This window comes from Telmatherina bonti, assembly GCF_933228915.1.
Source record: "Telmatherina bonti genome assembly, chromosome: 12".
In the NCBI taxonomy this organism is placed as follows: Eukaryota; Metazoa; Chordata; class Actinopteri; order Atheriniformes; family Telmatherinidae; genus Telmatherina; species Telmatherina bonti.
In genome coordinates this window covers 25066600-25209131 of record NC_136610.1, presented here as the reverse complement: position 1 = coordinate 25209131, position 142532 = coordinate 25066600, and the positions used below count along the sequence as shown (strand labels likewise).

Below are 142532 nucleotides of genomic sequence, written 5' to 3'. Positions count from 1 at the left end.
GGGCAAATCCATGAGTTACACTTCAAAACAAAGTTGTTCTTCAGCTCTTAAACACGTGCCTCCACAAGTAAGCCTGAGGGATCACAAGAAAGTAAGCCTGAAGCCAAATAAACTCCCAGGGATGGGATTTCCCCACTGTATCATGAATGGTGTCTCCTCTGATGTGGACTCTGTCCTGCTGTGATGAATCCACTGTTAAATCCCTCGTAAAATCAATCATTCCTCTTTGATTACTTGCACCTGCCAGCAGTTTTTCTCCTTAGATATTGCGTGCGGGAAATAAATGTCATTGCTTCTATTTGAGCTTCAGAGACAGAGCGACAAGGAGGAACAGCGTGGGAGCCCTAAATAGATATGACACCCAACGACAGGACGCAGGGAAGGGGAGAGGATGGGGCACGGGGTGGGGTGTGTGCTGCTATGGGATCTCAGGTTTAAGGAGTCATCTGTTTGTACCAGCTGCATGAGTTACGAACATGAAACACACACAGTGACTAAGGCAGACATGGACACACTTGTGAGTCAGACATGTGCTTACAGCTCGATGACATTTATGTTTCTCAGTAGTAAATTACAATTCTGAGAATACAGCTGTAAGATTAACCATCTTACATAATCAATGTTTTCTACCTTATAAGATGTACTATGATGAGCTTACAGTTTAGATATTTTATGTTTTATTGTAACTCAGCTTCCCAATATTACAGAAAAATTCCACTAGACAAGAAGGGTGTCATGTTAGTCCAAATATTATCCCCCTAAGCAGCAGCTTTTGTGATTGACAATTGTTTTATGATCCCTCTGCAGCAACACAGCAAGGAAAAGAAATTAAATGATTTATATTCTTCCAAATTAAGTTATCTTAGGGTGAACAGTTGTGACAATGCGGGATTTATTCATTCTAAAATGATATAAATAGAAAGCACAGAGAAAACAGATAAATCCCATCATCTTCAGTTATAAGCTCCCACCGACTGTACATCCAGTTTTGGCTCTGCATCATATGTAATTAAACGGGTGGTTAATTTAGGCACACAGGCTGTCACGTAACAGATGCATTAGTTTGATTAATAAACATTCACACTCCGACGTGTTAGTAAAGCCCTTGTCCAGCAGCTGCTTCTTGGTCTGTTTGGGATGCATTTCAGATGTGCCGCATACTGGGAATGTCAAGCGCCTTTCTGTCCTCAACAAATCCTAGTGTTCCTGGGACTAACACCACTATTCCATATCAATTCACAGCTCAGAGTGTAATCAGAGACGACAGCAAAGCTGAGAGTGTCATCACTCATGTCTTCTGCAGCACTGTGATGAAAATGCTGTTTAAAAGACATGAACATGACTTAATGTGTCAAGTTGGGAAATGAAAGGGTTCGTATTGCATTTTTACAAAAGGTCCAGTGACAAATGATTTCCTTGACACAAGTGTTGATAATTAACACGTCCCAAAACCAAGCTCAATGGAGCTCGCAGATGTAAGAGAAAGATCAAAGTGTCAAGTTTAAGCATGTGCCAGGGGATGAAATTACACAGTCTGCCTCTCTTTAATTAGAAATGTTTAGCGACTGAAGTCCCTTCTCACATCACACACACAACCATATCACAGCTACAAAAGCTGCTCTAAAAAACATCTTTATTTATAAAAAAGAAAAAAAAAACAAAACAGTATAACCAGTTACATACTTCACTGAAAAGCGAGTTCTCAGAGCAAAGGCAGGTATGAATGGTACATCATTTTACATGGTTAGGCAACAGTACAAATATACTATGTGTGAAGAGTTTAGAAAACAAAAAATGATTGGTCTCTTCTGCATTTAAAAACTTAGCTGTAAAAGTTGGATTAAAAGTAGAACGGATTGCATAATTCTCTCACCCACATACGAATTCCCCAAAAAGAACAAACCAGACACAAAGGAAGGAGGTACAAGAAAAACAAGAGGTAAAAAAAAATTCAGTCATGCACCAAAGAGTGTCTTTGTGGCTCCCAAATTATAATCAACAAGCATCTCTCCCATTGTTTACTTTAATCAAGTCTCTGAGGAGAGAAGCCTCCCAAAATTGTATTTCTATGTTATTTGTCAGAACAGATGTAGATATGCAGGAACGGATGCCTTGAGAGCATTTTGCCCCCTCTGGAAGCAATTCAGACTGAATGAGATGATTATTTCCAATCATTTTGCTCTTTCTTTGAAAATAAACAGGACAAATAGGAAACATTTTACAGGAGAGTTTGGAATGGTTAATTTATAATGGTTGAACACAGTAGTGTCTGCTCATAGCTTCACAACTCAGTACCAGGTTTAACAGTGTACTGACCTGGTCAGCAAAAATCTTGAAAGTCAAAACAAAGAAACAGCTGATTTTTTCCCATTTGGAAAGTAAAACATACTTTAAATCAAAATACAAGAGGCAGCAGGAAGGTACAAATGGAGGGAAAAAAATCCCAGGAAGATGGAAACAATTAAAAACATGAGAAATGAAATAATATGCAACGTTTTCTGTGTCTGCGTACACAAAGACACGCTCGAAAAAAATAAGGAGATAAAGAGAAAAAAAAAGTCCATATTCATTTCCAACACACATTAAAACATACACAACCACAGGTTTAACATTTGACAAATATACACACACACCTGCCCTTTCAGGTCTTTGCTCAGCCCAAAAACAGAGAAAATAACTCTAGACAGAAAAATAACTCCTATATTAAACATTCTCCATCTACAGGGCGGCCTGTCGGTGCGTCCAAACTTCAAACATTCCCGAGTAAAAGGGACAATTTAAATAAAATGAGCCAAAACTAATGCAGTCATCCCGTTTTCTTTTTATATACATTATAAACCCTAAATAGTCTAAATACAAACTTGTTAGGATGCGGGTGTTGGCAGCGAAATATTGACCATAAGAACAGTTTACTTTTGACAGTAGCAAGATAAAAAAAAAAAAAAAAAAAAGCAAGCAGGGTGACAAAATCAGAATTAAATGATTGTCAACAAAGGTGATTGCCTTTACAAAAGAGAATTATAATTTATAAACTGAATATATTTTTGTTGCTACAATTGAATGAAATAAGTAGGGTACAAGTGTTTGTATGTGTGCTGCATGAAGCTTTTTGACTGCAACATAACCACTTTCTTTGGATCCAACCCTCATATTTTGATTCCATCCATGTGGAGATGGAGAGAAGGAAGTTAGAGATGCGAGGAGAATCTGTCCATGCGTGGGTCTTCACTCCTCAGTAGCAGTGGTAAGGAAGGGACGGCCCAGTCTGGGTGATGCACACTATCAGTTTTTCTGAATAAATAGAGAAAAGCATATTTGTTAGAAGAAATACAAAACCATTTGCAGAAATTTAAATGAACTGTAAAATTACGAACAAAACAACAAAAAGATGTTCAGGTGTGGCGTGTTGCATACTAGTGCAGTCACAGTTACCGTACATATAACATAGGAGCTGTAATAACGAGGAGACGAGAAAAAAGGCTGGTTTTATACATATTTCCTAGCTTATCCGCAGTGCGGAGGACACTGTAGGCTTGTTTTATTTGTGCTCATTTCCTCATGTTTTTATCCTTCAGCCTGTAAACTCCGACAAATATTTTAAAAATCTCAATTTCCAAACAGTCATATGATGAAGCTCATCTGGTTGTAAGAACTGCAGGTGAGAACGCGCCAGTGTATACGGTGGTGCTGAGAAAATTTTCACAATGTCTAAAAAGGAAAACATGTCACCCCTATATTGCAAGTGTAATCAACTCCCCGTGCTTTGTTAAAAGTTTAATTTTAGTCTTGACATTTTTTGTTGGATTTAAATGGGATTTAAAAAAAACACTAACTGGGATCACCTGGAATAATATGTTGGCAGGACGTTTGCCAATTTACCTGGAAAATTGAAACAAAAGTCTTGCAACTGATTCTTGTCCTAGATTTTAATATTGTATGACAAAGATTCATAAAAGTTCAGCGTTCTTACATAGTGGGTCTAACTTTGTTGCAGTTCCCCACAAAACCACAAGAGTGTACTCACACTGACATACCAACAGCAGACAAAAGGAAACTTATGGCTGTCCTCATTTTAAAAATGAGCATGTGTATGCTCCAGTTTGTTGTGATTAGATTGACATGACGCCAACATGGCTTAATTCATATCCCTTCAAAATAATAAATAAGAAAATAATTGTGTCAATGTTAATATGTTCCACTATGTAGATCTGCATCTTCACCTAAGATGTCCCTCTTTACGCCAGTATGTATATCTTGAACATTCATGTCATATTTCACTTCAGAATACATTCTGAATAACCATCTTGCAAAACACAGGTCCATGCTTCTGTCTTTAAGATGCCAAATATATCATTATATTTGACTCCTTTTTATCTTTATCAATGTTGGCATTAATAAAGTCAAAGTGTTGGTACTGTGACAACACTACTGCGCAAACAACACTTATTTACAAGATTTAAGTCTCTATCATTATATGGCTGAAATCTGAACAAACAGACTGCATGGACCACAAAGCAGCATACTGTACCAGCATGTACAGTACAGAACATCAGGGTATCACATAGTTACGTTACGCATCAACACAAAAAGACTTCTGTCCATGTTTCAGTACACCACTGAGGACACAGACCAGGTTTCATCGAGGGTCTAAAGTTATAGGAGGAGACACAAGGAACAGCTCAGAGTCCATGCAGGATTAGAGGTCAGTTAGACATACCATGCTGTTACATGCAGAGAAGGGGTAGAGGAGAGGGGGTAGGGCTAACCATCGTAGGAGTCCAACAGAGGCAGGGAGCCCTTTCTGCCCCCATACACCCCTCGCTGAGAGACAATGAGAGAAAGAGAGACAAAGAAGGAAGACAGGAAGTGAATGTGAAAAAGTGTCAGTAATTGAAAGGTTTAAAGGTTACAGTGAGGGAATATTAATTGTTATGCAGAAGGTTAAGGATTAGTATAATTAAATGAGCTGTTGAGTACATGTGAATGAAGTACCGGTAAAGTGTCTGTGGTCTCATCCAGAGTGTGTCTCCTCTCCTTCTGGTCCAGTGTAGAGTAGCCCTCTAAGAAAAGATGAAGAGGTTAAAAACAAAAAAAGTATATCATCAAAGTATATCAGCAGAAATGTCATTTTCAAATCCATGTTTTATTTACAGTTCTTTAACTGATTAAAAAACTAATGAACTTACCAGGGCCAAGGTCATTCATAGGAATCCTGTCCCTCTTCTCCCCTGACAAGAAAAAATAAACATAAGGCATGAAAAAAACACAACCAAGTAACAGTTTACAGAACACAAGAACAAACACTGAAATATGTTTTGAGGAATGAATACATGGTCTCACACTGACCTCTGTCAAGTAGCGGCGTGGTGCTTTCCTCATAGGTGCCGTTAGCTCGGGTACTGGGCCCGTTGGTGGTGGTGCTAGGGTAATGGTGAACCATGAAGTCAGTCTTCTTCCAGCCGTCTTTCTCAAGAGGCCGGCGTAGCTCCTTGTGAGCCCAGATGAGCTGCAGCACCTGTCCTGCTGCTCGGACTTCACGTTCGGACCGCTTACTGCAGGACAGCCACTCGTCATTACAGTCAAGTCAATTTTGCACCAATGTAAATTTCTTAAGCAAATGTATATGATCAAAAAGTACCTAATGGCTTGTCATGCACATTTCTAACATTTTAAGCCTTATATTTATTTAGCATTCTTTGCTTCTGTATCTCTAAAAGTAATCTAAGAAATCATCTAAATGAAACTATAAAAAGAAATAAAATACATTGAGGTTGTCTAATCATGGTTTATGCTTGTGAAAGCACCAAAGAAGCAGGAAACACAAAAAAACACTTACCCATCTTTATTGATGAGCACCAGCCTTTCAATGCCTTGTGATGCTCGCAGTGTCTTGGCTGCCTCCAGATTATTGCCTAGGACCTCAGCAAGCGTGCTCAGTACTGACACCACCGTTTCTTCTGTGCGACCTAACTGGTTCTGGCCTCCGGGCAGGTTGGCCACAAGGGGAGGCACAGCATGCAAACCTGCAGGAGGAACGCAGCGAGTCAACATGCGCTCATCTTCCGCAACAAACGAGGCATGCTTTTCAGTACAATCTAGAATTTTAAAATTTTACCTAGCAGTTCACGGTTACGGCTGTCAATAGCAAGGTTCCTCAAGGCTCCAGTCATTGCTCGAACCACACGGTCGCTACTATAAGCCAGCAGTTCTGCCATCATTGGGAGACCCTGTTCTAGACGCACAGTGGCCCTGATGTACCGACCGTACTGTACAGCAAGAACACAGGAGGTAGTAACAGACATTAGCACATTTACAGTAGTTTTGTGAAGAGAAAGACAACAAAATATAAATTTAAACTAAGAGCACGGGTAGATTCAAACTGACACAGCAGCAGAGTCTGTTGGTTAAAAAAAAAAAAAAAAAAGGTAGATAAACAAGTACTCACAGTCCAGCGGCCAGCACACAAGTTCTGGATGGCACCAGCTGCAGCCTCCAGTACAGATGGATTCTTGCTCTCTTTGAACAGTGACGTGTAAACACGAACCACCTCTGGCTGGAACAACAGCTCATACCCTGATGTCAGCAGAAAGACAAGAGCTTTAGTTTAAATTTACAAGTCTGATTGTTCGACATGGGTAAAAAAGGTTTATATACTCCCACAAATTGCATCAAGGCTTCCTAGCGAATGAATGGATCCCACAGATTCTTGCCTATGTATAACCATAACATTATATAATGCAATATGGAATCGATTTCTGATTAGATCTTAAAACTGCATCCAGAGAAATATTAGTTTGTTTGCAGAAACTATTATCTCAGACACAGAGAGGTTTAAAAATAATTGAAAAAAAAAAAAAAAAAAAAAAAAAAAGAAATATACCTTGGGCAGGTGTTGTCCTCTTTGGAATATTAATTTGATCTCGACTTCCATCATCCTCATCTTTCTTTCCTGCAATTAAATCATTAAAAAGAACTAAGAAGATAGAACAAAAAACGTGCTGCTTTGGATTAAATGAATGCTCAGATGTTATCAGTCTTGCAGTCTTATTTTGTGAATGTGCAACCAGTGAACAAGCATTGTCAGCATGCAGTGTCCTTTCAGTGACATCCAAACAACATGCAGATGTGCTCCTTGCGGCTTCAATAGTGGGCTCAGTTTCTCTTTCAGTTTTCTTTATGGCCTTAGTAAAGTAAGTAAAGTAAGCTTGAAATGATCATGAGAACACAAAAGGAAACATCTTACCTTTGGAAAACCACTCATCTAAACACAGCAGAGAAAAAGAAGATACAAAAGAGGGTGGAAAGGCAGAAGAAGGCAAGAGAAGAGGAAAAAAGGGAAAACAGTGGCAGAGCGTGAAAAACAGCGACAGGTGCCTCCACCACCAGCAAGCTCAAACAAACCAACTGGCTTTCTTTCATAAAGAAATCTCAGACACTGTGAAACTCTTGGCTTAAATATCTGCTAGAAACTGACCTTTGCCCTTTCGAGAACCAAAGCAACCTCCCTTGTTTGCTGGCGGTGGGCCCTGGTTGAGAGGGGCAGCCTCTATGTAGCGTTCACAACCAGGGACTTCACGGTGAACCTGATAGGACAAGTTCCTCAGGAGGCACACACAATTCTCCACCAACTATGGAAGAAGGGTTTAAAAACAATCAAACACATAGAAACACACTCAAAGACAAATATATCTAGTGTAAAACACAAACAAAACAAGGATTTTCAGTGAAAAATGACCTTATTATCAACATCTTTGCGGTTGATCTGCGATTGGACAATGTACATGAGTGAATCCACCAGTCCCGTGCATTCCCTCAGCTTTCGCCTGGCCTCACTGCGTTCTGAGCTCACATTCCTGTTGGAGATGCACAAAATTCAGCACATAATTGCATGTTTTCTATTCAAAATAAGCCTTGCTGCCCCCATTCTAAAATTCTCTCAGTTACCATCCACTAAACCACAGCATACCTAAGGCAGCCAGCAGTGTTGGTCAAGGCGGTCTCCCACTCCAGATGTCGTGGTTTGCAACTCTCTTCTCCCCCGTTGCTCCCTCTCTCCCAACCAGAGTGTGGAACGATCACTTCGTCAGCTAGGGCATGCAGTGCGTGGTCCACAATCTCCATCTTTACTGAATCATGGGAAGAGAGGTTCCACAAAGTGCCTGGAACAATAAAATAAAACACTGTTTCCATTACTGCAATATTTTTAAATTTAGTTTAAAATAGCCAACTTTTATGAGGGGCCTGCTTGGTGTTGTGGTGGTCAGAACCGTTGCCCAGCAGCAACAAGGTTCCTGGTTTGAAGCTCAGCTGGGGCCTTTCAATGCTGAGTTTGTATGTTTTCCCACAAGCAAAATGGATGGATGGAATTTCTATGGGGAAGTTCCCACAGTATACATCACCATGTTTCCAAACGGCGCTGGTAACACAACCTGATGCAAGTCAGATGATTTTTTTGCAAATCATCATTGACCATTATGACCTTAAAAATTAGCCTGCCGTATTCAGACTTGAGGTTTTATTTGAAAACTAATATTTGTGTGCCTTTTTTATGAATGAGCTCCAAAGTACAGACGACTGTTATTGCTTGTAAGTAGGTCCTATGAGCAGCAATACCTGTGATGGTGTCAGTGAGGTCCTGGTCGTGAGTTTTTCTCAGTGACCTGACCAGAGCAGGTATTCCATCGCAGTTTTTGATGGCAATCTTGTTGTCGGCATCTTTTCCATATGAAATGTTTTTCAGTGCTCCACAGGCTGAGTGATGGACGTCCTTGCTGGGGTGGTCCAGCAGAGACACCAAGGCTGGTATACCCTTCAAGCGACGCACTTCTGACTTTACCTGGAAACATGGTTAACACACTCAAATGAAAAGATTTGCATGATAATAGAATTCAAAATACGAATGGAAAATGTGAGTTTTGTGCATGTAACTGAGGATTGTCTCACCTTGTCATTTTTGAATGTGAGATGCTGAAGGAAGGCAGCAGCGTTGGTCTTGACAGGGTCCAAACGGTAGTTCAACATAGCAATCACCTCTGGTAATTCTGGCTGTCTCCATGAAGTGGGAGGGGGCTTTCTCAATGTGCTGTCCAAAGAAGCCACGCTACCTCTTTCCAATGTCATTTGAACACCCCATGCGTAAGGGTCAACTCCTCCCATGTCACTGTCTAAAGTGTCTTCACAGCTCCTGCAAGTTGGAATTGGAAATTAAGCAACACTTACTGGGAGAGTCTCAAATTTATTAAAAAAAAAAAAAAAAAAAAAAAAAAAAAAAAAAAAGAACATCATTCTGCATTAAGTGCAGAAGAGTGCAATTATGCTTCACCTGAGTCTGCGTCTGTCCATGCCCCCAGGCCCATGGCCCAGGCGTGGCATGGTACCATAGCCTCCAGGATGAATGGGTGGGGGTCCCATGCTGTAGTCATCATATCCAACACTCCGCTGATCATCCTCCAAACCGTAGTGGCCGTGGCCATACCTCATTTCCATTGCTGAGCCCATGTTTCTCATCCCCCGCCCCACCTGGGGCTGTGCAGCATATGGGTCAAGCTGCTGACGGCTTGGTGCTCTGTAGCCAGAATCCAGAGTTCTGTAACCGTCCATTGGCCTGGAGACAGGCAGGAGCGATGAAAGCGATATCAGTCAGTCAGGTACAACACTTTCCTTAGAATACGTTTCATTTCAGACTTTAAGTACTGCAGAATGTGAAACGTTAGCAGGCACTGACCAGCATCATTTGGTGTCACAATCTGACTTTTGACCCATGTAATTTTCTAGTTTTGTCAACAACAAACAGGAGATTAAACCATTCCAACTAAAACATCTGTTGAGTCATGTAAATATTTTAGCAACTACTTTTTAGGTCAGAGAGAAAAAAAAAAATTAAAAAATGATAATCCCAGCTCAGCTGCCCATTACTGGTGACTCCCAGGGATAAAAGGGACTTCTGGTTTATGCATGCATTCTTTCCAAACTTTGATTTTGTATTTTATGACCATAAAAATCTGACACAGTGGTAATAAATGACTAATGTTGCGGCAAAGATCAATTACATGAGGGCCGCTGTGGGCTAAACTTGGGGCTCTTTGTCCGACGCGCATTCCAATAAACTCCAAAATACTTCTGTATTAGCAGTGACACATTTTTTCTTTCCATCAAGTTCCAAGATTATATCCAACACATGAATAAACGGTACACTGACTAAACAGCCTCCTCCAGTATGTGTGATGCGATACGCAGTCAACAAAAATTGGACTATCTCCAAGCTCACCCCACTTCCTCATCCATTCATCTAAACACCAGTGAGTTGGTACCTTTCAAACTTTGTGACACACACACATACACACACACTCACTAACAAACCCACCGCACCAATGCTGATGCTGAGCGTCCTGTGCAACCTCATGAGTATCCACACATATTATGGCTCCTACAACTAAATTAAGTTGTTGTATAACTAAATAAATCAAACTTTTAGCTATCAAAATGAGAACTCCTATCATAACGATGAGGTGTTTGTACCGTACCTGTAGCGATCATCCATGTGAGCGCCTCTACTCAGACTAGTGTATGCTTCTGACGGTGGACCTCCTCGGTAGTCATCATAACCTCCTACTGGTCCATAGTGGTAATTTCTGGGTACTGTGGCTGTGGGGTAGTCTCCTACTCCAGCCTGCCTGTAAGGGCGATCCAGTGTGGCGCTGTACATCCCCATACCAGGCATCGGTAAGCCCCCGTCAATGGTTAATGATTCAGTGGGCAAAACTGTGCGGGAAATTGGTTTCTTCATCTGACAGACAGTAACATCAGAATAAATAAACACTTTTAATCACAATGTTAAAATTGAATTATCGGGTAGATATGTGAAAGTAAGAAATATGTCGCATGACCCTACCCCATTATCTGTCCGCCGTGTGGTTCCCTCTTCAGAAAAGACCGAGTGTGCTTCATGGGAGTCATCCTCTGGTGTATAGCTCTCATCTAGAGCACCGTGTGCAGGGTCCACCATCCTGTACTGTAACCAAGACATCATGTACGCAATCAATTTAAAATTAATTTTACAAAATACATTTTTTTTGATGAACGATATAAAGCTATTAACACCTGCTATATAAATAGATTAAACATACATGTGTGCCGTTTATGTACGAGTCAGTCAGTTTCAGACGTTCTATGTCTGCATCCCCTAAACGCCCGTTCTGTGGTAAAAAGAGAGAGACAATATTTTTAATCACAAAGTATTAAAATGCTCTATATCATTCAATTTTTTTCTAAAGCAGCACATATTACTAAGGCTGAAGGTATGTCTCCAAATAGCCAGGGCTATCTTCTTTCTCACAACCACCCAGATGACATTACTGCTGCTGAAGCACATTCAGCGATGGCCAAACAGTCTCAGTGTGTTTATGGTTTGTGAATCAATGCCAGACGGCAGCCTGTCATACAAAAAACACTGCTTCCTCCTGCATTAAACCCTTACGTAATCAGCGATTGTCACACCATTTAAAAAAAATAAAAATTAAAAAAAAAATCTACCCAACTGGAACCAATTTTGGATTCTATGAAGCCACCTAGTAGTCACATCATGCATTTCTGAGGCAACACTGGGCTGCTGTGGAAATCTTTTGCAACCATCACCCAACCTTTTACTATCACTTTCAGCATTAAATTGTGACTAAGAACGAATAGAATTTGAAGATAAAACATGAACTCCCATCTCAATTACAGTACATCACATGCTTAATCTTAATGCCCACTAAGATAAAGGACAGCTAGGAAAAAAAAAAAAAAGGTGACAGGAAATACAGACAGCGCTTTTATAACTGGAGGAACACTTCGTCTCATGAGATCCCTCCATTTAGAGCACCTCTGAACTGTATGTGGCACAAAGCAAGCAAAGAATATACTCTACATATCCACCACTGATGTTATTTCAGGTTACAAAACATCAACAAGGCCATAAAACTTTTTTTTTTTTTTTTCCACCATTAATCCCTCAAAAGGATCCAGAGGAGCCTAAACAAAATATCTCTGTGTCAGAAAGGTTGTTAAAAAAAAAAAATCCAAATAAAGATATTTAGATATTTTAAGCTCAAATACTCAACACCTAAATAAGTTTCATCTAACAGAAAAATATGTATTTACATGGTTTTACTGTTGTCCACGAACCAAAAAGTTTAAAATTTTTTTTTTTTTTTTTTTTAAACTAGAACAGGAACTAGAAACCCCTAATTGGAAAATAAAAATAAAGAGGGCAACAGCAGATCTTGTCTAACCAAATCATTTGCCAGTAAACAAAACAGTAGGAGTCCTCAAACTTGCCAACAGGCAAAGTCATATTTAACTATGGAAAAGAGATATACATGCACCTGAATAAGTAAACAAGTGGAAATCTACATTTTCAGGTCATAAAAGCTAAATTAAAAACATGTTAAAAACTATGAGCAAAATCTTAATAAGCTATCTAAATACTTTGTCACAGGTAGCATGAAATTATCATGCGGCCCTTTGAACTTTGTAGGAAATAATTAAAATCTCACACAAGGAAAATAATTTAGTCAAATTAAAGCAGTTTAACATACAAAACCCCTGACTGAAAAAAAAAATAGTGTACAGCTGGAACAGCAGATATAACAAAATGCCTGAAAAGGGATTCATTCAAAATGTTACAGACACTATTTAGAAAGGAAGCGTGTGTGACACATGCATGACAGATGACCCGTTTTATGAAGTGCCATGCAGGAGCAGAGCAGAAATAACTGAAATTCCAAAACCCGAGGCTACAAAAACATACACACACACACACACATTTGTAAGAGTATATCTGATGAATGACAGAGAAAGCATGCTCAAAGCGTGCAACCATCATCTCAGACAGTGTCGGAAGTAGAACCATGTGCAGGCATGCACTGACGTTTTTGCAGATATGAGTGGAACGAGAGATGGATTTAAGATACAGAACCACTGAACTACACTCGATGCAAACATACACTGACGCAAATTTGCCGAGCGCCGATGGAGCGGAGGTGGGACCAAATCGGGATGATGAATGTCAAAAAGGAAAAACAGATGCATGAATTGACTGGATGGGTTGGATGAGGGGAATGAGCATCCATCATGTACTCGATGTAAAGGTAGAAGATGCTTGGGAGGGACTTGCGGTGGGGATGTCCGGGTTCTTTGGGGCGTGTTACCTGCATGTGAGGAAATGGGTGACTCAGGGCTGTGGGGCTGGTGGCGGGGAGGCCCACCCTCCTCCTCTCCTCCTCCAGCGCCCGGGTCAGCTGTTCAAACTGCACCTCCTGCTCCCTTACAGACTCCAGCAGAGCCGCTGCGCTCTCACACTGCTCCATACACACTACACAGCCCCAAGGGGAGAGAGGGGCGTTACACACATCCATACAGATGCAAAGACACTACAGCACACAGAGTGTCTAAGAAAAACAGGCACTTCGACGCAATGCAGGATTGAGCTCATTAACATAAAAAAAGGAAAGAAAAAAAAAGGAATATCATGCCTAACCCATTTTATAATTAGAGATATAATTTGGGGACTGAGACCAAGATGCCATCCTGGATTTTTTTTAGAAGCTTGATTTCACAAGAGTTTATCTCACTTTTGCCTCACAAAAGCGAGCATGTCATTTAACACTGTCCACAGCTGAAATCCAGTCCAGAAAGTTTACTTATTACATTGCATTCTGTATAGCCTCAATCATTCGAAAAGCCAACCCCGCTTGACTCTCTTCAGGATTTTCCACTCACATGCAGCCTTCACAACTCCAGATGCAACAGTCAAATAATTAAAATCCAGAGTTTTGCCAGGTGAAAGGAATAATTTAGCACAGCAAAAAGGTAACACAGACAGCGCAATCAAACAGTAGACACAGCATGAGAAATTGCAAAAATAGGGCCAAACTTTTTTTACCCCCTAAAAACAACCTCACAAAACTGAAAACTAATATTACAGCCCAATAGTTAGTCAACATCACATTTTTTCTCTGAATAAAAACAAATTTAATAACCCATTCAAACAGGAAGGTTTCTGTCCTCAGAGCTTCTAACCAACACTACACAATACACTTTTTATACAAAACAGCCCAAATGATAACTGGCATTTGCCTCATAATCTTATTTAATGGATTTTAGATAGAACTATCAAATCGTCAAAATTTTACCCTTGACGGTGTCATCATGCCCTGCATTCATGTAGCAGTGTAATCTGTGCCGATAAGAAGCATACTTCATGCTTATATAGCAGAAAGCTGAACACAACATGCATATTTGATCCCGAGGAGAAGTGCACACTTCTCATTACAGTCTGAGTATAATATTTACGAGAAAAACCTCTCTCTCAAAGCCTAATTTAGAGAAATCCTAAATACACACCTTCACCCGTGGGCGTGGCTTGGCAGAAGAGGTGAGAGATCACACCAGTCAGAGATGGTGATCTAGTTGATCATGTGTAGAAGGTCACTGAACCACCAAGCCCAGAAACAGGGGGAGAAATGGACTGCAGAGGAAAACACAGGGGAGAGAACAATAATAAATAGTGAGGGAGACATGTTTCAATGAAGGCACCTCACTTAGGAAAAACAGCAACACAGTGAGAATACCGTACATGTGTGTCAACAGAACTGTGTTTGCACTGTGAGGAGAACAAGCACAGCCAGAGAGAGATATACAGGAGCCCTAGCCTTTAGACACACCCTGTATTTACTCAACATTTGGTCTGTGTACAGCTTCTAGCTATGGGAAGCTGACCAACCTGCAGCTCTTTCTGGGCCTCCGAACATTCACAGTCAGCATAAAGGAGAAGAAAATTAAAAAACAAAAAAAAAAAAAAAAAAACCCCGAAACGTACAGATAGTGACAACCTCCAAGAACAAAATGTTCTGTAAACTATTAGTTTTGTCTCCTTTTAAACCTCTTTGTTTTCCTCAACTTTTTCTCTCTAATCAGTCTTCTTCCACTCTGAAGCCAACTTTGTAAGGTTGCTGCTCTGTAAACACATCAGCCGTTTCCAACATACAGTTTTATCTTGGCTCAGACAAGGACATTTTATATCATGGCCCAACAAGTGGACCATGGAGACTCACATCCTCATAAGGCTTATCTGCTGATACATGCTCAACTGCAGCAAGCAGGCTTCTCATCAGCTCCGGCTTTAAAAGGTGCATAAACTCCGGCATTGCAACACGCATGAACCTGTATAACCGGTTAGACGGGGTAGGGGTGGCTTGATTTCAGGTTCTCAATGTCTCTAGGACAGTCTGGCTAACAAGCACAGACACGCTTCTGAGAGCTGGAGGGCTTTTGAGCAACAAACAGAGAGACATTTACACTTCAGGCAGCAGGTGTTTGTGTGACTGGCAGGTACAACATTAACAAGTGCAAATGGAGAGGCAAGTAAGGGCATAAAGAGTTCAGGTGATGACTGATTTCACAGACGTTTAGTTAAGAGGAAAAAGAACAGACATGATACCACAAGTACACGATGACAAAATACTGATAGTAATGATTAAAAGTTTCAGTCTCCATAGCAAACCTGTTTAAGGCTCTGTGTCTTCCGATATCTGAATGGCTTTCATCAGACCAACTTAAAACTCTTGAGGTGAGGCAAGTGTGGGAAAAGGGAGGAAAGTGGGATGGCTTAATGAGAAAACAAGGTGTGGCGACAAAAATTTCCCGAGAACGACTAATCAGCAGCATGAACCACAACCAAGATTTACATGTGGGATGAAGCTGACTGATGGTTTAAAAAAAAAAAAAAAAAAAAAAAAAAAAAATGATGTCACACATACTCACGCAGAGTCATAATAACCTCCTACCTGAACCAATAACAAAGTGCTGTCCTGCACTATCTATGTCTATATATGGTCACAGCCAGGAGAGGGGAGATATGGTCTGCTGCAGACAGAGTGTAAAAGCTACAGATATAACATAAACAGATGGGCACTGAAACAGAGACAATGTGAGAGTAAACATGAGGATAAGACATGGGGAGAGATAAAGTCAGGATTGCTTAATAAAAGATAAAAGCTAGTCTTGCATTCCTGGCATTGTCTTGGGGCCATTCAGCTTAGCAGCCCACCCACTCATCCACTGTAAAGGGATCTTAACAGGACACTGGCTAATCATCATTTAGATATCAATGTTTGCTTTTGTGGCATTTCAAGGCAACCGGGTCTTGTCACTATGACCTGTAAAATTAAATAAACTACATGTCTTCTCTTCTACTATCATCCCATTATTTACATGCCACAGTCAGCTAATTGGCCATTAATGTAATCTTATTTAGTTTATTAGGAGAACTGAATTTTCCACTAGATAAACTATAAACAATGATTGTTATTTTTTGGCAAGTGAAGCTGGGAGTACGACTGTGTGAGAGACTGGTTTAACCGCAGGCAGGAGGGAGGTTGCAGCTGTCAGTCTGGGAGGTTGGTGAAACAATGTGGAGTTTATCCAACTGAAAGAACAGACAAGTGTGAATAAGTATGATAGCTGAAGAGTGGGGAGAACATTATTGGACATGTGTGAGTGACCGTGTATGAATGAGTGAGGGGGTTCAAATAGGTTGCTTTTCACATAGTAACAAGTTCTGTCCTCCACTCACCTCCCCACCCCTCACAGCTGTTAGTTTTGGCCTTGAAAGTCAGCACTGAGTTTCGGTGAACAATGAAAACAATCAATGTCGTCCCACTACCACTCCCCTCCCCTTTCCCCTCTTCCCCACTTCCTGAGCAACAGGATGTTATGGATTGAACTTCAGAGATGAGTAAAAGGATTCAACAACTCCCTATAAAAGCAGTTTCCACAACAGTGCTGATTATAAACAAACAGTTCAAGTCTTTTGGTGGCACACTTTAATAAAGCTTTAAAAAATATCTGCATTCCCAACAGTGTGTCTGGAAGTGAACCCTGGACCCCCTCCCTACAGTCAATATGATGATCATACGACCACAAACTACTTCCCATTTTGATATGTTTGTTCTCCAGCTAACATTTTCTGTTCTGCCTTCGCGATCTTTGGACACACTATTAACTCGTTTTTACTTTTTTTATTAGCTTATTGTATTAGCATTAGACAAACTGAATTTTAATGGACAAGAATGAGGGCAGATTTTCATTTAAATGCAAATAAAAAAAAAGAGTTAAATTAATTTGAAGGTATCAAGTGGCGATCAAGTAGTATAGCAAAAGGCACAAATACAATGGATAAAAGTGGCATAAAACAAAACAATTTGTATAGAAATTAACAGCTAAAAACATATAAGTTAGGATTTGCTGTATTTTTAATGTGTTAAACAGGAGTACACAGAGGGTTAATGTTCTCTTGTTAAAAAAGGACAGGAACAAAAGTTCAAAATGACAAGCATCGTACCTTGAGGTCAACAACATCTGATTGCACTCTGACACAAAACAAGTCAGATATCCCCTCCTGATTCTGCAGCCGTCAGTCAGCATGACTCACTTAACTGTCAGGAGACATCTGCAAAAGCTTGCGCACATAAAAACAATGAACCTCTTGTTGACTTAATTAAACCCCAGTAGGAGCACTGAGAGCCTTCACCTGCAATCAGCAGCAGAAGCCGCAAATGAAAAAAGAAATTCATGTAAAAAAAAAAAAAAAATCACACATCTGTTAACACATTTCCCGCTAACTCACACTGCAACTTCACGTTAAGTCAGTGCGATACCAAAGCTGAACATGCCCTGTAATTGGATTGAAGCTTTTCCCCGCTAATCCACTTACCTCCTAACACATACACTTGTGATGTCAAGATGCTTGCGCACACATAGGCACATACATCAGTTTGGATTTTTATGGATTAACCTGCAGATCTTAAAAGAGCAGACACAACTGCAGTCTATGTTCAGGGCATGCGTCAACAATCAAAAACCGACCTGGAGATGACTCTTCAGGAAAGGCAACCATGTGGTGTTATTAGTGGTGGCACCTGCAGCACATCGAAACAGCTACAAACTTGAGCCAATTACAAGTATAGTTCAAAACACATATTGTATAAACATATACCAGGACAGACCTAAAGCCCAAAGGGAAGGCTCTGAGCCACAAAGCAATATTTGCCTGCATGAAACCAGTATTTACAATGGAAAAGCTGGTTTACTTGTTCACACCATGGCTGACAGTTATCCCCACCCAAGAAAGCCATTTTCCCAACAAGTTCACACATGACCCACCCAACAGGTTCACAGTGTGACAAATTTATAATCTCAGTGGCAGACCACCACCCTCAGTGGAATTACGTACACTAAAAGGTTTAACAAATATACATACCAACAATAACGATGTGGGTCAGACAAGTACATAGTAGTAGTAGTAGCTTTTGGTGCACTATGTCCCTTTGGAGTTTTTCTACAGATGAAAACCTGTTTATGTAGTCGGATAGATAACAGTCTGCTACCAACGGGGAAGACTAAATGAGCCATCACCAAAGGCGCTAACTAGGTCAAATCACAGTAAAGGTATATATAGTCATATAGACAGTGTACTTCAAACCTTGCAGTGAACTTTCTAGACAGTTAGCATTTCCCTGATCTATCGAAATCCCACATACTGTGGTGAATGATTATGAGACGAACACAGGTACGCGAAGATTGCAGGCAGCCAGACCATTCAGACATACGAAAGCACACGCGCACACAATAAAAACATCGATATGAACCGACTTCCATGAACAAAGAGCTACACGGAGTCGTTGGCATAAAGCCAGTGCTCAGCTACATGAGAAGAAATCAGTACATTCAGGTTGAATGCACGCTCAGCAGCGATATGACCTGGTTTGGCTGTCTCGCAACGTTAGCATCACAATAACCCACATAGCCGAGTGAGAACGCAGCCAGCAGCAGGGCTAGCGTTAACATAGCAAACAGATTAGCCATAACTACAAATGTCAGCTACGCGGCCGTTACTGCCAATGTGATGTGTGTTTTTTTTTTTTTTAAACAAATAGAACCTATTATATTAAAAAAGGGTTGTTTGGAGCTCGTTGTGCACGGTAGATAACCGAGGGGTGGTTTAACTTTTACGTTAGCATCTTTGGCTAACGTTAGCTGATATGTCGAATATATGACCACTCCTTGCCAACGCTGCAGTGTACCCACAATCTGGAGAAACGATGAACCCTTATAAACAATGTATCTAGTGACAATCACGATCTAACTCACCTGCTTAGGGAAAGCCTTCCCCGAACCTTTCAGATTGCTCCGTTTTTAGGGTTTTCTGCTCTCTTTCCCCTCCTTCCCTGTCTTCTGGGTCAGGCTTGTTAAAGACGAAGCGACATCACGGAGTTTTCTATCAAAGGGAGGGTGGGATCAACAAGCGGCTTTACGGTAAACGTGGCGCACCCAGAATTCCTCCTTTCATACAGGTGTTAGTTTGGCAGCTAAAAGCCACTCAGCAACCTGCAACCCGTCTCAGATATGGTGTTCATACCTGTATAAGATACGTACTGAATGATAGGAGTAACACTGTAATCACAAACATAAAATGAGGCATTAATCCCTCCTATCTCCTCCCTTTATTTCCGCCTGCTGCTGCTCCCTCGAACTCGCACAAACTCAAACTCACCCTGATGTCATTTCATTGATTGCCCAAGAACAATAGCCAGGGAGGAAGCGGCATTTCGTGGGGAAGTACAACAGCATTCCACACTAACACGACAACTATTTGCACATAAAACCCCTACCAGTAATCATAACATCCCCCGCATGTGCTTTATATACAGGCTGCTAGTAAAGTACAAACTGATTCATGACTAGACTAAAGCTATTTAGGAATCACAGCATGGCAACCCCCCAAATAACTTAAAAGCTACAATATTTTATTTCTATAAAATTGTACTCCAGTCTCTGAGGTGTCAGATGATTTACGCTAAAGATGTCTGGGTAAAATGAAAACCAAACTAGTTGAAACATGAAAAACACAACAGTGTGGTTTGAATGGAAAGAGGAACAATGCCAGAAATTTCCCAAGTTTCCTTGAGAGTCCCCCCTGCAGTGCTAGAGTATGAGAAAGATTTAGACATCGTTACAAAATAAAATTAAAAAAAAAATGCTGCTCTCTAGAGGCGAAAAATGAGACTTGACAAAAGAAAATCAGCTTTATTCATGACAGTGAATCCGTGCTACAAGTCAATCTATTGATCACTGCTAAGACTGCAACTGTGCAAGTACAAAAAAGTTAAAAAAAAGAGTTTGATAAGAACAGCCAAAAAAGTTAAATAGAGGTAGTTTGTTAAAAAAGAAAAAAAAAGTACCTGCATAAAGATGAAATTCACCTTGGTTTAGAAGTGGCTTTTTTATACTATGGATGGAAACAGAGCTGCTCATTTTAAAGTAGCCCATTTTGTTTTTTATTTATTCTTATTTCTTCCATGTAACTCCATTTACCTGTACAATTTAGGGATTTGCTTAAAAGAAGTCAATGTAAAAAAAAAAAAAAAAAAGGTAATTGGACTGTTAAAATCTTTTGAGTTCTGAATTGTAGAAGCTTTAACCTCATAATAATATGTTCTTTTGATATGTAAATTGTAAGAAAGAATTGTAAATATATAAAGTAAAATTTGAGGCAACAAACACACAGATGTTCTAGTTAAATTAGGTGGCAACACAGATAGAGAAACCAATAAAATACCTATTAAATAAAAATAATTCAGTGAAGAAATGTACCTAATTAGGTTAGACATTTTTCATTTTTATAGCCGTAATAAATAAAATGTTTCCAACAACATCATCCAGAAATACAAATCATCCTTCTTGACATATTTTCTAAATTTATTTTTTATCTACTCTGAGACTTTAGAGGGATCCAGATTAGTAAATATTTGATGCAGAATCTCTACATATGAGTAAAAATCTGAATGTGATTCACAAGGAAGGGAAACCTAGTGGAGATATTCATTTCTGAAAAGGAATCATTTTCCACTTTGGTTGACAGTTTGCTTTCTGTTAAATTTTCAGAAAGTGATCCTTACAACTAAAAAATTCAAATGATCCTTATAACCAAATTTATCTCAGTCCAGAGTTAACAGTAATGGGTGGGATTTAGAAAGCATAGCTAAAGTGATGAGATGATCAGAACGTATGATGAACTGAACCTTTCACATAGATTTCATTCAAGAACACCCAAGAGTCTCTAGGAGGCTTTTTAAGTACTGTGGGGGAAAAAAAACAAAAGTAGCCATGACAGGTGCTGACAATGAAATGCAGCAATACTAACATTTAATGGCATTTAATTAACTAGATTAAGGTTTTTCTTTTTTTTTAAAATAACTTTAGTAATGTAGTACTCAAAGAGTTTTTAGACATCATGAATCTCAAGTTATCACAGGAACGGACTGTATATGCAACAAAGTAAGATTGTATCCAAATTGCTCAGCCCTAACTTTGTAACATTTATTCAGCTATATTTAAAATTTATTCCTAATTTAACTGACCACATCAGGAGTACCAATAGCACACTGTAGTCCAGATGGGAAGGTCACACTTTGATCATGTACAGGTTGTCTTATTAACAACACTTGTGTGCTGCAATAAAGTTACATAATATGTTATATTAAAAGTACAAAGCGGTACTGTTTTGCAAAGTATGAAGCCATGCATAACAGAGAATGTTTAAAAGACAAATTATTGCTTTTTCATGAATGAGAAGGAATGCAGGTTTTATTATTGTATTTAACAGATATAATGCCTGTTTGTGCTCTTTTTTTAGTAAGATGGAAAAAAAAATATTTACTTACAAATGCAGGACAAATGTCATCAAAAGTAGCATGCTAAAAATGTATTAAGGTCAACCCATTAAGTGTGCAGTATGCATCAAAATTAAAAATCAGTGACATTAAAATGCAACATTATTGACAACAGTTTTTTTTTGTTTTTGTTTTTTTTTTAAATCAAGATCCCATCACTTTCCTAAAATAACTTTTTATTATCCTGGAATGACCATTTATATCTACTTCCCATGGGTCTGCAAACATGGCAGATGCATGTTTGTGTCACCATTTTTACTACATTGTTTCTGAATGAACAAACAAAATGTAAAGAGAGAAGCCTCTGAGCTTTAAAACTGAAGTACCAGCTTTGTTTGCAGTGTGCTAGAGCACCATTTGGAATAAATAATGTCTTAAAAGGCTTATGGAAGTAGTAGTTATCTGTCATCACTGCACCTGAAGCTACTCTATTGCCTTGCAGATGAAAACATGTTTATCTGGAAGAATTTTGACCAGTAATGGGCACTGTTCTTTCACAACTGTGCTCAACATTTGAAGTAATTCCCATACCCAGCTTTACCAGTAGATGTCGGTAATTCTCACACACTGTACCTTTAAATCTGCTAATTATTAACGTCAAAGAATCCTCTTATGTGTTGTGTGTGATCATGTGCCTCCGCAGGTTGCTGGGATTGTTGAAGCTGGCAGTACACTGATTGCAGGTGTATGGCTTTTCTCCAGAATGAGTCCTCAAGTGGATCTTCAGGCTGCCGTTCTGCGTGAAGCGTTTTCCACACTGTGCACAGGCGTACGGCTTCTCCCCAGTGTGAATGCGCATGTGAATGCTCAGAGTGGTCTTGTTGACAAATGACTTGCCGCAAAAGGAGCAAGTAACGGGCAACTCCCCGGTGTGATTTGCGCGGTGCACAATCAAGTCCTCGCGGCTGAGGAAGCGCTTGTTGCAGAAGCTGCAATCCAATGACTTATTGACGGAGTGAGGGAAGGTCTGCTGCTGATGGCTGACGTGACTGGGGTGTCCCACTTGACCATTAGCCCCCACAACAGGGGACTTTAATCCAGGATTCAGTGTTGTTGAAGCCATTTGAATGGACTGATTTCTTTCAAGCTGGCTGCTTCTCGCCACTTCAACACTATTATTTTGCATCACCACCATCGGTGCTCTGTCAGCAGCAGTGGTAAAATTCAGGAGATTGTCAGGGGCGGTGGTGTGGTCAGAGAGAGAGCTGAGGGCTTGAAGCTCAGAAGCAGAGAAAAGGATGTCACTGTCCTCTTGCAAAGGCCCTTCTACTCCACTGTGAACACTCACGATTCTCAGCTCATCCTTATTTTTCAAGCAGGACGATACAGCTGCGTCTATCTTCTGACTCCCTGTGGTAACAGGACCCTGGACAGCATCATCCCCAAAGTTAGCCTGAACTGAAAGGAGGAAAAAAACAACACAACATGTTTGGTAGTTTGGGTTGGGATTTTGCAAAAAACATAGAATGTATCTTGGTTACAAAAGTACACTGACATCTTATCAATGGTCATCAATAAAGATCCTCTTGTGTGCTATAGAGAAACAACTAATTTAATCCCCTGTTGCATTAATAACTCAGTAAGACTCATCTTCCCAGAAAAATACAACTTTTAGAAACTCTAATAATATAAGAAAAGCAAAATCAGTTAAACATTTCTTTAAAGAACTAAACTAACCCGACAGTATGTGATACTAGCATGCTTCTATTGTTTCCCTTTTTACCATCTTTTTTCAAAGATATGTGCCAGATTTTTATTCTCATATGTCATGAACAAGATTCTTCTAATTTAAATCATTATCAAAACATTTTCACTTACTTTGTTTGCAATTGCTGCCATCATAACTGACAATAATTACAGGATTTTGTTTTAATTTCACATTGTACCCCCACCCCCCCCCAAAAAATAGAAATATGATGACTGTGGTTGGACAAATGTTTGTCACATTTTCTCATACATCAGACAGTTGTTTAACACCTACTTTGAATATAAAAGTTCATTGGACTCTTATTTTGCTCCCCTTCTATGTTAACATTTGTTAAATTTACTAAGTAATGTCTCTTTCCGACTTAAAGAAAAACAGCAGAAAAGCTATCTCACCAAGAATTGGCCCACATCCTCCAATGTCATCTTCATCTTTGATCAGAATGACGTCCGGACTCTCCACATCTGCACACTAAAACCAACAGCCAATATACATTAGCGCAGAAACATTTCAATAAAAGTGAACAGGTAAGGTTGGAGCTACTATAGTTTTCTGCCACAATGGGGCGTATTCCAAGTAGAATCAATAATGGGAGAACAATTCTCTCTTTAAAAGGTCTCAACTGGTTACTTGACTACCAGCTGTAAATTATCTCATTCTTAAAAATTAATGATTATTAGCAACAACTTAACAATGCATGGCCACTCAATATATTTTCTAATAATGTCCCCGGACAAGCCTTTATTTACATGTCACCATTTGTTTCAGTTTGGGGTGCATTCACCTGTGCAGGAGTAGCAGAAGAGGAAGTTTGGTTGTCTGGTTGAAGAGTGATGGAGACAGCTTCCCCAACTGCTTTTTCAGGTGGTTTAATGAGAACTGAAAGATGAAAGGAAAAAATACTGTTTTATTAGTCACCCACATTGGTATAAATTAGGAAATAGATAAGCAGCAGTTGTGTACAGAATAAACAATAGGTAATGCTACTGTCATTGCACTGAGAACTGTAAAATACAGTAAATGTACCCCAATATCACCTGAAAAGAACTGGTTATCTTAAACAACACATTGGCACCAAGAAAATGTGACAGATATGTACATAGTAAAACTGTTGCTATTCCATAGCAGTGTGCATGCATTTATGCTGAATGATTGGAGCGTGCAGAGATGAAGATGTTGGAAATATTTGAAACCCAATTGCTGAAGCCTCAGGCGAAGTAGTTCCAAAACTGAATGGAGTTTAAACCTAAAAGTTAAATTTAAATAGGCTGAGATTGTTGAATGGTAAATAAATAATTGTAAAAGGCAAGAGAGACAGCTGAAACAGAGTTGAATTCAGTCCATCATCTGGCTGAATGGCACTGGAAGAAGAAAGTCAAAAGTCACCCAGCTGGAAGGGCATAACGTTGTCATGTCTCTCTCTGACAGACACACACGATAAACTTTAGGATGAAAGGTCAGCTGTATTAAACCTGGGGCGCAGGCCTTGTCTTTTTGAGTCAATGACAACAGATACGAGAACAGATATGAAAACAAATTTGGTACCACTAGAACCAGAACAGATGGGAAAAAATACACTGATGCATCTTTTATTAGTCTGAAAGATATTTAAATGGCAACTGCTTTAAAACCCTGGACAACCTTTGGAATGGAACTAAATAGGCTGAGATAAGTAAGGTGCTCCTGTTGCTTTGCAGCTTATATTCTGTGAGTTACAGCTCTTTGGGAGTCATGCTGGCTGACAGAATGGATTCTGACCAAAATGTTGACATATACTTTGTATCTGAAAGGTAAAAGGCGTGAGAGTGAAACTGATTGCAGCGTTTTATGTTGACTCGTATAAAATGGATCACTAGAATCCACTACCTGCTGAAATTTGCTTTGCTCATCCCCTGAACTCTAAGCTCCTGAAAGAAAACCATGAGACATCACATTTATTTTTGTACCGCAAGTGCCACGATGGTTGGCAGTATTTACTGATGTAATGTATTTTATTCTCATTTCAGCAAAACTTGAATGTGGGTGAGTTATTGAATCTGGTTCTAGGCATAGAATCCTGGGATTTTTTTAGTCAATGTGTGCAAGAGGAGACTTTCTGGGAGGCCTGTAGCACAAAATCAGTACGTGACAGCTGTTTGGTAGTGAGATGAGCTGAAAGCCAGGGAATTTTACTGTTTTGATGTGTAATATTTAGCTGGAAAACCAAAGCTGAAGGAGAACAGTTTGTTTGAAAACATTAGAAAGGCTGCAATGGGATTTCTGTAATTTATATATATATTACATGTGGATGCGTATATTTATATCTGGAAAGCAAAAATAAACTTTTTGCATGCTATTCCTCACCTAATCAAGGTCCTCATAGGTTAAAGTTCTGCAAGCGTTTCCCTGCTCCAACACACCTGACTCAAGTCAAACTGCTAATTAGCTGACTAGTGCAGAGTTTAATGTCAAGCTCTGCGCCAGTCTGCTAGTGTAATGTGTGTCAGGCATGTTGCAGCAGGGAAATTTTGAACACTATCAGCACTCCAGTCCTTGAGGACCGCAGTTGGCCACTCTAGTGGAAAGTGTGATGAAGTAGCTATGGCTAAAAGAAGTAAAAGTTTTTGTACAAGTTGAGACTTTCTTCATTAATTCTAATGGGACAAAAAAATAAATAAATTTTTTTAAATATTTAAATCATTAAAGATAAAACATTTAGTACCTATTCTGAATATTTTAAGTGCATAAAAGTCTACAGAAGAAGTCAGAAGAAATATAAATGTAACACATTCACACAATAATTCAAATACAGATGCCCTGATGCCCTTTGACATGGGTGTCCAAATTCAGTGGCTCCATGCTCCAACACACCTGACTTAAATTAAATGACCCCATCAGCCTATGAAGTTTAGAAAAAAAATAACTCAACTTCAGTCAACTGTGTTGAAACACAGAAAACCTGCAGGAATGTGGCCCTCAAGGACCGAAGCTGCAGACCTTTTAAACAACTTTCATATCCAAATGTTCATTTTAATTAAATGCTGCATAAAATCATTACAATCTGTAGCATGTAGGGACATACTGGTTCATAATATTACTTCACATTGATTTTCATGGGTTTAATTTAATTTGAAATAACCATTTAATTGCAACATCATCAGCCGTGATTACAACAAAACTATGCATGTGTGCTCCTGTTGTTATGTTTGGATTATATTGTTAAATATTATAGAAGTGATGTGTGTGTGGTTATTGTGGCTGTGGTGGAGCATTAGGCTGCTTATAATTTCAGTGGAAGTCTCTTTTTTTCTAAGTGAAAGTATCGTTACCATGTGGTTTAGAGCGTGGTTTGGGAAGGTGGCCTCTGAAAGAAGACAAGCGGCTTGCTGGTCGGTTCGTCCTGGTTTGAAGCCTGAGGGAGAAGAGCTCACTCCTCATCACCTTCACCCTCATTCTCAGTGTCTCATTTTCCTTCAGGCTCTGGGTTAAATGTAGCCGGATAGTCTCCGTGCTCTCCGAGAACAACTGAATGATTTCCGTCACCGCCGCCTTCACTAACACGTTCATCACGGACATAAGTTGTGACTCCATATTCAGGCTACCGACCGGCATGTCTGTGGACATGGTTCACTTTGATTTCGAAAAAAAAAAATCTTGGAAAGTAACGCGACACGGTCTGTGTTAGCTTCCAAAAAGACAACAGGACGGTAGCGTGACGCCGACTACCGTAAGTCTTAGAAAAGAGGCGCAGCAGCTTTGGCTCGCTGGGGTGATGGTTCATAGGTCATAGCCTGAGTTATCAGTGTCAGTAATAATTCAAACGCACACAGATCAGTTAGGTGTTTGTCTTTTTTTTTTTTTTTTTTTTTTTTTAAATACGGCCTTATAAGGTGGACGGTAGCGCTTCAGGTGTGGAGTAGAAAATGTCGTGGCAGTTCAAATCCCTCTGAGTCATCTCTCGGTGAGCAAGGCCCTTCCCCTCCTTGCACCCAGTGGCTCTACGTGTAGCTTATCATCACCAAGTATGAATGTGGAGTGGATAAATAATTAATCAAATGAAAGTACTTTTAGTGCTGTCTGCAATATGAATATATTCCATTATTATAAAGAAGATGTGGGCAACTCCAGTTTTCAAGAGAGCAGTCCTGCAAGTGTGAGGAGTTTCCCTGCTGCAACACAGCTGACTCAGATTCAGACTTAATTAGCAGACTTGTGCAGAGCTTGCCATTAACTGTCCAACTCTACTAATTATCCATTGATTTTAGTCAGCTGTGTTGCAGCAGAGAAATTCCTGACACTTGCAGGACTGCGGCCCTCAAGGTCTGGTGATGCCCACCCCTGTTATAAAGGAAAATGTGTTTTTGCTCTCTTTTAAATATGCTTCAGGATCAACAGAAGACTGTAAGAGAGAAACTCAATATTTTGTTGCAAGCAGGTTAGGTTCTGTGCTGAAACAAAACGTAGCCCTATGTATGTATGATATTTTTATTGCTTTATACTGTTTTAATAATATAGATCAATCTGATTCCCTCGTCACTAGTCATTTACTTGTCTGCATTTGAGAAAGAAACCCTAAAGTCTTTCATTTAAACGCTATAAGTTTAATTTACCTCAACAGTCATGTTTTGCAACCTTTTCACTGTGAATGATCCTGTATTGTATGTTTCTAACCCTGCTACACAATTATATCCCAATTTTTATTAAGTACAAATTTGCTTTCAAATCACAAGTTTAATCAGCTCCATCAGTGTCGTAATACAACACACAGAAGTACATTGCAACTTATAACAGCAGTTTAGTGACAGGCAATACAAATCAGTCACCACAGCAGACAAAATACAACTGTAATTTTTCCTTTTAATACGGTTTTAAAGAAATAGCTTCAATTATGTCAAAAATATTAAGGCAAAATAAATCTTACAAAAAAACATTTTCTTTTTCAAGTTGCAGGCCCCTGCGATGGACTGGCGAGCTGTCCAGGGTGTACCCTGCCTGTCGCCCAAAGCCAGCTGGGATGGGCTCCAGCTTCCCCGCGACCCGGAATTGGATTAAGCGGTTCAGAAAATGAATGAATGAATGAATGAATGAAGTTGCAGGCCCACTTATAAACACAGGAAAAATCAGAAAACATGGCTGCTTTTTTATTTTATTTTATTTTTTTTTATTTTTTTTTTATTTTTTTTTTTTAAAAAGATTTGGTAAAGTTGCCTAAATGACCTTTTTATATCAAAAATGACAGCCCATTGCCATCTCATGCTCATCCTGAAAACCCTTTTGTTTGACTGTCAAATGGTTTTTAAACATTTTCCATATGCATGCAAGAAGAGCTGAATGTGGAAGAGTTGAATGGTTCTGTGTAAAGTGCTCAAAACACCACAAGTCAAACTTTCTAAAAGGAAAGTGGGTCCAAACGTTTGCCTGGTACTCTAGAGAACAAAAAAGTCAATTAAAAACAAAGAGAAATAAATCATAAGAACATTTCATTGCCAGCATTTGAGTTGAAACTTGATCTAAGACCTCTTTACTGCAACAATAAACTAAGACTTTCTGAATGTCAACCATGTTTTTAGTCTTTTCACTCTGTTTGTGTGCTTTCAGTTTTGTTCTTGGACTGTTCCTCAACTACAATTTCCTCACCTTCCTCTATCTCACAGCGCTTAGTAGCATCTTCCTCCCCTTTGCTTTTTTGTTGCTCTGCACCATTTCTTTGTCTCTCTTCTTGGTTTTCTGTCGCCTCAGTCTCAACAGCTGATACCTCTCCTACTTCATCATCTCCTTTCTCTTCTTCTTTGTTTTCTGATTTCTCTTTCTCCTCTTTTTCTTTGTCCCTCCTCTCCTTCTCGATTTTGGACAGGCTGTGGCAGAGGGACTGGACGTATGTGAACACACACATGGGGTCTGGGTGGTTGCCCATCATGAGCATGTCAGACACTTCCAGCAGAGGGCAGCAGTCAGCCAAAGACCTGGTTGGAGGCGACAAAGAAAGAATAGTAAACTTTAGCTGCATGAAACTAGATTTGAATGAAAGCTCTTTTAATTTCCCCACTTCTATAATGTCTTAAGATGTTTTGTTATCAAATTATTGAAATGGCTACCCTTTTTCCTTAAAACATGGCATTTACTTCCAATTCATCTAGCTAGACTTCATCTAGCTGAGAAAAGCTTCTTTATTTAATCACAGTTGCTTTTGTCACAAATAATCTTTATGTTTGTTAATGTATTTGCCTGCACTTTATATGTTTTGTTGGGATGTTATTGTGTCCTTATATTGTTTTATTCAAGACAACCTTCGAGTAGCAGGACAAAGAGCTGAGCTGAGGGAAGAAATGAAGTGGATAGAACAAAGCGATCTTACTCTGCAGTTTTGAAAGCCAAAGTGAAGTTTTTTTCTCTTTCCTTTGGATTCAGGGAGCTGTAGTCAAAAGCATCTGGAAAGAAACGATGGATCAGAGCACAGAAGGCCATCCCATCACACCAGGATGATGAGAAGTTTTCTATGTTGATGCCCTGCAAAGATCAAAGAACAGCCACTGAATTTAAACAGAATACATTGTTTTCTTTTGTTCATCTTGGGAATATAGGGGGAAATATGTTAAAAGTTTAAGTGGATTTAACATGTTATTTAAGGGGCAAATGCCAATCCCCCCACCTTGACCCTTTCATTTGGCTCTTCCCTCTATTTTTTTTTTTTTTTAGGTAAGATGTCCCTCTTCTTGCAGCAATTAAACTTTAGTAGTCACCAAGCCCTTCATCTGAGCCATGTGAATGGATAGATGACCACTTTTTCTTTTCTCCAAACAATAAAAAGATAAAAGAAGGACCTTGGAGAGGGTTGAACTCACCTCATAGTTGCGGATCTTGTTACGACACCATTGAAGCACCTTCTGTTTAATTGAAGCTCCTGTAGCCATAGCTGCAGATGACTTCTGAATTTTAAAGTTGCGAGGTATTGGTGTTCTAAAAATGTAACAGAGTTGGTTTCTTACATCTTCATGGGTAACAATGTACATTTATTTGGTGTATAGGTATGATTCAGTGACTCACTGTGGAGCTCCCTGTTGGAACTTTGCAATAATGTCATTTTTAGCAGATGCTCTTACAGAGCGGGCTGATGATCGCGGTCTGGAGGCAGATGAGATGGGAGGGCCACTCCTTTTGGGTTTCCCTTGTTTTTCTAGCTCCTTAGTCTTTTCTTTGTCTGTTATCTCTGAATGTGACTCTTTGTTTAGTTTTTTCTCCTCCCCTTGTGTCTCTTTTCTCTTCACATCTTTCTCTTCATTCTTGGGTTTTTTCTCCCATTCACTGTCCTCCTTATCCTTTGTCTCTTCTCCATCTCTCCCAGTTTCAGAGCTCTGGACCTCTTGCACTAGGTCTTCCTTCTTGTCTTCTTCCACCTCACCCTCCCTTTCTTTTTCTCCTCTTAATTCAAATTCAGTCACATCAACATCAGCAGGTGCTATGTCCTTATCTTGTCCAGCCTCTTCAGTTTCACCTTCAGTGGGCTGTGCTACAGACTGCTGATTGTTTGTATCTCCAGAACTGGACTCTTCTTCTGCTGTCTGTTCTTGGTCTTTATCTGTCTCCCCCTTCTCTCCCACATCTATTACCCCCTGACCCTCTGCTGTCTCTCCTTGTACTTTATTCTCCACCAGTCCTGGTGCATTCTCCTGAACAGCAAGAGAAACGGTATTTTATAAAGTTTTTTTTGGAAATGCTTTACTGCATAAGATTTTTTTTTTCTAGCATGTTTGTCTTTCAATACAGCATCCCTTCATAATGTGCACTTAAAAAGCATGTTTGCTTAACTTCAGAAATACTGTAGTGGCGATACACAAGACCATGTGAATATTTTAAAAAAAATCAACATGTCTGTGATGTGCACCAAATGTTGCTAAAATGTATTCTGTTATTTATTCCCTAGTTTTCTGCAGTAATTCATTTTTGGTTGTTTAAACTTCTTTTTCCATTGACAGAATTATAGAAATGCACAGGAATACACAGTAGATAAATGGAAAAATAAAACAGGATGGAATAATTTGCCAGTATTATATGTGCATATTTTATTCCCAAGAGAAAATCAGCAACACATCAGATGTTAAAACTGAGACATTTGACCATTTAATAGACAATAATTGCTGGTTTTGAATGACAGCAGGTTTGGTTGACAGCCGTACACAGCAGTACACTTCAAAAACTTCTAAAACACCAGCAACTGGTCTCCTCATTTTCCAGATGTTTACAGATAGTTGTGAAAAGAACAGGAGATACTACAGAATGATAAACATCATCTTGTTTAAAAGTTTTTGAGCATCCAACCAGATTGAGTCAACAATCTAGATTTTAACTGCTGATTTAACAGTTAAAATCTAGGCAAGAACTAGGACAGATTTAACTGTCCTAGTTCTTGCCTTTTTGTTTTATGATGTGTCAAATTGTTTTATACTTGGGAAAGGCCTGGATTGCAGACAGCCAAATAAGTCATCTCATAACTACACACTAATAAGTATATGATTGTCAACCAAACCAAAAGGAGATAATTTAAAAACTCATATTTATGTTCCACACTTTGTATTTTACTGCAGCTTCACTTCAAACTTGTTTCTGCTCCCAGTTTCTTTATGACCTCTTGTAGGAACAGCCAAGTATTGCAGCAGTGAGTCATCAGCAAGAATAGGAAAGTCCACCGAGTGTGTAAACTCCATGTGCATCACTTTGTATAACTTGTCAATGTGAAAGTGTGTGTCAGTCTTCAGCCAAGAGTAAAAACAGGTGTAGCCGAGCTAATGCAGCTAAAATGTTCTCTCCCATTCCAATGTCCAAATGGAACACTTGCCATGGTCACAAATACTCCACTTGCCTGTTCCTGGTCCGGTGTATAATGCCAGTTATAGCTTATAAAAATGTGTAAAATTTCACTCACAATTTACACTCTGTAGTTCAACATGAACATGCAAAACAAAAAAACACAAACCTGGTTGTCGGTGTTGTCTGTTCCACAGGTCGTCTCTGTCTCCTGGCTGGGTGATTTTCCATCCATACTGTCAGCTTTTGCCAGTTTGTTATTTCGATCAGGAGTCAGATTGGGCTCTCCGTAAAACTCAAGCAAAAATCTCTAATGTCTTCTTCAAAGAAATTTTCTTCCATTAAAAGATGAAGTCTTACTTCTTAGTTCTGTATTGTCGCTGGCAGACTTTTCCTCCTTGTCTCCCTTTCTGTCTTTCTCAGCAACTCTTCTGTGTTTGTGATGTGTGTTGGGCTTGTGTGGAAATCCACCTTCACCCCCTTTCACCCAACACCTCCACCCCCTGCTTTGTAAGGATTCCTATGCTTCTTTATCTGACCTTTTGAACAACACAGGTTCCCAAAATAGAGACACATTGACATAGGCCCAGTCCCACTGCTCTGACAGCTGCGTCTGCTGTGGAAACCATGGCTATATGCACACATTTATACACATGGGTGCATGCATGGTGTCCATTAAACACTAGCTTAGCTTTTTACACATAAAGACACAACATGACCATCTGTTCCTTTATTTCATTCTATCAATGTTGATGCAGATGCAGCACTTAAGTGACACAATATTTGAATTAGTTCCAGTATTGAATGAAATACTTTACTTATCCCAGAAGAAAATTGTTAAATATTTAAGTATCAAGTAGTGCTATAAATAGTCACCATAATAATATCAAAGTTCAACATTTGGAGGCATACACAGACTCCTGTCAGCACAATGAATCTGAGCATGCATCCAAGGATTTATACAGCTTGTGAATTAGATGTATCAGTATTTGTTTGGCTATGGAGTATTCTACAGTTATTTAGCAACTTACATACACACTCATCTACCAATAGGCACATTGGGCAGGGGGGCAAGTGTTTTGTCTTGCCCAAAGACACATAGTCAGGAGAAGCCTGGAACTGATCTCCCAACTTACCAGTTGAAAGACAACTGCTCTTCCTGTTGAGCTACAGCAGTTCGCTTTAGTTGTGTTTCTAATTTTTTTCATCACAAAAAAAAATACTATTGCCTCTAGTTTTGGCCGTTAGCCAAAGTTTTCAAAATGGCGCAAATTTATGGCAAGAAGAGAAATATTATATCCATTCTCTTAACCGCTCAGTCCAATTCAGGGTCGCAGGAAGCTCAAGCCCAACCCAGCAACCATTGGGTGAGAGGAGGGGTGGAATTATATGATCATGCTCATGAACCTCTCTATGTTGGTGCTTACCACACATGACTAAGTTTCAAATTAAAATGTATTAAAAAACAGTACTGCAGTCCAAAATATGGGGAAAGGGAAAAATAGACACATAAATGATTAATATTTACTTCCATCTAAGCAATTGCTGATGGTTGTTCTGTTTTTCTTGAGGGTCACACCCAGCAGCTGTTTCCCATCAGGCTTTGATTGAGCGTGGCTCTGGCTACAAAACCCTCATCCTAGCTGATGTCATCGCTGCTGATTTTCAACAATGGTAACTATAAAGGCCTTCCTTGGGTATGTGTATTATGGTTTGAATTTGAGTCCCAGCTTTTGAATATGAATTTGTAGTGAAAGTTGTCTTTTTAAATGTTTCAGTCTATACCTTTTTACTTTGCTGATTGTGGATACATGTGGCTTAACAACAAAAGGTTAGGGTATCAATTTTTATAAAACCAAGTTCTTAGGGGTCTTTTTTGGGTGTATGTATTGAATCAGCTTATATGAAACTTGTTTCTCTCCTGCAGGTTCTAAATCCACAGACCAGAGCAGCAGTGGTACAACTGCATCAGTTGATTATGGGTCTTACCAGGGAGGAGCTGCTAGCAGCATTGCACCTGTGTCATATAGTGCTGTCAGAGATGCATATAGTGGTACCTCTATACCTGTATTTGTGCAGCCATCTGGTCCTTACCAGCCTGTTCTCCAGACAGCTTCAGTCACTGTCTCTGGGTCTTCTATACCAGGTCAAGCAGCTGCACAGGCTGGTGTGTCTCAGCTTGTTCAGACCGCTCCAGCACAGGGTGTCTTGGGCTCTGGCCTGTCTGTAGCAGCGTATGCTGTTGATCCTAGTGTCCTTGCTCCTGTTGAGGTGATCTATGATGCTGGTGCTCTGCAACCTGGTTCTGAAGCTGAGCAAGGTAATGCTACTGGGCATGTCACTTTGGATTGTGGAGCACATTAATTGTACAGCTGTTGCCGCTATTTGAGAATTGCCAGGATTTGTATGCCAATGGCCTATGAAACTGTTGCATTTGGTCCAGTGTGGAGAGATCTAATAAATTTCTCTCTCCCAGAAACACAGTGGGCTATTAATCCCACAGCCTTTGAGACTGGATCGGCTGATGCTGAGGCCCTAGAAGAAATTCTCCCCCCAGCTCCTTTTGCACCACAAGGCCCCACCCTCCAGTCTGGGGAGACTTCCAGTGTCACAAAGGAAGCTGAACTGGGGAACTACCAGCCGCAAACGGAGGAATTTGGCTACCCAGCTGACCTCACAGGATCTGGACAAGGGTTCGGACAGGGGTTGTCCACTGTCCTTGTGGCAGGTGGCCAGCTGGGGGGCTTCCGCCCTGTGTCTGCTGGCAGGTTTGACAGGATGCTTCTGTATGGGCTGTACCCTCCTGATCCTATAGCAGCTTCAGCCAAAACCATGAGGCAGGCAAAGACTACTCTCAGGCCATCCACTACTTGAAGGAGCATGTTACTGATGGCCATGACTCCGGTCAGCAGAAGGAATTCTTTCCAGGTGCCCACTAGGGTGCTTTACAATGTTCTGAGGGTATGTAGCAGAAATGGAAGGTACAAATGAGTGCAAGCTTCTGAATTTAACCCTCTTCATCTTTTCAGGTTCCACACCAGCTGGGGTGTCAATCTCCTTCCTCACCCTTGGTCTTTGAATAAAATATCGACTCATACTGACCTCAGGCTCATGCTGCACTACATGATTTTAAATGGCTGACTTTGCTTAATGGGTGGCCTCGGGGTTCTTTTTGGTTTCTTGCATCCTTTCCCTAACTGAGACTATGCCACTCATTGTGTTGCTCCTGCACATATCTGGAGGTTGTGCTCAACATCACAAGGATTTCCAAGTAGAAAAAGCTCTGACACGTTTTTTTTGTTGCCATGGAAACCGAACGGAGTCAGTGCTGAAACTCAAACATGCGTTTAGGTGATAAACAGTGCCGTTCACGTGTCTGAGGATGACGAGAAAGCTCAAAACTCCAAATACCATAACAGCACCCCTTTAACAGAACTTTGGTCTATTTAAGTTGTACTTTCATCATTTGATGGAAGTCTAAGTGGTGACTCTGATTTTACAACCATAAATTTGAACATGCTTTCTTACACAAAGCAATTCAACTATACTTTTAGAGGCACAGTGAAGGTTTTAGTGAGTCATTTACATCAACTTCAGAAAAGAGTTGGACTGAACATACTGTTGAAGATTTCCCTTTTTAATATCCTTAACATGTAAACATGAGTTATGGCACAGTATTGAATAACTCAAACACTGAAAATCTGACTTCACATTCCAGCTCTAGATCCCCTGTGAAGCCAGCAGATGGCAGAGCTGAGTTGTCATGTCCACAAGCACACTACCAGTCAAATGTTCAAACACACATTAAATCTAATGGGGAAGTGTATCCTAACTTATACTTTTTGTATTTCCTTTTTAATATATTAGACTGATACAATATGTCCCTAATGCAGTCAGTGTATTGAATTGTATTGGTCCATTTATTCCATTCCTAACAAAACTTGTATAACTGAAGCTAATTGTTGATATACTCAGCTTTTGGCGCATTTGTATCAAATTATAGATGACTAATAAAATAGTACTATTTAAGTAAAAAATAGTTATTTTGAGCAAAACTTTAAGAATGGCAATAAAAAAAAATGGTTTGCACAAAATGCTTAACACATTAAACATTTTCTGGTGTCTGATCTGGTGCTACTGTGTTGTAAGATGCTGCTGGAACAAGCTGTCTTAGATAAATCATACAAAAATATGAGAAATCATTCTATTCATGCATCATATCTTTAAGACTGAATAAATTTATGTCTTGTGGTAAGCTGACAGGATGTAATGTTGGGCGTTCTGTTGTCAGAAACTGGAAGTATGCACACATGTACACGTCTATGGGCTCTGTGCCACAGATTTTGTTTTGAAAATTGCAAAAAAAAAAAAAAAATTACATTTAGAGACCAGCATTTTGTGAAATCGATAGGCAGAACTGCAGTGTGATGTTCAAATTTATGTTACATGGGAAGAATGTTTTGTGAAGATAAGAATAGTCAAGTTGCCATTACCTTAGAATAAGCAAGTTGCATCAAAAACATAGACAAGGTGAGGTCTCCATGCTAGTGAGTTTCATCATTCTTTTTGTTCTTTTTCTAACTCAATATGCTGAAGCCCAGAGAACAAACAATACTCCAAGTTTTGACTGTACAAAATGTGCAGGTTGCTGTAACAGCTGGAAAGTTTTAAGAGTTCTCATTTGTCGGGTCTAAAGATGTGGCAGTAACATCTTGATTCCTGGCTCGCTGGGCAGCAACACGTCGACAGTGCAGGTAGACAGAGAGGGGATGGATGAAGGCTAGTAGGCTGAGCACCGTCAAGCCAATGTTTACCTGCAGCCACAATAGGAAGGTTCAAAGATGAACTTAAGTGATGATAAGTGAAGAGGGAGGAGTGGGCAAGGAGTGTGCCATATACTCACATATAAAGGATCTCCATCCAATGCTCCTTTCACCAGAGAAAAGCAGGGATACTGCAGTAGGGAAAACACTGCAGACATCGCCATGACCACACCATACAGCTTCCCAAAGTGGCAGGATGGGAATCTACACACAAATGAAAAACCTTTCATTTCAGACGCTTTTGTTCTCTAACTTTCATTTCATGCACATATTATTACTGCATTTCTACATATAAAGGATAGTGGTTTTTTTATTTGATACTCACGCTACACTGATGAAGGCTGCATTGCCGCCATAAAGAAAAGAGCGGTTGAGCACCTGCAGGATGAAGGTGAGGTACTGAAGAGGCAGAAAAGGGGTGGAAGCACATATGGAAAACAACAAACACTGCAGCGCTGTCAAGAAGAGAGAAAGCACCGAGGCTCGCAAGTCCACTTCCTGTTCGGTCTCACCTATTAATATAAATACATAAACACAGCTGAATTAAACACATATGAAGAAAGGGGAAACAGTTGGGTGCTGTTTAAGTGGGAGATTTCCATTTTCTTTTTCATTTGAAATAGTCTGAAGATGTTTTCGTTGAACTCTGCTCAGATTTAACATTGTTTTTCTTGTTTTTTTAAACAGAACTTCAATTCTTGATTTTCTGTTTGATGTGATACCTGCTGCACGGGGTTTGCCTTTATGTCGGTCCATAATGACGCCATTCCAGGGAGCACATAGCACACCACACAGCTGTGTGATAGCAAAGGCATTGGTGTACTGGCTCACTGCAGGGACACAAACAATACAAGATATTCAGATGTGCAACAGCTGTTTGAGAAGTTCTCCACAATGTGACACAGCTGATCACAAAAAAAAAACATTGTAAAAGAGGATTGAATTTATCTCTTGCTTGCTCACATGCAAAAAATAATACAGAATACATATGGATATATCCATATATCTATAGATATATTATGTCTATAGATATTTTAAAAAAGTAATAAAGGTGCAAAAGAAAAGTGCATAAGGCCTTAAAATAGATTTAACTCCTCTGCTATGTGAATGTAATGTTAAGATAATGGCTAGCATTTAAATCAGTGTTGTATATCTCTCATGCTGCTCATATGTAAAAAAAACATTGAACGACTATTATATGACACAGTGATTTGACATTTCTCATTGCAGTGTAGATTAATTCTAAGTAAATCTTGCAACAGCAGCTTCCACTGGTCAAAAACAAAATAATCTGAAACATGAAGTTTCTTCTGCTTCATTGCCTAATATACATAAACTGCAGTAATATGTTTTCTTATGATGTCTCAGATGACTTTCTGCCTTTTAAATCCCTGCTTCTCTATTGAAAACCAATTATATCTAATTTTGCTCAGACATTCTCAGGTCATGTTTCAGACTGTTGTACTCCACTGATCCAAACAAGAGAAATGAACACTAGATTTTTTTCTCATTCTCATGCTTAGCAACAATGTTATCAGTAGGGTCTTTAAGTTGTCATGTTCTGTAACTTTAAAGGAATGTATTTACTTTTTCCAGCATAGTCCACAGATTAAACACAAAATGTATTATATCATCAGTCGCTGCACAGTTACAGCTCTGTGCAGCTGCAATCTTAATCGCTAGTAAAAAATGTATGCAAACACTTTTTGAACAAGCACAATACAAATACTTATCTAATGGTTTCAATGTAACAGATGATGGTAGAGCTCAGCATATCAGGCAGCATCTTATGATTATTGTCATTGATTTGTGTTTTTATATTCTTGAAGATGGGAGGGTTTGTATGTGATTACCCAACGAGGACTCTCCAGCTGTTAGCCTCTGCAGCATGGGATTGAGAGTGCCGATGAACAGATAATGTCTGAGCTGCATCACCGACAACCAAAGCAGGTGCCATACAAAGAACCAGGACAGCAAACACTCACGGAAACTCTTCTCTGAGAGCAGAGGAGGTCAGTGACACACAGGAGAAAAGACACAGAATAATAAAAAAGAAGAATTATATCAGAGAAATTTAGGTTACTTTGCTCTTTTATTTTTTTACAATAAGTCTGATATTCAAACCTTGCTTAACAGGGACATCCTTGGTGAGTGGCGTTTCCTCTACTGCTGAATGTACGCAACTGTTTGCAGCTACTTCTGTGCTCAGAGAGTTTGACTTACTGCAAGTTATCCTGCAGGGGTCAGAGTGGGATCAGCCTCAAACTGAGAACAACCTAAATTTTATACATCAAACTGTATACATACACTGCTAAGACAAACACATTTTAGATCTTGATGAATTAAATATTACAGATGAAAATCTTTACCCATGGAAATCAAAATTGTTAACCAATGGAGGCCTGGAATCAGAATTGTTCTCAAATAAATGTGAAAAAAAATATATCAGACCACAGGCTGATCCAACTTCTGTGGAAATTGCTGAACACAATTCAAAGCAAGGTTAAGTTGCACGTGTGAATGCAGTGCCTATAGGGCAGGGGTGTCCAAAGTCGGGCCTTGAGGGCCGCTATCCTGCAGGTTTTACAATGTACCCCTGTTCCAATACACCTGACACAAATGGATCCAACAGCCTATGAAGTTCGGCTCAATGACTGATTAATTTGAGTCTGGTGTATTGGAACAGGGATACATGGAAATTCTGGAGGATTGTGGTCTTTGAGGACCGGAAATGGACACCCCTGCTATAGGGTCCACAAACTGATGGGGTTCCCCAATTAGAGTGAACTCATATCCCTCTTTTTGAATCCAGTTAATTTTGAACAGGTCCTGACAGTGTTGTTTAAGCTGTTCCCGTCCTTAACAGATATTTCACAAAACCAAGTTAAAAGACTTTCAATGAAGGAACACTAAAAAACCCATAAAATAGACTTGGAAACATAAAAAAATAGTCTAGCTTTCTCCCTAACAAATTATTTTTGGGTTGAAGACACTACCTCTAGTGGTGAGGACTCTGGCAAAATGTAAATGTGACAAAAAAATCAGCCAGACAGAATAAAGTTGGGGAAATGGAACGTGACCATTCCTTTATAGGTTTTTTTTTTTTTTTTGCAAATTGTCATTGATTTCCACCTGTTGTCTGTTTCATTTCAACAACAGTAGGTGAAGTTGAATCACAATCAGTGTTACTTCCTAACAGGTCAGACTGATATCCCAAAAGTGTGACTAATATTGAGTTACATGGTAATGTGTTTTCCCTTTATTTGTTTTAGCAGTGAACATCATTTTATATAACGAAGAATATATAAAAGACAGATTAAAGAAAAAATAATTAAAACCACGTGAGATGTCTAAAGTGCTTCACAACTTGATTTCTTGATCAAACCACTTGGAGTTATGAGATTATGGAGGGGGGGGGGGGGGGGGGGGGGGGCTCCACATTTGTTTTGGAAATTTTTGTTTTATAATAAACTTAGCAACACTACAACACTGATCTCTCTCAAAGCCTGTTTTTCTTGTTCTTTGTGTACACCAGTCTGTAATATAGAGCGCATTCACCAGTTTTTACCAGGGTTACTTTGTTAACAAGTATGAGGAAAAAAAGTACACCAGCTCATTTCAGATCTGAGCTTCAAGATGTTAAGAGAAAAAATCCTTTCAGAAACTTACCAGCTATTAAATTTAGATAACTGCAAATAAAGGTTAGCAATACCCTTCTTACTTAATGTCACAAATTAAGAAAGATTTAACCAAAATGTAGAGCCTTTGTATAAAAAAAATCCCTTCTGTAATCTCTCTGAATCACATTTTTCTTAAATATGCATAAAAGCCACTGTGTTTCATATTTCTGATAGTTTGTGTATCATTAGGTGTCTGTACAGGGTGTTCCTACCCGTATGTGTAGGAGTCAGGCAGCGGGTAGGGGATTAACTTTCTGGGCAGCAGAAAGAAAGTTCTGAAGACATGAATCACACTGCAGGCTGACAGAAAAAGGAAAGATGCCCGAAGCGAGACGGCAGACTCATGTAACAACTACAGAGGCAAACGAAATGTGGTTGAGATCATTAGTAATACAGAGGATGGTATCAGCTTGATCTGTCATTTTATTATTATGAGAAGTGTTTAAATTTTGATCACCTTGATGACAAGGAAGAGAGATGATGACGAGTCAAAGGCCCCGTTGTAGAGAGTGATGATTGTGGAACGATGTGATCCAAACAGGTTTCCGACCTTCAGGAGAGAAAACAGTCTGTTAAAGTCAAGTGTCCATGCAGGGAGCGGATCTTGCAGAAATGAATCAGAGAATGTGGTTTAAGGCTCTACACTACTAACATTTATTATACGTAATGGTTTTCCCTCAGGGGATTTGTGTTCTCTTCTCACAAGATCATGAGTGTCAGCAAATTAAAATGCAGCAACTGGAAAAGGCACACAAAGGGTGTACACAGACATCTATTTATTGGGAGAACACTGAGATAACAGATGTCAAGAACCCCACTACTTTCACAAAACAACTTTTAAAACAACATTCCTCAAAGCCCAATCCCTTAAAAAATGGGTCATGATTAAGTTAGTAAGTGGTGTTACGACCCCAGATGGAGTTTGTCCAGAGTAGCAAGAGGTAGCAACAAACACAAAGAAACCGAGAAAATATACAAAATGAAGGTTTTATTTAAGACCCACTGCTCATTACTGGGCACCAAGAGCAACAGGAGTCACACTCGAAGAGTGTTAACCAAAAACCCACAAAAATAAAGCACAGGCCATTGCCAACGCCAGAAGCAAGCAAAAAAACAAAACACAATAGCTTAACAACATAACTAACATAAGCAGAAACTCAGTCACTGACAATGACTATCTATCTATCTGTCTATCATGTGACATACAAAGGATTTTAAATCTTGGATAATACAGGATTCAGAATAATCCTAAGTAAAACGACAGCAAAGATAACTGACTATTTGCTTTGAAGAATTGGCCTTACTTTGTATACAAGATGTACATGAGGACTTTCATTGTAATTAATAACAATAAATAGCTTTATAATCTATATTAGCTTTAGAGGATTCTTTTAAAAACCCCACATTTCACAGAGGAAATGGACACTGACTGGTGTCACAGAAAAGTACATGTGTTCCTTTTTCTACAGTATGTCCAATGAAATCAGTATGACCTACTGACAAATAAAGGATTCAGTAGAGATTTAGTATCATAACAAACTGAAGACTTTCTTTATGAAGATGGGATTTTTTTTAGACTTTTTTCCCCCTAAGAGTTTAACAAAATATTTTAGCTTGTTTTAGCTTCATCACTATGGAGAATTTTATGCAGTTATAAGGGAAAAAAGCTTGATTCTAAGTTCAGTGTGAAACAGAATGCTGAAAACCACAAAAAGATCTGGGAACCTTATATTGGAGCTATAATTTAGCTATGAGCAATCATTTAGATTTCATTAAATGTGTTTTTTACAAAAGTGAAGTTATATTTACAGGCCCAGACCTAAAGTTTTTAAAAAATATATATTTCAGTGCACAGGTGCTTTGACACATAACTGGACTAAAAAGAAACCAGGATCTTGAAAGTTGGGATTGATGGCTTTTACAGAATTATATAACACACAAGCCTGAGAACATGAACTAACTCTGACGATAATCTTCAGTACCTGCATGTTTGTCATTAGAAGCAAGATGCCACCAACAGCCAGGAGGGAGAGAGCTGGGAAGAGCAGGTATGCCAGAGCTGATGGCAAAAAATAATTTAAAAAATAAAAAAGCTGCAACAGAAACCATCATCTCAGTTCCTTATCTCAAGGAAAACATACCGACAAACGTTTATTTTACCTGATGTTGAAAAAGCCACCAACAAGGTACCCATGGTATAAAGAAATCTGGGGAAAAAAAGTTTAAACTTCATAAACTGGTAGTGCTTAAGGACAATGACATCACATTATAAGACACACCTTAACCTTGTGGATGGATAAAAAATATCTTGCAGAAAATGCAGTATATAAGACATCAGATGTCATAGCCAGCACTTGTTCCCATACTCTTTCAGCCAGCTTTAATTTCCGTTAGTTGACTTGTACCAAGCACACAATTTTTCCTCATTTTCACTTGAATCCCTTTGTGCAATTACTAGCATTCCTTGGATCTTTATTTTCCCTCCTCCCTTTTTTCAGTGGAAACATATGGGTGTACTTAGTTTGTTGGATTAAGACGTATCTGGGGCAACCTCGACAGGTATGCACTGTTTCCTTACAACTTTTAGGAGCAGATAGGAGCAGAATTTAGGCAGTGGGAGTACATGTAGAGCACAAAATACTGAAATACTGTCCTCACATTCCTTTATCCTATGCTTTTCGCTCCTTTTGGTTTACTCTTTTAAGGAACTGACATTTCATTGAACTTTCCAGCCTTGTTTTTGCTCCTTTTTCCCCATAAAAGATAGTGTCAGGCAGTGGAATGGACTTTGTTTAGAGATCTTTCATGCCTCAGGTATTTCTTCCTTTCTCACACTACTAGCTGCTTCTTCCCCCCCACGAACAAAAGGAGCTTGAACAAACTTATGACATGAATAGAAACCTAAACAATACTGTTTCCTACTTTCCTAATACTTGCTACCTCTGCGTCTAAGAAAACAGCTTTTTTCCCCCCCAAGTTTTGGAATCCCTCTGTGGATAAAAACAGAAACATGTGGGAATTACAAGAAAGCGTTAGCATTAGCTTAGCCACTGCTAACAGTCACAATCATGCAAAAGAAGCACTCTCAATTAAACTATCAAAGTCTTGTCCTTTCTGCAGTTGTTTGGAAGATACTTTTATCCAAAGCGATTTACATCTGAGTTCAATTAACCTAACACGCATGTCTTTGGACAGTGGGAGAAAGCCAGAGGACCCAGAGAGAACCCACGCAAACACAGCGAGAAAAAGCAAGCACCACGCTGAACAGCCACGGTTCAATCCTCCTCCTAGCCAGGGCTCAAACTAGCAGTTTTATTGATGTGAGGTCACACACCGCCACCATGCAGCCCACATATGAGCAAACTAATGAGAGAATTAATAGGGTGTAAATAAGAAATCATGTGCCAATCATGATGCCGTTAAATGACTCAAAACTATTTCAAAGCCTTACATTTTGAATTTGTAACAACATTAATTCCAAAAAATGACCACTTTTATTCTTGAGATATATTTGCTATTGTTTATCTTCTGAGTTTATGTTAAAGGAAGCAACTATAGTCATAAGATATTTCAGTTTCCCCCAGAAATGATAAATCTTTTTACATATCTGGCACAAGACTTTCTAACAAGTAGTTGGCTTTTATCCTAATTAACCAAAACCACAACATTTGCCTAAATATAACCCCATCCTCTTTTTAAACTTATCAAACAGTGATAGAAAATAAACAAAACTCGTAAGAAATATCTGCAATGTCTCAAAAAAAGGGTTTCTACTACATGCATTCTTGGCCATTAACACACCTTTTTAGCCTCTGGTGATTTTCTGCATGATATATACTACCTGACCTACCTTCCTATGACCTCTATTTAAATACCGGTATGGCAGAAAGACTTCTGGAGGATCTCTGACAGAAGCAGGTTTCTGACAAAATAAATAACCTTACATAACCTTAACCTCAATTAACCTAAAAGGCAACATTCTCCCAACAGCAATATGTTGTTCAAGCTAATATCACTATCTATTTCCATCACCCAGATGAAAGCCACTTCTCATTTTAGAATCATTGTTCATCTGTTACTGTATTTAACAACAATATTGGCCTGTATTTTCTTTTTGCCAGTGGTTTGTGGTATTATCTGTACAGTTCAAAGTTGTAATGATCACATTATCCATATCTTCTAATAGTCTATGATGAGGATCACTCCCAAAATGTAGTCACTTCTTCTTTATTCCATTTCTTAGATTTTCTGTAAACTTCACCTAAATCCATCCATATCTTTCTGAGCTATTTTGTAAACAGACAGATGTACAAACCATCACCGTCAAAACCTAAACTCTACCTTAATGGAAATAATTGTATTTAAAGGCATACAGACCATAAGCGGTGACTGTAGCTATTGACATGATGAGGAAAGGGTCATGGCGAATACAGCCTACTAAATTTGGATTTCATGGCAGAAGCTGATGCTGATTGAGCTGATTACTGAGCATCAGTGGTTTTGTATTCATTGACTAGTATCAGGTTGTACAATTTGAGTGAGCTAAAAAAAACAAACAAACTATATTTTACTCAATAATTTGAAATTACATTTAAGCATGTTTTTAAACAGCCTAATATTTGACCAGTTTTAGAAGCCTTGTCTGACCTTCTCAGCATAGATAAATGTAACAGAAATTATATGCAAATCCTGCCACAGAGCTTCTTAGTATCCACATTAAGCAGACCAGCATTAAATACTAATATACCATAAGTTGTGGCCAGGGTGTGAAGAATTGGAGGCTGAAAATAAACTTTCCTTTAAGGGAAAAAATGTGTCATTTGGGGTTCAACTTCACTATTCATTTGCACACGCATCCATTAAGTAAAACTAGCAGCTGCACCTTGCCCTTGTTGCTCAATAATTATTCTAATGGACAACCTTTTCTTGTAATCCTTAACTATTTTCATTATCCCAACCATCATTGGTGGGTTTTTTGAGGAGTTAACTCATGGCATTCATGGGAAAATTGTAGTTAGTTAGTTAAGCTTGACCAAAAGGTTAAAAGTAATGGCTGCAAGATTTGTTAAAGCAAGATTTTAAACGACAAACAATGCTGCCAAGGTTTTGTTTATGAAGTTTTCATTAAATTCAACATTTAAAATGCTAAATAAGGTCTGAAGAGTCTGGGGTGTAGTTCTTTGGTATTTTGTCAGTTTCTCTGAGCATCAGACAGTCTGATCTTAGGGTTAACTTGCTGGAAAGATGTGTTACAGCCTTGAATGTTTTACACTTGTGAATAATCTTTCTGATGCAATAATTATGGGTTCCAAATTGCTTGTAAATTATCTCATGACCTTTCCATGGTGTGCAGAAATAACTATTCTCTAATATTTAGTTAAAAGCCTGATGGTGATTTCAGATTCAAAAACTTTTTTATCCCATTATTTCTTGCGTGAGGCGTTAAATCGTTCAACAATACAGGGTTACACAATAACACAATCAAATCTAACATTTAAGCATTTAAATCTAATATTTAATGACTTTGTTAGTATCCACCTATTACTGCCCACCCAGGAAGGTATTTGTTGTATTTTTATCAAAATATGATTTCTAATATTATCTGCAATGATAAAACAAACAGCTAATTGATACTCAAACTGTTTGATGTAGCTTTAAAAAAAAAAAAAAAAAAAATGTGCAGTCTCAAATTGATTATTTATTCTTGTTCTTGTGACCATACAATAATTTTCCTTTATCTATCATGCTCATTGCAGCTTTGACAGCTTTGATTGTAATATTATCATACACATTCATTTATTGTGTTGCACCTACATTCCAAAGAGGCGAGTCACCGTTGTACCAAAGCGATCAAAGAGAAACCCATTGGGCAGTGTGAGGAAATTGTTCATAAAGGAGGCGATGGTGAAAACAAGTGAGAACTGTTCATCTTGTGCACTGCAATCTGAATACACACAAACAGATAAATATAGAAAAGAAAGTTAAAACAAAGAAAATGTGGATAAAGATATGCATAAACAGATAACGGTGAAGTCCAAAAATTATTTTAAAAAACACTTTAGAAAACTCACCTAATGTCTGTGTACCATTGACTCCGGTGGCATTGACACACAGAGATGTGAAATAGCCTTCCTCCTTGAGGACAAAAACAAGAGAAGCCCATCCAAAGACGGCGCCAGCAAAACACAAACACTCCACCAGGCCCGTTGCAAAGGTGAGGCAACGTTTCACCGACAGCTTGTTCTCAGACTTCGACATGGTCCCTCACACACTGATACTCGCAATCAGAAAACTAAAACACTCCGTTTTCCTCTGCATACGTCTACACACACACACACACACACACACACACACACACACACACACACACACACACACACATGCAGTCATTCACACAAGTGGCTTTGATTTCTGCACCTGCCCAAAGGAAAGAGGAAATAAAACAAGTAAATAAGCATGTGTCTTTTGATGCGTATTATTCTTAAAAAAAACAACGTTTTTAGAATTTCACCAATTTTAAACAAAACAAACCACTCCTGTGTGACACATTACATGGAGTTCTTTAAGCTACTTTAACAATAAATGAAAACATCTGCACACAGATATCTATGCAAGAAGATGAAACCACTCAAAGAGAGACAGATGTTGTGTAAACTCCCACTTTAACAACAGACGAAAACAACTGAAGTACATACATATCTGTTAAAAATAAAAGTCTGTGCTGCAAAGAGATGGAAAAAACTTGCAAAAACAAAGTGTGTTTTTGTTAAATTATGATACTCGGTTGCTTATTTCTGTGTAGTACTCACAGTTCAGCCTCTGGTGGTCTCATCAAATACTCTCAACTCCCAGCTGCCTTTCATTTTATAGACCAGTTACTTCTTCCTCTTCCTGATGTCCCCTCCCTCCATTTCCTCCCCGATGTTTTTCTCTTACTCAACTACTACGAGCTCTGCAGCAGAGAAAACTCTTATCCTCGGGGTTGTGGCTGCAAAAAATGAACACTGTTGCATTCCCAGTAAGCCAACCAGCAGAGCCCCAGAAGCTATGAGACATACTCCAGATGTGGATGTGATGGAGGATGGGCATGCTGGTTTAGCCAAGAGGTCACGTGACTCAAAAGAAAATAAGCCACGAAGCACTGCATGGAGACCAGGCCTCTGTGCTACAACTGGGTGCATTTGAAGAAAGGAGTGCAGCTGGCTCTCATCACTAGTTATCAGGCTGTAAAAGGAGGCTGCAGTAACTCATGACTGCTCCCAGTGTTTTGAGCCTTGCTAGAGAATAAACTAACAATTAGCTTCCGTAAACTAGAGCTTTACAGACATCAATAGAGGATGATATGTTTTTTTTTTTTTTTAATTATTATTTAGGGTAAGTCTGTATGTAAAAAGTCCTGCAAAGGTTTAGATGGAAGAACATGGAGAAAGATATGTGAAAAAGTTTAAAATAGTAGGCTACCTAGTTTTGTTTAAGTTTCCTCTAAATTTGAATATACAAGTAGTTCTGTAAATGTTTAGATACTGAAACATTTGTAAAACATCTTACCAGCATTCCAAAGATGCATTCAAGTTATGGTCACATAATAAATTTTATGACTATTTGCTTTCATGTCAGGATTATGATTTATATCACAGACTGAAACTGAATAAATTTAACAAAACCACAAGAGCGATGTCATCGTAAGAAAAAAGCTGGGTGATTATTTGACCATTTCCTCAGTAAATAAAAATCGTTTCATAACATTTACACATGTAGAAACACTCTCTAAGTGGTGGACATCTCATCTCAATGAGCTTGAAGATTAAAAAGCTAAAAAGTCCAAGAAGCAGCTTCAAAATTCTGAGCAATTTAAGGTTTAGAATTGTTTGGAAATACAAAACTAAGATCATTCATTCATTCATTTTCCGAACCGCTTATTCCAATTCAGGGTCGCGGGGAAGCTGGAGCCTATCCCAGCCGGCTTTGGGCGATATTTTTATAAAATAAAAAATAATAATAATGACAATACATGTTCTGAAATACACAACATCACTGCTCAATGTGGTTCTAATTAATTCCATGTTTTGATTAAAAATATTATTAAAAAAATTCTAACACAGACATATAATTTTTTTGCAAAATGACAACCTATTAAGCTGAGAAAACTACATCCAGCATCCTGTTAATTTATGCCCTCATGAATTGATAAGAAGAACGTCATCTGTAATACTTTAAAAGTTTTATGTAAATCAGTTTGAAATAAAAAGTGCTGTTCAGATAAACTTGCCTTGCATAGGCCTGCTGCTTGCTTCAGAACATAAATCAGTAAATTTGCATTTAGTTGCCATGTCACTGTTGCTATGGTAAACCAGTTTACATGATTACGTAACCTTCATCAGCAGGCTCAGATCATTTGCATAAAACGTTTGGCTCATTCAAACTGGTGCTGAACTTTTGAGTCAGTGGGATTATGAAAGTTGAAAAGAAGGTTATGTGTGGCAGAGGGAAGAGATACTATGCTGATGCAATATGTACTATCATACCACTCACGCGATCAAAGGGTGCATGGGTTAACCCCCATGATCACCTTATCACAAGATACAACTTCCCTGACATGCGAACCAGCTTGGACTCACTTCCTAAAACCAAGTATTGACACTGGAATCACACTCATACACATGCATGAACCCGCATGTGTGGCTCTATGACCTTAAGATAGATACACCAAACAATGAGCAAAGGCCTGAGATATCACATGACTACTCTATAATTATTATCCAAAACCACTAAAAGTAAAATGAAAAGAGCAGAAATGTTTTTATTTATGACTGATGCCACAATCCAATAAGAATTATTCCCTTCAGGGTCAGAACACAGATATTGTAAAATATTATTTGATTGCATATCTGATGACATAATATGAATTAAATGACATATATGTTATTTATCCCAGAGGAAAATTACAACGTTTTGGTATTTTAGTTTATATAAAAACAATTAATTTGAAGATGCATTGTTCCAAAAGGTGATGGCTACTGGCAGGAGTGACCACTGGTACCTTTCTGTCTTGTATTGGACTTGACAAAACCTCACACTGAAGACACTATGATGTTTCTTCACTTTGTTGTGTGGAGGATGTGAATTATTCCCATCACTTAACCAGCTGTGTTAATTAGTTTGTTAAGTCTCTTTACATTTATGGCTCTGGTGCTGCAGGCCAAGCAAATAGCTGCAAATCTTATTGCACTTTCCACAACAGCCAGATATGCACAATCTTGGTGCAGACATTGAAGGATCTTAGCATCCTTAAGCAGCAGATTCTTCTATATGTCCCATTTTGTAGATTGCTTCTGTGTTGCATTTTTTTGCCTGGCTGAACTCCAGAGTATTCCCTTAACAACCCCCATCTCTTCTCCCAGGATGTAGACAGAGTTTGATTACTCCTGTTCCACCTCAAGTTAACAATAATCTTTAGTTTTGTGTGTTTAAATTTAGTTTATTTAACTAACCATCAAGAATAAGAAGTCCTGACAGTGCTCAGATTATGGTAAAAACTCAGAACATTCAGACCAATACCCTGAGGCCTGATAAAACCAGCGCCAAAAATCCCCTTTCGTAAATGCACCAAACATCAATAGCACTGATTGAAAAGCCAAACAATCAATCATCGACTCCAACAACTCCTACGCTTAGGAAAATTCTTCTTCCTTCAAGCTTGCTGCTTTTCCACTGTTGTTATGACCAAAGCCATAATAATCATATTACTTATTTCTATTAATTACCAAAGATCCACAACGTGACTTGAAAATGTACAGAAATAAGTTTTAAAAAATGGCTTAAGATGGAAAAAATAATGTGGTATTTAAGGGTAAATTCTCCCAGGGAGATTATTCTTTAAATTGATCAATGTTTTCAATTGTACTTAAAAATGCTATTTATTTTTACTTTTAAACACAAGCTAATTGTCTATTTGAACTGGTGAATCACCCAGCCAGGCTTACCTATACCACCTATTCACAGCTTTAACTTAAACAACAAAGATGTTATTGCTTCTTAATTGTTTCTGTGATTAATTAACCTGAAGTGTAACAGAGTTGTGAGTCGTATTGGACAGTTGGGAAATTATAATAATAATAATCAGGTAGAGTTCTGCTGTCATGCATCATGTCATTGGTCCTTTTAGGGTCTAAGGAGTGGATTATGCCATTTAGATTCCTCTCCCAAAAACAGAAATTTGTTTACTGTTGTTCTTGGGACCTAAATCTTTGTCCTAATCACTTCATGATGATAATGTAAAGATTCAGTTTGGATTACAGGGCAAAAATAAGCTTCCAGTTAATCAACACCTATATCTTGTCCTCTGAAATGATGGTAACACATCTCTATGTTTGCGGAAGCAGTTATCTCTCTTTTCGTGCCAACAGGAAAAGTGCCGCTATCAGCAACTTTCTGTGCAGCAAATGACCAGATGTTGTCATCTATAAGCACTGAAATAAAATTAAAAGTAGAAGCAAACCACAAGACCAACTCTTTATCGCAACCTGGACTTCTGCTTTCCAAAAAAAAAAAAAAAAAGCTGGTGTAAGAGAGAAATGTAAAGATGAAGTGCTTCATATGACTTATGATATCACTTGGTGACAGATTTAAAAAAACAAAGCAACAATGTTGAAAGCTGTACAATTTTTATCCATATAACTGGCTGCTGCCAGTGTGGATCATCTGAATGGCTTCTATTCAGACACAACTGTAGTCAGTAAAACCTAATATGAAAATGATTAAGCTAAAGGGAGCAGATTGTGCCCGAACTGTGTGTGACTGACATGAGCGACATGTGGAAGTACAAGAGGAAATCAATATCCTGATATCAGGCAGAGTTAAACACACATATGTGGTCAATGTTTTAAAGGATCCCAACAAGAACTTAAACTCAAATATCTCTATCAGTTGTCAGTTCACCGACAGCACCGAGATCAATTTATCTACAGTTAAGACATTTATCCCGTCATGCAGCTCGTCCTGTTTTTAGTTGTTTCGTGTGTGTCTGTGAGTGTGTGTGCATGTGGTTGTGTGTGTGTGTGTGTGTGTGTGTGTGTGTGAGTGGGTGTATTGTTGCTGCAAAGCTTCTTTGATTAACAATAGGGTGTAGTGCCTGTTTTGTGTAAAGAACAACTAAAATAATGCATGATGCTGAAAATAAAGGGTGACAACAAAAGAGTGGTTTCAGTATTTTCGTGTCAGCTTAGAAATTTTAATGTCTTTTGACTAGATGAAATAAAGGTTGTACAATACATAACTGACAGATGAAAACGGACTGAAAAAGCTCCAGCTTCCGACACATTTAGCTTATGAAGCAGCTTTACTATAGCTGATAAGCACCAAAAAGAAACAGCAAGACAAAGACCACTCTGGAGGTTATCAACTTGCTGTGTCTATCTTGGAGTCCTGAGCCCTCTATCATGTTTAGATGAACTTTGAAATGTATTTTCCACATAGCTGGGCCAACACAGATCCCTCCTGTGGTACTTTAAACAGAAACAATAACGATTTTGGAAGCAAATGCCTACTGTTGAATATCTGACTCAAAAAATTATCTGAGACTAACACTTAATATAAAAGCTTGTTTTCTGAAATGCAACAGCAGCTTAAAGCTTTTTTTTTTTTTTTTCATTTTTGAACCAACAAAACACTTATAAAAAGTTGGGAGAGAAGCACAGGAAGATTTTGCAATCAGCAGATTAAATTATGACAGGTCACTACATTACAACTGGGCTTACAAAGAGCATCTGTCAAGGTTCAACCTCTTTTGTTTTAGCAGTGATGGGTCATGGCTGACCACTTTGTGTCATAATCAATCAGAAAAAATCATTAAAACATCTAAATTATTTTGTCATTATGTTATTTTGACATCTACAGTTATAAATTTTGTGAAAAGATTGAGGGAGTCTGTGTATATCTAAGCAGGTAAACATTAAGGACAGAATCCATTTTGGATTGTACATTCAAATCCTCAGACAGAAATAATGATAAATGATTAAGTTCTCATGGTCAATCTAGCCTTATGGGATGAGGAGTATTTGGAAAACCATTTTTACTAAAGAGATTCTGCTGCTTCTACCAGAAATGCAACCTGTAAACCTTTTATGGTGTGTTTAAACTGTGCGGACACACTGCCAGGTTTTCTGGACATAAACCCATCTTAAATGGATAGAAAGACAGTGGACCGGTGTTTTGTGATCAAAGGAAACCCTGTTTCAATGTTTGATCGGCTTTTAGCAAATGCATTTGTCATGAGCGCCAATAAAACCATAGTGGTGGTTATTGGTGACAGATATGACAACATATGTTTGTGGTAGGTGCATCAGCGATGTCTTTACTTGTATGTGTACCATTGATGCAGACAGGTAGTGGAGGTTTTGGTACATATTTAGTCTTTTCCTGGGACAGCAGCTTTTATTTCAGATGTAAAATGATGGAGTTCATTTTGTAAACTTTCAACAATGTTGCTTCACAGGCTGTGTCTGACTACAATCCTGATCTGTATTGTACTGAAACCAAAAGGACAAAAACAGGAACTTCTTCTAAATCAAGTGCGATTGGACACTAAACATGGTTTCTTTTGTATTTGTATTTGAATATCTCCTTTAAATGAGCATAAAGAAATCAGGGCTGTAGTGTGGCTACTGAAAAAAAAGCAGTCTGTATGTTCAGGGTTTTCAAGTCTATTTGCTTCTAGAGAGCAATGACCTATCTTGTTGATGTACCTGCGTTGATGCTCAGTAGTAGCACCAGACCACACTTCTCTGTATCACATTACAACAACCGGATCATAAAATATAATCCTGCACAGAGACAAGTGCAGCTGATCATGTTTTCCGTCTGTGGCTTTCTGGCGTGAAGCTGCAAGGGAGGGGCACTTACTTGATGTTGAGATCTCCTACCGCGAGCCCATTGTCAATGTAGACCACATGTTGTTCGTCCATAGCCTAAATGTAGGCGAAAGGATCCAGCAGGGGGGGGGGCGAGAGAGGCACAAATACTCCGCCTTCTTAAAAGCTAGGAGTGATCGGCTGTTTCCATTTCCAACCTCCGCAGTGCTTCCTTTAGGTCCAAACACTCTTCCAAACTAGAGAGACAGTTTGAACTTATTCAGCCTACAAATAAAATATCAGCTGAATCTGTCTTTTTTCTCTCAAGTAATAAATTTTCGTGTATTATTGGTGGAATGCTATTTACCTTGCGACGTATGCATAAAAAATACCAACAAGGACAGTAAAGCTGTTTCTGATAATTTTTCTGGGGAAAACAAAACAATGTGGCGAAAAAAAGAGCCGCATGTGTAAAGATCTCGGTTGGTCTTTTGGCGCCACAATGTGACCATCAAAGAAACTGCATACGGATCTGTTCCCATTATAAATAGGTTGGTTTGTCAGAGAACGTCAATGAATGAACAGCATCAGAAGCTTTGAATGTAATATGGAGATCTGGTCAAAATCATCTTAAATGGAGAGGAACAATTGCACACATACACATCTGTGTGTCCACCGAAAACACGTGGGGGAATCTGTCCACAAGAAAACATTCCTGCACACTGTCCAATTCCGATAATCCATATGCGTGTCAGATCGGATTTTAATGACAATCAGATGGCACAAATCTGTTTTAAAATCTGACTCGGACACTTTTCATGAGGACAAATCAGATCCATGTCAAAGCGACGTAATGGTCATGCCGTGTTGACGCCACATTGATACGATCGTCACAAACCTTGAAATATATCGTTTTGTTTTTTCTTTTCCTTCTTTATTAATTGTCAATTAAAACGATGACATCACAAAAGCATTACTTTTAAGTGTATGAATGAATAAAGAAGGTAAAGCGATGAAGGTAGGTGTCCACATTTCCCTAGAAGATATGTGCTGATAATGTAAGGAGTTTGATAATCATCCGAAGAGGTTCAGGCGAGTGCGGGTTGGTAAAACTGGACCCATACAGAAGAGGGGGTTATTGCAAAAAATAGTGGTCTGGTCCAAACCATGGTCCGGACCACTATAATGAGTGGTCCTTGCCACTAGAGGGCGACAACATCAGTGGTCCGGACCACTGTAATGAGTGGTCCCTGCCACTAGATCAGTGTTAGCTAGATACTACATATTTCAGATACCAAGATAAGAAAGGCTTATTTCATTTATTTATTTGCATTTTTGTTGAAGAACAATAAAAAAAAGCACATTTGGTAAAGGAAAAAATTAAGTTGTAGAACATTCGAATTTGATTATAAATTAATTTGTTAAAAGCTCTTTTTTCACACATTTTCACACAATTTTTCTTCTCATACTTCCACTTTATGTATTGATAATAGAATAATAACAATTAGCAGGAAGCTCATATTTAATGAGAATTGGTGTGAAAGAGGCATTGTCTTTGTAATGGACTTTTTGGACATACATGGAAATAATTCATTTACATTTTTCGACTGCATTTTTTTTTTTTTTTTTTTTTTTTTTTGTACAATAGAATTCATTTAAGGTGAACAAATCATTCCTGCGGGCTGCACGATGGTGCAGTGGTTAGCACTGTGGCCTCACAGCAAGAAGGTCGCTGGTTCGATCCTTGGCTGGTTTGGTCAGTGGCCTTTCTGTGTGGAGTTTGCATGTTCTCCCTGTGTATGTGTGGGTTCTCTCTGGGTACTCCGGCTTCCTCCCACCATCCAAAGACATGCATGATAGGTTAATTGGTCACTCTAAATTGTCCCTAGGAGTGAGTGTGAGCGTGAGTGTGGTTGTTCGTCTCTCTGTGTGTGTGGCCCTGCGATGGACTGGTGAACTGTCCAGGGTGTACCCTGCCTGTTGCCCAAAGCCAGCTGGGATAGGCTCCCACTTCCCCACAACCCTGAATTGGAATAAGCAGTTTGGAAAATGAATGAAATCATTCCTGCACCCCCTGCTTATTGTCTTATTTGATGGTTTGCAATATTTTTTTCTAAAACAGAGTTTAACAGAAATTGCCCAGATCACACTGGGACAGGAGGAGGAGGAAACGAGACAGCTGCTATATGAAGGATGAGTCTTTAGTGTCCTCTTTCCCTGATAGTCACTCACCAGCAGGTGTTTGTTGTTAACCTATTAAGCCCTGATTGGCCACGACTAGTCTCTAGCTTAATTTATAGAGATGTACCCAGGGGTTTTTGTTACTGTTGACTTTAACCATGATTACTTCTGGGTTTTCCCTGAGGTAGGCAATCAGCTATTTGGGTTTTTGTGTCTATTATACGTAAACCTTTTGGTGTATTAAAAAAAACTTGATGTTTTTACTTTGATATGACTTTAGGGTTTCCCTCACTGCTTTGCTGATTGTGGTCTCCTGTGGCTACCCCTTTAAAGGTATGCTATGACCCACTGGTGAAATCTGTTAAACTGAATAAGCTTACATTATTGCTGAACTTGTTTGTCTGCAGAATCACAATCCACAGGCCAGAGCAGCAGTGGTGCAGATACTGCTAGCTATGCCTCTTACCAAGGAAGAGACCCTAGCTTTGCAGCTGCGCCATACAGTGCTGTTCGACGCTTATGGTGATGCACCTGTATTTGTGCAGGCATCTGGTCCTTACCAGCCTGTTCTCCAGACAGCTCCAGTCACTGTCTCTGGGTCTTCTATGCCAGGTCAAGCAGCTGCACAGGCTGGTGTGTCTCAGCTTGTTCAGACTGCTCCAGCACAGGGTGTCTTGGGTTCTGGCCTGTCTGTAGCAGCGTATGCTGTTGACCCTAGTGTCCTTGCTCCTGTTGAGGTGATCTATGATGCTGGTGCTCTGCAACCTGGTTCTGAAGCTGAGCAAGGTAATGCTACTGGGCATGTCACTTTGGATTGTGGAGCACATTAATTGTACAGCTGTTGCCGCTATTTGAGAATTGCCAGGATTTGTATGCCAATGGCCTATGAAACTGTTGCATTTGGTCCAGTGTGGAGAGATCTAATAAATTTCTCTCTCCCAGAAACACAGTGGGCTATTAATCCCACGGCCTTTGAGACTGGATCGGCTGATGCCGAGGCCCTAGAAGAAATTCTCCCCCCAGCTCCTTTTGCACCACAAGGCCCCACCCTCCAGTCTGGGGAGACTTCCAGTGTCACAAAGGAAGCTGAACTGGGGAACTACCAGCAGCAAACGGAGGAATTTGGCTATCCAGCTGACCTCACAGGATCTGAACAAGGGTTCGGACAGGGGTTGTCCACTGTCATTGTGGCAGGTGGCCAGCTTGGGGGCTTCCGCCCTGTGTCTGCTGGCAGGTTTGACAGGATGCTTCTGTATGGGCTGTACCCTCCTGGATCCTACACTCTCAAAAATAGAGGTACAAGATAAGGACATTTCTGTACCTATAGGTACATTTTAAAGAAATGTTCTCTCAAAAGTACAATACTGGTCTTTAAGAGACCAGAAGCACACCTTCAGAGTACGAAAAAGGGTTCAAAGTGACATAGTACAAATTTGTACCATTTCGACCATAAGGGTACCTGCAGCATTGAAAAATGTAATGTTAATGGCTGTAATGTTACAAACTAGAGCAGAGTTGAGTGATGACAGTAGTACTACTTAACAGTCATTTACTAGACCAGACAATGAAGGTCAGATGCTGCAAACTAAGTGTATGGCTGGTCAGTATTTTGAGTTTTTGAAGATTATTTCTAGATTAAAGATAAGATAATATTGCTAAGTTGCATGGACCAGGCCTAATGCTGTGAAAACATAAAAAAAACCATAACTTGATAAGGTTGAACTTGATAAGGTACAAAAATAGACCAGAACTGAAGGGTACAGAAATGTCTCTCAAAAGAGTACACCCCCAGCGACAAGCATTCGTACCTTTTTAGGTACAAGATGGTACCTCTATTTTTGAGTGTGTATAGCAGCTTCAGCCAAAACCACGAGGCAGGCAAGGATTACACTCAGGCCATCCACTACTTGAAGGAGCATGTTACTGATGGCCATGACTCCGGTCAGCAGAAGTCCTTCCCAGGTGCCCGCTAGGGTGCTTTTATCTGCCAATGGTAAGGTGACTAAGTGGTATTTGCAAATTTCTCTAATCTCAAAGCTTTCATTAATCAAACTTTCTTTCAGGGTACTACATGCAGTCTTCTACTGCCAGCTGTGTGATTCATTTATCCATTAAATCTTGAAACTCATACCAGAATTCTGTGAATTAATTGTGGCTTCTTTGGTGTAAGTGAACTAGACAAATTGTGGTAAGATGGCATAAGAGCACCTGTCCTAAAACAGTTTCTCTCCCCCCCCCCCCCCCCCCTCCTTTTCATCTCCTCCTTTTTGCCCTTTTAAAAACATGACACTGGCATTAACCTGTCCTCTTCCTGGATAGAGGTTGCAGTCCCTGTTCATCTGTACCAATCCTGGCAGATGACTGCGTCACTTTTTTTTTTTTTTTTTTTTTTTTTTTTTTCTTCCCCCTCTTCTTTGTCTGACTTTCTCCAAGCCCACAAAGCACACGTTCGCTACCGGACAAATGTTTGGGCACACTTTACCTTTGGATTTAATGGGAATGTGCATCCATGCCTTTTGACTGGTAATGTAGACTGTTTGAACTCCCATCTCACTAGTGTCCACCATGCCACAGCTTCCATTGGTTGCCTCAACAATTGAAGTGCAGAATATAGCCCACTCAGACTCAATGTCTCCTAGTTGAAGCTCTGCTGAGATGGGAGTTGAAACTCTGACAGGGGGCTCTCATCAGACATAACAGACCCTCATGTTTGGGCTGGCCCGGCCTGGTCGGCATCTTCTTCCCACCATTTGAGCCAACTCAACACCAGCCAGTGATCAGTTGACAGCTTTGCCCCTCTCTTCAGCTGATTGTCAAAGACATACAGCTGCAAGTGCAATGATACAACAAAGTCAACCATCAAACTGCCGCCCAGGGTGTCCTATTTCCAAGTGCGCTTGCGGACATTCTTATGCCTGAAGATGGTTTGTTAGGGACAAGCCATGATGAGCACAGAAGTCCAATAAGGAAGCATCACACAGGTGTGTGTGTGTGTGTGTGTGTGTGTGTGTGTGTGTGTGTGTGTGTGGAGGGGTGGGGTTGTGGTGCCTCACAATTACGCCCATCAGTCTCACTGTCGTCGCCCACATGAACACTGAAATCCCCCAGCCAAACAGAGGGAGTGTTCTTCAACACTGTGTCCAAGCACTCCAGAAAGGGTGTGTAATCTGCAGCTGTTCAGTGCTTAGGCACAAACAGTCTTTACAGAAACTATTAAATTGTGTTATCTCTTTAGATGTTTTATATTCTTGATGCATGATTTGATCCCTTAAACGGAATGACATATTTTCCACAAATTGCTTAAGAAGATAGATGACAGCCCATGGCTCCTATGAGTCAAGTGCAAAGGACTAATTTTGGTAAATGTCATGTACTGACAATTAGATGCGTATTTCTTTCTTCCACTTAGTTTTTTCATGTATTTTCATAGGTTTCATTCAAATACCGGTTGAATTTCAATTTATGTAACTGAGTGCTACATTTTGAGCCTTTACATGGGTGTATAGTTAAATAGGCAAACATTAACTTTTACACTTTGAAGCTTCTCTTCTGAAACTAAATATCAAATGATTCATTGTCTTAACAAAGTCTTGTTTGACCTTTTTACTGTCCCAAATGACACCACATTTTGTGTGATTCATGCATTTCCCTCAATTTCGCTCGGCATTTTAAAGGCTCAGATTTTAAAAGATTCTTGGACTTGACATCATTTGATAGTCTGGTGTATTTTTTAGTTAAATACCTTATTGAAACAAACTTATGACTTCAGATATCTTTGCTGGCAAAAAAGGCTACAGTAATATATGATAGCATGACCTTTAAAAAGAATTCACTGTCAAAACATCTTAACACCATTTGCACAGAGTGATTGAAGGCCAGTTTTTAGATTTTTAACTGTGATTCTTGATCCTGTAGAGACACTCTGTTCACACAGAAGGCCTTCAACAGTCTGTGTATATGTTTACATGTATCAGGGTGAAGTGGGTGGGTGGGTGGTGGACATAGTCATGAACATGTTTAGGATCAGGGCAGATCTCTTGAACAGGCTGTGTTTACACCAGTTCAAATGCCAGAGTCCCCATGATTCACTTTTTGTCACAGCAGCAGAGTGAAAGGATGAATGGTGATGGGGCTTATGGAGGAGGGGGTATCAACTTGTGTGTGTCTGATACATACATTTATACATTTTCATACAGCACAGTCACCAACACTCATGCAACCACATGCAAGATAACTGTATGTCCCAAGTGTCCATTCAGTCCTTTGATGGAAGGGGCACTGATAACCTCCTACATTCACACACTCAATGTCCTCGAAAATGGAGACTAGCTGACGAGCCAGCTGCCCACCTTTAGTCTAAGTCCACTGTGAATATATTATACTGTACACACACAAACATACACACACACACACACATACAAACACATATGTGCGACCTTATCAGTTCCACAGCCCCCCACTGAGGCTGCCTGCTTGCTGACTTGTCTGCCTCCCCCACTCATAACACTGCAGCCAAGTGGTGTGATTCCACTTACTCCCTGCGTTGCGCTCCCAGCTTGGAGTTACAGATGACCTTCCATGGAGCAGGTTTTGGTGAGTGTGTGTTCACTTGGGAACAGATGATGTGCATCATGGTGGACCTGGCCTTGACCCGTGTCATCCAGGGAGGACTCACAAGTGAGTAAAATCGACATCTTAGTTCACATGCAGAAGACCTCCATCCCACATCCCACCCGCGTGTGCCGCACAAAATCGTTTCCACCATTTTGTTTGCACTGCAGCCAAATAAACAGGAATTGTGACTAAGTCGGATAAGCACTCTGTGTCCTCTGTCGTGAATGACATGCGTTGAACTTTATTAGATCTTAATTTACATCCGAAAGAAACATCAAGGCCTGTTGTCAAGAACACAAAGACACATAAAGACATCTTGTTTGGCTACTGAAAATAATGATTTGCTTGGTGATTAATGTGAATGCATGTGCACTATGTACTATAGCAGATAGATTTGTCAAGGTTATGTCATCTCTCCTCTTCACACAAATGTAACTAGTCCATATGCAGCCTTAGATCACTTCGCTCCACCGCTGGGTTTCCCTTTCATGTTCATCTGTTGTTCTGAAAAGTAGGCGACTTTCGGCTGCTTTCCAAACTGGCCTACGCTAAAAAAGAGAAATGATATTTGATTTTAATGCCAGATGAGTTTTCTTACCTCCTCCTCCTCTTCCAACCCCCGTGGCATCATGTGTGCCTCAGGTAAAGCCACAACACATCTAATTAGCAGTAGTCACACATCCAAATCCTTTGGCTTTTCTCCAGGAACAAGTACATTTTTTGTATACTCATCCCACCTCCAGCAACCTTCATTAGAAGTTGACTTTTCCTCCCACATTGCACTTTGTCTTAAGAGAAGAATAAAACATAAATGGATTTGTGTTTAAAGACGAGTAAAGTTTAGGTTATTTTCCAATGAGATAAATGGGGACACAAAATGCTTCTGAAAAGGACCACCGTATATTTACCAAATAAAGAAGTAAAAGGAATGGTTACTTCTGGAAAGCAGTGGTGCGCAACGACCATTAAAGGGCAGTGGCCAAACCCTCCCTTCCTCTGCCTTTCTCGTCGCTTCCTCCGGCGGCTCATACCCCTCCTCCTTGTCTGACGCAGAGAAGATCCATCGCTGCCCACGACCGTGGGCGATGACTCGGCCGCGGGTATAAACAGATTCCCGGGACTCCTGAACGTCACTGCCTGAAGCCGCAGCGACTCGGTCACCAAAGCTGAACCACAGCAGAGATAGCAGCAAGCAGGCACTTCCACGCCGCGCAGGCTAACTCGCTTTCGGCTTTGGTTCGACATGGAGACTCGTTGGACTCCCAGGGGCCCCAGCGCCCGCAACTTTAAAAGTAAGTTGTTCATCACCTCTCAGATTTATAGACTATGCACTTGTAAACTAATCTAAATAGAAATATAAAATGACGGACGCATTTTCACTTTTTTTTCTTTACATTGAGCTATATAATGTAGGGGAAGATGCATTAAATGCACACTTTCTGGGAAATTTAATGGAAATAATTCAATGACTTGAATGTATTAAATATCTTGATTTAAGCTATGGCATTTTGTTTATAACACTTGGTGAAATCATTGCGTAAGGTTATTTCGCAGCATATTGATGCTCATGTCCTTTTGCGCACAAAGAGTAACCACAGATTTGTGAGCCCACAACCCTAAGCTTAAGCCCTCACTTCACAGTTCTTTTAGTTGTGAATAAACTCTAGAAATGTGTCTTATCCGTCCCACTAGCCGTAACTCCAGTTCTCCCTGCGGCCAGCTCATTAAACGGTACAACTTGTTAAGGAGTCAGGGGTTAGACGGTGGAAAATCTTGCGCACGAAGATGAATAGGAACTTCATTACTATTTAATGCATGTACTTTTCCCATGTTGACCACTTATGTGCATCGTTATCTGAGCACTGCCAAGAACCTTGAAAATTATTCATGAGAACTGAAACTGATATCGATCCGGTTACTGGTTGTAGCCCATGCGTGCCTTGCGTAGTGGCACAACTCCCAGCGGAAACATCCTTTTGGTGTAAATAGCCTGAGAACAAGGAAACCAGGTTAATCCCATACAGTGGTTCAAGACTGGCAGACTTTTTTCTCTTTTTTTTCTACCTTTCAAATGGATGCGGGCTGTTGGATATTTGTTATTTAAGTTATCCAAAATATCTGAAATGTAAAGTTATGTAACCTGTTACTGATACTGATGTAAACTGATCATGGATATGACAGGTGAATGGTTTTTTTATGTAGACTGCTGAATTATATATGAAGGCCAAAGTTTTAGGGGACATTAACAAGTCACATCTGAGAGCATGTCAGCCCTAAAATTAATCACAACAGCTTTGACAGAGAGAAATTGATGCTTGAAGCTGAAATTAACCTGACACCCTTTGTCTGGCACTCATTTATAAACACAATATGTATATTTCCAAATCCCAACTCACAGCTGTATTATTTGTCTAACTTTTGAAAAAAAAAAAAATTCTTTTTCAACAACTAATCACAATTCTTCCCTCCTTTGTATCTGCAGGTGGACTGTCCCTATGGCTGATTCTGTGGTTGGTAGTGGTGAAGCCAGGCGGGGTTTCTGCATGCCCCAGGCTGTGTGTGTGTTACCCTACGCCTATGACGGTCAGCTGCCAGTCACAGAACCTCACCATAGTTCCAGCGGGCGTACCCTATGACTCGCAACGTGTTTTCCTGCAAAACAACAGAATCACAGAGCTTCGCGCAGACTCTTTTGGCTTCGAGACACAGGTGTGTTATGTGCTGCTTTGAAATGCTCTTATTTGGAGAAGAGCTTCACTTGATTTCTTATTTGTTTCCCTTTCTTATCTAATAATTTTTCTATATTTATGCCTTCCTCAATGCCTCTGCAGGTGCTTTGGCTATATGGTAACAACATCACATGGATTGAGGCTGGAGCCTTCAGTAACCTCAGGATACTGGAGGAACTGGATCTGGGCGACAACCCTTCGCTGCGGCACCTGGAAGGTGGAGCATTCAGGGGCCTGGAGAAGCTGCAGAGCCTGCACATGCATCGCTGCAAGCTGGCTGCTCTCCCCCATGACATCTTCCACAAGCTGTACAGCCTTCAGTTTCTCTATCTGCAGGTAAATGCAACACCCAAACATGTATTTGTATGCATACTTGATGCTTGCAAGATCAAAAAGTCAACACACCAATCCTTTTAAAGTTGTCCACATGCAAGCTACACCTCCTGTGTGTAATGGGGCTTATTGCAACACAATGAATATCAGAACATTTCCTATTCCTATTCCAAAGCTACTTCATTTGTGAGCTTGGTGAATCAAAATCCAACAAAAATCTACAAGTAAACAAGAAATAATTGTTTCCCAAGAAATGGTGATGTGCTTTTGGCAACTGTCTGTGTTGTCTCAGCTGTTCAGTCTTTGTCCAATTACACAACAAGATCTAAGATGCCTCTTAGAGAATGAAACACAACACATTATTCATTCAGTGTACTTTGAAACAATGTATGTAGGTCACACAGGCAAAAAAAAAGCTTGATTTTTTTCCCCCCACATGTGGGTAGGAACTTTTAAGCAGCTAGAAATGTATGTATTCTCATATTGCATTTATAAATGTTCCTTTAGCAGGGATTCACTTACAATCTTATGGTAAATGATGGAATCCATATTCTGTTTTTTTGCATTTTCATTTTCCTTCAGTGAATAGGTTTATATGCACATTACAAACCCCTTAGACTAAGTGCGTTATGTCCATTATAAACATTGCAGTTGATGAGCCTACACTAAATCTGAACCAGCTGGGTTTTTTTTTTTACTCCAGAACAGTATCACCAGGAAATAAATATAGATCATGTCTCCTCCTTGCATTGCCTGTACACTGATGTTTTTGAACAATTAACTTACCAATCAGGGTTGATTGGGTGTTTTAGGAGACTATACATGATTATGAGTTGTAGCAGAGCCTTTTGGAAGTTAACAAAAAGTAAGGCAGTTCCACAAACCATTAAACCACAAAGAAACTTTATTTACTTCTCAACCCAAGCCACCTTTATTTATAAAACACGACAAAAACAGTGCTGAACACAGGAATAAAATGCTTTAGTAATCAGTAAAATATATGAATTATCTTAATTGCATTTCTTGAAAGCTGTTTTTTTTTGCCAATAACATCAACAGTCAACAGTCTCTAAATCTTCCTGTATTTTGGTTTTGCTGCAGGAAAATCAACTCCACTTCCTGCCCGATGACCTGTTCTCAGATCTGGTCAACCTAACCCATCTTTTCCTGCATGGAAATCGAATCCGCACCCTCTCTGAGAACGTGTTTAGGGGTCTGGTTAATCTAGACCGCCTACTTCTCCATGACAACCGCATCAGACAGGTTAATCGTCGTGCTTTCCGTGACTTAGGCCGCCTAACCATTCTTTACCTGTTCAACAACTCCTTGGCTGAGCTGCCAGGTCAGGCCATGAAAGATACCCAGGGCATCCAGTTCCTGCGCCTCAATGGTAATCCCTGGTCCTGTGGCTGCGAGGCCCGTACCCTCTGGGAGTGGTTCCGCAAAGCTCGCATCTCCTCGTCTGAGATCATGTGCAGCTCCCCATCCCAACGTCGCGGTCAAGACCTCAGATTCCTGCGTGAAATGGACTTTGCTCTCTGCCCCCTCCCAGACCCAGGCTCCCTTGCTGGGACCACCACAACTACCTTCAGCACCAAGACCCGTTGGTGGTTCTCCAAACATAAGCCTGCATCGTCATCTAAGGCTTCCTATCAGAAGAGCACAGAGACCGTGAAAGCCTTCCCTGCCGTCAAGCCACAGTACATTCCCAAAATCCAACCAGAATCCATCCCCTCTAAGTACGAACTGTCAGAAGATGAAGCGGCCCTCCCCAAGTTGGACCCAGAAGAATACTGGGCAAACTATGGCAATGAGGACTCCTCCATTCGCTGCTTTGAGCTGGAGTGTGCTCCAAGCTATGACAGCGTAGCTTTCCCATCATCCTCCTCCATAAGCATTTCTCTTTCACTGCTCAAATTGTTCTCAGTCTCCATACTCCCATTCACACTCCACTTTCTTTTCAGTTGAACTCTTTATCTTCCCATTTGATTTCTATCCTCTGATTTCTTCTCCTCTTATTTTCTAATCTAACTACAACCTGCCTCCTAATTCCTTTCAGTTGCCTCCTGGACATTCAGGTGGTGCTACACTGATGAAGGAGGCGTGAGGCAGCAGAGAGATATTTCAAAGAGCAGATGTCAGATGAGTTGATGCATAGTGAGACACGGTTTGCATGCTGAGATAGTTGCTGCTTTGAAGTAAAAAACAGGAATCGCATCATGAAATGACTTACTGTCACAATGCAAAGGCAATCACCTAGATAGTAAAACAGTGGGACTAGATAATACTTAAATAATGCAGGCCTTTTTTTTTATGAACTAGTGTTCATCATCCAGTCACCACTTACATGAACACGGTTTGTGGTAGGCTCGGCACTAAAGTGACAGACAGAATGTTTCGGGTTAATGCAAATGAAGAGATTTAAAATCTCTTGTGATCTTATATCTGATATGCTCACGTGGTCTGCCACTTGTAAATATTTTACATCACTGTACATATACTCATTACACACTATATTAGACCAGCTCGATTTGTACTTTATTTTTAGTAAACAGCTGTCTGTGCTGATAGAAGATACAACATGATTGCAAATGAAAGGAAACTAGTGGAATGTGTAACACCAAACTCATGTCTATTCCCCTCTATGGCGATCAGATAACTAGTTCTCGGCTAAAAGATTTTTCTAAAACAGATACACACACACACGTACACGTACGCAAATGCTCATCAGCAAAAGAAAAAGGCTTTTGTTCCTAAGTTTAGTCAGGGTGTCATTGTCTGTTTCTTGTTTTGGTTTTTCAAAGTGAGTGAAAGTTCAAGACAAAAGACCAAAGTCCAGAAGAAATTTGTTATATAATCGCTAATTGGTTTTCCTGTGTAACAGAGTTAAACAGGTTGTTTGTCTTTATTTCTAAACTAACATATAGTAAGGTTTAAAATAACATCAGGACTGAATTCTTCATAACTCTTTGTGTTGTTTGATTTTGTCATTCTATTCCTGTTCTTCAGTAAGCCTTTGAGCATGAGTGATTATGTACCACTGTATGTTATTTTATACAAACCAGGAATAAATGTCAGACAAGTCCTGACTAAATTAACCTACGTGATTTGAAGAGTTTTATGCACAACAATCTATTTAGGTTTTGACAGTTTTGGATTTTATAAATCCAATTAATTATGAATTAAAATGAAATAACTGCACACTGAATTATTTACTGATACTGCACCTTCTAGACTCCACTGTTTGTGGAAATGACAACCATTGAGGCTGTGTCTTCATCAGTCCCAATTGTTAAAATGAGCCCAATCTGAATAAAAACTGTGAGTTTCTGATAAAAGATACTGTGATGTTGTTGGATTCTGTATTTTCCAATGAAAAAATTGTTGAAAGAAAAGTCTTTGTGTTCTGCTTTGTTTAGAAAATAAAGAAATAATCAAACAAAATGAGTGGCACTTTGTTTTCTTCTGTTTTTAATTATAAGTAGTCAATGCAGACAAAAGTTGGTGTAGACAAATAAACAACAAAAGCACAAATAAACAACAAAAGCAATTTACTGGCAGAAATTCAGAAGTTGGCACAAGAAACACGTGTTGAAGTTAATAATTAAAAATGGTATCAAGTAAATAAGTATTTTATCTTATAAGAAACGTTTAATTTTTCATGTTGATTACATCCAGATATAGATGTTACAAAACCGGAATGTGAGTCATGTAAAATAAATTATATCTGCTATTCCACAATGATATTTTTTTACTATAGAAGCCCATTTCCTATTTCACTTTTCCCTTTTAAATTAAAAATTCCTTATTTACACCAAATATATATGACTTTTTCATATGCATTACAACTTCACTAACTTTCATGGAATTCTGCTTGTTTCAAGTGAAATGCTGACAGTCAAATGCCAATAATCACACACATTTTAATCTGAATTTGTTTAGAAAAAAAACATGTAAAACTGAATTCAACGATTGTGTCAGAGTAAAAGAAAAATCAGACTTTTACTGTCAAAGAATTTTATTCAACAATACTTAAATCTAGAAATTACGTACAGAGTTTTTCCCCTTTCTTTTAAAAATATTCAGCATCTTTGGCTTGCACTGCCATGGAGGACAAGGGGTTAAAAAATGACAGGAGGCAAGTTTTAGTTTGTTGTATATGTGTGTGTTAAAGTGCAGCAGAGCCAAGCACTTCATGTAAGACTTGGAGTGTGTGGGAGGAAGGGCACCAATTCCAGCAACTGTCGGTTTTCGCCCAAATTTTTTCATCACATGCAGGGGGCTGCTATATTGGTCTATATTTTTCAGTGATGCCGATGAATAAATGTGATTTGGTTGTGTGTGTGTGTGTGTGTGTGTGTGTGTGTGTGTGTGTGTGTGTGTGTGTGTGTGTGTGTGTGTGTGTGTGTGTGTGCGCGTGTGTTTACTTGCTTTTGTGGGTGGGCAGAGATGTGATTCAGGAAAGAGGCAGAATGGGGAACACACCAGAATGAAAATGTGAGAATTTGTCCTGGAATCAGCACACCCCCTCAACAGATCAACTCTCAACATGGAAATAATTAGAACTGAGATGATGCACATAGTCATGCATGTGCTTGGAAGTGCAAGGCTATATGTGAAAACATACACTAACACATACACACATGCAAACAGTAAAACTTAGGATGGTCTGAGAGGCCCACAACTTCCCACATCTAATCTATTTTTGCCTTCTGGAGGAAACTATCCACAGCTTGTATGTTCCTCTTAGTTTGCACCTGTCCTACGACTTGCAGCTCCTTTCAGTTTGAAAGTCAACAAGCCAGGGTAAGTTCTGGAAAAGCATGAACAGAAATGGAAGTTGGTTGACGTAATCTGTGACTCTGAAAACGTATTTTAACCTCTGCTTGAACTATATTAAAAGTCATGTAAATGTTTTTTGCAGCTTTTTCAGGAATTGCAGCCACTGTGGTTTTATAAAAAAAAATGACACCTGTTTGACAGGTTTTTTTTTTAGTTTTTTTTTTAAACAAGTTTAGCCTCTTCCTTAGTTTGTTGCTTAGAAACAGCTTTGAGGCAGGAAACTTTGACATGACCGCAATAAAACATTTCTTTTTTTCCCATAATGTTTATGCTGAATAAACAAAATAGAATACGAGAACGAGTGAGCTTCAGAAAAACTTACTGGTGGAAATTTCTAATTTTGACAGCCAAAGCAAAGCGAAGCTGTCTATCTGGCTGAGGGCAAGACCTTTGTGTTTTCTGTGCAGGTGATGCAGTAGTAACAACGTCCTTGCTTATTTCTTAGAAGGAACACAGAACTACCTCTTCTAAAATTTCTCATTTTTACTTTATAATGGAACATAGACTTGGGCTCTCATTGTCTGAAAGAAGTTTCACAGTTATGGGACGTGTTGTGTTTTTCCGGTGTAGTGCCAAATTAGCTGCAAGAATTTCTCTTATGCTGTGCACCCACCCACTTCTCTCCATTCTCAATCCCATCACTCAAGCTTCTGTTTCTCTTTCTTGCCGTAAGAGCCTTTGATTAGCTGTCACAGCTTGCCTTTGTCTTCAGCTTTGTCACTCAAGCATATCGCCCTCCCAGTCACAGCCTTTCCAATATGGTTCTGCTTGTCTTTGCCAGGCTTATTGGAGGCAGCTTGTTCATTTGCGTAAAGATGGCGTGTTTGCTGACGCTCACCTCCTTGCATGTTGTTTGCAAAGGATGAAGTGAAACTCACAAACATTTGTAAGAGAGCCCAAGAAGGGAAGGAGCAGATGGACAGAGACTTTCTAAAAGATTAAATGGTTCCTTCCATAGAAGAGAAGAGAAGAGAAGAGCTTGAGAAAGTACTTAACCTTGATTTTAAATCAGATTTTTGCAGTGTTTGCACTATTTGATCAGCCCATGTCAGACAATAAATAGAGTATCTTTAACAGGCCAAAGCCTTTATGATCCCCCTTATCCTTCATTGAAATTAATACATCCAGTCTTTGTATTTGTGGCTCAAATAAACAACTTTGGGATTCAAAGCAGAACTGCTTCATTTCCTTCATATTGCTGGAATTCGGCATTCTTTTGTCACTTATCTCTTATAGCTCATTAGATTTGTCCAAAACATTCAAATGCGTCACTTTAAACCACTTGTGTGTTATTTTACTAGCATTCTTATAGATAATTTTATACATGATTAGATTATGCCTTTTTAAAGGAACATTCCAGCACAATAGAATAGAATAGAATAGAATAGAATAGAATAGTTGACCCACAGGACTTCCCTCAGTGGGACAACTGCATCCATAATTGATGGACATCATTTACAGCTGGCCTATTTCCTTTATCCAGCACGTGATAACCTGACCCTGCAGAACATTGAACCTCAGGTACCAATGACTTACTGAACGGAAGAGCAAGGCAACAGTGGGGTGAGAAGATCTGCACACTAGCTGAATAAATTATTTTGTGTGGAAGCAATGAATATTGAAGGAGACAGTGAGTGGGTTTCCAGTGGGCAACAAATACTCTACTGAACAAACATTGCCAGATAAAGTGCCATCAAGCGGATGTGGAGATGTAATTATTCTACAAACATGATCAAATAACCGCACGTTTTAGGAAAGGTGGTGTTTGGCAGGAATGAAATGATAACTATTCTGTATGTTATGCATTATTTTTTGCATCTGGTTTTGAAACTTTTTAAACCTAAAAATGTCTATCAATAGGACAAGTGCATAGAACCATTTGAATGTGTTAATGTCAGAGCACACAATCATTTACTCAAATACACCAGAACCAAACATAGTATCAAGTCAAAGAGCCACGCTTTTGCATCAAAACTGTATTGTTTGTGTCTGCTTGATATTAAAGACATTGATTACCCAATAAGCTAAATTTGTTAGCTGTAATGTGAAAGTATTGGTTCACAAATATTTACTCTGTTCTGTACTAGTTCCACAAAATCTGGTAAGACTCAGTTTATCGGTTCAAAACTGTTAACTAAGTAAACTTGTATTTTATAATGCAGTTGAAGTGAACAAAGTAGCTTGGAATCAAGGTTTAATACAAAAAATCAGGCATCAAAAGCAGATCTACAGAATCAGTGTGGACTCCCAAGCAAATTGTGGAAAATCCTATAAAACTCTATATCAGTCCCCTTATACAGAACATAGACATTCCAAGATATTGCTAAATTCACATATTGACCAATCATAAGACTAACATGTAAGAGACATATCACACCATCAATGTATGAAGCCTAGATGCCATTGGGACTTAACAGAAAACAAACTATAGAGCTGAAGTTAACTGAGGATCACACACACACTACAGCACAGATACATACTAACTGTGAAGCACAGTGGTGAAGGTGATTTGGTCATGCTTTGCAGCAACAGGATCTGGACACTTTGTAGTGATTGAGTGAACTATTAAGTTCTCCCTATACCAAAGTACTCCAGAGTCAAATGTGTGTCCATCTGTCTGACAAATAAAGTTTGATTGAAACTGGGTCAAGACACAGAACAATGATCCCACATGTTGTAGCAAATCTGCAGTAAAATTACCAAAAAAAAAAAAACTCTTATTGTGCAACAAAATGGAGATATGAACCTGGCTTAAATGCTCTTGTGGAATCATAACAGAGTTTTACTTGAACGCCCAACAGCCCTGATGCACTAAAAAAAAGTGGTTCAAAATTACTTTACAATTACATGAAGACGTGTTCATCTGATTCAAAAAAATTATTGCTCAAAGTGCTAAAAGCATTTCTGGAAACTATTGAACCATGGCTTGTACTTTGTTTTTAAACACTGCTCCTTGATTTTTGCCCAAGTTTTTTTTTTTTTTTTTTTTTTTTTTTTAAAGAATACATCATGGCAGAACAAAACATAACATACACAATTGATCTAAGGTTGTATTTACCTCATTTTGATAGCCATTAAGGACCAAATAATGTTTTATTTTGACTTAATGCATAAAAAACTCAGTAATTAAAGTATGAAATGATCGGAGAAAGGACCAAAAAGCAGCACAAGAGATCTGGGCAGGTTAACAGTTTTTATTTTGGCCACTTGGTGAGGTTCGGTGCTGGAGTTGAACTCTGATTCCCAATGAGCAGAGCAAAGTAACCTTCCTCTGGGCTGACAGAGTAGACACCTAGCACAACAAGATGACCGAAGATCCACAACTCACGGTTGGGGGTCCTCCAGGACAGAAACCCAGTAACCACTGGGGAGCAGGCTCCAAGGGCAAGGCAGGAAGCGGAAGTCGGGGACAGATCAGGTCGGTAACGGGCAGGCAATTGTGATTGGGGTGCTGGAAGGTCAGGCATGAGAGCAATGACAATCTGGCAGTGAGTGAATGGTGGAAGCTGCATATATACGCAGGCTGAATTGATGGGGATTGTGAACAGGTGGCAGAGGCAAGTGAGAGCAGTAAACTGATTAGGGGTGTGACAAGCAGCAATGCTGGAGGAAGCAAGGCTGATTGTGACAAAAGTATATTTATTTTCTGTCCATACATAACAGTTTATTCCTTCTTGTTTTTTCCACTTGTCTGCACATGTTTCTGTGCAGGGATATAAATATGCAGCATATGAACAAAACATTTGTGATGTGTAGAGGCAGCCGAAGCATACATCCGGTCTTGTGTCACTTGGAACTAAAAGAGGGGACCAGGGTGAAGAGAGGGCACATCTGTCCGGTGGTCTGTCTGCTCCTCAGAAGGTTTACGCACATAGCTAAAATTACACCACAACAGACCGCAAAGACGAACTGAGAGCCAAAGAAAACACTAGAGATTCAATTTATGTGTTTGTTTGGTGTGATTCAGTATGGTTGAAACATGTAACTAATCATAGGACAAATATAACAAGAGTTGAAGTGACAAAGCAGCCAATAAGTGTGAGTCTTGAGATTGATGTTAACAAAAGAACAGATTATCAGTAGATGAGTGGTTGTGAGTCACCCATTCCGCTTCACCATGGGAGATTGTATTTTTCTGGCACGGACATGACTTGTGACGTCTTTTGGACAATTAACCAACTTTAGATGCCCAAAAAAAGCAATTGCCTACAGTGACAGAGTTTGAGATAGCTATTCCGGTTAACCATATTTACTCTTGACTTTGATGTACTCAGACCCATCCGTCTGTCATTGTTCAGGGCTTTCTCTCATTTTCCTGTTGCTGGTCTTGGATGTTGTCTTTTAGCTGTTAATCAAGTTTTGGGCATTATAGAACTGGTTAGAGAATATAGAAATACAACACTTTGAATCTGCATTAATCTGTTCTACTGTTTACAGAGGACAAAGAGCTTTAAGAGGAATTATTTTGTAAGTCTATCTAGAATGTGATGATGTGAAAATAGAACCACAAAAAGTCTGTCAGAAGTCCCAAAATCTCTCTGTGTGAAATGTGTTTGTGAAAGCCTTTAAATGTGAGGATTACCAATAGTATTAGGAAACAACTGTAACACAGTTACTAGAAGTTTCATTCAAAAAGGCTTTTGGTTGGCTGAAGTCCTTGTGTGACATCCATCAATTCAACCCCAGATTTTTTATCAAGTGATTCTCTTAGAGTTGTGTTTGAAAAGCTGGAATAACTGTCCATAAAATATACAGCCACAACTAAATTTCCCTTAAACCTGATGGAGAACATGCAGGATTTTAGTTTTTTAGGGAGTCGTTAGTGACAATCAGTTACTTTGTGTGAACTAGGTGAATTAGCAGTGAAAAGATTTATTTTTTGATAGGGTCGATAGAGGGCACGTGACAGGGAAAATGGCAAAAGTTCTATAGTGTGTCTTTAAGAAAACCTTCTATAAGTGCTTTGGATCAAACTCAAATAAATATACAGTGGGCCAAAAATTAAAATTGGACAAATTCGTGGGCCAGCATAGATATTTATTGGAAAAAATTCCAGATATAACAATGAACCTCATAGATTGGTTGCAAAGTCACATGTGCGATCATCTCCTGTGTCTCTGCTCGGTCTTTCCATTTTAAAATGATTGATTATACAGGCAAACGAACTCAGAAACTTTTATCATGAACTTTTTCACAAATAGTCCCTCGAAGGGCTGGGTTTATTTTGCCATCTCTGCTGCTGTAGCTTGAAGTTGCAATGGCTGCTGTAATCAGAGGAGAGAGTCCTTTCCTGATTGACTTGCCAAACCACCGCCTGTAGGATTTGTAATGTTGGCAGTTCATGTGCTGTATACCTGCAGGACAGGTCTAGTTGTGATTTGGTTTTGCCTTGTGGGGCAAATATAATTACACTGAGGGCCAAAATTGTCCCCTGGGCCAGAAATTGACACCTATGGTTCAGGAGGTGAGTTGGGAGTCTATGGGTGTGACAGGATGGGAGTCAGGATGCAGTTTTGATTAAATAGCTTGTAAAATTGGTATTGATTAATTTATTTTAACAATATAAATCAGGGGTGTCAAAGTCCAGTCCTCGAGGGCCGAGATCCGGCAGGTTTTAGTTGTTTCCCTCTATCAACACAGCTGATTCAAATCAAATACATCCAGCAGCTTCTTGTCTACCTGTTTATAAGTTTCGGTCAGGTGTGTTGGAGCATGGAGACAACAAAAACCTCGAGGATACTGACCCTCGAGGACTGGAGTTCGACACCTGTGATACAAATGCTTTGAGCTTAATCTAATTTGTATGTAAGATGTACAACAGTTAGAGATTGGAAAGAAATAAACAAACTGCCTCTCCGTTTATGGTTTCTTCCGTGAAACGGACCCCCCAAACCTTTTACACTATTGGTACTGTCCGCATGTGCACGAAAAGTTTTGTTTCAAAAATGGCGTCCAAGTCAGGTTGGTGTGTTTTCTACAGAGATACAAATATATATCATCTGTGGCTCTCCTTAAATTGTAGACAAGCATAATTGAACGACGTTTTTCTAGTGAAATTGTGATGTTTTACTGTCCAGAAGTTATACATTGACACTTTTTTATATTAATTGTAAGACGGGTTGCTAGCTTAGGAATGTTTACAGAAGAATGTTTTACTTTATTCAGCTTCTGTTTTCATCACGAGTTGATTCGATGGGTTGGCTGAATTAACTCCGTCTCACCATAGACCATCCAGTATCTTCAAAAATCAATATTAAATACATGTCGATCTGGTATCCTAACAAACTTAACATCTGAGTTCAGGCCGTCGAGGGACGAAGCGCAAAGCGGAGGTTCAGGAGGAACAAACATCCACGGCGGAGAAGGAGACAGTGAAGGAAGAGAAGGACCAGGATGGCCTCAGGGTGGTCATTGAACACTGGTCAGTGTTTCTGTCACTTCTCAACCAGAAAAGTTTAGAGTAATACATAAATGAGAAAGTCCAGTTCTCTTCATGAATTGCCACAGCTAGTTAGATTTTTCCTCTTAATTGTTTGGAAGACTTGTGTTAAAGACAGGGCCGGACTAAAAGTGCACAGCCCCCTGGGCCCAGAGTGTTCCAGGGGGCCCCTTCCCCACCGCAACATTGTGAAAATTGTGAAAAATACACTGTGAATTGACATTTCTAACATCTCTCAGCCAATGGTACCAATGGCAATACACTAGACACTGTTGTGTAACTATCTGGCTTTTATGTACATTTTATTTCATGTCCAAACTGCTGATGTTTGCCCTATGTGGGGCCCCAAGTGGGCGTGGGCCCATAATGCCCATTGGATAATCCGGCCTTGGCTAAAGTCAATACTCGATAAATTCACAGTCAATAACACAATAATAAATTCACAGACAATAACATTGTTTTATAAGTATATTGAGCTTTTCAATGTTAACTCCATTTGTTTTTCTTCTTGGGTTGGGATTTAATGTGGTATAGAAGTAAAGACAACAAATAATGGTTCGGGATATCTAAACCGCCTGCACAATGTCCACCTGATGGTTGATCTCCCTCTTGGCAGTAAAAGCTGACGAGTATATGGGCGTAATGCTGAGGAGGTCAAATCTGCCCTCCTGGCTGCCCACCCTGGACTGACAGTGGTCCTGAATCCTGAGAAGCCCCGCAGGAACAGCTTTGAGATCACTCTGCTGGTTGAAGGCAAAGGTAAGAATCATCAGTGAATAGGTCTGAAAATAACTCAGCCATTTGTTGTCCCAGAGCAGGGGTCTCCAAATCCGGCCCTCGGCAGCTACCATCCTGCAGGTTTTAAGTGTTTCGTTGCTGCAGCTATAGACTGTATATCAAAGATGGAAGGAGCCTCCGTGAAGTCACCCGTAGGTTTCTGAAGAGCTTAATTAAAGCTCGGTGGGCGGTTCCTACCATCGCCATCTTGGCAGTTTCAGGCATGTCGTCTCTCCCAGAAAATACAAAAATGGCAAAGAGGTAGTGTAGTGGTTGTAGTGGATATATAAAAGTTTACCTTATAACCTCTTAAAGTCCAGCTCAATCAATCAGTATGAGTGTGATAGTGCATAATAACCTTTTTTCAAACTGTGTCTTACATGGGCTTCACGCTTTATTTTTGTCTTTACATCTGTCATCCTACAAAATGGCTTTAAAGAGTTTTTCAATTGCTGTCAGCTGATTTTTTTTTTTTAATGTAAGTACTTCTTTTTTTTCTTTTTTTAAAAATAATTTTCCTACAAATAACACATCTTTGTTATGTCTCATCACTACAGAAACTTCTCTGTGGACAGGAATAAAGAAGGGTCCACCTCGCAAGCTGAAGTTCCCTCAACCAGATATTGTAGTTGCTGCTCTGCGTGAAGCTCTGAAGACTAAATAAACGTCCTGTGAAGGTTTGTCAAAGCCTTTTGTAAAGCATATTCTAATACAAAATTAAGCCAATATGACACTAACGCAGCATAATAGCATTTAGTTTTCCTTTATTTGTGTACTATATGTTGCACTTCAGATGAGCTCACAGTTGGCTTACTGTATTACGGGTTTTAGTACTGATAAGTAGTGTAATTTTAATATAATTTCTTCACTTTTTTTGTCTATGTTTTCATCTGTGTGCAGCTGCGTATCTGGAAGATGTGGCTGGTGGAAGCAAAATGATGATGAGTGACCAAGGAGATATTCTCAGTCCCTCTTCTGATGATCAAAAACTCCCAACTGATGACATCTTCTGTGTACATAGCGACACCTGGTGGATTGTATTGAATAACCGTTTCTAATGCAATATTGCTGGTGTTTTAGAGTTTTTTGTGTGTTTCCTATTTTTCAAAAAGTAAAGTGTGCTTTTCAATATATGTCTTTGAGTAAATAGTGTTTCACGGCTTAAGATGTTTGGTTTTTCTCCTCATTATAGTTTATAAAAATGTAAAACAATACAGGTTTAATTATATTTGCACAAGACCTGGTGCATAGCTACAAAACAAGGAATCCTCACAATAATCAAAATAGTCAATGTTAACGTGCTTATTAGAAAAAAAATAACAATAAAAAAGCCCTTCAAAGTTTTGAAAATGTCAACTTATGGCAAATCAATGCCACAATTTCCACAAATATTAATTGGAAAAAAATACAAGATCAGTGTTGTCATAAAATTAACTATCAGTGTTGTTTGTAAGGACGGTTCAAAATTTGATTTTATATTTTAGGTGTAAAATATCGGCACATCTCAGAAAATTAGAATATTATGAAAATTCAATCATTTTTGTCACTCATTACAGAATGTGAAACCCATATATAGATTCAATACACAGTCAAACACTTATTTCTTGAAATTTTTATGATTGTGGTTTATAGATAACGAAAACCCAAAATACAGTGTCTCAGAAAATTAGAATATTCATAAGATCAATGAAAAAAAGGATATTTTAAACAGAAATGTCAGGCTTCTGAAAAGTATCTTCATTTCCATGCACTCAATACTTGGTTGGACCTCCTTTTGCATGAATCACTGCATCAATGCGGCATGGCAATGGAAGCTATCAGCATGTGGCAATGCTCAGGTGTAATGGAAGCCCGAGTTGTTTTGATAGCAGCCTTCAGGTCATCTACATAGTTGGGTCTGGTGTCTCTCATCTTCCTCTTGACAATACCCCACAGATTCTCTTTGGGGTTCAGATCAGGTGAGTTTGTTGGCCAACCAAACACAGTAACATCATGGTCATTGAAGCAGCTTTTGGTACCACTGGAAGTGTAGGCAGGTGCCAAGTCCTGCTGGGAAAAATGGCATCAACATAAAGCTTGTCAGCAGAAGGAAGCATGAAGTGCTATAAAACTTCCTGGTAGATGTGTGTGTTGACTGTGTACTTCAGAAAAGATAGTGGACCAACACCAGCAGATGACATGGCTACCCAAATCATCACTGACTGTTGAAACTTCACACTGGACTTCAAGTAACATGGATTCTGTGCCTCTTCACTCTTCCTCCAGACTCTGGGACCTTGGTTTCCAAATGAAATGCAAAATTTGCTTTCATCTGAGAAACAGTCCAGTCTTTTTTCTCCTTAGCCCAGGTGAGATGCTTCTGATGTCTCTGGTTCAGGAGTGGCCTGACACGAGAAAAATGACACTTGTAGCCCATGTCAAGGATTCGTCTGTGCGTATAGTGGCTTCTGATGCGCTGAGTCCAGCTTCAGTCCACTCCTTGTGAAGTTCCCCAAATTCTTGAATGGATGTTGCTTGACAATCCTCTCAAGGCTGCGGTTATGCCTTTTGCTGGTGCAGCTCTTCCTTCCACTCAAATTTCCATTAATATGCTTGAATGCAGCACTCTGTGAACAACCAGTTTCTTTAGAAATGACCTTTTATGGCTTTCCCTCCTTGTGGAGGGTCAATGATCGTCTTCTAGACATCTGTCAAGTCAGCAGTCTTCCCCATGATTGTGTAGCCATCTGACCCAGACTGAGAGACCATTTTAAAGTTTAGGATACTTTTGCAGTTATTTTGAGTTAATTAGTTGATTATGGTGTGACACCATGACTTTTTAAGATTGAATTTTTTCTCAATATTCTAATTTTCTGAGTAACTGCATTTTGAGTTGTCATTATCTATAAGCCACAATTATCAAAATGTCAAGGATTGAACCTTTGAAATATTTCAGTCTGTGTAATGAATCTATAAAATATACAGGTTTCACATTCTGAAATAAGTGACAAAAAAATCGTAAACTTTTTTATAATATTCCAGTTTTCTGAGATGTACCTATATGTTTATCTTTTCAAGCACTTGTTATGAACTGTTTCAAAATTTTATGGTATTTTTTCTTAACTCATGGATTGGGAAATTTCGACGATTAAATTTCTGAATTTCACATATTCAAATCTACTGTTAAAACTATGCTCTTTTTTTTTTTTTTTTCAATTATTGCATTTTAAAGAAATGTCTGGATTATTCAAAACTTGTCTCATAGACCACTGATGTGAAGTTGTTTGATATGAAACTTGGTTGTTGACAAAGTTTCTTTGGGAAGAGGAAGCAATTTTCAAAATAATTGTGGATGTTGTAATTCAAGAGGCTATTTAGGCTAATAAAGATTAAAAGTGCTGCTAGTCTCACACATACAGACTAATAATGTATAAAATGTGTTTTGAGGATTAGTAAAGCAGTGAAATCCTTTTCTGGTTTTGACCTCGAAGTTATGTAGTTAACTTTTTTTTAAAAAAATAAAATAAAACCTGTTGTTTTTCAGCATTATTATTTTCTTTATTATCAAAGATTATATTATTGATATGCTAATTTTGTTCAAAAATGAACTATCCTATGCTAAAGTTGTATATCTTTAGGTTAAAATAACCTTCAGTGCCTCGGACTAGGAGGTGAGTTGGGGGTGTGGCACGGTGGAGGTCAGGAAGATACGTTGTTCTGATGCTTTATATATCTCTTAACATTTGTATTTATTCATGTTAACAAAATCCAATACTTTGAGCTTCCTTCCGTTCACATGAAGGTTGTAAAACAGTTAAAGATTGGCTGATTGAAAGCCTTGTTTCGAAAATCAAACCCTGGCTCTCCGTTGGTTTCTGTCGTGTCTCTCTTTATGTACCGTCTAAGTGTGAACCGTAACGTTACACTATTGGTATAGTCCGCATGCGCACGGAAGTTTGATAACAATAATGGCGTCCAAAGCAGGTAAGTGTGGCTCCTAAAAATGGTAAACAAGCGTTTTTTTGGCCAAATTTCTCGTTAAACCATAATGTGTTTCCAGTAATACATTTACATTTTTATTACACTTTTTTATGTAATAGTGAGACTTTTAAAGTTGCTAGTGTCAGAGCCACCCCCCATCCCTTTTTTTGTTTGTTTTTTGGGGGGTTTAATGTAGCATAGTTTGGATTCTTACGTTAATAAAAACTTGTTACATGTTGATCCGGTCTTATAACAAATAACATCTGCGTTCAGGCCGTCGAGGGACGAAGCGCAAAGCAAAGATTCAGGCCGAGGAGGAGCAAACACCCACGGCGGAGAAGAAGGTCAGGGGAGCGGAGGAGAGCGCCCAGGGTGGTCTCAGGGTGGTCATTGAGCACTGGTCAGTATTTACATCACGATCTGAAGAGATGGAAGTTATACATTAATGAGAAATAAGTCCTTGTCCTTTTTATGCATTGCTGAAGCCAGGACTGGTGTATATAAAATAAATTTGGCCCCATGAAATTGCTTTTTTTAACAACACTATACCACTTTTATTTATTATATTGGACCATTTAGCAGCATTGTGCAGCTACCAGTATTATTATTCAGCTGATTTCTTTTCTCTTTTTTGTTTATTTTATTTTATTTTATTTTTTGTCAGAGGGCCAGAACCACAAGTTATTGTAAAGTAAGGCTCTAAATTGAAAAACTAAGCAATCAAGAGATGTTGCTGCATGTCCTTATATTTACCACAATTGGAGTGGAACAGATAATAACAAAATCTGTTAATGACAAAATTCTTATGGTTATTTTGAAGTCCTGGTGTAAATAGTTAAATGAAAATTTTATCTTTATAACCATTATGTGTTGAAGACTATTCTGTAAGTTCATAGTTGGACACTAGCATCGTTTTCTAAGCCTCTAGTGCTTGTCAATGTTAATTCCAAATGTTTTAAGTATTTGGTTTTAATTATATGCTGCAAACAAGGAAATATCTGAACAGCCTGCAGAGACGTCCTCATGACGATTTCTCTCACTCTTGACAGTAAAAGCTGACGAGTGTATAGGCGTCATGCCGAGGAGGTGAAATCCGCCCTCCTGGCTTCTCACTCTGGACTGACAGTGGTCCTCAACCCTGACAAACCCCGCAAGAAGAGCTTTGAGATCACTCTGCTGGATGGGGACAAAGGTTAGGACAATGAGATCTTGAAGTCTTGCCGTCCCAGAGACGAAATCTGTCATTTCAGGCAATGTAATTTCCTTTTAGCATTTGGAATTTTACCAGTTTGCAATGGTTATAAACATACATAGCAGCAAATTGTATATTTTTAATCATTGTTTGCCCTGAACCCAGTGAAGTTTTATCTTCACATGGTTTGAATTATTTGTTTAAGATGTCCACAATGAATTAGAAAAAAGCGCCGGTTACTGAAGATAATCAAAATACAGATTTATTTTTTTCTTCTTGAAACAGCCAACATTTAAACTGAGCCCAGAAAAATGTATGCACTGATTGCCAACTTCAAAACCCAATCAAACCTTTATCATTTTTGCAATCTGCCCTGTCTCACAGAATTTAACCTGTCTTTTATTTTTCAAAGCTTACTTAGATAAATAATTGAAATGTTATGAGGATGTAAAAAAAAAAAAAAGTACAATATAATCTCTTGAAATCCTTCAGAAAAAATCAACAGACTGTGATAAGTACAGAATAACTTTTCACATCCATCATGAAATGAAATATGAAATGTCCTGAAATATATATTTTTTTATTGAGGTTTGTTGTTTTTGTTTTAACTATTTTCCCTACAAATAACACATTTTTCTTATGTCTCATCTCTATAGAAACTTCTCTGTGGACAGGAATAAAGAAGGGTCCACCTGCTAGGCTGAAGTTTCCTCAACCAGATATTGTAGTCACTGCTCTGCATGAAGCTTTGAAGACTAAATAGACTTCCAGTGAAGGTTTGCAAAAGCTTTTGTGCAGCCTGCTATAATATAAAATTAAGCCAACATGTACACAAAAACAACATAACTGCATTTAACTTTCCTTCATGTTGCTCTTCAAATGAACTCACTGTTGTCTTATTGTGGTAAGGATTTTGGGACTTGTGAATATTCTCATTTTGATCAGATTTCTTTCTTTTTTGGCTTTTTATGTGCAGCTGCTTGTGATCTAGGAGATGTGACTGTTGGATGCCAAATGACGATGAATGACCAAGGAGATGTTCTCAGTCACTCCTCTGATAAACCAGGCTCCAACTGATGACATTTTCAAGGTACATAGCAACACCTAGTGGACTATTTCAAAGGAAAAACATTTCTGGGACTGTCATTCTTCTTTTGTTTTTGGTTTACTATTTCTTAAAGGTTAAGGGTGCTTTTATACATATGTCTTCTGAGTAAATAAAGTGTTTCACATTTTGAGATGTTTTATTTATTTTCTTATTACAATTTCTTATTTCAGCTGTATTTTTTTTATCAAACAACAAATGAAAAGAGGGCAGTTAAATACAATATTGTACCACTAATGAATCTTAAAAGTTTTCAGTGTTGAGGTGAGTGGCTCACTATCTGCAAGGCGATCTAAGAATGGTCAATGAAATGATCATTTAAAGTTCTGGTGTCAATTATTGTTTCTCCGTATTTGATTAAATTTCACATATGGACCTGTTGGCTTGTAACACCTTCAGTTGTTGAGCTAGAAATTTTTCAAATTAAAGTTTCTTAAACTCTATAAACAATGTAGGTATAATATATTTCCTTGAGACCAATAAAATTTTAAAACAGAAAGACAGTCTCTTACCATCTTTGCAAAGTTTGAAAATGTTACAATTTTTGGCAAACCCATGCTGCACTATTCACATAAACATAAACTTGAAAAATATAAGATTTGTCTGGTTGCGATGGATTTGCAACCAGTCAAGGGTATACCCTGCCTCTCCCTCGCAATTGCTGGGATGGTCTCCAGCTCTCCTAAATGAATGAGTGTTTTTAGGCCTACTGATGTCACATAATATTCAGTTTTAGTTTTGCTCCTAAGAAAGTGGAAAAAGGGATTTTACATCCTTGGTTTGAAATTTAGCTATCTTTCACTAGACTGAAATATTTTCTCATCTCGTATGATTTGGGTCATTTTAACTTTTAAAGATACATACTCTAAGAAATATTGCAGTAGATAAAGTGCAAATTCAAATGAGTTTAGAAATGGCTGTTGCTTTATAAATTCCACGTTTTCAAATCTACTGTGACAACTATTATTAAATAATTGTAATCAAAGCAAAAAAAAAAAAACAAAAAAAAACTGGGTCAGTCTAAATTTGTTACAGTGGTCACTGATGTGAATTTGTATGGTATGCTGAATGTGGTTGCCGATAAAGCTTTGGGAATAGATGGAGATCATTTTATGAAGATTTTGGAAATTGCAAGTGGAAGGACTATTTAGGCTAGATTTATGTTTTGAATATTAGCACCAGGGCAGTGAAAATGGAGAAAATGTATGTAAATGACCTTGCTAATACTTGTTTCATTGTGAAATCAGTTCGGAAGTGTTATGTGCTGTGTATTTTTGTTTCAGCTAAAGCTTTTATTTTGAAAGGGTTCGGAAGAGTAAGGTGTCGAAAATCAGCCGCAATTGCTGAAAAAGGTATGCAGCTGCAGCGTGAAATCCCGGGTGTAAAAGAAAGTGCCCCACGGTTACGCAGGGAAATTGTTAGAGCTAAAGGAAGGCTACTTATACTGTCTTAGCACCTGGTTGATGAGGGAACAAGGTTAGTATTTCTGTTTTGTTATGTAAATGCAATTTTGTTAAATCTGACCGAAGTTTAATGTGGTCTGCAAAGTGTAAAGTTGAACGGCTTTTGGCCACTAGATGGTGCTCATGCTCTTTGATAAGGACCATTCTTAATAAGAAACGTTCAAGTTTAATAATTCTGATGTTTAATCAATGTGAATGTAAATACATGTGGGTAATTTTGTGTTATACAACAGGTAAAAAACAATGTTAAAATGTTTAATTAACATAAATGGTAATAGCACTCAGAATAGAGATTGTTAAAGTGGATTTAAGGAAATAAGGTAAAAACATACAAATAAGGGTGCTAATTGTATTTTATTTGCTTTTGTAGCTCTTACGGTGTGTTTACATACACGGCTGATCAATAAAGGTTGTGAACCATCAGTTCGAGAGACCATCTTATCAATCGGGGATGCTACAATGTATACTGAGGCAACAAAAATCATACCCCTGCTTCTATTAGAATAAACTTTAGCCATGTTGTAGATAAATGTAAGGGTAAGCACAGCACATCACTCTAGATGTTCATGATCAGCTGTTCAACTGTTGGGAGAAAATATATGGCTGTGTACTTTTTATGAAAAGGAAATATGAATGAGAAGGGTAGTGGCCCTCTGCAGGGTAAAAGCTGTGGATGAAAATCTAGCAGAGGATGCAGAAACAGATTTATTATTATTATTATTATTATTATTATTATTATTATTATTATTATTATTATTATTATTATTAATAATAATAATAATAATAATAATAATAATAATAATAATAAGCGCTTTTTTGCGGAACAAAGGCGATTTCGTGAAAAGCCAGTTGGAGGTGTAGTTGTTCACCTTTACGATGAAAGCCGAAAGCAGAAGAAGCGCTTGAAACGTGACGTCATCATCCCGCGTCTGGCTGTAGATCCTGGAGTGAGAAGTGCTTATTTTTTCTCTAAAAAACTACAACTACAAGTAGAAGGTAAGTATAATAAATTTGACAGCCATACAATACACTTTTCCCCCATCATACAGGATAAGTTTGGACCATTTAACATTTTGTTTAAATGTTAAGGAGTGAATTTCGCTTAGCCACAGCATGCTAAATTTTTGCCTCTTTTTTTTTTAAATTAAAAAAGTTTACTTGCAATTTTTTGGTTGTCTAAAAACATTGTTTACACTCTCAGAATTGCTTTTATCTAATGTTCAGCTTGTACAAGGTCCACTTCTCTTTAATACCACCATAACATCTTTTATGGTAAAAGTCACAAGTCTCCCTCTTCTGTCAGACGTGTAAAGTTTTATTTATTTATTTATTTCTCTCCTTGTCACAGACACACACAATCTGCTTTTTGTTTTATTTATTTATTTATTTTAAATATATGGACTATTTATATAGGTAAGGTAAGCATATAAACAACCATTAATCACTTAAATAATCCAAAGGCATCATCTTGGCCTTTAGAGGTTGTTTTGTTTATTTTATGAATTAAATTGTTAACAGATAATTTAAGACTAGTGACGTAACAATCCACTATTTTTTTCCCTTTTAGTTTCAGTTCTAATCAGACCAATCACATTTTATATTTTTGTGTTTATTTTATTGAGTTGAAATTCAGGCAATCTTAGACTTTTTAAAAAAAAAAAAAAAAAAAAGCTAAATTAAAGTGGTATTATATTATATTATATTATATTATATTATATTATATTATTATTACATTTGACAACCAATAGTACTTGCCATATGTATTTTATATATATTTTTTGTTGTTAGTCATGGCAACAGAAGGTGTGGAAAAGACAACTGAAGAAGCTCCAGCAACAGGGAAGGTATGCAACAGGTTTGACCTGGAGAAGGAGACTGAACTTCGGTTTGAGGTGGAAGCAGGCGATTCTGCAGAACAAGTCGAATTGGAACTCCTCACAGGAATGGCTGAAGTGTTTGGCTCAGAGCTGAATCGCAATAAGAAGTACACATTTGGACCAGGCTCCAAGATAGCTGTTTTCACATGGCAAGGCTGCAGTGTGAATCTTTATGGAAAACCAGAGGTGAACAACATGGACAAGAATCTACTAATTTTTTAATCCGAAAATTGATACACTTTAAAGAATACAATCATAAAACATCTACCATCTCTCTGTCACAATCACAGGTGGCTTATGTATCCAAGGATACTCCAATGCTGCTCTACTTGAACACACATGCTGCTCTGGAACAGATGAGGAAACAAGCGGAGCGGGACAATGAGAGAGGGCCCAGGGTGAATTTAATGAGGAACTACTGCATCTGATTTTGTCACTAAATACATTATATATTTATTCTTAACAATTGTTGTCTCTCAGGTGATGGTGGTGGGTCCTACAGATGTAGGGAAGTCTACAGTGTGTCGGATGCTTCTTAACTATGCTGTGAGAGTTGGAAGGAGACCAACACTGGTGGAATTGGATGTCGGCCAGAGTGGGGTAAAATGAATCAGAGCTATCATAATTCAAATTTAAGCAGACCACGCACAAATACACGAAATAGCCTGAACGCTCTGGGATTAATACAACAGTTTAACCTACACACATCTGTGTAATACAAGGCATGTTTTTCAATTAAAGAGTAATGCTTCCTCAGATCAGATGGCTTTAGCTCCCGGCAATTGTGGAATAAAAAGTTTTTTCTTTATTCTGTTTTAACAGTTGTATAAATACAGAATAATTGTACCATGTAATATCTTTATAATCTTTTAAGTCATTGATGTTGAACATCAAGACTGTCCTACTTGCAACTTCCCACCTGCCATCTGAGATGCAAGCTACACAAATAAACTGAGTGCAAGCTCTACTCAGTAGTCAGAAAGATGTAGAGTTTTAACATTTTTAAATTATCTGGCAACTTTGGCTCAAAGAAAATGGCAGTATTTCTGTATCATTGTTACACATAGCTTTTTTGTGTAATAAAGCGTTAACTTGCATTGGTAGATTGCATAGCTCACTGTGTTCACATACAGTTTCCTGAATCCTGAATTTCTCTGACAGTCGTGTCTGTTTTCAATCACAGTGATGCTTCATGCCATGAAGTTGCAACATGTTCCTCTAATACATTTTTTTTTTGGTTCCCACTTACTTTTCCTGCCTTTTGTTGCCTCATCCCAGCATGTCTTAGTTTGATGTTTCTCCCATCAAATTCAAGATGAGCTGAATTTCTTTTTCATGAAACCACAGAGGGTCTTATTTTAAAGATTTGTGATTTATTTTTTTCTTTATTGTGATTAGATTATTGAATAATAAGATTTGCTGTAATTTACATGTCATTTATATCTTTTAAAAAATGTATACTGAAGGCCCATGTTACAGCTAATATTTCTACTTTTCTCAACACTAATTGTAAATGATATGGCAAGAAAGAAGATTAACCTAAATCCATTCATTGTGGTGGGGTCCAAGCTAATTTCTCCATACATGTTCTATGACAGTGCCTCAGAACTGTAGTTCATTTTTAATTTGGTCTTGAAATTTGACTGTTCATATGTCAAGCCTCAGGTAAATATTAATTGATATATTCTTATCAATATGCAGTAAAAGATCCTGCTGTTTCTTCAGGTGTCTGTGCCAGGAACAGTGTCTGCACTGTGCATTGAACGCCCAGCAGACGTGGAAGAGGGTTTCTCAGTCCAGGCTCCTTTAGTCTACCACTTTGGCTCTACTACTCCCGGAACCAACATCAAACTTTACAACAAGGTGAGCAGAATATTCAGCAGTTTTATTTATAAAAGCATAAAGACAAAATACAACTTCGGTTTGTGTTATCTTGAGTTATATTCCAATTTTCTGACACTTTTCTCCTGATGTGTAGCTGACATCATGCCTGGCAGAGGTGTTTTCTCAACGCTGTGAGGTGAACAGGAAGGCCAGCGTAGGAGGATGTATCATTAACACTTGTGGCTGGGTGAAAGGTTCTGGATATCAGGCTCTGGTACACTGTGCCTCCACCTTTCAGGTTGATGTAGTGCTCGTGTTAGACCATGAAAGGCTTTACAATGAACTCAAACGAGACCTGCCCCACTTTGTGCGAGTTGTACTCCTCCCCAAGTCTGGGGGAGTGGTTGAACGCTCCAAGGAGTGTCGACGGGAGACCCGGGATGAGAAGATCCGTGAGTATTTCTATGGCTTCCGTGGAGTGTCTTTCTACCCTTTCTCTTATGAAGTGCGCTTCTCAGATGTCCGCATCTACAAGATTGGGGCACCATCCATCCCAGACTCATGCTTACCTCTGGGAATGTCTCAGGATGATACACAACTAAAACTAGTTCCTGTGACGCCAGGGAGAGACCTGACCTATCATGTGCTGAGCGTGAGCAGCGCAGAAGATGGAGATGAAGGTGCTAGAAAAAGCATTGTGGAGAGCCCTGTGTGTGGTTTTATTGTAGTAACTTTTGTGGACACACAGACACAGGTGATGAAAGTGCTGTCACCAGCACCTAGACCATTACCCAGACACACTCTTCTCATCATGGACATCCGCTTTATGGACATGAAGTGAAGAAAGAGGACTTGGAGAGAAGTGGAGATCATATTAGGGAGCGGTCATGCTGGATTTTATTCCAATGTTTTTTTTTTTGTTGTTTTGTCCTTTGTAAAGAACATGGTTGTAAATTACACTGTGGTATTGAATACACTGTGCATATGTTTTTCACTTCAAAGTGCAGGAAGATTTTTCTCAATTGTCTCTTTTCTAAACATTGACTTTTTTTCTTGAATAATAAATTTTAATCGATAAAACATGGTGTGGTAATTTTTACTAACTTCCACTCTAGCAGCAGTTACCTTTTGTGCATCCAGGCAATTTCTACATTTATATATCTGGCCATCATTGTGATTTAATTAAGTCTATGTCTACAATTTTAAGGTGTAACTTAAGAAATTTTGCTCAAGTTTTCTAGAAACTTTAATAAAAATTTCTAAAGTAACATATTCCTCTGCTTTATGCACCAGTGTCAGTCCTGACCAAAAGACACTAACCTGAAGGCCAAATCCCAGCAGTCTCCATACTGGGAACTGCTTGGAGGCACTACATCAGGAACCTTTTTGATGTTTGTTTTGTCAACAGCTGCCACCTTATAGAGCATCCTTTACACCTTTATGCTCTTTTAAATGTCCACATGATTAACACGTAAGTGGTAAATGTATGTCAGTGTGTGGCATCTATATGTGCAGCACAATTGGGGAATAACTAAGCATACATTAATATTGATCAATGAAATTGTGATTTGGTGATAAAGTTATGATTTTAATCCTTTTGCTCATACTTTTTTTCCTACCTGTTTGTTGAAACTGGTTAAAATGTTAAATGTTTCCATATACTGACTATTAGTCATTTCAAACTTTATAGAAGTCTGAAATCTTTTTTTTTTTGTTTTTTTTTTTAACCTTGTCTTCTACAGTATTTCTGTTTCTACCATAAGCACTCTAAGCAGTATCCTCTCCTCCACTGCCTGAAGAAAGTGTCTTTCAGAAACTAACATCAGATTTAGGAGCAGATTTTCAGTCAATCTTCAACTGCAAATTTAACAAGCTCACTTCATGAAAAATAAGTGCAAGGTTTTACCATTAAGATCAAGCCACAGTAAATATGTGGGATCAGCAGCAACCTCTGTCCCTAAAAACCTAAGCGAGTAGGAAGAAGAATGGGGTTTCAGCAATTTAGTCTACTGAATACGGTGGGGCTTGATTGTATAGGGCTCTAATGGTTAAACTAAGCTTTTAAAATGAAATCTAAAACTAAAAGTATCTATGGTGAGAACCTAAGAAATACTTTAAATATTTCTGATATGATTAAAAACTACCAAACTAGCAGTGGAGTGATACTAAGGAGACATTGCAGTGACAAAGATGGCTCTCAAATTTATGATGCTACACTGAAAGAAAAAGCTGAAGAAACTCATTTGCTGCATAATTTCCGAGATGACATGATGTAGAGCAGTAACAAAAGTTTTTGTTTCTTCTGTATTAAACTGAAGAAAGTTGCCATTTAGCCATTGCTTGATTTCTTTTTTTGCAACACAGATATTGGCTTTTTTTTTTTTTTTTTTTTTTTTTTTTAGTTATTTTTCTACCTTTGCCACTTCTGGATGAACTTTATTATTTGTACTTACAGACACTTCAGGTCTAGTTCTGAATAATGGATGCATTGGAGGACAATGGTATACTGGTATAGTTGATAAAAATACTTTTGAGTGTTCAGTGTTTATATCTTAGAAGTATAGCTGTTTCAACTTTGCTTGAAAGGCCTTCAAACATTTTATACTTACCAAGGTCAATTAAATTTGTATTTTGGTCAATTTTACTAAACACGTATGTCCACTTCCATAAAGTGTTTATTGCTTTAGTCACCCCCTTATCATAAATGTATAACCTGAGCTGAATCCAATAAATTTTAAAAATGTATACAGTTTATACAGTTTGAGTAGGCAGTCATGCATAGAAATAATTTAAAAAGACCGCTAAAATGCCCAATACTTTTGCAAATGTTCTTTAAAAAAAATATGGCAGTGTTAACAAAGTACATACTTAGGATGAAATGTGAAAAGAATGATCAAACAAAGCCACATTTGAAATGTGTAGCTATATTACAGATAGGGTACTTTTATACACTGTTATGTGTTCAGTAATGACTCTATTTTCCAATACAACATCCAGAAAGTGGTTTTCTCTAACTGTATTTGTAATAAATAAACCTACACTTTGGCATAATCGCCTAGTTTATTTGTTCAACAGACCACACCCCCTGCGCCTCTGATTGGCTGTTTAATCCACCTGAGTAAAGATCGTCTAGTTCCGGGATTCCGATGTCGGCCTAGCAAGCGAGCTAAGTAGTTTCCTAGTGGCTAACTCAAGAAGGACTGAAACCACCCACACCCAACGGGGAAGACAGCTCGCATGCTGAACGTTAGGTGCGTGCTTTACAATTTGTTTGAGGTCACTGTTTGGCTGAAAGCCATTACTGCTTTGTCACAAATCGTCAATGAAAGTCTCATCGCTTTTGTAAAGCTCCCATGCTAACCAAGTAAATAACGCTAGCGCACTATTGTAACTGTGGTAAAGGGCTGAGCAGTGTCGCAAAAAAACTTTCGAAGCTAGGTTAAACCTCTGAATGATTATCACCTATGTATTTCCTTTAAATCTGTCGTTGTTTCTTCTTTAAACTAAAACTACACAATGTATGTTTTTTGTGAAAGAGTGGGGTGTAGTTTTATGGGGATCACGTTGGTGTGAGAAGATTACGGCAACGTTAGTTGTCCTGACTGAATCCTTGCGCTGCATTGGCCTGCTGTTTAATGGTTGGTCTGTTTCAAGATATCTTTCAGTTATTTAATCATAGTTTGGTTGTATAGTTTTAAGACACAATAACCAAACACAACGCTCTTTTAAAAAAAAAAAAAAAAAAAAAAGATTAAATTTTGTTGACCGGCCACTTAACGGTGTAGCTTGTGACGTGCAGATTGTTGTGGTGACATGACAAGCAAAGCTCGACACGGAGATTTTAGGATTAACATCCATTAGAGTCGGGGGGGATTTGTTGTGAGACAGATGAGGTGAATAACAACAGACGCACTGACACTGTCTCAGCTATATCTCTTTATTTCTTGGCTCAGATGATTGTTGAACGGAGGGGTGTGACCAAACTATCAGATTACACTTGTACTCCGGGTCTGTTTCCAGTTTGCTCGCACCACACCGACTAGTTTTTCATTTGAAGATGAAGGAAATGGGCACGAGTGTGTCACAGGTCTTTGTCTACATGGTGTTTTTAATTTCCATCAGTGGGGGGTGTTGACCAGCTGAGGGCATTGACGTTTACAACTGTGTGTAACAACAGCAGATGGTTGAACCCTGTTTTTGAATAATAGTAAAATGTTTATGACTAAGTTTTATTAGTACACCAAGAGTCCTGCTAGTGACATTGTTGTGAAATCACTGCTTCTTTTGGATAACTTCCCTCTGTAAAAGTTGAATGACTGTTGACACAGATTGCATATTCAAAATGCATTGAAATCATTTCACATTGCTGCAGTATTATTGTTGGTCATTATGCTCTTTAGTATGCAGTTACCATATTGGATCATGGCTAAACAAAGGTCACATGGCTCAATTTTGTTTCTATTTGTTTTAGGTTCGAACCATAATTTTAAAAGATAGACAAAAAAACAAAACAATGGAATCTATACCAGTAAAAAGCAGGAATAAGGAAGATAGGCATTTGCATTTTGAATGACATTCTTTTTCCTTTTTATCTAGATTACACATCACACAATGCATTTGTACTAAACAGCTTCCTGAATACCAGTCTGTTTTTGTGTAATGTTATGGAAATGAGTAATAAATGGTCTAATTTATTTATTTATGGTGTAATTGTTTGGTCAATTAGATATATTTTAGTAAATTTGACTTGTGACTTGTATAAATAGTTTTTAACTGTTTTTACAGGAGTGTCCAGCAGTTTACCCACAGAGCCAGGGGGTAGAGGAAGACCTGGATAAAAAAAGGATGAGAATCTTTTCTGCTATGTAACATTCCCATTATACGTGCCCTTTTTTAAGAGATGCAAAATGGGAAAGGAGGTGTATTTGAAGAGAATTTGGAGTTGGGGGCATTCAATAAATCCATCCCCAGCCAAATGCGATGGCACCTTTGTGAACTTCATGGGACCTCTTTATGGAATGAGTTGAATCTGTTCTCACATAGACAAAAAGACTAAAGACGGTGGTCTCAAAAGATTGAGACTCATTTAGAATATTTTGATTTTTTTTTTATCTCTTGCAAACACATGCGTAGATTTTTTTTTTTTTTTTTTTTTTTTTTTTTTTAAAGCGGCTTTTTAAAAATTAATTCCTCATGGACCTTTGTTTGATGTTATGCAGCTTCCCACAACTGGCTTAAAAGCAAATTTGTTTTGGTTGGTTTCCCCTGCTGAGTTAGTCTGAAATGTTGGAACTATCCCTCCTGCTGCCATCCTCAGTTTCTTCCACCCACCCAGTGCCTAAATAAGCCCTCTTGGGACTATCACAGAAGTCATCAGCAGCTGCTGTACTCAATCCTCTGCCTGTTCTCCTCCATGTACTCCTGCTTTTGGCCTGCTGCACTACCTCTTTAATTTACTTTTTTATATTAATTTTCACTAAAGTGGACAATCAGAACTTTAGCACAGCAATGAGCATTAATGTAAACACAGAGTGTTACAAGTGGAGAGAAAGCTAGATTGCTCCAGCATTGAGTGCATTGGTTGTCCTAGTATATGCACAGCAGTGTATATGTTATTGCACAAGAATTGTCCACATTGTTGCACCAAATACAGCTCAATTTAAGCCATACAAAAATATTTATGAAGTATCAACCTATATTTTTGTATCACATGGCATTTCTATAAAGATTAAAAAATATGCATACAATGTAGATATTTACAACAAGCTGTGCACGTGCAAGTAGAGCTATATTTGATACTGCTGTATAAGAAAATATCTTGTTTTAAATCAGTGTCGTGAGACCCTAATTATCTGTACAGACTATTCATTCAATTGCTGCTTTGCATAGTTGGTTTGGTTAGACGTTTTTCGTTGCTAATCATTAGTCATGGCCCTTCCTTCCAAAACAACACAGCATTCCCCATTTTGACCTGTATAGCTCTAGTTCATTGTCAATAGACAGTTTATAGCTATCTCCCTGTCTGTCCTCTCCTACACTTGACTCTAATGCCGGGTTTCAGTGGTGGGGGGGTTGGGGGAGGGGTTGGGGGTCCTGCTTCTGCTCCTCCCCGTCCATTTCGACCCAGCCGATATGTCCCAGTGTCTGCAGCCACCACTTTTCTTGTTGGGTCCACAACACTCTTCTTCTGCTTCACGTAAGTGTTTATTTGGCTATTGTACAAAAACATGGTGCCAAAGAAGCACACATATGAAGACACAGTTGTGTCAGTGTAATAATTATGCTTTGCATACTTTTTTTGTTGCAAAAATTGTATAAATACTCTGATATTATTTTATCTGATGATATATTGTTGTTTTCTTTGTCACACACTTGCTATCTTTTCAGCAGCACTTGCACCGTTTCATACAGTCACACCTGTGTGCTCTGCATTTACAATTACAGTGATTTATATTTAGCTGCTGAGCAGTCTCAGTGGAGCTGCTTGGGTGTTCATTTGCCATGCACCAAAGCTCACAAGCAGATGTTGATGTGTGGAGGAATCCTTTCCCATCTGTGTTTCTAGCAAGTGTCAGGATTTAAAACAGGTTGCATAACTATATTTTAGTTTTATAACTTTTTCCCCTGTAAAATACTGTCCAGGTGCCCATGGTTATCTGAGGATGTTTCCTCAGTCATTCCAATCTACATTGCTGTGATATTCCTCTTTACACTCGCCAATTTCTGCATGGCCACTTTCATGGACCCTGGAGTCTTCCCCAGAGGTAGGGAGGTTTAAGCAGTGGTGGGTGAAATTACAGTTTATTTCAGGACATGATGTACATCATAAGACTGGACAGAATATTGAATTGTGTTCACTAATATAATGCATAGAGAATGTGATGAATCATTGTGATGTGAGAGCGGTATTGTTTGGTGTGTCTTTTGTTTGTAGCGGAGGAGGATGAGGATAAAGAGGACGATTTCCGCGCCCCGCTCTATAAGACTGTGGAGATCAAAGGCATTCAGGTGCGCATGAAGTGGTGCTCCACCTGCCGCTTCTACCGCCCGCCGCGTTGCTCGCATTGCTCTGTCTGCGACAACTGTGTAGAGGTATACACTCAGACTCATGGCTATACACCTGCAATTTTGTGGTCTCACTGTATCATGAATCCATTACAATTGGAAATATTTCACTTTATCATGCATATGAAAGTGGGTTGCATTATTATCCAGACATTTTTCTCCCTCTTATCAACTGAATACCTCAGGAACATGTCCTCACTTTTGTGATGAAACTTTGATTTGAATATATCCAAAGTTTGTCTGTAAACACCTCTTAAATCTTTATTACACATATATGAGTTTTCCTTCTATTTTACAAATGCCTTCTTATTTCATAGTATCATGGCTGCTCAGACTCAATCTGTCCTACTCTAAGTTTTCCACATGGGAGTGAAGGCTGTAGAAGTTGTGCTGAAATGATTTTAAAAAAAAAAAAAAAAAGTTAATGTTTCTCCTCCTCAGTCATTATTAATGTGGAGTTTTGTTCTTTTCTGATCTTGTGTTCCCTTAGGAGTTTGACCACCATTGTCCATGGGTGAACAATTGTATTGGCCGAAGGAATTATCGTTATTTCTTCCTCTTTTTACTTTCTCTAACCACCCACATTGTGGATGTATTTGGCTTTGGTTTGGTATATGTTCTACGAAACAGCCATCAGCTGGATACGCCACATGCTGCTGTTACGTATCCTTTACTTGATGCTCTGTAGTAATAAAAGCACAGAATATGTTGTTGGACTTTCTTTTCCCGTTTTATTTGCTTTGTTTTGTTGTCACTATGTTTTAGTTTTCTTATATATATTTTTTGGTGATGTCCTTGACGCTGCTTCCCAGTATGGCTGTGATGTGTGTGGCTGGTCTGTTTTTTATCCCAGTTGCTGGCCTGACTGGGTTTCACATAGTGCTAGTGGCCCGTGGTAGGACCACAAATGAGCAGGTACAAACAAGAGCTGCTTGTGTGCATCACTGACTCAGTTCGGATACATTTTGCTCAGTTGTATTCTTGTCTTTTGACATTATTAGAGTTGAAAGCATGATTGTTTTTCTTTCCTCTCTTTCTCTGTAGGTGACAGGGAAATTTCGGGGAGGAGTTAACCCTTTCACCAATGGCTGCATGAGGAACATTTCACATGTACTCTGCAGCTCTCAGGCTCCCAGGTCAGCACATTCTCTATCCTCTACATTCCTATGTTTATTAGCCTCCTATTTACACTTCTGCAGTTAATTTACCACTATTCTCTCTCTTTTCACCCTCTTATTGTTTCTGTCTGTCTTTCAGTTAATGGACTATATGAGTGCAGGCATTTCCTTAGAATGGATTATATTGCCATATTATGTTTTTCAATTGACAAAACACTTCATAGCCTTTGATTTACTGCCCAAAAATTTTATATGTATTAATGTGTTACAGATATGTGGGCCGGTGGCGAGGCCATCAGACAGTGGAAGTTCAGCCGCCATTTCTTCGGCCACCTCTTACTGAGGCCCAACTAGAAGCCAAGGTCCTGGACAATGGGATCCAGAATGACCGACACAGCACAAGGGTAAGTGTTACTAAATCTTTTACTGTAAAATGTAAATGCCATGATTTACAGAGCTCATAAACCACTATTTTATGAGCTCAGCAAAGGCAGACGTCATGTATTTAGCAGTGCTGGTTTGTCTGTCTGTCTGTGAACATAAGTTTGAAAGTTATGGATGGGTTTTGATTAAATTTTCAGGAAGTATCAGAAATGGGATAAATAATAGGGAAATTATAATTTTTGGGGAACTGGATCACCCCTGGAACCAGGAATTTTTTTAAAGGATTCTTTGCTAGGGAGAGATGGGGATAATTTTCTCCCAAATTGATTAATAAAAAAACATATATAATTGCTTGGCAGAGGTCGGTGCTTTCTAAGTAATTCTGGTTTGCAATAAAAAACCACAACATTTCAATGATTGAAGAAAAAGTATTTGCTCATCTTGAATATGATGGCAGCAATATGTCTGTTAAAGATTTAGGTATGGCCACGTATACCTCTTAGTACCATCCCCTCTACTTTAAACAACAGTCTGCAAACATCCAGGAACTTATTAGACTGGTTGCTGGACTTTTAAGGGGAATGTTTTCTAATTTTTGTCTGATAGAGGAGTGTAGCTGCTTTGGGGTCCTCAGTCTTGTTATGTTTTGCATTTCAGTATGCACCAAATGATTCAGGGATCCAACAGGACTTGGTAAATACCGAGCCGTTCGACCCGTTGTGCATAGGACAATCTGCCCTTTCGTTCTGCAGGGTTTTGGTTTTCCAGTAGAAATTGCTGTGGTGCACGCTTAGTAGCCTGCTTTTACAGGCCACTAAATGTGTGTGCCTTTCCATTCAGGCAAAAGCTCACCCCTGCAAGTCAAACCCCAATCCCTGTTGCCTCCCACCCCACTCACTTCTCCCCCTGGGACTTGGTTGTGGCTGACACATATACACACACACACACACACATATACACACAGACACATAAAAATAGCTCTAGCACAGTTAAGAGAAGGACGTTTAGATGCATCAGCTTCATTCAGATCTTTACAGTGGGATAACTTTGGGTTTGCTGTTGAGTACAATTACAAGATAGTGAAAACAGTTCATAAATATTTCACTGTTGGCAAACATGTCCCGAACACTAAAGGAAACATGCAATGTGTCCAAACAACTTCAGTGTAAGCACCCAGATATTATTCATGAACATGGGACAGTCCAGCAACCTGAATAGAAAACAGCGGCAAAAAAGCAACTGTCTGAACAGACGTACTGGTCCTCTTCAGATAAGATTAGATTTTTAAAAATATTTTATATTAACATATACAAGTGATCAAAGAATTACAAAGTGTTATACAATTATATGATTTAGTGTTTTTACACTTTTTTTTTATTTTTTTATTTTTATTTTTTAAAATAAAAGAACCGAAGTTGCTCACCCCTGCCATAAAGTCTTTGGGCTGCATTTGCAACTTTAAAGCATTCTTGCCACACTTTACAGTTGCTTTTTTCTCTTTGAATTATTATGACTGAATTTGCAGACTGAAAATAATTTCTTGAGCAGACTCAAACCAGTTATCCTACATATATTGTTTTATGAAGCTTTGAAACCAAATTAAACCAAAAGATGGGGCTTTTGTCTGCATGCTTATTTGTTTAACATATGATCACATCTCAGCAATAAATTTGTCCGGTGATGGATCAATATGAGATATAATGTTCTAGTTTTTGAAAAACATTTATGCAGGTATGTGTGTTTGGGTGTGGGCAATTTTACAAATGCATTTCCTCATTGTTGACAAGAAACTCATCTAATCAAGAGAATAGGATGAGGGCAGAGTATTTACATGGTTGTCATTAGAGCCATAAAGAACTCCAAGTTGGGTTTTGGTTTTGGTTTGAAATGGCTGATGTACTTGCATAACATCCGTCCTGTACAATTCCTGTCTGCTTTTTAACATTGGATTTCTGATTGATTTGTATATACTGGTGATATTGGCAGTTAATCATATTTTACAAACTTTAGAAATGTCTGAACTCAATACCATTTTTCTGTTCATCTTCTCCAGTCCAAGAGCAGCCTTGATCAGATGGAAAGCCAGTCAGCTGACGCAGAGCCTCCACCTCCTCCTAAGCCTGATCTTCGTTACCCTGGTCTGCCGCGTGCGGACACAGAGGGTGAGAAACACATAAATATGCGTGAGAGAATTCAGGTGGTTGCAGATAAACCACCAGACGTGTCAGTGTTTGAGTGCTAATCATAAAGTGAAGCGGAGGTGCTTCGAGTGTTTCAGCTGTTGTGTAAACAGTGAATGTTTGCTTTCTAATCATAAATGCACATCACTGAAATGTCACTTTGGGTTTCTTGTCCCTCAGAGAGCAGCTTGTTGACTGAGGCTCCACCTACACCATCAATGTACAAGTACACACCAGCTTACAACAGTCCAGGGAGGAACCACACAGCCCTCACTCACCCGAATAAGGTACATTTTAATTAGCATGTACTTGGCTCGCTCTTTGGTACAGGCCAATCATATCACAATATGCTACAAGAGAAATTAATTGTGTCCTTTTGCCTGATGTAGGATTTATATGTAGAGCTTGCAAATGAAAATAATTCTTAACAGGCACACAACCATGTTGATTCTGTGTGTTTGTATGACTACACAAATAGCAGGCAGAGAGAGCAGAAAAAGCACAATCTTACAGTTACCTGTAGCAGCTGGGCTGGAGGCTGTCATGTCTTCTAATTTTCTTTGTGGTAAATAAATTCCCCTCTTTTTTTTTTTTGTTTTTACTTTAAATTGATCATTCAGTGGCCATCGGTTGAGCAGTAAGTCTCACTGTGTATGTGTGTATTCCCCTTTGGCTGTCTCTGTTTTTGGGTGGAAGCTGTCCATTTCCCTGAGACTACATTGACTGGAATGTGTGGTTCTTTGCCATTTATATTTGTATTTTCATTCATGTGTTGACACGCACACAGTTGTTGACATGCAATGTCAGTGCTTGTTCAAACCAGTCAATGTTTCTGGTCCAGTAGTGTGATGATGGAGTAGAGCACCAATCAAGCATCCAATGACCCCCCCTCCACAGTTTTCTTTTTCTTCCTACTTTTTATGTCCTGTTAAACTGTGTTCAAAAACTGTTTTGTGTGTTTTCTACCTGAGGTAGGATGGTAATTTTCATTGCTTTTGCCCTCTTCACACATGCTGCCTTCTTCATTACTTTTTTTCCTTACTCTCTTTCCATCTTTACCTGTGGTCTGTTTCTCCTCCTCTCTCCTCTCCTCAGATGATCCGTGGAGAGAGTCTTGACTCTCCATCTCCCTCCATCCTTCAGTCCAGCCGCCAGCCTAGCTACCGTTCGGAGCCAAGCAGCCTGGACGGGGCCACAGTGGTGGGAGGAGGTGTAGGGGTGCGCAGAGGGGGAGGGGAGAGGGGTGAGGGCCCTGGTGGCCCTGCTTGGACTACTGTCGGGGTGTCAGGGGGCATGTCAGGTTACTCCCTGACTGGGCGCTCCTACACCTCCTACCCATCCTCGCTGGTTCTGTCCACCGGTGGCTCACGATCATCCAGCCTGCGCTCGGCACAGACTGCACATAACCCGCTGGCTACGCTCCCATCAGAAGGCACAACAGACACCAGCTACAAAAGCCTGGCCAATCAGACACCTCGGAATGGCAGCTTGTCCTATGATAGCCTGCTGACGCCATCTGAAAGCCCAGAATTTGAGTCAGCTGCACATGAGCTGTCGCCACAGAAACATCATGTTCCTTTTCCTTCCACCACTATCATGGGTCAGCCTGAGGTTGTGTCACCCAGTAGCCCACTGCAGGGCTACACGTCGCCCTTCCTCTCAGCTCAGATCGCCCAGCAGAGAGAGGGGCAGCTGCTCCAGGGCTCTGCCACTTTCTCCTCCCCCCACAGGGCCTACCTGCGTGCAGTCAGCCCACCCCCTCCCTCCTCCTCCAGGCCTCTTGAGGCTCAGCACTTGCTACAGCATAACCAGGACTTCTCTTCCCGAGCCCCTCGTAACCCTTCCTCCTCATCCTCTTCCCCTGGGGCTCGCTTGCCTGAACCCCCTGTCTCTCCGCCACCTCGCGGCCTGTCCCTCAGCAAGTCCCCGTCTTACACCGGGGATGCTGGGCCTCAGCACAAACCTCGTCCTGCAGGAGGGGGCACTGTGCTGGGAGGGGGAGGAGTCGGAGGGGGGCATCAGGCTCCACAGTGAGTAGTGATCTGTCGCCAAATTCGTCAGCCTGCCACTCTTCCTTCTCCTCCTTTTCCTACTCTTCCCTCCTGGTTTGTGTCAGCCTTTCTCTTCTTCCCTGATCTGTGTGAGTCTTCCTTTTCCTCTTACATGGTTTACAGTCAGTCTGTGTTGTTTACACTTAACCTGTTGGGTGTATGTGTGGATGTCGTGTTATTAGAGTTTTGTCGTAGTTTATCTTTAGGTTACTATTAGAAGCATGCCAGTATGTGTTTATCTCTGTTACAGCATGCCTAACGTTGCTATTTATTTCTGTCCCATAGTCTTTTGGGTCTGCATCCTTTTCACATTCACCAATTATAGTTACCAAATGCCTTATAAGATCCTTCGTAAACATTTGCTGTTTTTTATCTGCTTGTTGTTTTGTGAAGTAGAACTTCTCACCTCCCCCTCCATGTCTCCTCTCTCCTCATCCCTAAAATGCCCCCACCCCTCCTCTCTCACTCTTTCAAATGGCTGTCCACTCAGATCCACCTCTCGCCCAGTTTTGGCCAATCACACTGCAACCAAGCCGGGGGGCGGTGTGAAGAAGGTAACCGGCGTTGGAGGGACCACATACGAGATATCGGTTTGAGTGACAAACATCCCGCGTGATCTATCACAAGGACGGGAAAATATCACTTTCACTTGCCTCTTACCTGAGCTGGATATTATTCATGACTACAGGCTCCTCAGAAGTGACTGTTTTCTGCTGCACTGGACTTGAGGAACAGGCCTGTCTGGTACTTTATCTTTGTATCGCCACTGGCCAATTTTGTTGCCAGCCTTTCAGATTTGAAACCGGAGATACTGATTAATTTTTCACAGGATCAGTTGTCTCCATTTAACCACTTTGTGAGCCATAAACTGATTTGACTGTCATCACAGCTGGGTACTGATGTTTGTAAAACACACATACCTATTCCATGATTTTGTTACTTTGCTTTGGTACATTAGCACACAAAGTATAAACAAGGGTGTCTGACAAAGGAAAAGACGGCCTTTACCCAGTGGATGTTAAAATTTTAAGAGCTCTGATTTAAAACTGTTGACCATTAGAAACATCTGATTGGACCACGAGGGAATATTCTGACCCACAAACACAGAAACGTATTAGTTTTTATAAGCCTTTTTGTTTTTAATATAATTTTCTATAAATGTTAACAACTGTACTGATCGTATATGGGTCAAATTGTCAGGTATAGATGACTTTTGATGAGGGCGGCCGATGGAGTGGAGGGGGGTGCCACTGGCAACCGACCACCACTCAGATATATGTTATGTAGTTAAGGCGATTCCAGATCAGTTGTCTGTTTATAATTGATGGCTGCATCAGCCACTCGTAAGTTGGAAATTTCTTCCTCCAAAGAAAATTGTGATTTTTTTTCTTTGGTGGGTACCAGATATGGAGAATTATCAAAATTATTTTTGAAAGCCACAAAGAAATGTAGATCTCACCATTGCAGCACAAGCATCTTTGTGGAATGTACGCTTGTATTGTTTGTTAGAGACATTATGCAAAATCTGTTAGCTTTAAAGTTATGTCCTTTTAGTGTTCTTTATTATTATTTTCCTTCGTTTCTGTAATGTGTGTATCAGTCAGTAAAGATGCTCGTAGCCATTTTTTTTAACAAGTGGCCAGCCAAATAGGGGCAGCGAGGGATGGGCTTATTTATTTCATCATACAAAACAACCTTGTAGCTCTGGACACAAATTAATATCAGCCTCAGTTTGTGTTTCTTCTTAAAAACAGAGAAGGTTTGAATATTTTTGATAAGAGTCTATTAGAAATTGTAGATGCAAGATGCCACTGAATAGTTTGAGGGACTTGTGTGCAGTACAAATCTGTTAGTTGGGTTTTGCCTTGAAACCATTTATACTGAAGCTGGTGTGCTTTTTTTGTTTTAAATTGTCTTTTTTCTATCAAGGCTCATTTTTACACTTCAAAAAACAAAACAGATTAGATATACTTGATTTTCTTTTGTTAAATTTTGTTTTAAACTACAGGTCATGTTTTAATCCCATTGCCATGTTCAGAATGATTTGGTTTCATGAAGGGAAGTGTGTATATCTTTCCGAATTGGGCATCACAGGCTTTATTATTTGCTTTTCTTTTCTGTAAAGACCCACAGCAGTGTTTTCCTTAGAATGTTAAAACTGTGTGAATGTGGCACATCTTTATGGGGCAAATGGACGCTTTAAGCTGAAGTATCAATCGACCCAAACTGTGCTGTAAGTTTTCAATTTTATCAGGCTGTGTCTTTGGTGTGCATGTTTTTTCTTTTAATTTTTTTAAAAATATATATATATATATATATAAATATATAATTTTCTTTCAGGTTTGTCATGCTGACTGCTTCAATGGTGTACATTTTTGTGAGACTGTTAAGTTCCACTCTGTTTATGTGTGGGTGGCGAAAAGAAACATCATTAAGGCACAAGCAGTTGGTGCACAGACTAAAAGAGAACCTGTGTTACTTCTTCCTGCTCTGGCCAAAGATTGTGGCCACTGAACAATCTGAAACTGTGTGTGTATAGCAAGTATACTTCTATGTGAGATTAAATATTGCTATTGTGGGTTGTAATGAATGAAACGAGTTCACAAATATCTGTAATGAGTACATTGTAAAACATTTCCAAATGGCCTTATAAAGAATTTTTAAGATGTCTTCTCAGAATAAAAGGTCAAACTGTTAAATGTCATGAGTCTTATATGTGCACAAAGATTTGCTTTTATTTGTTTTTGAAATTTGACATAAAAGTAAACAGTGGTTGCAAAAGACAGGCGGCGACAGTTAACATGCATTGATGACAATGCTGAAAATGGCTAAATAAATACAAAACATTACTTTTTTTTTTTTTTTTTTTAAATAAATTAGATTCTGTAATAAAACACAGCCAAATAAATGGTTAATTTGAAATCTAGCTGCATTTGAATCAGGCTGCATCACAGCCATCAGACCTGGTAAGTGTCTGGCAGCTGTTTTTTTTTTTTAAATTGTGAAGACTCAAATATTGTCTACACTTCTTCGCACTTGTTGAACCTCTTATGTTCTCTACATTCCATACTATCTTGCATGTAAATGTAAAGCATGAAGACAAAGGAAAACATTTTATGCTCCCAATCCCTGCATTATCTGCCTCACTGGTCTTTCTTGCTTTCTGTTTGCTGCTCTGGGTTGTCGGATTCTTGATGAAGCTCATCACTCCCCTCTTCTGGCTGAGAGCCGTCGTGCTTCTCCTCCTTCAAACCAAGACTTTTGTTCAACTTCTTGGACTTTTGGAAAAGCTCGTTGAGATTAAACTCTCGTATGATGTTTTCCTACAGATGAAATAAGGATTATCGTTAGCTATGTTGTCTGCGTGTGTCTGAGTTTATCAAAGGCTGTGCCAGACACACCTCATTGAAGGTCCAAGATACAGCCCTCCCTTTATTATCCACCATTGGACGTCTCATGATTTCCCGCCCACCTTGAAAAAGCAGCAGCGAGGGTAGCTGCTTGGCCAGAGGTGATGTACTTACTTTGTACCTATTGAGAAATTATCCAAAGAATATAAATGTCAAAATCAAACATTTCTCAAAGGCAAAAACAACACTGTGGTGTAATGACGATGCAGACTAACCTCTGTGACACCTCTCCATAGCGACCAATGTCGACCTTCCCAAACCGGAGACCAGCACAGTTGTACCTGTTGTATGCAAAGGGGAGAGCCAAAAATCTAACCTGTGTTCAATGTCCTCAGATTAGATGACATTATGTTGTATAATTTTATGTATTAGTTGTGCTTGAAATCTTTAAATCCAAGTTTCTATAAATCTATACCAATATAACCTAAAACATCAGAAGGGTACCTAAATCTGAAAAGTAAATAGTTTTCCAGTTCAACAAAGATTAGCATTCATTACTTCTCACTTCTTTAATGCAAAGGAGGCCTAAATATTGCATATCTGAGTGGCAAAAAGTACATTAGTTTCTAACAGTAAGGTGATCAGGTGGTGCCTTCTGTTTTATTTAAAGTTAAAAAATGCAGATCAATACTTTTATACAACATTATTCAAGGCCTAATGACACAAATCTAAGGAAACTTGAATAAAAGTTGATTTTTATCAGGCTGGCAAAAGACATCCAGTGATGACTAAACAAACTTTGCTGCTTGGTGACAATTTTCTTAAGATCACACAGACCAGGAGTGTCCAAAGTCGGTCCTCAAGGACCGCTGTCCCAGGTGTTTGGTGGATCTTTCTTCCAACACACCTGGCCTCCACTAAATGAATCCAACAGCGAATGAAGTTCTGCCCAATGAGTGATTTGAGTCAGGTGTGTTGGAACAGGGATATATGGAAAACCTGCAGGATTGTGGCCTTCGAGGACTGGAGCTGGACACCCCTGACATAGATTAGACTAGTATTAGAGATTAGAGTACAATTTTTGGCTTTTATTGTTGTGTTGATTTAGTCTGTTCATCTCTGTGCTGACCTTGGGATGGATTAGATACATGTCAAGGGTTTACCCCACCTCTTGCCCAATAGCAGATGTGAAAGACAGTGAGTGTGAAACGCCATCAAAAGTGTAAGAAGTGGAGGGAGGATCAGTAATGTAATGATGATTCCTTACTTAAGAGAAAGGTCGGCAAAGACGGGTGCAAAGGACTGGCAGTCAGAGGACCAGTTGGCATAAAACTCAACTATCCATGTGACACGGCTGTCCCTCTGCAGCTCCTCCTAAGAACTCAATAACACAGAGACAAATTACAACAGAATACACAGATGTCTGTCATTTGTACACACTAACTTTTGAGGTTTAATCAGTTAAGGAAGTCTTGATTTTTTTACAGTTACAATATAAACTTCATTAATTCCACCCAAGTCAGATAATATTCTCAAAACACTAACCAGTAAATTTTTTCATTCTCACCGTACAGTTTTTATGTAACTAAACAAAGCCAAACAACATACAAGACTCACATCTATGGTCTTGTCACTAAAATACTTGATGTACTCTGGGCCCATGTAGAGAGGAGGCTTACAGGTCATAACAAAAGCTGGATATAAGACACAAAGAACAAAATATTTAAGTAGGCTGAAAACAATTTTAAATGTAAATGTAACAATTCATACAGTGTGAAGTTAATTCATTCATTTGTTCATTTATTTGTATTAAATAAATGTACAATCAGAGGTTCTAAAACAAAAAAACAAAATTAGTGAGATTTATTAAATACAAAAAACTCACATAAGGAGGCTATGGATTTGTTCTTTTGATTTCTTTGCAATGAGTGAGTAAACTACTTGTACAATGGCATCACCTACAGGTCGTTTTAAAAAACACACTGACTCCTGAACTGCTGAGATCACCCTGCAGCGTGACCACAGCGACTTGAAGCTGTTTCATATCGGTTTGAGGGGCACATATTCTCAGGAAAAAAGATCATCAGGTAAATTTGCAGTGACTTTGATGGATTTCTTTAAAAAATTGTGGAAATAAACTTGCCTGAACCATCTCTACCAACTGGTTTGGGTATGTAAACCCAAACTAAGTGTTTGTTTTAACACTGCGCATTCAAATTTCAGTCATTTCACTGTTGTTACATTATCATTAACTTCTTTTTTCACATCAATAATTTGCTTAAAAAAAACCCAAAAAACATTTATTCTGTTTGTTCTATTCTAAAACAAATAGAAAAACACAGAGAAACATTTCTCTTTGTTTTGTTTTTTGTTTTGTTAGTGTGAAAGTTAAAAGGGTTAAAAGGAGAAAAGGTCAAAAATAAAGCAGCTGCCAGTGCTTGTTCTAACCACTCAAGCACTGGGATGGGTTTAAATTTGATTATCACTAGCAGAATAGTTATTTTCTGCAAAAGACTGAGTTAATCTTGTTGATGTTGTGAATGCAGGGCTTCAGAGTAATCCTCTCTGACTGAATTAAACAGTGAGCAAGAATAGCTGAGTTGACTCATCTTTACAGCCGTAACAAATGCTTTCCTGTGAAATGTTTTTGGGACTGGGAACAAAATGTCTAAAGGTAGTATGAGTTGTTGTTGAAACAGTTCACAAACGTATAAGGTAATCAGGCCAAAGAGCAGGCCATTTCTATTGCACTAACAACTGGACAGAACTGATCATGAAATTATGTGGTTTTTGAAGCACTAGCCTGAGTAGAAGCCACAAAAACCAAGATGATTATTGAACCACATGTGTTCAGTTTTTATCTAAGCTGTTTTTTATTTTACAAAGACATAAAAACTTGCGGGCTTCTGGGGTCAAGTTGAGAAGCTGATGGCTCAATGATCAATATGAAATATCAACAAAACTCTTTTATTTCAGTAAAAGTAGAATTACATTTAAGAATGTTTAAAATCACTGACCAAGACACAGTGCCAGGTAGAGGATGCCGAGCCGAATGTCCAGCCTGAAGAAGAGGATGACATTGGCTACTTTACTGAACATAAACAAGTTGCCAATGTGCTGCTCCAAAGTGACTGAAATAAAGGAAGAGAAAATACGTAGATCAATGAATGAAGCAATGGAAAAACCTTCACATTTCTCAGCAAGGTCAAAGGAGGGTGGGATCACAGGGCACCTGTAATGTTTACAACACAAAAGAAGTTTCTAGTGAATCATTTCCTGGATTTGGGAAACCTCTACTGACCTCCGGTCAGGTCTTGTAGGCAGTTACACTTTAGACCTAAATATATTTAATAAATTCCATATATGCAGTATTGTATAAATATATGTGTGTGCGTGTGTTTATGTTCACCATACATATATCTATGCCAAATAGCTGAGGGGTGCAGCGGGGGAGGGGAGGGGGGACTTACTAGCTCTTCTGTTCTTCATCATTACTATTGCGCTGAGAAACATGAGGATCTCCAGTTCTCTCTGTGAAAAAAAAAAACAAAAAAACACAAATCCACTAAACAACACTGAGACAAGTGAGCTCTTATTGCGACTAAGTTGCACTCCACTATATTTAACAGCAGGAAGCACCGCTGCGCAACTCTATCCCCCCACATGCTCACCCAGTCAAAGTCGCAGGAGTTGCCGTCCTCCCGGTCGGACGCCAGGTGCTCGCACAGACCAGGAGCCTTTCGGACCACCAGGAAGGCGATGGTCATGAAAAATGACGTGATGTAGTAAGGTTTCAACAGCCATTTGTAGATCTGCGGTAAGTGGTACAAGAAGGTGCACAGTCCTGTGATTAAACCCATGTTCGCAGAGAGGACAGCACACCACCACCATAAATTTTAGAGGAGAAACAGAGCGACAGCTGAGCGTGTGGGCCGGGCTGCGCATGCGCACAAACGTCCACATCTGTCACGTTTTGGCTGCAGGGACTCGCCGTAGATTTGGCGGGTAGCGCGAAAAACCTAAACATGGAGGAATACGGCGTATCAAGCCAAAAGGAGGCTGCTGAACAACATGAAAAAGACTCTACTGAAGAACAGACCGATGCAGCTACGGAGGAAGCATCTTCAATGATGCGAAAGCAAAGAGCTGGTGGTAAGCCGACAGAGGAGACCACCCCTCGGTACAACCGGCTGAAGTTGTTCGACAAAGTGATGGAGAAGAGCCTGAACAAGTTTGTTGAACATGCTAGGTAAACGCTGAATTTGTTATGTAATGCCAGTAGGCCTTGACAGATTATCAAGTGGTCCATGGGAAATTGTCTATCGTTTCAAATACGGCTCTATCGGTTTCGCCACGGCTAGGTGCTTCACTGCAGTATTTTACGTCAAGACGTGCTTTACGCCATGCACGCTGCAATACATAAACAAACATTGAGGAAGGCGGTAGCAGACGGGTTTCAGAGCAGAGTAATTCACTAAAACATGAACAGCCATCCAAACCAATGAGATTTTTACAAAAGGAGGGGAGTTTTCATCTCTTTCGTATTGCTTTTAGACAAAACCACATTGCAGCGAACAAATATATTATTATAATAAGAAATGCAACCAACATAATTTCAGAAGTTGTGTTTTTGTTTACAAAAAAAATGACCTAACAGAATAGAAAATCACCTATTGATATCTGAACTATTGTTATAGCACAAAAATAAATGAGTGGTGAGGAAAAAAACATACAAAGAACAAGAACAAATAGCCACATTACTAACATGGACATTTTGAAGCTCAATTGCAAGAGATAGAAATATCTTCCTACATTGGCCAACTTGCTCAATATAACACAGTTGTATTATCACTCTTTTGACTGGAGGCTGTGCAGGGGAGTCTAACAATTTGTGTGGCATTTTTTGCATTAATAGCTCCAGAAGTTAGCAGCATATAGAGCCTTATTGTCACAGACTGATGCTGCAACAGATGGTCACAAATAGCTGGATGCAGCATCCCAGACTTATAAAAGATGAACAACATTTATCTGCAAATGTTGTGAATTACTTAAAACTATAGTTGGTAATCTTGCTCAGAGACATTTTTTTTTTTTTACTCTGGTTGAAGTGGTTCCACGTCCTGATAGTAGTCTGTACATGTTGTAACCATGAACATTAAGAAATAGTTAGATTCCCAGTTTTCTGTAAATCGGTAAAAACTCTGACCAATCCAAACGTTCGGACAGAAACAGAGTTGTTCATTATATTTCGTACACTTCTTCTCTCGGCTCCCCTTCTCCCCCTCCCTAACCGCATACCTGTTAGCCACACCCTACATATAAATAGCGTTTTAGGATGAAAATACAAAGTAATAAAGAAAAAACTCTGAAGGCAAACGTGGCTGAGAAAATGCAGGAAGTTTCCAACCTGGCTTGGTTTATGTGCCTCCTCCTGCTAAACAGCCACGAAAGAGAAAATTGTTGGTGGAAAAATCTATGAATAAAAAAGCTGTGGATCACACAAGGAGAAAAACCAGAGGGAGAGGAGCCAAGACAGGGGGCCACTTTCAAATCTTACTAGTTCCCCAACATTACCTACCCCAGCTTTAAACTTCCTTTAAAAAAGTGTGATCTGTGATGTCTTGTAAACCATTGTTTTGTTCAGTAATATTTGTGGATCTTTATATGTGTAAACAAAAATCTGTTGAAGCAATGTAACAATAAATATTGCTTTCATTCCCAGTTTTAAAGGATTTGCCAACATATTCCGTCCGCTGTACAAGAAAAATCCTCAGAGGATGGAAAACATTCACAAGCAGTTCACAGAAGAATTACAGAAAACTATACAGGTGAGACAATGAAATGCAGGTCTCCTGCCTTGTTTGTATCACAGCCAGAGTTTGAAATTTTGTTAAACTACAATTTTTTAAAGTTTTACTTTTTTATATATAATTTTCGAAAGTTAATTTTAGAATTGAAAGAATAGTGTATAAAAGATGTACCTTGTTTTACATGGGTGTGTCTGCATGAAGGAGGACATCAGCAGATTAGTTGAAGAAGGCATGTTAGAATTCAAACTGAATGAGCTGGACAAGCTGGAGGAAGCTGCCAAGAACAGTCCAGACCCTGCATGGTGAGTGAAACGTATTAAATATTCCTCACCCTCTAAGTGTAAATGCTTTCTTTTACAATAAATTATGTACAGGGTTAAAAAAGAACTAAACATAAATACTAAGATAATTTTCCTGCCACAAAATTCAGCTTTAAAATCAGTCTTGTATTTGACTTTGATGTTCTGTGTTTCTGAACATAAACTTCTGAGATCTTCTCATCTGTTTTTTTTCATATACCTGAAATGTTGAGCATTGTCTATTGCTAACTTTGTATTTCCATATTTAAATATTACACAGCAGCTTGTGGAGCTGTTGTGAAGACCATAAATTTTCTTAAGAATCATAATGGTAATCACTGAGAGAATCTTGTCATTGTCTGACAGCATGTATACAGAATATTTTGTCCACTGGTGTGTGTCTGTAGGACCCTTAACATTATCCCAATGCCTTGCATCACCGCTTGTCGTGTCTTTCTTATTTTCTCTTAGGCGGCCCAGTGGAAATCCTGAGCAGGATTTCTGCAGCTTTTTGACACCATACTATCAAAAGCAGGAAGCTTACATGCGACGGGAGCTGAAAAAGATCCAAGCAGAAAATGCTGCTCTGGCACAGAAGGTCCAGGCTGGCAGAGAGAGAATTGCTCACAGTGAACAGCGTATTTCCAAAGCTGTGGATGAGTGGAAGGTGAGAGCAAAATGACAGATGCCTAAAGGAGTTGTGATGTACTAATAAAGTGAACATATCACACACTACACTTCATTTATTCCTGTAAAAGCTATTTGACAATATTTATCAATATCTGCATTTCACAAAGTACTATTTTTTGGATTAGAGATTAATTTAAGTTGTATAGCAGAAAGGTTTGTTTCTTAAACGTATTAAGTCTTGTTGTAAAGCATACTGATGAACTATGTAGTTCTTTACTGTGACATAAAAAGTAAAATAAAACAAGTTTTCTTCTTCACAGGTGTCTGTGTCAGAGTTTGAAAAACTGTCATCTTCTCTGTGTCCCACTGATGTCTTCGACGTGTGATCTTCAAATTCATCAATGTGTCAACTAACTTATCTGTACATATTGTATTTACTGCAAGTTTCTAATAAATACATCTGAAATGATGACTTTGAGTTTCTTTTTTAGTATTGTAAAAAGTCTTGACACACTAATTTCCTTTATAATTTGCTTTTAAGAAGCCAAACATTTGTTTGTAATATTTAAGGTAGAATTGACCACACGTTTTTCAGACTTACAAGAAAGTCTGGGTTCATTTTTTTTTTTGTGTTTATTTTACATTGAAAACATTTTCAATCTGACTCTTATCTGTTTAGTTTTTCATTATAATTATCAATGAAGCCAAATAATAGTTAAAAAACAAAACAAAAAAAATTAATGGGATGAACACGAATGTGTCTACATGGAAGCCAACTTAGTAAATGGCCTAATAACTTGTACCTTTATGCCAAATTCATTTTTCTAAAGGTTTTCTAACACTCGTGTGTTTGTCCCACAAGATATGTATGAGGCCAATAAAATTCTGTTAGCTCTTTAACTTGCTTGCTCCACTTTTTACCAAATGTTCATACTGGTGGGTGTGAGATCTTTTGTGACCTCTCGAAGGGAAATAACCACTCCTCCCAGTAGCAAACAGTTGCAATTATCGGCAAAATACTGAAAGCAGATCGTGTGGCATTACATTTCACAAGTGAAATTGAATAATACCTACTTTACCAGATAAAAATAGATAAATCCAAATGCATCAATAAACATATGTTAGTATCAAATTTATTTATACATTTATTGATATTGTAGCTACCTTATGTTTTTGTTAAAAAGCATTATAAAAAAGATTTTAGTATCAAAGCACGTTGTTTTCAATGTTTGACAGTGACCTGTATCATAACATCTCTGCCCATCTCTGGCTTTCATTATGTTTTTTTTTTCCTGTCTGTAAGGCGTCTTGAGATGGTATTGCCGTGATTTGACGCTATATAAATAAAATTGGATTGAATTGAATTTCCCTGTGTAACGAACCGAACTGCGTGGAAAAATCTGGTTAAAAATCGTATAGTTATTGAGGTTGGGGCTACACCTTACAAATAAATACATTGAAGGTGCACGGAAGACCCATTCAAGAGGGCGGCGCGATGAGACGTCAGCTCGTGATGCTATGACGCGTCTACGTATATTATGTCTATGGTTTTGACTCCCCTTTTGTTTCTTACACAGCGTTATTCCTCTATCATACAACGTTCATTACTTTACACGCAAATGGACAATTATGCAAATTAGACGATTACGTCATTCAGCGACTTCTAGCGACTTTTAGACCAGCCAATAGCTACTTCCTTTATTGGGGAGTTTGCAACAGAGCAGGAGTTGAGGCACGGATGGATTCATGGTGGTCCACTTGCACATAGACTACAAGCTACACGAAACCGGCTTTTTCTTCCAACTTTAAAGTTCTACTGGCGATAAGTATGACGGAAATGTTTTCAACTCTGTTCGGGCAAAATGAAGCTCAGGGACCGCCCGGATCTTCGTCATTGGCTTTCGGACCAGGGAAGCCTCCACCGCCTATGTCCCAAAATCAAGTCTCAATGGCGGGGCAGATGCCACCACAGCTCGGGGATGAAGGCCCTGCTCTGCGGAAGCCAGGAGCCATGAATGAGCCTTTCTACTTATTACGAGAGCTTCCTGGTACAGTTGAATAATTTTAACAGGAGCATACACTGTGTGAATTTGTCATTTATACGAGTTCAGCTGCCGCCATGAACGGTTGTCAAGTAGTTGTAAACAATGTTGGCTACGTTTGCTACTTAGGTGCTAGCGACATTATTGTGTAAGCTTTTTCTGTGAATAGCTCTGTCTTTCTTTTTTAGTTTTTAACATACTTTTATTCTGAACAATTTTTTTTTTTTTTACATTTGTGACTCGAAGTGTAAACTCGAGCCTCCAAATCCAATTCAGTAATGTTATGCAACTGCTCATATATGAGGAGTAGCGTCAGCTGTAGGTGGAAAGGGTTTTCCAAACTACCAGCTCACCAACCCTGTAGCACGGTTCAAGTCTTCAGTCATTCCCATTTTTGCTAATATTAACTTTTTTTTTTCTTTTAAGTTGGAAACGAATTGACAGGCAACACCAATCTCATCACGCACTACAACTTGGAACATGCTTACAACAAATTCTGTGGAAAGAAGGTGAAGGAGAAGCTCAGCAACTTTCTGCCAGAGTTACCAGGTGAGTTGCTTTCAAGGCTCAGATGCAGCCAGACAGCCATGTAAGTATGATATATGAAAAGAAATAGAATTCTTCATCTGTTCTTAAACTTTTAGTGAGAAGCATATTATCCTGATTTAATATTGACAGCACATTCTTCAGATTTTTTCATGTGCACTGCAAGTTAAAAGTTTGGACATACTTTACCTATTGGATTTTATGGAAAAGTATGTCAATGTTTGAGTGGTATTGCATATCAGGAAAAGGGACATTTTAGTCCAGAAAAAAAGCTTCAGATGAAAAGAAAATGGCCAGCTTTTGCTACCAGGGTTGTTACTGACATTTAGTTGGCAGAAATGTAGTGTTATTTTCATACAACTGAGGTGTCTGAAGAGTGGGGAAAAACATCCCAATGTATTAATATTTTTATGATTTTCTAGGCCTGTCGCAATAAGCAATATGTCAATTAATCGCATTATAAGAAAAATTGCTTGCAATAAGTTTGCAGGGCGCAATAATTTTCATTTTGTCTGTCTTTACTCTCTCGCTCACTCTCTCTCACCCAAAGTGAGAGATGGCATTTGTTCTTAGACAATATTCACTAAACACAGCAATACGACAAGCTTCCATCTGCACCTAAAACACAACCATCAACTGCAGTTTTCCCAGCTGGGAAAAAAAGACCTTAACAACCAGGCTAGCTCCATCTTCCCGATAGTCCACAATCTCTGGGGTGTTTAACCGTCAGATTAAATACCAACAGGACAGTGAAACATGGCATACACTCAGATAGCATGGTTGATGTTGCCCTTTAATATTGTTAAAAATGCAACATTTTGAAAAATGTTGCAAACATTTCACAGGCAGTATGAATTGCCTGGATGAACATACATGTTACAAACGGCAATTCCACAACTTTACAATGACATGACCACATGTTCCAGATAACTACATTGCCAAAACCCCAGGAGAAATCCTGATCTGTTTTAGCAGACTGGGGACTGAATGAGCATAAACTAGTCTGCACATCAAGCTAAATGTTCCTTAGAAATAAAAGTTTATTGATCTTTAAAAGGGTGTACTTGCATTATTATGGTATTATTGTTAATTTAATTGAAAATGGTCTCAAAATGAAAACAATAATTGCTTGGCGCAATATCATCTTCTGTTGCAATCATTTCTGAGACAATTAATTGCAAAATTTGTTACTGTGACAGGCCTATGAATTTCTAATATTATCTTTGCTGTAGCTTGTGTTGAGTCTGCACCTGGTGAACTTCCTCCCCCATCTGCCATGTTTATATAATAGATGGAAGGCTTTTTTTTTTTCTTTTTTTTTTTAAAAATAACCCAAAATACTTTGATCTTACATAACATAGCAGCCCCACACTTAAAAAGTTGTGATAATTGCTGTAATAAACAGTTTGTAACTAACTCCTGTTTGTCAAATTCCTACACAAGCTACTGTCCAACGTCAATCATTTCACATATCTCTATGACCTGTCAAAAATAAAGTGTGATGTGTGGTCCTCAGCTTGTGTTGTTAAAAGTACCCTGGTCACTGTGCAATATAATGAGAAAATCCTTCTGGTTTTCTGATTTACAACGGCAACAAAGAGCCAGTGGATTGAAAGATAAATGGAACACAAAAGCTCTTTCCGGCCAGCTTTGTTTTTCTTTTTCCCCCCCCTTTTTACCCAAATTCTCATGAGGGCAGGGCAGGGTGAGGCCAGGTGTATTTAGCTGGTTGCAGCCTAAAATGCCACCCCTCGATCAAACTAAATCCTGCACATTGCAGGCATCTCCCGATTAAATGTTTAAGTTTGATTTCAGCTAGATACATTTATAATGATTTTCTTTTCTGCCTTTAATTCAACTATTCCTTTCTCTTGTGTGTGTCACAGGTATGATTGACTGTCCAGGGACTCAGGACGGCAGCTCATTGCGCTCTCTGATCGATAAACCTCCAGTGTGTGGGAACTCATTCAGCCCACTGACTGGCGCTCTGCTCACAGGCTTCAGACTACACACAGGACCGGTACATTAAATACACGGCAATGAATATATTATAAAGGGAGAGATTTTAAAAATGTGCATACTGATTTTTCCACCGACTAACAAGTCTGTTTGTAAAATATCTTCACTTCACAGTATTTTGGCCTGCTTCAAATGGATGTCTTTCATATATTTGTACTCTGTCCTCCCAGCTTCCAGAACAGTACAGACTAATGCACATACAGCCTCCAAAGAAGAAGAGCAAACACAAGCACAAGCACCATCGACCACAAGACCCATTACCACAAGGTATGGCACAATCTTCTTATACACACAGGTGCAGAGCTTAATGTTTTCAACTCATTGTCCTGCTTCTTTTGTGATGTTACAGAAACTCCATCAGACTCTGATCCTAAAAAGAAGAAGAAGAAGAGGGATGATGATCCCGATCGCAAGAAAAAGAAGAAAGACAAGAAAAAGAAGAAGGTATAACATTCCTAACAAGCCATAAATTTTCTCGAGTTTGTCATGATAGTAAATTGCTATGGAAACACAGAAGAGAACATCTGCCTCAAATGCTTATCCTCATATTCATCACACCAAATCCATTATGGTAATGGGAGACTGGGAGATAATGGTGAACTGACAGATAAGACAGGATCAGTTAAGAAAACCTTGTACAGTCTGTGAATTATTGTAAGCTTGGGGCAACACTTTCAAACACAACAGTAAATTTTAGACAAGAGACCAAAACTGATTTAAAGAGTTGTCAGTTGTCTTTTTCCTAGAATAGATCAACCAAAGCATAGATGTGAGCCAGAAACATGCAGTTATTTAAGATGCAATTACATGTGTGTGGTGGTTGCTTTGTATGTGCTAGGAGAGTTAGTTCTGGATGACTTTTTTAGTACTCAATTGAGGGTTTGAGTTTAATTCTAAATTTGAGATTTTTAAAAAAAACAAAACACAAAAAAAACTGACATTAAAAAAATTAATGGGCGCATCCCTGGTGAGTTGTTTTGGGCACGTCCCACCAGGGGGAGACCTTGCGGAAAACCCAGGATGTGCTGGAGGGATTACATTGACCTGAGAGCAACTTGGGATCTCCCTTGGACTCGCTGACAAATATGGCAGGGGAGAGGGGGCTCTGGGCTTCCCTATTTTGGCAGCTGTCCTTGTGACCCCACCCTGGATAAGCAGCAAGAAAATGAATGGATGATTTATGGAAGGAAAATAATCCTTATCAATGTTTAATAGCTCCATAGGTAATGGAGCAAACACACATTGAAGACTTGGTCCATGTTCTTTATGTCACCCAGCACTAAGACACAATAAAACCTTTTATTGTGAATCTAAAACACTGTTCACCATCTCTTTGTCTCCCTTACGCTCCAGAATCGCCACAGTCCTGACCACCCCGGCCTCGCTGGATCACAGCCCAACAGCAACAGTCTAAGATAGACAGGAGTGACTGTGTGCATGCCTGTGATTGAGTGTGTGATTTTTGTAAGAGGATAAGTGTGTTTTAAAAGTAATTGTATTATTAAAAGTATGTATAATGAGAGAAGTAAATGATTGTGTGTGAGTTTAAGCAGTGAAATGGTAGATTTGGGTCATGATGGGAAGAGTTGTTACAGACCAGTGTAAAAGGCAGATGAGTTGTGTGCTGTTTTGGATGACTGAACAATCACCGTATGTATGACTCAATTAAATTTTGTTTATCTTTTGACCATAATGCCAAAATCAAATAAACTTTGGTTATTTTTGGTGGCATATCTCCTTTAAGCCTTTCTAAGACTTCTTTGTAGTTTTATATTAAGCACTTAGATATATGCGATACTTTGCATATGTTGAGCCACTCCCCATTGTTTTCACATTTCCTTTGAAGCGGGTAAAAAAAGAAATGTAGTATCTTACAATTTTCTTTGTACTTTGTCTGTTTTGTGTAGTTATTTTTTTACACACTTTTAAGTCCAGTCCTCATACATTACAATTTTCGCAAGAATTCTTTGTTATATTTTGTTGCTGTTGTTTGCTAGATCACTTGTAAGTCATTCAAGCATTGAAAAAGAAAATATTACATTAAATTGACAGTATGGTGTTGTGTCCACTTATAACATTGAGCTTGGCATAAAAATAGCTGTCAAGAAGCCCATCCTACAGATGGGAAATGGGGATAAAAAGCTGAAGTTTGATAAATAACAGAAGTGGACAGAAAATGACCAGCAACAGGTCTTTCAGAGTGGCACATCTCCTTTAAAGCCTAGATCTTATTATTAAAGGTGTGTGGATAATTTTGGCAGAGAATTATCCACACACAAATTAAACAGAGAAAAGGAGCTTTCAAATGCCATTCAAGAAGCCTGGAGACGTAGACTAATCAAAGAAATGAGAAAGTAGCATATTTGAGAGGATTCAGACTATTGGACATTGTCATAGCTATTGTTAGAATCTTACATAATATTTTATCTTAGCATGTTAAAAAAAAAATTGGTGCTCATGTAGCGTGTTTTTGCCCCTGTGATGGACTGAGAACCTGTCCAGGGTGTACCCTGCCTCTCGCGCAATGATTGCTGGGAAAGGGTCCAGCTTCCCTGCGACCCTTAATTGGACTAAGCAGTTTGGACAATGAATGAATGAATATCCTGTTTTCTTGGTAAAATGTAAGTAAACGAGGGACAGCTTTTGTCTAGTACCATGCATAATGTGCACACATACAGTAGTTGTGTGACTGATACGGCCCTGCAATGGAGAAGTAAGTGAATGATTACAATGCCCACCCCCTCAAAAACTTTAAAAAATGTAATTCACAACATATTTGTACTTATACTTTTTTTGACCTTTCAAATGCACATGCTGGTTATATTGATTGAAACCAGGAAAGAAAAGTGTAAATTCAACATGACCTCAGCACCTTCATCCCATTGATATATACAGACATTGAATGAAGTTTCAGATTATGGGGTTGTAACATAAAATTCCATCAGAGGTGACCATTTAAATTCAAACAATCAATAAAGGCACGTGGAGGTCCCATTACCTCGAATACCGCGTCCTTAAGTTGTGGAGGCCATGAGACTGTTAAAGCTACAGATTGTTGTTGTTTACAGTACCTTGTTTGTAAAAAAAAAAAAAAGCAACAAGTGCCAAACTCAACCTCGCCACTTTTTACAGAACTTATTTATAAAATCACTTTTCAAGCAGAATCAACAGCAATTATGACCAAACTGGTGATCACAGGCCCAATTCTGTTTGCTCTTTTGAGGTCATGTGCTGCACTGTTGCTAAAGATGGCTTTGGTTTACAGAGAATGTTTGGCAGAGGCATTCATTTTAAATTCACTTGCATTGCTGAAACAAAGCATAAACTTTCCTTCAAAAGAGTGCGCAAAGATTCAAGAAGCTGAACATATTTCGTATGGAAAGGCAAGGGAAAAAGGACGAAGCACTAAAAAGGATTTGGGCAAAAAGCATAAAAAGCACTGCAACAGATTTCATAAATGTCCATGCAGACCCAGCATGTATATCAAACATTAATCATTTTGGCAGATTTTTACATATCCATGTCTGCAGCTGGTTGATGCACACAGATCACTGGCTGCAGCTTGATGTGTTTTTGTCAAATGTTCATTCTTCTAAAAAGTAACCACAACCAGCATCTTCTCAACCTTCAGTTACTGTACTTTCATACTGTGCTCATTTATAACAATTAAACTATGCAACAACAAAAAAAAAGAAACCATACATGCCACACTTCAGTCCTATTTACAAGTTTTGCTGAATGTTTTCTCACTCCTAAATCATTACGACAAAAGGGAAAAGCAAAAGTAAAATCATCTGAGCTTCTTTTATAATAAGCCCTACTACAAAGTAACATTCCCTTTTCAATGCTACTGCAACTAGAGTATAAAAATGACACTTTAATACACACACACTAGTTCATTTCTGTGCATGAAGCAGTACAAAGCATTTCAAAATATTGACACACACTGTGTGTCAGTGATCCATGTCCATCACATTTTTCCTTAGAAAAATGTTTTTCCTATACATACAAATTTAAATTTGTTAGGGTTGAATTATCCTGACCTCAGCAGAACATGGACACACACAAAGAAAAAAACACATTGGGTGTATGAAATTCAAATATTTCCTGATATGAAAAATGATGGACAGACAAGAAGGAGTCTGCTGCAGAGTCTAAAGAAAAAGGAAATGGAGGAGGTAGATGTGGTATCTCAACAACCAGGTTTTCTGTGTGCATGAGATGACAAATGGGCCTCGAATTGAACCCAAAGCTCATTAATATGTAGGAACAGTCTGCTATTCTGATGTGTGGATGCTTTAAATTTCTGTTGATATCCAATGTTTGCTTTTAATGGACTGTCAGGTACTCTTGTATAATGTTTTTGGGGGGGATTACAGTAGAAATAGCACAATTAATACATAAAGGTGTTTGTAGTTCTCTTGAAAAATACTAAACTAGACACTGTAACATCGAACTGTTCTTTGGTGTCAGCAAGGATGATTGTCAGAAAACTACTGAATTGTATTTCAAGTACCAGTGTCTTTGCATCTGCTTGCAATTTAGACTATGGCTTTAAATGACACTAATTTGGCTCTTGGATTTCAACTAAAAATAAATAAACAGCAACAAATGATCTTTGTAAACTAAAAAAAAAAAAAAGAAAAACTACAAAAAACATCTAACTCCAAGTTGTAACAAAACAGCTTTGTGACATTACAATGAGCTAAATGTGCACCAGCATTGAAAAAAACAAACAACAACAAAAAAAAAAAAAAAAAAAAAAGGGGGGGGTTAATGTGGAAATTAAAAACAAAAGAAAACAAAATGCTTTTAGAAAAGCAGATTGCTGGTGTTCATTTTGGAGGCACATGCTAAAATAAAACAGTCCCTCTGCATTCTGCTGTGTAGCTGTCTAAGCCTCCACCGCAGCGAAGCCGTTGCTGTGAGGTTTATAGCCGTTCGCTTCAGAGTGCTTGAGGGCCTGCATCTCCTGACTGGCAGGTTGCTTGTCTCTGGCCTCCTTTTCCCTCAGCAGGTTTCTGCGGTGGTAGAAAAGGTAACCTGGCAACAGGAAACCGGCAAATGAGAGGATCAGCAAGCTCAGGTTGATCTGAAAGACAAAGATGGAAAAGTTGCACTTAGTTAACATGCTGAATTGCTGATATATTTTCTTTATTTGAAAGAAATTCATCCATTAGACTGTCATAAATGCAAATGTTATCAGCTGACAAAGATCCAAGTTTCATTATTTGCAAAGAATTTATGTCTGAACAATTTCCAAGGTAATCCATCTCATAGTTCTTTACAAAACATATTTCATTCTCAATTCATCAAATCAAATGAATCTTTACTGAAAAACCTTCATTTTGTGCAACAAAAACAAACAAGTACAAATCCAAACTTTAGAAATGAAAGATAACTCTCATGTCATGCCACATGAAAAGTTAGTTTCCTCATGAGTTTTTACTTTCACATACTAAATGGCATTGTCAGATATTAAAAAGAAATAAAAGAATGGGGGGGAGGGGGGCTAAATCTTAATTTAAAAGCAAGTAATTCTTTGTGTAGCATGTTTTCTAGCCCCCATCAGATACATTGTTCTGTCTAATGTTGTTCTGCCCTCAGAATAAAAGAATAAAAATGAAACGTGAAAATAGAAAAATATCAGTGAGTATGCATCCTCACCCAGTAGGCATTTCCGTGGAGATGCCCAACCATGGCGATAAACAGTGGCTGCTGCAATAGGGCAACCACAGCGCTGATCATGGACTGAAGGCCTGTCAGTGTGCCAAAGTGGTTGGATGGGTAACTGTGGGAGACAGAGGAGGTGGTTAGAGCTGGAAACTCCACTGAGCCTCACAATAACCCTTGTATAGAAATTTAATACATTAAATTAACTGATGATGTTGTTATTTATATTTAGTTTGTTATCTATCTATCATGCATAACTGCATTCAGCATGTTCAGAAGTTAAAAGACACTGCTCCGGAAGTATAAAGTATAAACTAAATATTTACGCTGTTGTGCTTTCTGAACACATCACGCAGCAGGCCATGTGGAGCTTTTTATCACATTGTAAAGCTGCTTTAATTTAGATATTTATATGGTGCAAAGAAATAACTCTAAATGAGCCAGAAAAGCATCCCAGGAACTTAACATCATGTAGTTATTAGAAGTGGGTGTAATTACAGTCATGACACTACATTAATGTTGAACGTGTGATCCAAACAGAAATTTTATTAAAACTTTCCACGCCGCAGGTAACTTATTGCGTAGCTGCTATTGTGTTGAGGTGAGTGATGAAATAACGAAGCCAACTCACACAGCAGCATAGAGCCCTCCACAACAGGAGTGAATGAAGCCTCGGACCATAGTGTGGAGAATAAAGGTCAAAATCTAGGGTAAGAAAACAGGAAAGAAACAACATAATCAGTGAGTTTGAACAGTAAAAAAAAAATCCCCCCCCCCCCCCCCCCCCCCCCCCCCCCATTATGTTATCTTGTTTTGGATACTTGAAGAGCATATTTTGTATGTTAGCATATGCGTCACCTGTAGAGGCAGGTTGTCAACAAGACAGCAGACACCGAAGATGATGAGCAGTATGTTGGTGAAAATGAAGGCCCTCATGGCGTTGGTCAGCTTCTGGATCTTACGGTCTCTTTTGGGTTGAGTAATTATTCTGATGGGGGAAAAAATCTAATTTTATAATCATATTTGCATTTCTGTTCACGTTTTGTTTCAAATGCTGTCAAATGTCCCTTAAATTCTTAAAGCCAACAGCTAAAAAATAAAATATATTCTGCACCCTTTCTCTGTGCCTGAGGTGACACCCTTCTCCTCTTCACACTCCTTCATCTTCCAGTCCATGATATAGCCGATGAGAGGACATGTGAGCAGACACAGCAGCTGCAGAGTGCCAAAAATGGATGCGTAGAAATTTACTGAAAGAAAGCAGATTTTTTAAACATTAAAAAACATGAAATAAGTCTAGAAAATGACATAACCTGTTCAAATTTAGGGTTACATAGACTGCTTCTTACCTTTCTCTTCTGCCTTAAGCACCATCTGCTCAGATGCTGAAATATTGAAAAACAAGGTAGAAATAAAGGATTTTAATAAAATAAACTGTAAAACTGTTCGCTTGGATTAAAAGAGGGATAGACACTCACGATGAGCTTGACCATGAATAACCATGAACTCTAGCATTTTGTTCATCGCCCCCATAAAGAATATGATCCTCAGCTGTGTCATCCCCATCGTAACCAAACTCCACAGGAAAATAGGGGAGAACACTGATCGTCGGAAGGGAACGGAATCTGAAAGAGGATAATAGTCTTTTTTATACACGCACAAACATATATATATATATATGTGTGTGTGTATATATATATATATATACATATATATATATATATATATACATATATACATATATATGTGTGTGTGTGTGTGTATATATATATATATATATATATATATATATATATATATATATATATATATATATATATATATATATATATATATATATATACACACACATTTAATTGTGTTCTTCAACTCACTGGGAGGAGAGTCAGGTCCATTGGGAAGCTTCTCTGTAGAGTGGTGGATGTCTCCATTTTTTTGCCCCAGTGTCTCTCCAACAATCCTCTGGTCAGATGAAGGCAACTCTTGCTTTATGAGGATCTTACTGTGATTTGCAAACAGTAGGTTTGTAAATGGATCATGACTTTTAATGTCCAGCGTCACTACACCAGATTGGGGTGGGGTTCACACTGACCTGTAGTCGACCTCGTCAGGTGTGGGAAAGCCCTCCGTTGGCCAGTTGAAAAAACAGTTTAAAAAGACAAAGCCTGCCAGACCTGCCCACACCCACATGATCACCTGGAAGGATATGCCTGCGTCGTAGATCAGCTGTGAAGAAAGGAGGTTTGTCGTTTTATTCATGCTGCTCTTGTGTGCTCCTTGATGACTTTTATGTAAGCTACACCTGTTCCAACATATTGGAATAGTCATGTATGCTCATAATATAACACTTCTACTGAACTGAAATGAAAACTTTCTCTTCCATGCACCCGTTTTTCCTGCAGGAAGAAGCAGAGTCACACCAGCACACAGAAAACACTCAAACTCCACACAGAAAAACTTGAGCAGGTTTGAACTGTAATAGTGTGAACTGCTGCCCTTACTCATTGAGATAACATGTATTTTACCTTGACCCCGGGGAAGGTGACAGCAGAGGAGGCGTAGGAACCGATCATCAGAGACATGACAGTGGAGCTCAATGCACCAAACATGTTGGGGAGCTGCAGAAGAACAAGAATAATACACTAGTTAAGCAAGTTCACACTGAGCAGTTAAGCTCTTGTGCTGTTTACGTACTATCCTTTGATATACAAGGTACTGCCAGCAGAGGGCAGACAGCTACTTTGTAAACAGCGTTTCAGTTTGCACTCAATAACACTGTGCTCTCGCTGCAAACCACTCATTACAAAATATTTCTTCGCATGGCATGAGACACAAGAAACAAAGTCATGATCTAGTTTGGATCGTGGCCCTACAGACTAAGTCACACTTACAAATCATTTGTGGTCTTTACTTTTAGCAAATTAACAAATTCCAAGACTTTGGATTAAAAGTGTGGAAGCTGATGTATATTCAACACCCTTATCGTGTGCTTTAGACTCAACACGAGTTTCTGCATGACACATGGCAAAAGGTACATGGTGACAGGCACCAACACATCATATATTAGGTTGACCTATTTACAGCAGTAAGTAGATTAGAATATATAACAATTACCTATTGTGCTGACAACTCACTAAGTGTTCTTTGATTAGAGTATTAAATGGGTCAATCGTGATTATAAAATCACATGTGAGGGATTGTAGTTGTGGTGCATGACAAACTCGCTATTCTCTCTCAGCACTGAACACAGGTTTTCCAAACCTCTGCTGGCGTCACCTAATCTCCCGGCTGTGTTAGAGTTTACTGAGCAGGGTCACTGACCTTTTTTTCCTTTGCACTGATCTCATTGTACAATATTTATGAGACATTAATGAGTTTGGTGCTCAGCTAAAGTCCTGACCGCCATAAGGAGGGAGGTGGACAATGTTGGACAGAGATGTGTACATGTTGATCACCCTGATCACAAATTATGCTGTATGACTACTTCCCTTGCCAAGTTATACTATTCAAACCTGCAGAAAAAAAACCAAAAGGTTGCAAACACAACATTTGCACACTGGGAAGGATATGTGGCATACTTATTAGCTAATAGTTTTTGATACTCATCCAGGAGCCATGGAGCAACATTGCCTTTTTTAGTTTTTTTTTTTTTGGTGGTACTTTGTGACCTGATAAGTCCAGGAATAGAAGGTGTAGATGCCTGCTGCACAAACGATACTGATAATGCCGGGCACCAAAAGAACAAAGTTGAAGGCTAGAAAACAAGATAATTTCAGAAAAGTCTAAACTTCTGGAGAGCCGATGGAACCGCAGAACCTGCTAATCCCCTGATCCATTGTTAATATAAACACACTGATTATAACAGCTTAATGTGTACCAAAAGTCTGATATCTTATTATTCTAAAAATAATGAACCAATAAAGAACCACAAATTTAGAAACCCTATAAAATGAATATACATGAGCATTTCTGATCTCTATTTGTGGTTGTTGGCATGACCATGCTGATAAAAACAGAATGGGATGATGTGTGAGCTGTGAAAGAAAAACAATAAAAGTGGCGCTGAGACAAAATATCAAACAATAAAACTGAAAATAAAAACAAAATCCTCAGTATTAACTATCTTAACTTTTCAATGGCACATTCAGTTTAAATTAATGGAAAAGCATGATGTTCTGTTCTTAATCTAAATTTAACTCAATGTTTCCAGTCTATTTTGAACAGGAAGTTTTTCATACCAGTGAGGGATTTTCAGGAACTACAGAAAGGTCAAACTCCGAAAGCTTCCTCTGGCTTGCAAATCCAATAAGATGCAAGGGTGTAGATGCAGGTGTAAAGTGTGCTCATCTATTAATTCTGGTGCTTTGTGTGTGTGCCTTTAGACAACAATACAGTGAGAGTTTGCAGTTGGGGAGGTATAATGTGTCTTTGCTGCATTTTGAAGCATGAGGTCACTTTGAGAGCTTCTGCTAAATAGTTAGCAGGTAAACAGGAAAAAAAAGGTTTTCCTCTAGGTGTTTGGGTTGGGAGCCTGACTGTCTGAGCAAGATGGGGAAAACATCACAGAGAACACCTGTCCTCATTCAGGGCTTCTGAGAATCCTGAGAAATAATTTATATCACCTACATGGCTATAAGATCTGCCATGCTGGACTCTCTTGGCTGCGAGGTTTGTGGAGTTTATGTACTTAGGCACTTCGGAGCTTCAACCACCGTTAAAGCAAAGAAACTCCAGCAGTGTGAAATGTTACTTCAACAATGTTTGCTTTCAGAAAAATTCTACTCCTGTGTGAAATGATTTGTTTTGAAGAAGAACGTGTGGAAAAGTTTGAAAGGTGTTTGTGAATGCGTCGCACACCACTGACAGATCCCATAAAATACATATTTCACACTGGGTGTGCAACACATGTCCTGCATGCTAACACGTGACTGTATGAAGGCACACAGGGGTCAACTGGTGTAAGAGACACAAAAATGGAGCTTTGGCCATTCATTTGTCACCACTAATCAGTTCAGGCTTCACTCCTGCTGGGCTCACTTACTTGAGTGTTGTAAGACTTAGGCACTGAGTTTAATTAAGACTTTAATCATCAGGAAAATGGGCCAAATAGTAGATTAATGAGAATTTAGCTAAAGCTCTGACCAAGTGGAAGAAAGGTGAGTAAAGGAACAGACAGTGGAAATGGTGGAGGTGAGGATGAACTAAAGAGACAGGACAGAAAAGATGGAAAAGAAGGTAGTGGGAATAACTTTTTTTTTTTTGGTTTGGCTGATCTATCCGAGCTACAGCTGGAGTCTCTTACTCTAAGGAGCACCCAGCAGGAAACACTAAACCACAGCAGCTTCTTACTTCCACCTCCACTCTTTGCCGCCCTCTCTCACTGTTCACAGATTGGCCAAACCATCTTTTCATGCAGCGCTCACATCCAGCTGCAGCCAACTTGCATAACTCAAAAAGTGGTCAAATGTTAAGATCTGTGTTGAGGCTTTTGATGTCCCGTTGCATTTGACCCGCAGCATTGTTATACGAGCTGTGCTCAGTCCCCTGTAGTGGCTTTTATTTTCTCAGCAAATTTTACCGACAGCTTTTGTAGCTCGCAATAGGACCAACTGAGCACACATTTATCACCAGCATGTGATACCAGGCTCCTGCACACAGCCATTTCTGTTAGAGGACATTCCCACATGTATTAAAATAAATACAAGAAGCCGGGACTCAATCCTTGGATGCTGATTGGACACTGGTGAAACTGAAGGTAACATAGATTATTCATGATGGGGAAGAATGTGACGACCATGTCTCCCTTTACGTCTAGCATATCACCCCAATATCTGTAAAGAACAGGTGTGTGTTTCCAGGTTAACGAGGGCAGAGTTCGATCAAAAATAAACTGAAGTTAAGAGGTTTCATTGAAAAAGTCTTTCCAAGTTTTAGCTTCTTATACTGTTGAAGATTTGGGTACTATGAACTCTTTCGACAATGAGTTGCAAGGTTTTGTGTTCAGCTCACCTTTTAGGCCGGCTTTACATCAGCTGTGAGGTGTTTGTTGCATATGCAGTACTGCTGCCTGTACATACCTCTGATAATTACTATAAATACCATAATTAGCATAAATTTCTGTGTGAGCCATGGTTCAAATTCACATGACTGTAAAAGTATAGACATCCAATCACTTACAAATGCTATAACTTGAGAGAAAATCATCATTTTTAATACATTATATATATTTATCCAATCAAATCACATTTTAAAGTTTATTGTTGCTTATAGGAAGTCATTACGGGTACCAAGAGCTATATTAGCTTCCCTGAAGCTCATATTTCAAATAATTAATTAAGGTCTATTATAAATAGGCATGCCTATTTATAAAAAATGTGCTTATTGATTAATTGATTTTTTATTGTCCCTTTTTGTCTATTTTCAAACACTTTATATTAATTTATTCTTTCAATTTCAGAAAAACTAGTGACTAAGACCTATTAAAATATGTTGGACAGGCGTAAAATGGCAAACAGCAGAGTCCAGTTCATTTAGGTGGCAAACTTAATCATTTTCTGGAAATTTGAGAATTAAGGCCTGACACTACTTTTGTATTATTTGTATTATTTATTATGATCATCTGGAATTCTTGGAAAATCTTGGGGGAAAAATCCGCTCAACAGCTCATTTATAAATTTCATCACTGCCTCTTGAAATAAAACCCATAATCCTCTTGTTGAAATTCATAGGCCTACATTTGAAGGAATTTATATACATTTGCCAAGTGGGGTTTTGTTATGCTTTTGTTGGCAACATGGCTTTGGATCACTCTGTGTCTCATTACTCTGCACACAGAAAATGGGCACATAGTGCTAGTATAGCGAAGCAGATTTAACTACCTCGGTTTCTTGGAACATTGCTTGCATCAGCAATGGTCAAAAGTATCCTCAACTTTTGAGGAATCTATCCAATAACCTATGTAATTTGTGTAGCTATTATATGTTTTTTCTACTAGTTCCAGAGGGGTATTATATAAATCACATGACTGACATCTGGATCACACAACACGGTAAACTGATTATTGTAGACTTGTAAAACTTAGCAAAGGATCTTATCTTATTACCCATTTGAGTTATTACTCTCTAGCACATGTTTTCAATCATGATGGCATCGTCTCTGAATGTTTGTTTGTGTTTTTCCTTGTGCTCATGCGCCTCTCAGAATCCTAAAAACAACGTGGAGGTCAGCGAGCAGCAGTAAACCCAGTCATATGTGTAGACAAAGGTCAGACAGGGACAAATAGAAAGGAAGGGGGTGATATTAATCTCGTGTTTGTGCGTGTGATTACTGGAACAGAAAGAACACTATGTGTGTAAGAGAGAGAGCGAGAGAGAGCGCTCAAAATTTCCATGTGGTTGTGTTACTGCTGCACTGAGTCACAGAGGTCAAGTCAAGCAGCACTCATCAGCTAAGTGATAAAATAATGAATACATACAGTAGCACTTTTATTAACCAAGAATGTCATATTTTGTCAGAGAAATGCAAAGATGAGTTTGTACTGTGTGGCAGATTCAGTTTGCTTTGAAAAGGTATGGCGTGAGTCATTCTTTAATTCCTGTGCCAGTCAAATAAAATCCCAGTATTTTGTCATTCATGATGTTTACTATCCTGTTTCCCTGTTAAAGTAAAAGAAAATAAAAATCCACCATTCTCTGTCGTGTGACTATTTCATATAAATAAGTAACGTATAATGTCCATTTCACTCAGCCAGGTTTTGTTTCCAACAGTCAGGCTGCAGCCAACACACACCACCAAAAGTAGATCTAGGACATCATCTTTCCATGACCACCCTGAACCCTCACTGTCCAAACATCTTTTTGATGGTTATTTTGTACATCAGCTCACTTTTGGACACCCACATGTGTGCACACTCCTACCATAAACAACAAACAAACAAATCCAAAACTGCCTGCTCACATATGTTATGTCAAGTCGTTAAACTGAACAAATCAGAAGGAAGGATATGAGAGGGAACAGAAGACGTATGATTAAAATGCGTCCTTGAGTATTTTGAGTAGAGGTAAGTGGGCAGATCCCTGGAGAGGGTGTGTGGTCAAGAGCGGCTTGTCATTGGTGGAAAGGTGAATGACAAAATTTCTATCTCTGGGAAGTCATGTGCAACTCTGATGGAAACATAATGTCCCCACACATTGCACAAACTGAAATGCTTGCCAGGGATCAAGAGACAGCGGTGACAATAAAACACCCTTGATAATGTTAGAAACAGCTGACAAATTATACTTACATACACATGCCTGGTAGACTGCAAACAAACACAGCTTCCAGTCACAACACATGCACTGTTTCCTCAGCTGAGGCAAACACAGGCCCTGACCACGCTGAGCCTATCAGCTATCAAACTTTTTAAACTCTTCCAGATATGTACACGAGGACTTTCAAACAGTATGTGTTATGAAACCTGTTGTTTTGTGTTTGTTGTAGAAAACAACCCTCTAAAATCATTCTTATACTAAAGTGAAGCTGATGAAACAAGAAAGAAGTCAGAGAACGGGCCTTTACTTCATACAGTCTGTGGTTTATGTGTTTTGCATACTGAATTTGTCATGTTAAACACTTCAACAATTCACAACAATTTTAATTATATTACATTGAAATCTAACTGAAATATGAAGACAAGTTTATGTTTTTTTCTCTGATTTTCACAACAATCTGATCATATGACCACAGGTCAATGAATTATTTTTAAATGTTTCACCTTACAGAAGTTTGGAAATTTAATCTTTTCCAAAACAAAGAGGTAACTTCATGAAAAGTAGAGTCTTACAGCACTATTCTCTGAAGGTTTTTATTTTTTCTTCTCTAAGGTCGTCCACTGGATACTGGTAAGTTATCATACAAGTGAGAGTTTCCCTCTTAAATAAATCTTATTTTTAATTCTCAATAACGTTTGCCTTCATACGTCTCCATCACAAATTATTCCAAACTTCCTGCTTGACTGCTGCAATGATGAGTTCACTGTAGCATTCCTGGATGGGCTCATGAAAAACATGTTGAGCTGCATCAGAGTAGAACATCTTTATGTTGTTCTAATGACTAAATGTGTTGTAAGTAGGTTGGTTTTTTTTAATGAGGGCAACTACTGTGTCTGATTGGTGGTACTATGGATTAATCTATTATTCATGATTACTGCAACCAATAAATGATTTTACATGCTTGCCAATCTATGTAGAACAGGTGCCCCTGCTGGACAGGTTGCAAATCCACAGTAGAGCTATTTTTAATTGTTTATAAGTGGAAATACCTTGGTTTTAGACTCGGGATTATTTACTTGCTGAAGTGTTACCAATTTAAAACTATTTTTCAGTAAAGCGACAACGCCAAAGCCAACCTTGGGCAAAGGCTGTATAGGCAAATACTAAGGGTACCGTCATCCACACAGGCCACCACAAACTGTGATAAAAAAAATTGAAACCAATGCTGATACTACTAATATTTGGAAATATTGACCTACATAAACCAAACCCACAGCAACATAACTGAATAGCAATAGTCTGTTTTAGCTAAATAATTGCAGCATATTTTCTGGGTTGATGGTTGCCTCGCTACTTTCTACCTGCCCCTCTGCAAGGGACGAGCGCGAGTCAAGAGGCTAGTTGTCTATATGTGATCGGACATGAACACCTGGAAATGGATGGATACTGGGGCTGAACTGTCTAAAACAGTCCTGCCACAGGAAAAGAAAAAAAGGAAAGGAGGTAGAAATAAACCACCGTGTGTGACTTTGCATGTTCTCTAATGTAAACATTTACATAGATTTGATATTACCTCGATAAAAAATTTATTTTTTAATTATTATTCAATTATAGGATGAGATACTTAAGAGTAGGTGTGTAGGCCTTTATAACAGTCAAGATGCAAACGGTTTTCTCTGTGGGAATCACAGTAAACAGCAGTAAATCAACAGGTCTCTATTTTCTCTGTGCAGTAGTTAGTGTGTATTGATGTGTCTGTTCCAGTTCAATTCATATGATCTCACTTGTTTTCATGTTAAATAATTTCATACATGAATGCATTAAAAATATTATTAAAATTAAAATATTAAGCAATATCTTATCTAAATGATATTTTATGTTGTGTCCTCAGATTTACTTGATATGCTATTTTTAACTTAAAAAAAAAAAAAGAAATATTGAATTCATATATACAGCTTCTGTTTCAGTGTATAAAGACTGATTGTGAAACTTGATAAAATCTTGCCTGGGCACCAAATGGGCCAGGGCCAGCACTGGATAATGCTGGGGATTCACATACTTCTGCATATTGTCAAAAGTAATGACAATGACAGACTCTTTATTACGTTCACACTTATAATCACTTATCAGTATTCTGGACTGCATATGTATCTTTTTTGTGTAAGTGTTGTTCCTGTGTATGTCTCACCGTGATGGAAGTGAAGGTCAAACAGATGCCTCCAAAGCCATTCAGAGAGAGAGCCAAGAAAATGAGAGCTGACAGAACTGCAGAGAAAAAGAAGAAAGCCATCAATGAGGAAGGTTTACACCAAAATTAAATACTGAATTTAAAGGTGCAACACAGGTGTTTCTATTTAGAATATACAGTATATTATGCCTAAATGTCTACCTTTGTTTTTGTAAACTAAATAATACAATTTCTACATTTTCAGATAAGTAATGGAGATGTAATGCTGCTCTTCCATATCATCTGCCTTTTTTGTGAAACTAAATCACAAAAGTGTCTCTGAAAACCTCTAAAACTCTACATACTCTACATTAATATGGTGACCATTTGCTTCAGTATTGCAGCTTCACATATTTGTATAAGACTTGTGTGATGTTTTGACTTGATTAATACCTGTCTGACATCTAAAAGTTATACTGATGTATGACTGTACTCACGGGGAGGGTTGTAGGAAGATGCAGCCATTATAATACATGAGAGGCCAAAACATGAGCTGTAAAGAAAAAAGAAGAGAATGAGACATTTGTGAAAAAAATCAAGTATAAAAATGAGAGCAGAAACTCTCCATAGAGAAAGTATTTACTGGTGACTCAGCATTCTCTACAGCATCTGAGTCATTCAACACTGACACATTTTTAAGTGAAAGCAGAATGAAAGACTTTCCCACAACGTTTTGAAAGACAAGTCGCTGTGGATTCGTCATGTCTATTTTCATTGAGAAGAAAAAAAAAAACATTATGAAAAAATGTGTGAAGTTTGTTTTCAATCTCTTACTGCAACTATCTGCATGTTGTGAAGACACTAACAGCTGCTCCATTTTCCCTCTACAGAACTTTGAAATGTAATAATCCTTGTAATCACAGGTGTGTTTCTGTTTTCACAGTCATTTACAAAGTGTGCATGAAAATCTACAGAAACACACAATTTTAGACCCGATAGTGTTGACTGAATCATATATTTTTACAAAATAGATTGTCTTCCTCCTTCCCCCCACCTCAGTAGTAGCAGTAAAAACTTGTAGAGCAGTAGTGTTCATGTGATAAAACATTTGACAACACAAGGCTGTGTCTACAATGCCGTTCAGTCACATTGCCAGAAACGTTCTTATATACTTGAGACACACATGAGCCTGTTTTAAAACCATTACCTGCCCACCAGTCGAATTGGACGTGGACCAAACCTGTCCATCAGGATACCGAGTGGTAGCGTTGTAGCGCTGAGCAGAAAGGAACCAATGGTGAAGCCCAAATTCAGCATCTCCTCCTGGTCTACGCAGCTAACCCACTCCTCTGCCTCACCACCAGAGGAGTTGCCCAAGGTCACGACTACAGAGTCATTAACTGTTGGAAAAAGCACACATGGTTGATATGAGTTGTGTGATAAAAAATAGTCAAATGGTACCAAATTGTATTCATTGTAAGTGGTCCCACATTGTATTCAGATAAAGTACTATCCATTGAACAAGATAACATTCTGCACTCGTTACCTGAACAGAGGTGGGAGTAAAAGCCCTCCCTCTTCAGCATGATGAGCAGGGAGCCCCAGCCCAGCAGCACAGCTGAACACAGCAGGTTTTCCATCACTGCTGTCACAGCCATCCACCAGCGCCTCCTGTAAGCTTGGAGGAGAGAGGGCGCCATGCCTGCTGAGATTGGAGGCCAGAGGGGACAAGAGGAGAAAATAACTGTTAAAGCAGAAATGACCAAAATATCCACTTATATATAATAAATATCCATTGATTAATCTCATCATTATCTCCAGCACATTTGGCACCATTCTCATCACAGCTGAGCAGATGGTGGCAGAGTTAAGCAGTGACTGCATAGTTAGACTAGTTTGTAATACAATCTGAGGAGTTAGACTGTGACCCAACCTTTTTAAGGTAACTCAAATGTAACCAAGGCTATTGGATTTGCCTAACTAAACTGTTTAATAAATAACAAATGGAGAGGGACACAAAGTTCCCATCAAGCTGTGTTGTTTTTTTTCTCCCTATTTAAATTCAATGTACTGCACATATTTAAGGTGTCATGCAGTAAATGCTGTTGTCTGACTCACTTGTTGACTCTGGTTTACTTCTCTTGCCTCTGGTTACAAGTCGATGACTGCCTTTTTTAAGTCTACACTCTGTGAAGGCAGCTAATGGGACAGCATGTGAGTCCCTGAGGGACAATGAAAAATACTGTATTGTATCATGCTGTACTGCACTGTTACTGTACAGTAGTATTTCAGATTGTAACAACAAAAACTGCGCAGAGCAGTGGAGTCAAAGTTTGGACACACCTATGACTTCAGATCTAATGAGAAGACATGCAGGCTGCACATAACCTCGAAATGCATTCGAGTGACACAAACACACACCCTGAGGTCAATCTTTATAATCCATCCTATGATCCTCTTAAAAAAGAAAAAAAATATTTGTTTTGGTTTTTTTTTCCCCCACTTTATGGATTTCCAGTGGACAAAGAAATGTGACATTGTTTAAACTTATTAGGTTTTTCTCTGTTATAGTTAAAGAGCTTGATGTTCCCATGTAAAATGCCCTGATACAATGCATCATGTTGTCATGTGGCGTTCAGGAATCCATTTGAAGTGGGCTGAAGTTTGAGAGGATTTCCTTCAGCAGGGTGGGGGATCTGATGGGGAGTGCTTCAAGGCGCTAATTTTTTTCCTCCAGTTTGCCTAATGAGTACAACTTATAATTCACAGTTTTGTAAATGGTTAATGGGTACCTGACTTTTCATTTCCCTGCCCAAAGAAATTATCCCTTTAGCTTGATGAATAAAAACTATGTTGAGCACTCAGTCTAATTGTCTTAAAAAAAATTGGAAAGCATCTTAACGGAGGTCATTACTATCGGTAAGCACCACATATTGACTGGATGAGAACAACACTCAAACCACATTTTAGCTGTGTTTTTACCTTGCATAGGCATCCACCTATTATGTAAATTCTACTGTGTTCAAACAAAAAGGCTGAAACTGACCGGCTAAATAGTGAGATCAGTCATGACCACCTTGAAAAAACACACAAATGCAGGCAGGTCATTGGTCAGTTTAACCTCCAGCAGTACTTTTAAGACAGGTTGGACAAGCTCTCTAAATACACACACACAAACGGTAAAACACAACAAAACACACTAATTCCATTTAACCAGGGAACAGCACAGAAGGCCAAGAGGCTGCTGTCAAGCCCCAACAAAGGAAACACTTCCTAATGAAGTGTGTGTGTGTGTGTTATACATGAGAAACGGGGAGGCTCTGATGGGACAAATTATTCTCTGCGTGTGCCCATGAGGCTTGTGTGTAATGCGATTACTCACAGCCCAGTGAGCCGTCTCTGTACTGAAAAGAGTTTGAAAAGGAGGATTTCTTTGTAACTGACACCCCACAATGAAAACCCATTGCATGTTGCGTGCACACACACACGCACAAAATTCCCCAATCCACATCAAGGTGACAGGGTGAGACAGTGCTCATTCACTCAATTCTGGAAATACACAAGCCACAAATGAACCTGTTAATTAATTCACACTGTAAACTTTGTGACTTTGTGGCTTTGCTCCTTTCCCAGCGTGTCTTGGTTCTAGACAGAGCTTTGCAGATGGATATGAAACTGAAACTACTGTAGCAGTCCACTTCCACTTGAGATAATTGTCTGAGTTATCTGCAAAGATGTGAGCATTCTGTAGGGCTCTGTAAGCTTCCATAGCATCACTACAAACAGTTTGAGTCCCATACTGGTTCATTCTGGGTAGAGTTTGAGCAATATCAGCAAAAAAAACAAACCTGTAAATATGCCTTTGACCATGAGCTAAAATGATTGTTTTCACAATCAATAAATCAAAGTTTATTTATTCAAGAACCCAAGTTGACATAATAAACACTTGGTCTATCTCTACCCTAACATCAATCACTGTGGATTGGAACAAATAAGTAATATCCATTATCAATAACACAGTGCTGGTTCAGCCCTTTTATTCTGTTTATGGTCTCTGTGTATGTTTCTGTATTATTGAAAATGGCAGTGAAAGTCTTCTTTCAAGTTTCTTTCACCATGTGAAGGGTATCATTATTTTTTTGGTCTTGCAGTGTATGATCAAGGATAAATAAATCATGCTGAAAAGAAATTGCTTACATAATTTAAAACATCTTGAAATGTTATATCAAACTGCTTTGGATCAGTCCTGCATTGATTCATGTGGGCAAAAACCAAAGGACATGTGCAAATATCAGTCTCAAATGTGCAACCATGAAAACATTTGTACTTTATAACGAAAATAAATAAAAATAAATAAAGTTGCAAACAATTTAGTTGCTGCTTTACAGTAGTGGCCTCGATAAACAGTGTATGAGATGGAATACAAACAACTCAATCTGCAGGGTTAAAATAATGTTCAGCAAAAGCTAATGTGAAGCCTGAGCAGTCTGATTTAGACAGATCAAGCTGAATTATCCCAAATATTCATCATAAACTGGATCACTTCTCTTTCAGCTCTTAACAAGAACAGAAATATTTGTCAGTATTGCCGTTTTTACTGTCACACGTGCTGAATTTATAACAATGACTGGGACATAATAAAACACACACACACTGGTAGCCACTGCACAGAGGACAATAACAGAAACATGGCTGCTAGGTGTCACACACGCTATATGTGTGTGTCTGTGTGTGTGTGTGTGTGTGTGTGTGTGTCATTGGGGTATCAAGTGGTTCCCTGTGTATGTCCGAGCTCAGGTTAAAAAAACACGTGGACTTTTACAAGACAAGCAAGTCGTGCAAGTAAATTGAGCACAACTGTGTGACCTGAAGACTCAACCTCTTCTTCTGCATATTGCACATTCTTCCGTACCTGACTTTTAGTACGTCCTGTTACTTCATTGTTAAGTGGAAAGTGCATGGGTGCTTCTCTGTTGTGATGATCCAGGAAGGTCAACACAACCATGACTTGCCAAGAAGTAAAACATGAAAGCAATGTGTTTTAAGTGTTTGCAGGTAGGTGTGAACTCCTGTTGTAATACTGTGAAGTGTGTGCGTGTGTGTTTGTGGGTGTGTATAGAGGTAGAACAGGAAACATGTGCTGGGAAAATTCCATATAAGGAAGCTGTTTCCTGAAATACCTGAGCACTGGCTGAATGATGCAATGTTGCCACTGTTTTGGTCACAGACTTTATGCACTGGATGGAGTTGTGGGCTTGCTGCATTGGGTCATTATAATTTGATATCTATTTGTAAAATAAAATTATATTCTTCTCTGGCTATTTGAGTGGATCATGAGGTGTTTCCTTTACCACATGTCTTCCTTTCTTTCAAGTCTTCCTGCTGCTGTTCACATCCTGCTCTGCTCTCTTTTCCCTGCTGTGGGTATTGCTGACCTTGACCAGTCATGTTTATCAAACTCTGTAGGACGTAAATACTCGCATGACAAACTCACAAGTTTCAAGAAAAATAAACCACACACCCTGAGCGTCTCTGTCCCCCTACCGAGTCCAAAAAAGCAACCCTACGATGCTGCCCGGCCGGCAGGCAGCTGTTTCACCGCGGGCCTGACCTCAGCTTGGGTCCGGTTACTGAACAGGGGAGAATATGCTGCGTTCACGTGCTGCTAAAATGGTCGAAATCATCAAGTTAATGAACAAAAACTGTATATGGTCAGAAAAAGTTTAATGCAAGATTAATCTTAATTAATTAGTTTGATAAGAAATCTAATAAAGAAAAAAGGCTTGTGGGCTAATTGATGATTGATAGAACAGCAACAAAGAAACCCCTATTTGGTGCTCAGTTAATCTAGCAATTTAATTAAAATGATCAACTTAAGTTCCAGGGCATTCAGTTATTATTGACAATAGCTACATCACATGTTTGGGTTGGAAACTGACCAAAGTTTAGAAACTGGCCTTTAGATATCTAAGACGCGTTTTTATGGCCAGTTTTGGATAAATTCGGGTTCAGCGAGGAGACACTGAAGGCCACACTTTCTTTATTTTAGGGAGACGAAGCTACCAATGTTTGTGGTTGAAATTGTTCAATAAAGTTTTAAACTGGCTTGAAATCTACAAATCAGTCTTGATGGAGCTAGGCTTAAGGAAACACATCTCCTTATAAAGGTTTCTTGGTACAGTCGTTTGGTAGCATGGGGAAGCTGAGCTGAATAAGGAAACTCCTATGAAAGCATGGCAGTCACGAAACAGTCATTTCCGAAAACAGACGTCCCTTGTCGGTATTGATCCTGGCCCTGGTGTTTAGACTTATTTCACACGGTTTTACCTCCACCCCTCGACCGTGTTAACTTTATATCTTATATACATTTTCTCGCTTTTAAAAGACACATAGTAGAGTAAAAGTTGTTACCGTGTGTAGTTTCATGCCACGTGTCTGCAGCCGGTTTTTCCAGCTGTTGCTTCATCCTTTATTACTATTAATTCTACACTTATTAACACACAAAACTTAAACTTAACACACAAAAAATAAATTAGTCAAAACTAATTTACTTACTTCGACTGTGTGTCTTCTCTGTAATAAAATAACAATGATTTAAAAAAAAAAAAAAGCTGCTCAGTGTAGGTTTGTTAATGCTAAAAACTTATTTGGAAATGAAAAGATCAACTATCACTGTTTTTTTCTTATAGCTTATGGTAAGTAGTGAAGAGCTGAGCCCCTGAATTACAACGTTTCCTCTCTGCTTCTTCTTTGTTTGATTAGATTCATTAGAGACGTCCCCTCTTTTCCTATTTGACTTCTATATTTCCCTCCTCTTTCTGTGAGCATTTCTTGCCGTTGAGGGGTGGAGAGAAGTCACCTCCCTGCTGCCTTCGCGCCACCTCCTCCTCCCACAGAGCTAAAGTCTTTACAGCAGTCACATCAGCGCTGAGTGGAGCTTTCAGACCCATAAGACACAAAATGCGGCTACATGTGAAAGTCAATCGCCACTAATGACATTTTGCGATACTATCATGAAACAATTGGATTCCTGCTGGAAATAAAAGCTTCACAAGACAACTGAGATGTCTTGTGAGACAAAAATGTTTATAAGATTGCGTTCATCAACAACGAAGCACATTTTAAGTGATCATTTTTAAAGTTCAGACACAGAAACCTTTTTTAAATAATGATTTAAGTTAGTCTAGCAGACCTGTAACATTTAGCTTTGCATTTCTCTTATATAAACAATGAATGAATTGACATTTTTGGAAAAAATAAGAGCATTTATTTTATACACGAATGTATAACATAACATATTTACAGTTTTAGAAATGAGAATCTTGATAATTCTTATCATTTAAAAACATCATAAACATTTTAAACTTCACATATATATTATATTATATTATATTATATTATATTATATTATATTATATTATAAATGTATATTACATTTTATGTAATATATATTTCATATTTATCATTGTTTTAATATATTTTATGTAATTTGTTTAGTTTATTGTTTTTTTTAAAATTTATTTTACAAATCACATGATTATATTTACTCATTTCATTTACTCATGGATTACAGCTAATATATGATGATAGATCTTCAAAATCACAAAATAGTCAATTACAGGTATCTGGAAATGAAAGGTACAGGTTTTTTTTAACATTATGTTTAGAGCAACTTTGCAAGTCTCAGAAGTTATTGGGCATTTACATTTTCACAGTGTGGACAAATAAAAATACAGACTTAATATAATTTTTCTTCTATGAAGAGATTTTTGCAGAGAGGGACATCCGTGTAACCCTGCTGTGTGCACAAAAATGCCACCTTTACATTTTTTATGACTGACCTGAGCTCTGCTAATTCTCTTGTAATTCTGGCTTCCATACAAAAGCATTAGTCCTACTTACTCTTGACATTGATGGGGCCTGAATCTGCAAATCTGCACCCTGCAGAGCTTCACGGGGTAGTGGCCGGCACTCCATTTAAAATCTATAGCAATTTGCTGCGGTTTGTTCAGGTTAACTTTACAGTGGGTCATGGAACATTTGCTCCAGCTGCAGTTGTAAATCGGGGAGCTCTGGGCCTCAGTCTCTTAATAAAATAATCCTGCTGGAATTTCAGCTCTCTCCAGCTGTGACACCTGGAAATGCAACCTTTAACCTCACCTGCTAACTGCAATGTTCATGTGAACATGTCAGTTAATACTCAGGTTGGCAAAGTTCAACGGGATTTTTCGTGAACATAATGAAGGAACTCGGTCAAACTAGCTTGCTAAGAAGCAGTTGTCTTCATGTTTAAAAGTGAAAAAAATTGAACATAAGATAACAATCAAACAAATAAGTCTGAAATGTAAGCTCTGAGACTCCTTTCTTACATGATGCTTTTAAAGTTCTTGAGGATGTTGCAAATTCATGATTATAACAAATTTTTTTTTGTGTCATTGTAGAAATGCTAATAATATCATCACTGAAACAAAATGTTTCTCTCAATCAAAGCTTCATCTACAGTCAAGGTCCTTTTGAAAAAGCATCCTGTGTTCTGTTTCAAAGTTACACACTCCACAGTAGGGCTACATGTTTCTTCAGCTTTGTACAAGCACGTGCCATTACCCAAATTTGGTTTGAAAAACTCCACTACTCACAAAGATTACTTTTCTCTATCACCAGAACTGAAACACAGACTGCAATCATTCACTTGCTTGTTCCCACTCATGCAGCACACTCAGACAGCATATCATACCCGACAGCCTTAACATTGCTGGAGTAGTGTGGGATCATCTTGACAGAACAAAAGCCAGTCTATGGCCACAGAAGAGCTATAAATGTCTTTCAAAATGCTTGGAAATAATATTGCTTTCACTGACTTTCAATGAGTTTAATACTCTCTGCTGAGGACAGGATGATTTTTTTTTTTACCTGTTGACATTTTGTTGTTTTGTGACTCATAACAAAATTAACTAACCCTCAGACTGCTGGTGAATTTGCATTTATTTCCACTCTAAGTCCCTTTGTGAACTTTTTTTTTCTCAGAAAAACGACCTCTTTCTGCTATTTGCTCTGTGTATAAGGGTCTTGAAATGGACAGGTGACTTGTTCTGGGTATACCTTGCCTCTTTGTAAATGGGTGAATCGATGGAAGAGTGTCTAAATAAAAATATAGTGCAACCATTAGGGGGCAGTAAACACAAATATTGTGATTGTGTTTAACCTGTAATTACAGTAAGGAACCAACAGCAGACTGACCTTATGCCACTGGAAAATCATAAGCAACTGTATTAACTCCACCACATGTTTATTGTTTCTTCTGTAAATACATTTGCTCTGATGCTTTTCACACTTTAAAATGAATCTTAACTAATAGCCTCTTTGACAGCATGCAGAAATCAAACACTCGTCTCACTAAAGCGTCAAGGTGACAGTGTGACCAGCTGCCCACAGGGCATCCAAGCAGTGCTTCAGCTGAATCGACTCAAGTTGTGGGCGCTTCCATTACTGTGCTAGAACATAATCATGAAACAAATTATGTTCTTGTTTCTTCAGATTTGTTGCTTTAATAAAATCATGATTGGTGCTCCCTGTCTTCATTCATCTCTGCATTTCCTCTTCCATGGCACACAGTCTGCTCATATCTCCTCTGCTGGGAGGACTTAATAACTGAGTTTGACTGTTACAGCTTGACCAATCAGGCTGCTTCAGACTACCCAAAGACATCAGTGAGGGAAGATTCATGGAAAAGAAAAGCATTTGTTACAGAAAACGTTGAGTATCAGCATGTTCCACTGTGTTCAATTTCTCTCCAGTCTGTGTTCAGAGAGATGAGTGATTGTAACTTTTAAAGTGCGACTGCAAAATGCTTCACTGATAATATTGTGACAAGTTTCCCTCCTTTCTGCTTTGCTTCTACATGAAGCTTTTGTGTACAAAATATCTTGTTGCTACACATCAGGAGAGGCACAATTTTTGTTTGAACTTTGAAATCTTTTTTTTCCTTGTGGCATCAGAGGAAAACAGAGAACGCGTTTCTTTCCATGCTGCAGGTTGGACTCCTAACAGAGGACTCCACCTACTGGACACACAGAAGTACTTAGTGACAATTCAGGCAACAACCAAACAGAGAATACCAGTATGGTGTGTACATGTGTGCATTAACATGCAGTATGATGCAGGTTTTCTCTCTGTAAGTCATGGAAAAGCCAAAAGACTAAACTGCTTTGTATTTGTTATGTTTCAGCAGTTAAATCAGAAATATCTTATATCTCATGTTTTATCTGGGAGGATATTGACAGACTTCTTGTGTTATGTGTAACAACTAACTGGTTGAAAAGCCTCATGGAGGAGACTACTGAACACCTTAGTGTCTTATGTCAGCCCCGCAGTTTGGTCCTCAGCTCTCAGCTAAACACAGATCTATTTCCTGCACCTCACTCACAGCACATATTTCCTCCAGTAAAATATATTGACTTTTATTTTACATTAAGTACTGGAGTCATCTGTCAGATCTTTTTCAGTGTGACTGAGAGAAAAGTCTGCTTTGGAAATGACTTGCAGCGAGTTTTGCCTCAATGGGAGGTTGAATAAAATCCAATGGTATCAAAAACATGTGAATATGTGATGTTGAACAGCAGATGCACGTTTAACCAAGACTCAAAGGCACCTCTGGTTGACAAAAAAGCAACACTTGGAATTCGTTTTTGACCCTTTCATTGGCTTTCTTCTCACCCACTTGGCTGCCACCATTTCTTCTCCAGAAGCACTTTATTAAATTATCATTGGGAGTTTTATTAAGATATGTGAAGCAAAAACACATTTTTGATTCAAATATCTACTGTGACTTTCTTTTGCAAGTTTTAAAGCATTTAAATAAAGAAATGTGTAACAGTATTCCTCTGTGGCACATAATCCAAAAAGCCTGTTTGAATTTTAAGTGTCAAAATTTTCACTGACTGGCAGCCAAAAAAACAGAATTACTTTTGGAAATCACTGAAAGCCCTTTAAACCCTAGCAGTTACCACATTATTGTTACTTTCCTCTCACCGGAGCATGTCATCAGACTTTATTTGTTATTATATTAGTAATTTCATCTTGTGTGTAGCTGTGGTTGAAGTGATGTGATTGATGTTGGAAATGGAAGTGTAAATAAAATGACTTTAAGGTCACAGAATTGTCTCTTAAACATAGTTATAATTACATTGATCAGTGTTATCTGGTTTATGTGCAGCCCTTTCAATGGTAATGCTTCCCTACCATTAAGTCTCAAATAAGATAGATTAACGCTTTTAAAACTGGGCTCAAAGTTTATTTGCAATGAATGCATCCCTTGTTTTTCTGCTTTAAAAAACAGGGTGTTAGCTGTGAAGACTAATGATGCCAAAACCTCTTTTTCCACACACAAGGATAAGCTGGGTGCCTTTTGGCAAATCTGAAACAGGCATTCATTTTCTTCCTGGTGAGCAGCAGTTTCTGTCTTGAATCAATGCCATGAATCTCATTTTTCTTTCCAAAGATGAAATCATAAATATTGTCAGAAGCCAAGGACGAAAGAAGCCTGCAGACGCCTGGATGTTAAACACTGGGTTCTTTTAAAGTCCCTACTTGATTTTTACACTTTGCGCTCGGAAACATTTTGGCAGAAAGACCTCTTGTTGGAAGATTCAGCACTATCCTGGACTTTTTCTGCTAAAACAGCATGAACTTGGCTTGGATTCAGAGGCGCATTGGAAAGAGTTTGGAAATAGTTTCAGACTGACAGGCATCAAAATCATCTCTCTGGAGTGTTGAGGCTATAATCTTGATGTAATATGGCTCATAAACCTGTGCACTGATGATTTTTTCCCATGGTGAAAGCCAGACATTTAAAAAAAAAAAAAAGAGTCAATCAGATCTGGTCCAGACCAGATAATATTGGTGTCGCTTGCATGCAGGAGTTAAACTGTGTCTATAAATGAGATTTTGCAGCTGTCCATTTGGCAGGAGTTGCCTCTTGCTCCTTTAGGAAGTGGGTGGCAA

The 142532-nt window shown here is 38.7% G+C and overlaps 11 protein-coding genes and 1 pseudogene across 17 annotated transcripts; 7 read left to right on the top strand and 5 right to left on the bottom strand.

Annotated features, from left to right (window-relative positions):
* Window positions 1–1677: 1677 nt before the first annotated feature.
* On the bottom strand, window positions 1678–19320 carry LOC306763115 (catenin delta-1-like). Of its 4 annotated transcripts, none has more exons than XM_079249821.1 (22): window positions 19192–19320; window positions 14386–14509; window positions 13191–13354; window positions 11127–11195; window positions 10892–11011; window positions 10524–10786; window positions 9323–9604; window positions 8944–9184; window positions 8614–8836; window positions 7967–8159; window positions 7736–7853; window positions 7475–7628; window positions 7244–7261; window positions 6881–6949; window positions 6446–6573; window positions 6116–6266; window positions 5837–6023; window positions 5347–5552; window positions 5187–5228; window positions 4993–5060; window positions 4767–4821; window positions 1678–3291 (listed from the first exon to the last, which is right to left on the bottom strand). In XM_079249821.1, exons 3-22 carry the CDS (start codon window positions 13347–13349, stop codon window positions 3233–3235), a joined length of 2805 nt encoding a protein of 934 aa, XP_079105947.1. In that variant the 5' UTR covers window positions 13350–13354; window positions 14386–14509; window positions 19192–19320; the 3' UTR covers window positions 1678–3232. The 4 variants fall into 4 exon arrangements, with proteins under 4 accessions (XP_079105947.1, XP_079105948.1, XP_079105949.1 ...); XM_079249822.1 differs by lacking the exon at window positions 19192–19320 and adding an exon at window positions 17384–17524; XM_079249823.1 differs by lacking the exon at window positions 4767–4821.
* Window positions 19321–28202: 8882 nt separating this feature from the next.
* Window positions 28203–32772, bottom strand: smtnl1 (smoothelin-like 1). The gene is made up of 5 exons (XM_079250328.1): window positions 32429–32772; window positions 30502–31124; window positions 30300–30414; window positions 29813–29964; window positions 28203–29420 (listed from the first exon to the last, which is right to left on the bottom strand). Exons 1-5 carry the CDS (start codon window positions 32492–32494, stop codon window positions 29033–29035), a joined length of 1344 nt encoding a protein of 447 aa, XP_079106454.1. The 5' UTR covers window positions 32495–32772; the 3' UTR covers window positions 28203–29032.
* A 3126-nt stretch (window positions 32773–35898) lies between these two features.
* Window positions 35899–53704, bottom strand: LOC306763656 (equilibrative nucleobase transporter 1-like). 3 transcript variants are annotated; one of them, XM_079250523.1, is made up of 13 exons: window positions 53663–53704; window positions 46834–47179; window positions 46577–46706; window positions 42923–42969; window positions 42745–42821; window positions 41220–41312; window positions 40975–41114; window positions 39207–39316; window positions 38936–39079; window positions 37805–37912; window positions 37408–37594; window positions 37163–37286; window positions 35899–37073 (listed from the first exon to the last, which is right to left on the bottom strand). In XM_079250523.1, the coding sequence occupies exons 2-13, from the start codon at window positions 47018–47020 to the stop codon at window positions 36927–36929; spliced, it is 1494 nt and encodes a 497-aa protein (XP_079106649.1). In that variant the 5' UTR covers window positions 47021–47179; window positions 53663–53704; the 3' UTR covers window positions 35899–36926. The 3 variants fall into 3 exon arrangements, with proteins under 3 accessions (XP_079106649.1, XP_079106648.1, XP_079106650.1); XM_079250522.1 differs by lacking the exon at window positions 53663–53704 and adding an exon at window positions 47572–47611; XM_079250524.1 differs by lacking the exon at window positions 53663–53704 and adding an exon at window positions 47572–47611 and having other exon boundaries at window positions 42745–42797.
* A 7838-nt stretch (window positions 53705–61542) lies between these two features.
* rtn4rl2b (reticulon 4 receptor-like 2b) lies at window positions 61543–65435 on the top strand (the record flags this gene model as incomplete). Its single annotated transcript, XM_079250115.1, has 4 exons — window positions 61543–61697; window positions 62888–63114; window positions 63237–63470; window positions 64569–65435. The coding sequence occupies exons 1-4, from the start codon at window positions 61649–61651 to the stop codon at window positions 65433–65435; spliced, it is 1377 nt and encodes a 458-aa protein (XP_079106241.1). The 5' UTR covers window positions 61543–61648.
* An 8800-nt stretch (window positions 65436–74235) lies between these two features.
* Window positions 74236–76679, top strand: LOC306762989 (selenoprotein H-like). Its single transcript, XM_079249658.1, has 5 exons — window positions 74236–74270; window positions 74613–74730; window positions 75365–75507; window positions 76083–76202; window positions 76426–76679. The coding sequence occupies exons 1-4, from the start codon at window positions 74255–74257 to the stop codon at window positions 76187–76189; spliced, it is 384 nt and encodes a 127-aa protein (XP_079105784.1). The 5' UTR covers window positions 74236–74254; the 3' UTR covers window positions 76190–76202; window positions 76426–76679.
* A 2780-nt stretch (window positions 76680–79459) lies between these two features.
* LOC306762988 (selenoprotein H-like) lies at window positions 79460–82231 on the top strand (annotated as a pseudogene). Its single transcript, XR_013771857.1, has 5 exons — window positions 79460–79488; window positions 79759–79885; window positions 80535–80677; window positions 81334–81453; window positions 81654–82231. The product of XR_013771857.1 is annotated as a selenoprotein H-like (transcript).
* A 902-nt stretch (window positions 82232–83133) lies between these two features.
* On the top strand, window positions 83134–87948 carry clp1 (cleavage factor polyribonucleotide kinase subunit 1). The gene is made up of 7 exons (XM_079249589.1): window positions 83134–83258; window positions 84185–84241; window positions 85034–85308; window positions 85413–85520; window positions 85603–85722; window positions 86848–86985; window positions 87101–87948. Exons 1-7 carry the CDS (start codon window positions 83246–83248, stop codon window positions 87785–87787), a joined length of 1398 nt encoding a protein of 465 aa, XP_079105715.1. The 5' UTR covers window positions 83134–83245; the 3' UTR covers window positions 87788–87948.
* Window positions 87949–92993: 5045 nt separating this feature from the next.
* Window positions 92994–102387, top strand: zdhhc5b (zDHHC palmitoyltransferase 5b; the record flags this gene model as incomplete). Its single annotated transcript, XM_079249976.1, has 11 exons — window positions 92994–93142; window positions 93589–93710; window positions 93881–94038; window positions 94502–94674; window positions 94824–94926; window positions 95056–95147; window positions 95401–95533; window positions 97567–97675; window positions 97874–97980; window positions 98789–99723; window positions 100235–102387. 11 exons carry the CDS (start codon window positions 92994–92996, stop codon window positions 100338–100340), a joined length of 2187 nt encoding a protein of 728 aa, XP_079106102.1. The 3' UTR covers window positions 100341–102387.
* Window positions 102388–102501: 114 nt separating this feature from the next.
* Window positions 102502–107102, bottom strand: tmx2a (thioredoxin-related transmembrane protein 2a). The gene is made up of 8 exons (XM_079249974.1): window positions 106766–107102; window positions 106565–106625; window positions 106112–106225; window positions 104712–104788; window positions 104362–104468; window positions 103370–103435; window positions 103146–103275; window positions 102502–103067 (listed from the first exon to the last, which is right to left on the bottom strand). Exons 1-8 carry the CDS (start codon window positions 106952–106954, stop codon window positions 102888–102890), a joined length of 924 nt encoding a protein of 307 aa, XP_079106100.1. The 5' UTR covers window positions 106955–107102; the 3' UTR covers window positions 102502–102887.
* Window positions 107103–107118: 16 nt separating this feature from the next.
* pmf1 (polyamine modulated factor 1) lies at window positions 107119–110290 on the top strand. The gene is made up of 5 exons (XM_079249975.1): window positions 107119–107343; window positions 108817–108922; window positions 109106–109206; window positions 109675–109870; window positions 110154–110290. The coding sequence occupies exons 1-5, from the start codon at window positions 107120–107122 to the stop codon at window positions 110217–110219; spliced, it is 693 nt and encodes a 230-aa protein (XP_079106101.1). The 5' UTR covers window position 107119; the 3' UTR covers window positions 110220–110290.
* Window positions 110291–111391: 1101 nt separating this feature from the next.
* Window positions 111392–116177, top strand: med19a (mediator complex subunit 19a). Its single transcript, XM_079250428.1, has 6 exons — window positions 111392–111881; window positions 112302–112424; window positions 114308–114441; window positions 114611–114707; window positions 114790–114884; window positions 115794–116177. Exons 1-6 carry the CDS (start codon window positions 111662–111664, stop codon window positions 115857–115859), a joined length of 735 nt encoding a protein of 244 aa, XP_079106554.1. The 5' UTR covers window positions 111392–111661; the 3' UTR covers window positions 115860–116177.
* Window positions 116178–119334: 3157 nt separating this feature from the next.
* Window positions 119335–132232, bottom strand: slc43a1a (solute carrier family 43 member 1a; the record flags this gene model as incomplete). The annotated part of the gene is made up of 14 exons (XM_079250368.1): window positions 119335–119532; window positions 120108–120231; window positions 120745–120818; window positions 120972–121101; window positions 121228–121363; window positions 121463–121498; window positions 121592–121738; window positions 121988–122115; window positions 122206–122339; window positions 122639–122731; window positions 130554–130630; window positions 131030–131085; window positions 131740–131932; window positions 132079–132232. 14 exons carry the CDS (start codon window positions 132230–132232, stop codon window positions 119335–119337), a joined length of 1680 nt encoding a protein of 559 aa, XP_079106494.1.
* Window positions 132233–142532: the final 10300 nt, after the last annotated feature.

What these genes read in the sequence shown, in the direction of transcription:
- LOC306763115 (XM_079249821.1), bottom strand. Translation starts at nt 13,349, where the DNA reads ATGGAGCAGTGTGAGAGCGCAGCGGCTCTGCTGGAGTCTGTAAGGGAG. An exon ending in CACATGGATGATCGCTACAG is followed by an intron (nt 9,605 to 10,523) that starts GTACGGTACAAA and finishes GCCTGTCTCCAG; the next exon opens with GCCAATGGACGGTTACAGAA. An exon ending in GTGCTCATCAATAAAGATGG is followed by an intron (nt 5,553 to 5,836) that starts GTAAGTGTTTTT and finishes GCTGTCCTGCAG; the next exon opens with TAAGCGGTCCGAACGTGAAG.
- smtnl1 (XM_079250328.1), bottom strand. Translation starts at nt 32,494, where the DNA reads ATGGATGGAAAATCACCCAGCCAGGAGACAGAGACGACCTGTGGAACA. An exon ending in TTCCAACAGGGAGCTCCACA is followed by an intron (nt 30,415 to 30,501) that starts GTGAGTCACTGA and finishes TTACATTTTTAG; the next exon opens with AACACCAATACCTCGCAACT. An exon ending in ACAAGATCCGCAACTATGAG is followed by an intron (nt 29,965 to 30,299) that starts GTGAGTTCAACC and finishes TGATCTTTGCAG; the next exon opens with GGCATCAACATAGAAAACTT.
- LOC306763656 (XM_079250523.1), bottom strand. Translation starts at nt 47,020, where the DNA reads ATGTCGAAGTCTGAGAACAAGCTGTCGGTGAAACGTTGCCTCACCTTT. An exon ending in GTGACTCGCCTCTTTGGAAT is followed by an intron (nt 42,970 to 46,576) that starts GTAGGTGCAACA and finishes TTTTTTCCCCAG; the next exon opens with ATTTCTTTATACCATGGGTA. An exon ending in AGCTGGAGAGTCCTCGTTGG is followed by an intron (nt 37,913 to 38,935) that starts GTAATCACATAC and finishes GTGTCCCTGCAG; the next exon opens with TGAGCCAGTACACCAATGCC.
- clp1 (XM_079249589.1), top strand. An exon ending in ACTACAACTACAAGTAGAAG is followed by an intron (nt 84,242 to 85,033) that starts GTAAGTATAATA and finishes TTTTGTTGTTAG; the next exon opens with TCATGGCAACAGAAGGTGTG. An exon ending in ACAATGAGAGAGGGCCCAGG is followed by an intron (nt 85,521 to 85,602) that starts GTGAATTTAATG and finishes GTTGTCTCTCAG; the next exon opens with GTGATGGTGGTGGGTCCTAC.
- tmx2a (XM_079249974.1), bottom strand. Translation starts at nt 106,954, where the DNA reads ATGGGTTTAATCACAGGACTGTGCACCTTCTTGTACCACTTACCGCAG. An exon ending in ACTCCTGCGACTTTGACTGG is followed by an intron (nt 106,626 to 106,765) that starts GTGAGCATGTGG and finishes TTTTTTTCACAG; the next exon opens with AGAGAACTGGAGATCCTCAT. An exon ending in TTAGTGACAAGACCATAGAT is followed by an intron (nt 104,469 to 104,711) that starts GTGAGTCTTGTA and finishes TTGAGTTCTTAG; the next exon opens with GAGGAGCTGCAGAGGGACAG.
- pmf1 (XM_079249975.1), top strand. Translation starts at nt 107,120, where the DNA reads ATGGAGGAATACGGCGTATCAAGCCAAAAGGAGGCTGCTGAACAACAT. An exon ending in AAGTTTGTTGAACATGCTAG is followed by an intron (nt 107,344 to 108,816) that starts GTAAACGCTGAA and finishes TTTCATTCCCAG; the next exon opens with TTTTAAAGGATTTGCCAACA. An exon ending in AATTACAGAAAACTATACAG is followed by an intron (nt 108,923 to 109,105) that starts GTGAGACAATGA and finishes GTCTGCATGAAG; the next exon opens with GAGGACATCAGCAGATTAGT.
- med19a (XM_079250428.1), top strand. Translation starts at nt 111,662, where the DNA reads ATGACGGAAATGTTTTCAACTCTGTTCGGGCAAAATGAAGCTCAGGGA. An exon ending in CTTTCTGCCAGAGTTACCAG is followed by an intron (nt 112,425 to 114,307) that starts GTGAGTTGCTTT and finishes TGTGTGTCACAG; the next exon opens with GTATGATTGACTGTCCAGGG. An exon ending in TCAGACTACACACAGGACCG is followed by an intron (nt 114,442 to 114,610) that starts GTACATTAAATA and finishes CTGTCCTCCCAG; the next exon opens with CTTCCAGAACAGTACAGACT.